Consider the following 120,919-nt stretch of genomic DNA (forward strand, 5'->3'; position numbering starts at 1 on the left):
CAGGGTGAGAATGTGGGCGGTGCGGTGGGTAGCACTGTCGCCTCACAGCAAGAAGGTTCTGGGTTCGATTCCCGGAGGCGACCCTGGTGCCTTTCTGTGTGGAGTTTGCACGTTCTCCCCGTGTTTGCGTGGGTTCTCTCCGGGTTCTCCGGCTTCCTCCCACAGTCCAAAGACGTGCATTAGGTTGATTGGCTTCTCTCCATTGCCCGTAGGTGTGAGTGTGTGTGTGAATGGTTGTCTGTCTATGTGTTGCCCTGCGATGGACTGGCAACCTGTCCAGGGTGTACCCTGCCTCTCGCCCGTAGCCAGCTGGGATAGGCTCCAGCACCCCCGGGATCCCGCACTATGGAGTTAGTGGTTAAGAAAATGGATGGATGGATGGATGGGTGGGAATGTCGCAAACTCGGGTATTGGGACCCAAACGCACAGCGTGGACTTGAGTAAAAGTAAGTCGTTTAATTGGGTCGAAGTCAGACAGGCAATGGTCATTCACAGCGAAGGCAAAACAGGTACAGGCACTTCCACCACCACTTAAACTGTCAGGGCTCACCGCGAGCAGACAGGGATGACGGACCCAAACGCACAGCTCAGGAGACAGGATCAGTGATGAACAGAGTTTATTCAACATTACCCAAGAACGGCAGGCAGTAGTCAAAAACTGAGGCAAAGCAAAGCACAGTCAGGGCAGGCACAAGTCAAAACAAAACCAGAAAACTTACTTGGATACGGATGATGGGTCTGACAACTGCGCACACGATGAACAACTAACTGACAGAGAACCAAAGGATGTGCAGGTGCTTAAATGTAGGGAGGTGATTGATGACGAGACAAAGCTGGTGATGACGTGACAGGAGACAACAGTGAGCTAGGCAAGATAGGACAGAAGCGGAAGTGCATGAAAATAAAACAGGAAGTAAACACATGACTAAGTGAACCAAACTAAAGCAGACAGGAACCAAGGCCGGGAACAACAAAATAAGACAGGAAATGAACATGACAAACCAGAAAACACAGAAACAGCCCAGGTTCATGACATAAACAATGGCTCTTTTAAGAGCCACACACTGAACTGAAGAACAATAGACATGTTTCTGATGTGCTTATGCTCAATTTTTATTTTACTTTCTCTACTAATGTGGGATTCTATGAGCTTTGAGTCATCTTTTTGAAGACTTCTGGGTGGCCATATGCCTCCATTGTGTCCCATAGATAGTCTCTAGATATATAATTAAAAACCTTTTCTTTGATCTAAGCCAGAGATGTAAAGGGTCTTCTTCTGGTTTATGGATTGTTTCTCCCAATATGCTTTATTGTCCCACATCATCCTCCCTTTAATTGCACATGTTTGTTCTTTCTCTATAATTATATCTAAACGTTATTCAGTCTTTTCATTATGATTCAGGATTTATAGTCAGTTTATGATGTTCAACATGTCCACATTACACTCTTTCCCCCTTTTTTTAAAATCAGGTTACACATGAGCTCATCATAAAAACTCGAGCCCATTTGACCTACTTTCAATCCCTCGTTAAACATTGTTGTAGGAAGGTTAGTGACCTCTGAAATGTGGAGTTGATCAAATTCTGTTAGTAAACCATCAGGACCAGGACTTTTGATTCAGTTACTTCATGAGTGGTAATTTCCCCGGCTAGACAGTTGTTAGTTGTGGACAGCCATAGACGGGGTGACAATTTCCGGTGCCAACGCCGGGATCCTATGAACCAGTGTTCTTTTCTCTGCCTCCAGTCGTTGCAGGGTGGTGGTTGCTGCTCTGCTGCTGCTCCTAGTGCTGCTCACAGACCTCTGTTCATCACCAGCAATGCTACGAGTTGTGAGCTGGCCACCGGATGCAGCCCTGGGTTGCCACACGCACTTCTATGACTGAATCGTCTGAGCTGAATGATGAGAGGGACGTCTGCCGACTGGGAGCTTACATTTAATCTCGGTGGGTCCTCCAAAAAGTTACACCCTGAAGAGGGAGGAATAAAATGAAGCACCTTCAATACGGACTTCAACTTGCATCGTCTTTATGACAAGTAAAGTTCCTGACCACAGGCACAACCAGTAGAATCGCAGATCGCTCAAACAAGTTATTTACAACAATAATGTACATCAACCACGCACTCTACCCATTGGTACATGTTTATCCTACTCTCCATGAATTTTGTGACGTTCCTCCTATTACATTAACTGGTGACCACTTCCCTGTTTGAAGCAGGAACCAAGCTCCTTATCTGTCCTGTCAGTGTGTTGTCGTTTTTACACATTAACAGTCTTTACAGGAAATAATGTTTGACCGTTGTCATGTTGTAGTTAGTGAAGCAGCTGAAAGACAATGAGGACTGAGTGAATCTGCTCCCATGTGTTATTAATAAAATATTAAAGGTCAAACCTCTGGATTTTGTCTGTGGAGCCTTGTCTGAACGTAACAGGTGTTGCTATAAAAATATTGACTAGGTTAAATTAGCTAAATGAGTCTCTGTGGAATTCTCTCCCTGCGTCTGTCACACAAACACTAATGCACATGTAAAACTCTGAAGTCAGCAGATGGTGAGTTGATCTCCAGTTTGTGACAAGGACAAAGCTGATGATGATCTTCTGTTGACAGATGCCATTAGAGCTGGATGTTCTTCCTGTGGTTGGATCCTTGGAGCCGTCTGGAGAAACTCCAACGTGATCCAGGTCCAGTGTTTGAGTCACCTCAGCTTGTTTCTGTCAGAAGATGATTCTAACATTCATAGACTTGAGGAAACAACCATGGTGGAGTTACTTTCACTGACTCTAGCAGAGAATGTGCTGTGGTGCTGCTCCATGGACAACATTTCCTCTTTGACTTCTCACTTTCCCAGTCGGCTCCTCGGCCCCTTCCTACATTTAGTAAGAATCAAACCACACTCCACCACAACACAAGAACTTCAATAGTTTTACAGTACATGCTCTATTGTTTGTTCGTACATTGAAACCTCCGCTTCACTGATTTCTTTCCTCTTCCTGGTAAATATTAGAGTTTTAGTTTTTACTACTGAATCTTTAAATCCCCATAAATGTGACCATTCCCCAACCACATTCACTGCCTCTTGTATCTTTTGTTTAAAACATTTGATGTTTCTTCATCTTTTCTGCAGCGCTCCATCAAATAAACAAGAATCAGTTTATATAAAAACCTAATTTCTCCAGATAGAAACAGTAGTGGATTAATGCCACCAACCTGAGGGAACATTATCTACCAGATACTTTACAGACACAGACTTCCACCTCTGATGTGAATAAATTTGTTAATAACAAATCTTTGTTCTTCCTGAAATCCCTATTGTCTTTACTTTAATCAAGAGTCCCTCCTTTCAAACTATCATGTTCTTTCTCACTGCCATAACTGATTCCTTCTATCATACATACACTCGGGTCCATGGAGCCTCTGTCTCCTGATTCCTCTGATAACGGGACAGACTTCCCTTTGTTTCCAGGTAACATGTCAGTCTGTCAGGGATCATTCTGTCCTTTAGCTGATTTAGATGTGATGTCAGAGCTGTTGGCCTCTAGTTTACAAGTCATGATGGATTCTTCCCTGGTTTCCTAATAGGAATAATCTCTGCTTCCTACCATCCAAACCCTGATAGTGCTCTTGTCATTTATTGACAGTTAATGAAGGATCCATAACATCACCAGCATCAGCACTTCTCTCCAGAACTCCAGCATGGGCTGTTCTAGTCATCCTTCTTTCTTTGTCTTACTGACTGTCGAACCTTAGAGAAACTTGATGGTGTTTTGGCATAAACGTCGCCATCTGGTGGACAATGTCAGTCATTGACGCATGGGTTCATACTGTAGCAGAGGAAAGTTTGTGTGACGTGCAGGGAGTTTTGCCTTTATTATATAACAGAGGAGTTGAAGGAAACACCGAACATATTTACTTCGGAATATTGTTTAGTTCAAGTGTTGAACGTCGTTGAAGGTCCAGACATCAACTTCTAGTTTAATAAAAGGCCCGTGACGGCATGACGCCGTTAAGCGGGGGAGGGGCCAGTGAAACTGAAAGCAGGCCTAAGTTTAACTTCCTCGTTTAGAGAAAACAGGACAGAAGGGGAGAAAAATGAAACACCAAAAACAATGAGAAAAGTTGAGGAGGTGAGTGTTTAACAACATTACTATTACTGAGTCTGTTTGTTAATGTAGAGGAAGAAGAGACACGATCCATCCATCCATCCATCCATCCATCCATTTTCCAAACCGCTGAATCCCATATGTGGGGTCGCGGGGGTGCTGGAGCCTATCCCAGCTGGCTATGGGCGAGAGGCAGGGTACACCCTGGACGGGTCGCCAGGCCATCGCAGGGCGAGACACGATCCACTTCTGTCAAAACGAACACTGCGGTAAACCACCGCGGTCAAATGAGCCGCTGCCTGCGTTTCCGTGGTCAAATAAGCCGTCGCTATTTTCGAGGTGCGCGATTTGTGCGATAGTTACGGTAACAGTACTGCTATCACAGAGAAGAGCGGAGACACTCACTCAAATGAGCAACTGAGGCGATATTAGGGTTAATGTCGTAAGGAGACGAAGCAAATCTAAGAAATTATGGAATATTCAGTGAATATTTTAAAAATATTCACTGCATATAAATAAAAATATAAAATAAAAATAGCGACGGCTCATTTGACCACGGAAAAGCAAACAGCGGCTCATTGTGACTCCTCATGTGAGGAGTTAATGGTGTTCAGGTTCTGGCTCTGGTTGTTATTTCCTGTCGGTTTTCTGAGTTTTCCAGTTACCACGTGAACTGGAGACCGACTGGTCGCTCGTGGTTCAGCTGTTGGAAGCAGGAAGCAGCTTGTTGGCTTCTCCGTCACTACAGTATCTAAACAAACTGATGTAAACAGTGTTTGGAGCCAAACTAGAATCAGTCCGAAGCTGTTTGAACGTTGCTCCTGTTGTAGTTACAAAGGAAGCAGCTGAAATAAACCAGGACTGAGGAGCTCTGCTCGTGAACTGATCCCATCTGTAACACGTCACTTACTCAAACTTGTGCATCACATCTGTAACACGTCACTTATTAAACTATTCTGCATCACTACGTGAGTTGAACTCTTGATGTCAGACAGACAAAGCAGCCTGTGAGCGCAGTGGCTGTATTTAAAGAGTTCACTGTGTGATACTGTTTGTCACATGATAGAAAACTGTAGAGAAGCAAAGTGTTCAACATGAGTCAGTGACTTTAAAAGCACAACTTGAAACTCATGATTCAGATCCATCCAACATCATCCTATTAAACAAAGGCACAAAGTCAGTGTGTGAGACTCTGGACTCAGATTCACTTTAATACAAGTCACAGCAGGTGTTTAGCTCTGGATCTGTGGCTTTTCAGAAGATGAGTGATTGTGTGGACAAAGAGGATGGAGCAGAGTTTCCAGAATCCAGATGTGAGCCTTCATCATTCAGTCCTGAACCTGGAGTCTCAGACACAAAGTAAGAACTTTTCCAAACTCACTGACATGAATCATTGTTAGCTTATTCTCTGATCCTATAAACTGACTATATGAATTTCTATATGAACCCGACTGTGATCATCCAGGGTGTTTATGTTCTTCTGGATGAACTTCAAGTGTGCAGACGTGATAATTTAGATGAACAATGTAAGAACTGTTGACATACAGAGAAATCATTTCTTGGGTCTTAGTGTCTCTGACAGCTGTCGACCACAGAAAACAGCTGGAATCTGATCTGAGAACTGATTCAAAGTGTGAAACATCCTGATGGTCTGCAGCAGTAGTAGTTTGTGTTCAGAGCCGTAGAAATTACTATGTTCAGAGAATTGATCAGTGACTGATGTGATATGAATGAAAACATGTGTTTGCAGAGTAAAACCTCCAGGACCCAGTTGTCTGTCTGTGAAGAGTGACCGGTCCAAAGATCAGCCTGAGAACTTCAGTAATGAACCTGGAGCCTCAGACACAAAGTAAGAGACAGTTTAGTTTAGTTTTAGAGTGGCCTAAGCCACTGATCTATTCTATGTCTGTTGTAGGGTCATCTCTGATCTTATGAAAGGAACGTGTTAGAATGACCGTTTAGAGGATGGAGACACAGTAGGCTTAAGGCAGAGATAATGTGAAGAGGTGTTTTAATTTTTCCCGGTAGCAACATAATATTAAAGCAAAATAACAAAACTAAAATAAACATTAAGATGCAAACAGGCCACAGCCCCTGCACAGAAGCACAGCACCCCCCAGTAATGAGAAGACCGTGCTTTGATTCTGTGCCTGCCCTGTCCAGAATCGTCCACCGGCTGCACAGGGGAGACCTAAACACAAACAAAACCACACAAATACATAAAAATAATACAAACACACGCACTAATCAATAATCTGTGCTGTTACTCCCTTCCTATTCCAATAATCAATATTATAACTCCAAATTAAACCAAACCAACTGCAAACTACCCTACTTTCAATCAACCATTGGCTGAGGCCAAAGCTTTCAAAGTGGCGCCCGACTGAAGGGTTTCTTTCAGCCACACCAACAGGAGCACATGAGGTAAGTCACTCTGTGTTCATCTGATGTATCCAAACCTGTAAAATAAAACAAGGCAAACTATGGCTGTGGTAGTGATGGGCAGACCACACGGAACAGTGACATCTGGTGGTGCACTGCAAGTATATCATCTGCTTCAATCAGCCTCCCTGTCCTTGCTGTACTTCAATATGTACATAATAAAAACTGTAAAACAAAACAATTTGTGATCATTTTGTGATGAAGTGAGAAGTGCTTGTGTTACATTGTGAATAATAGGTATAAAGTTAGAGGGGGTGTGCCTGTGAAACAGGGCCAAGCTAAAATCCCTACATGGGATATATTTCACGGATTTTTATTTAAAAACAGGATTTAATCAACAGTGCTTGGCTTCAGCCTGTTTCGTCTTTGGCTGACGGCTTTGTCAGCCCTGGAGAAAATGGACATCTGAATACATGTGTTACCAGAGTTATGCCAGCTGTTATTTTTTCATTTCTGAGTCATTTCAATTACCTTTACTGCCAAATGTTACCACAATCGGATGAGTGTGACGGCTCAATAATTTTCAAGTTAACTCACAGACTTTTCCTAAAGTAGAAACATTACCAAGAGTGCAGGAACATTTACCATGTAAAAAGTGCAGGAACCTTCAGTCTGAGTAAAGTTAGGCATTATCCTCTATTTACAATAGGCTTCACTTCACACCTGTAAAGAACTGGCTCATCAGTTGAACAAAGGACTGTGAGAAGGTGTGAAGACCATGTCCCCCATGAAGGACATAAAATGTAGAAGCTCCTTGAGAATTATTTCTGCTCTAAAAGAATGTACCCAACTTTCAGACAACTTGGTTTAGAAAATGGTCAAATTAACTGGATGTTTATAAAATCTGTAAATAAAACTTGTTAAGAAGAAGGGTTAAATTTATGGCTTTGTTTAAAAACTGTGGGTGGGAAGTTGTGTGCTTGAACCACTAGGCTCTTTGAAGTGATGGATCTCTGAAGAATCTTCTGTTTATGATCCAAGTAGCCAGATGTTGGTCCACGCCTGCCACCTCCAGCTTCCCCCTCAGCAGTGATGGCTGGATGGTATTGATAGCGCTGGAGAAGTCAAAAAACATGACTCTCACAGTGCTTCCAGGGCCCAATGCTGCAGGTAGATGATGGCATCATCCACCCTGATGCCTGGTCGATATGCGAACTGCAACGGCCCAGAGTAGAGCTCACCTTGGTGCGGAGGTGACTGAGAACAATCTTCATCAGATGAGAGGTTAAGGCGATGGGTCTGAGGTGGTTCAGCTCTTTAGGACTTTTGGAACCTGTACCAGGCAGGAAGTCCTTCAGAGTACTGGTACACTCTCCAGGTTTAGGCTCAGATTGAATATAGAGAGGATCACCTCACTGAGCTGGTCTGCACACTCTGAGGAGCCTGGAGCTGATGGTATGCTGCTTTCTTGGTTGTTAGCCTCCTTAACCCCCTCCTAACCTGGTTCAGTGTGAGGCAGAGAGGGGTGGGCGGTGGTTGGTCTGGAGCTGTAGGTTGTTGGGGGGGTCCATTGTTTTACAGTGCTGAGGTCTGAACAGGTGCAGCTGGGAGGAGACACCAGGACTCATGAGGTGTAAAGAGGGGACCGTGTGGTTAGAGACTGGGGACTGGGCAGAATCAAATCTATTGAAGAACAGATTTAGTTCATGTGCCCAGGCAACCATTTCCAGCCTCACCATGGCCTGAAATATGTTTTAGTCCCCACAATAATGGTTTTATCACAAAAGAGCTGCAGGAAGTGCTGAGTGTGTATAAATCCCAGCAGATCAGTAAATGTAAGACAGGAAAAGCAGCTGATAAGTGTTTGTGCATCGGGAGAGTTGAAGTCATCTGAGCTTCTACAGTGTTGGACTCATCAGTTAGGTTCTGAACTAATGTGTTGACAGAAAGAAGAGAAGTCATGTTCCTGTGGAGGAGCAGCCGTCCTGCTGTGTTATGTGTCAGGTGGTTCTGAAGGATCCAGTCTCTAGCAACTGTGGACACTGGTTCTGCAGACAGTGCTTCACCTCATACTGGGACCAGTGTGTACCATCAGGTGACTCTTCCTGTCCACATTTTGGGGAACAACCCAGAACCAGATCTGAACCTCTGACGGGCCATCAGACCAGCACTGTCCAAAGTAAGACTGAACATGTGTTTGATGATGTCACCATTTAAACAAGACTGACTTGATACAATCATTGTTTTTCTGTGTATTTTAAAAAAAATCCCACATTTCTAAATCACTGAATCATTTGTGGGTCACAAACTTAACAAGTGGGTCTTTTAGTTCAGTCTCTGTGGTTTCTTCTTTCAGCAGATGTTGCTCTGCAGGAGGCTTTAGATGAACTTAAGCTCAGTCTGAGGAGCAGATGTGAACATGTGACTGAAGGAGGTGAAACAGGAAGTGGAGTCCTCCTCACCAGCATCTACACTGAGCTCTACATCACAGAGGGGCAGAGTGAAGAGGTGAACACCCAACATGAGGTGAGGCAGCTGGAGACAGCTTCCAAGAAGAAGACCCTCCATGAGTTCCCCATCAAGGTCCACGACATCTTTAAAGCCTCCTCTGATCCACACAGACCCATCAGACTGGTTTTGACCAACGGTGTCGCTGGCATTGGAAAAACCTTCTCTGTACAGAAGTTCACTTTGGACTGGGCCGAGGGCCGGGAAAACCCAGACGTCAGTATTCTGGTTCTGCTGTCGTTCAGGGAGCTGAACCTGATCAAAGATCAGCAGCACAGTCTTCTCACGCTGCTCCATGTTTTCCATCCAACGCTCCAGAAGGTCCCAGCAGAGCAGCTCTCTGTCCTGAAGCTTCTGTTCATCTTTGACGGCCTGGATGAAAGCAGACTCTCACTGGACTTCAGCCACAGGAAGGTTGTGTCTGACGTCACACACAAGTCATCGGTCACCGTGCTGCTGACCAACCTAATCCAGGGGAACCTGCTTCCCTCGGCTCTGGTCTGGATCACGTCCCGACCCGCAGCGGCCCATCAGATCCCTCCTACGTGTGTGGACAGGGTCACAGAAGTACGAGGCTTCACCGACGCCCAGAAGGACAAGTTCTTCAGGAGGAGATCCAGCCACGAGCAGCTGTCCAGCAGAATCATCTCACACGTCAAGACGTCCAGGAGCCTCCACATCATGTGTCAGATCCCAGTGTTCTGCTGGATCACTGCTACGGTTCTGGAGCACATGTTGACTACAGAGCGGATGAGAGAGCTGCCCAAAACCGTGACGGACCTGTACTCACACTTCCTGCTGGTCCTGACCAAGAGGAAGAGGAACAAGTACCATGAGGGACATGAGACCAGTCCACAGGAGCTGACGAAGGCTGACAGGGAAGTTCTCCTGAAGCTGGGAAGACTGGCGTTCAAACATCTGGAGGAAGGAACCATCATGTTCTACCAAGAAGACCTGGAGCAGTGTGGTCTAGACGTCACAGAGGCCTTGGTTCACTCAGGAGTCTGTACTGGGATCTTCAGGAGAGAGAGTGTGATCTTCCAGAAAACAGTCTACTGCTTTGTTCATCTGAGCGTCCAGGAGTTTCTGGCTGCTGTTCACATGATGTACTGTTACACCAGCGGGAGGATGGAGGAACTGGACAACTTCCTGGAGGAGTGTCTAGAGAAAAATCATAACTTTGGACATGATTTTTTGTTGTATTATATCCTTGCTCAAACCATGTATAAATCCCTCCGTAGTCCAAGCGGCCACCTGGACCTGTTTGTTCGCTTCCTTCATGGCCTCTGTCTGGAGTCCAACCAGAAAATCTTAGGAGGTTTGCTGGGTCACACAGAGAACAGTCCACAAACCATCCAGACAATTATCAACAGCCTGAAGGAGATGGACAGCGATAGAATCTCTCCAGACAGAAGCATCAACATCTTCCACTGTCTGATGGAGATGAACGACCACTCAGTCCATCAGCAGATACAAGAGTTCCTGAAGTCACAGAACAGATCAGAGAAGAAACTCTCCTTGATTCAGTGCTCAGCTCTGGCCTACATGCTGCAGATGTCAGAGGAGGTTCTGGATGAGTTGGACCTGATGAAATACAACACAACATGGGAGGGACGACTGAGACTGAGCCCAGCTGTGAGGAACTGCAGAAAGGCTCAGTAAGTCCAACATTATACAGCAACATGAAGCGGAAGCCTCAGTATTAAAGAGAAATACACACAGAATCTAAAAGTTCACAGAGTGAAAACATACTTCTAACTACTGGTTCCTAGAAAACGTCTTTGTTGAAGATCAGATCAAAGCAGCTGTAAAGTTAGTAAACATCAGGATCTTCTGTCTTTCTTTGCTTGATGGAGCTTTAAGTCGAATCCAACAAAGAACCTTTAGCTCTGAAGAGTTTCTGCTAAAACCTTTTGACAGTTGATGTTTGATCACAGCTGACGGTCGTTTCTTTTAGTGGATGAAGCATCTGGAACATGTTTTTATGATCTGTCTTTGGTTCTTCTGGTTCTGTCCAGACACACGTTGGTTCTAATCTTTGGGATCTGGTGGAACCAACAGAGCTCCACACTGAAATGTCTTCATGTGATTCTGCTTGTTGTTTTTTCCAGCTCATTTGTCTCTTTTCTACCTGCTCAGCCTATGTGATCAGAACAGAACACATGTGCTGAGTTACTGCATCAGCAGCTACAGTCTGTGTGTGTTTACAGCTGAGTCTCTGCTGGAACAAACCAACCAGATAAAAAGCAACTTCTCATCAGACGCCATGGAAACAAGTGTGAGGTCAAAGGTCAGTCCTCCCCAGAAAAAAGCAGCAGACTTGGGAGAAAACTACAAAGTGAATAAAGAGACAAACTCCTGGACTCTGAGTGTCTGAATGAAACTATCTCCACCATCATGTGTTTGCTCTGACTTGAAAGGTTCCAGTCTGGTGTTTTCCCTAAAGGAGAAGCTTCTGTTACTAGGTTCAGGGCACATGCAGGCCTTTGACCTGTCACTTCTGAACTCTGGATTAGAACCAATAGAAGCTTCAGATCCACTGGTTCTAGTGTTGGTTCAATACGAGGCATGAAGAGGAAACAGAGGCGAAGGAACACATCCAGTTGATATGAGAGCATCTACAGCCTCCATCATATTAAACACATCACAGCTTCCTGTCACCACAACTGGACATGTTGACATTGCAGTGATGTGACAGACGCTTCTGTCCAAACTATCTGTTCTTCATCACATCGATCATGTTGACATAAGGTTCACACACACACTTTGTGATGGTTGAGTCCAACTGAGCGACAGCTGCTTCAGAATCAACATTCATTAAGTCACTTCACATTTATAGACCTTATATTTTCTGTTATCACAGACTTTCTGGCTGTGGACTCATAGAGACACACTGTGAAGTTGTTGCCTCAGCTCTGAAGTCCAACCCGTCACATCTGACACATCTGGACCTGAGTAACAACAACCTGCAAGACGCAAGCGTGAAGGTTCTGTGTTCTGGACTGGTGAGTCCTCACTGTCGACTGGAGACTTTGAGGTCAGTGTTTTTCCTGGTTCATATTTTTCAGCTTGTGACTTGAATCTAGAGACTTATACATGTACACTTATGTATTAGTTTTTAAGTATTACTGTATATTCTTGAAAAATGGTATTTCAAGTGGTTGTGTTTTGTAAAATAAACATAACTCAAATATGCTCAAACCTATACTATGTGTAAAAAAAAAATCAAACCAAATAACCTTTACTTGAAATCTATGAATTTGGTTGGTCAGTAGTTTTTGTCATCAGATTACATTAGGTTAATGCAATTTTACACATAATGCTTGTGCTTTGGTCAAATACCTGATTTACAGGTAATGAGAAATTTCATATTAGCATTAACTATGTCATTAGTTTATGGTTATGTGAAATTATTGATTATATTGATTCCCTTGGAGTGAACTAGGCTTGAACTGCAACCTTCTGCTTCTCAGCTAAAGCTGTACCCACTGAGCCACCTAACTACCCGTGGGAGTGTGGAGGAGTTAGTACTTTATTGCTAAAGCAAAAACAATAAAGTACTGTGTGTATGTTTATAATGTATGTTTTCAGTGTTCATAAATAATCAACCTCATATATTTAAACTTATATTCATATATCATCATGAAAATATGAGTAGTCCTCTGGTGGCTCTTTAGCACTTTAGTATTAGCCTGGGAAGCAAAAGGTTTCTGGTTTCTGGAATCAGAATTTGTACAAAAACAAGGTTTATGTGTAAAATTGCATTCATTGCATGTAATACTTTATTTAATGGCATAACCCTAACCTACCTGAAAACTTTACATTAAATGTCACCGCTTAACTATATTTATTTGTGATAAAATTTACAGGTAATTAAATTACATAAAGTCCAAGTTTTAGGCATGATTATTTTTTGAGTGTGTCAGAAACCTGTAGGAAAAATTGAAAGTTTTTTGTGAATCTATAATAATCTATGAAGCTCATGAACAAATGTTTGTGACGTCTTTTTCTTTAAATGTGACACAGCAGCAGAGACTCAGAGTAAATCATGTCTCCACATGTTTGAAGGATCTTTAGTGGCGTCTGATTCGTCTCCATAAACAGGCGACACTTCAACCTGTATGTGATGCTTCCTGTCAGACAATGATGTCACTTTGTAGAGACACGAGCAGGAAACAGGAGCATGAATATGAGGCTGCAGACATGTTGCTAAAGAAGGTTCTAGGTTCCATGTAGAACCAAAGGAGAGAACATCAATCTGACTGGGATCAGTTCTAAAGATTAGTCACTTCATCAATAGTGGTCAGTTTGGAGTTTGATCCGAACATTAGTCTGAACATTTTCCATCAGACAACACAGAATAGTTCAGATTTAGAGAGAAGACGATGAATGAAAGGAACCAGATAAAGTCTTTGATCCAAAATGTCTGGTTTTCTATTGGTTTCAGCAGCAGCTTGTGAATCATTGCTAACATTAGCAGGTGTATGAATGTTGTGCTGACATGTGGATGATGTGTAGAAGCTGAGATGATGATGACACAACACCACAAGCACAAAGTCACTCTGCTCATTTTAGACTAAACATCAGTGATCAGGACAAAACTGACTCATTATTAATGCTTTGATCCACATCTTTGATTCTTTATTCAGATTGAGTGGCTGCAGTTTGTCAGAGATCAGCTGTGATTCACTGGGTTCAGCTCTGAAATCCAGCCAGTCACATCTGACACAACTGGACCTGAGCTTCAACAACCTGCAGGATTCAGGAGTGAAGCAGCTGTGTGGTTTTCTGGAGAGTCGTCACTGTCGACTGGAGACTCTGAGGTCAGACTCTATGTTTTAGTTCTGTGTGAACATAATGTGATGTGAACTGTGGCAGGTTTATCATGAGGTCAAATCACCTTCAGGACTGATCACATTCAACTGTTCAACGACTGAAATGAAGGAAGTAAAAAAGTGTTGACAATGGTTTAAAAAGAGAAAATGTAATTTAAATGTTTGATGTTTGTGACTCTTTGAACTGACTGAGACTAAATGAAGATGTAACCCACCTCAGCGCTTACTGTCCAGGATAATAACTGAGTGATACAGGTATCGGTTTCTTGGTATGCCAATTATCATGTGGACCAGTGAGTCAGAAGTCTGAGTTTGCTCTAGGAGAAAGGGGTATCAGCAACGTGCATTGAGAGGAAGAGTAAAACTCTGGCACGCAGATGCAATTTTTTTATGCACTGTATTAAAACCACATCAATGACACATTAACGGCAGTATGAGACATTTTTCTACCAGTAACACAGAAACATCCTACTCCAAGTCACAATTGGTGGTTTTGGGTGGCTCGCCACGACCACTGGAGTTCCTCTTTATCTTCAGGACCAAGAGGAATCCCAGCAGACGAGATCTTTACTTGATCCTCAGAGTAAGGAGATCCAAACAAGGGAAAGAAAAAGACCCGGCCTAATTAGGCCAACAGAGGGTTACAATAATGTCCACATAACAATCATAACCATTCTAGTTATTTATAAATCAGACTGAACATGTCCCTCAATATTTACATTTGACAAAATGGTTAAACGGCTATACACTTGCCACATTCTATCACTAAAATAAAACAAAGAGAAGAAAACGTATTTAACCATCTTAATATAAACGGTCTTCCTTTTCATATACACACACACACACACATACATACTCGTAACGCCCATGAATTTAGCATCTTTAGCTCTCTATTCCAAATCATAAGTAGCATCCGCACATTCCACCCTTCGATATTATTAGTAACAGCATTTTACTCACCAGAGGTTCAAGCATCACACAACACACACACACGCTTCGGCACAACTGCACATCACAAGGCCCTCAGCAATCCAGGTGTCGCTTTCAGATGAAACAGGAACACCGGAGTTCAGAAATACATCGTGTCAAGCTAGCGCTAGCAAAACCCATGCGGCTGCCAGTCCAAGCTAGCGCTACAGCGGCTAATGATCATAACTTACTCCGTTGTATCTTTGGCACGACGCTCTGTCCGCCAGCGACTTCACAGCCGAAGAGACTATGTCCCACGCTGATTATGACCACATTAGGTCAAATTAATTGTCTCTCTTACACGTAGAACTAACACTCTGCAGCAAAAGTTAGTGTGTAGCCACCTTGACTTTGGCTTGGCAGAATGACCCGTATCACGTGACAACGTCCGATCGCTCACACCGTATCTCATGAACCCCTCGTATTCCCGTTTCAAGTGGGTTTGCTGAAAACTTATTCAAAGTGGCCAAAACGTTTTTTCTTTTTTATTTTTAAAGACGTGATAACTTTTGTACGTTTGTTTACATACACCTACATGTTTGTGCATACATGTTGAATTATTCACAAATACAATTTATTACCTTTTTTCTTCTCTACAGGGTTCTTTTTTTCTTTTTTTTTCAATTAACCATATTGATCCATTTATTCCCTTCACTAATCAATTGATAAGCTGAACCGCTATTCAACCCTGGTAACCTTGGTTACAAAGACACTTGTATAAAACAGCTACAAAGAATCTGCTTGGAGCAAATAGAAGCAGGAGAGACTCAGCAGCAGCTTTAGAACAGGACACACAAACTAAATAGTTGAGTGAAGCTCATTAATGATCATCAAACACCACAGACAGTGGGTGATGTTTGATCGAAGGAGGAGCAGAGAAGAGGAAATGAATCTTAGCAGCATCACAGAACCACCATCACCTGCAGCAGGAAGCACAGCTGTTCCAGAGGAGTGAAGAAGGTCAAAGGTCACTGACAGCTTGGATCCTATGGAGACACTTTGGTCCACACTAAAGCATGTGTGGAGTCAGTGCCTCTGTTCTCTGCTGATGACGAAGCCTGAAGTTCACTGGTGTTTATCAGAGTTTAGACAGAAACATTTCAGTCAGGATCATGTTGTTGGTTCTGTCTCCATCAAGACGACACGGAACAAACCAATGAATCACAATAAAGACACAAATATGTTGTTGAAGAATCTGAGAGAAATTCATGACGACACCATGAGACAATGATTGGTTTCAACTGACTTTGTTTTCTACTGTTTCATGTTTGATCATTTATTCAGATTGAGTGGCTACAGTTTATCACAGATCAGCTGTGATTCTCTGGTCTCAGCTCTGAAGTCCAACCCAACACATCTGACAAAACTGGACCTGAGTAACAACGACCTGCTGGATTCAGGAGTGAAGCAGCTGTGTGTTTTTTTGGGGAATCGTCACTGTCGACTAGAGACACTGAGGTCAGACTCCATGTTTTAGTTCTTTAGTGAAGACAGTTGTCTTCAGATGATTGTTGAGTTGAACATGTTCTCAGTGAGTGTGAGACACATGACAGAACAGGAGGAGAAACCTCTGCTCAGCAGAACCAAACTGTTGCTTCACCAACCTTCTCTTTAAATAAATACATGGTCTGAGAAGATGAAGCCACATCCAGGTGAATGACAGCGTCTGAGCTGTGAGATTTACTAACCATACATTTAACATGTGATGAGAAAGTTTCTCCTCTGTCTCTGTCCAGTGTCTGAACTCAAACACAGAGAAACTGGAGGTTGAAGCTGCCACTATTAAGTCGGAGTTTGTGTTTGAGAGTTTAGACAGGAACATTACAGTCAGGATCATATTGTTGGTTCTGTCTACATCAAGACGACATGAAACAAACCAATGAATCACAATAAAGACATGTGTTGTTTAGAAAATCATGACGACACCATGAGATACTGAATGGTTTCATTTCCATCTTAACCCACATCTTCATCTTTCAGACTGAGTGTGTGTGACCTGTCAGAGAAAAGCTGTGAAGCTCTGTCCTCAGTTCTCAGCCCTCAGTCATCTAGTCTGAGAGAACTGGACCTGAGTAACAACAACCTGCAGGATTCAGGAGTGAAGCTACTGTCTGCTGGACTGAAGAGTCCTCACTGTCGACTGGAGACTCTCAGGTCAGGATTCATGAAGCTAAAGATCATCTAAGAAATGTACAGAACACTCACACTCACATTTTCTGTAAAGTCCTTTAATGAGCTCAAACTACAGAACCAAGTTAATAAACTGTGGAGGATCAATAAACTCTTCACATTTCTGTGTAAACTCTTAATCAGATTTTAAATGAGATGTGAACTGATTTCAACTCCTCCACCTTTGTTTTACTGGTTGTTCACCAGGTTTGTCAGTATCTGATTCCATTGCTGATGATCAGATCACATTTTAAGCAGGAACCTATTAAACAGTTCTTAGTGTTTCTCTCCACTGTAGATGATCAAATGTGCCTCTAATCCAAACTGTAGTATGTAAGTGTGCTTTAACATTGTGTGTGTTCAGGCTGTCAGGCTGTCTGCTCTCAGAGGAAGATTGTGTCTCTCTGGCCTCAGCTCTGAGCTCCAACCCCTCCCATCTGAGAGAGCTGGACCTGAGCTACAATCATCTAGGAGACTCAGGAGTGGAGCTGCTGTCTGATGGAGTCAAGGATCCACACTGGAGACTGGACACTCTCAGGTATGGACACAACTACACACAGTGTCTGATGGAGGACGAAGTAAGGATGTGGGGGTTTATGAACTTAGATCCCAACTTGGAGTGTGTGATCATAAACACATTCAGACTTTGCTTCCTGTGGTGTCACATCAGTTTGGTGGTGACAGAGTGAGACTGAAAGCAGGTGTCTGACACCAAAAGTGATGAAGTGAAATAGAGAAGTCAAAGCTTTTCTCCACGTCAGCTTCTGCTCCGTAGATTCCAAGATAAGGATCCAACTCTTTAGTTGTTGCTGAATGTCCATCCCTACAAACAAGCCTCCATCTGAACACAATCCTACAACAATGTGTGTGTTAGAGCCATGTAATGTCCATGTCTGCATGTCTCTGACCCCCTCCTCCTTTCAGGGTGGAGCCTGGTGGAGTCCGATGGTTGACACCAGGTCTGAGCAAGTGTAAGTGTGTTTTTACTGAGATCATTCAACATTCAACCATCTTCAAACTTTCATGAGTCATCATCAAACTGATGATAGATCAATAACTGCAGCTGGATTGTGTCTTGTTCTCTCCATCAGATTTCTGTCAACTCACCATCGACACAAACACAGTGAACGGGAAACTACAACTGTCTGACAACAACAGGAAGGTGACATGTGTGGAGGAGGATCAGTCGTATCCTGATCATCCAGACAGATTTAACGTCTGTCCTCAGCTGCTGTGTAGTAATGGTCTGACTGGTCGCTGTTACTGGGAGGTTGAGTGGAGAGGAAGGGTTCATATATCAGTGAGTTACAAAGGAATAAGTAGGAAAGGAGACAGTGAAGACTGTGTGTTTGGACAGAACAATCAGTCCTGGAGTCTGTTCTGCTCTGATGTTTTTTACTCTGTCACACACAATAACATAGTAACATTCATCTCCTCCTCTGTGTCTCACAGAGTATCAGTGTATGTGGACTGTCCTGCTGGTTCTCTGTCCTTCTACAGTGTCTCCTCTGACAAACTGATCCACCTTCACACCTTCGACACCACATTCACTGAACCTCTTTGTCCTGGGTTTGGGTTCCGTTCTCCTGGTTCCTCAGTGTCTCTGTGTGATGTGTCGTAGTGAGAGTTTGATCCTGTCAGAGAAACGTTGTCACCGTTGAACATAGTTCAGTCTGTTCACGTCTGTCTCGTTTTCAGATTCATGTATTAAACCAGTTTCTTTCTGAACCAGTTCTAAATGATTCCTTGTGAACTTCTTCCTCTTCCGTCCTTTAAAGATGGAAGCTCTGATTATTCCAGGATGACTTTTTGTGAAGTTGTTTTCCAGTGAATTTCAGGATGTTTCAGTTCAACATGTGACAAACTGTGACAGAGAACAATCACTGAGCTGAATTAGTGATAAGCTTCCAGATGATTGTTGAATGAAAACTGTTGATTGAATGTTTCTGATCATTTTCTGTCCCTTTAGTAGAAGAGAGCAGCTCAGCCTCACATTAAAGTGCTTCATTAACCTTTACCTGTAAATAATCACTTGTTATAATCACAGTATATAAATGTCAATCACTTTGAACTATGATTATATTATAACAATCATCATGATGTAACATGAGTCATAATAGATTCAGAGTGACATGATGAACCTCCACATTATGTATATACTGAAATAATAATGTAATAAAATCTCACCACGTCTGGTTCAGAGTATTTCTGATTTACTTTCCTCTGACACAATCTGGGTGTTCTGTCCCAGTTTCCACCTGCTCTTTCTCTTCATCCTGCTTTTCTGTAAGTGTCCATCAGTCTGACATAAGTGACTCCCAGCTGGGCTCAGCTGTTCCTACTTCTCTCTCAGGCTGAAGATCCTATTCACATTCACCCATCAGCTGAAGCTGTTAGTGCTTTTCCATGTTAATTTATCTGTTGGACCGATCTGTCTGTCAATGTCACGCTCCTTCCTTCGCTCACTCGTGAACAAGACCCCAAGATACTTGAACTCCTCCACTTGGGGCAGAAACTCTCATCCAACCTGGAGAGAGCAAACCACCTTTTTCCGGTCGAGATCCATGGCCTCAGATTTGGAGGAACTGATTCTTATCGCAGCCGCTTCAAACTCAGCTGCAAACTGCCCCAGCGCACGTTGGAGGTCCTGGTTTGATGAAGCCAACAGGACAACGTCATGTGAAAAATGCAGAAACGCAATCCTGTGGTGCCCGAACCAGACCCCCTCCAGCCCCTGGCTGCATCTAGAAATTCTGTCCATACAGTAAAAATAACGAACAGAACCAGTGACAAAGGTCAGGCCTGCCAAAGTCCAACATGCACTGGGAACAGGTGTCAAGAATACTAATATGTTTAAATGAGTAAATGTTCCAGGCTCACTGGGTATTTGCTCAGTTTGTTTCTTTAGCTGGAGAAGGTTGAAATTGCTGCTGCAGCTACACTGGATGCTGATTAAAGTTTAGTAATGAAACAGTAAATCAAACCTGATTGACACTAAATACACGAGTATGACAAAAGAAGAGCGTGTGTTTATACTGATGCACATGTCATGTAGTCCACTAATAAAGCTGTTTTTCTGCTGTGTTGCTTCTTCTGTTTGTATGTACACTGCCCCTTGCTGGCCAAGATAGATTACAACAGCACTGGATTAGGAAATATACATGTATCCTATTCCAATTTTACAATCCTGAGTCTACGTATATTCCAATATCACAATCATTCACTGAAGGTGCTGTTTTTTTTTACTTTTTCCCCTCCATCTGCCTGCCTTCCTGTGTGGTTTGCAAGTGTCCTCCGCTCACTTCTCACTGTATGCGCATGTGTTTACTGTATTTAATCTGCATAGGGGAACAGAGTCATGGTCACAACCAAGTTTATTTACACTGATAAAGTATGTTTTGGACAGTTGGGAAAATATTAAACAGACTCAACACATGTTTCTTTCTTGCTCATTTCAACAAGTGGGACCAGCCATAGCTTTGTACTGGTCTCCCTTCCTCAGCCACACAGTGCAGAAGCCGTGATTTGCGGACTGTTGTGGGAAAAATTGTGTCTTCCTTATTTCTATGCAGTTATTATATGATTTATGACTTATGTTCTGCAATTAATATCTTATGTTTTGTCTTACTGTATGCATTTGACATTTGACCTACATTGTTCAATGGTTGTCTCTGCCTGATAGACTCTCAACTCTAGCTCCCAAACCCAAGGTCGGGGAGTTGTGTCTCTGTCTGTTGAGACTTGGTGCTCCTTTCTCACAGATAGTTGGACGTCAGTGATGCAGGTGTGAGAATGTAAATATCTTCACACACACTGCGACAGGAAGGAGATGGTGCATGTAATTTGATTGGGTTAGAAAGACATTCCACCCTAGTCGGACAGAGAAGCTAAAAGGCAGAAACAACTTGAGGATCGTGGGCTCTTTGCATCACACCTTCGTGGTGTGTGCACTGATCTCCCCAGCTGGTTTTTGGTTTGTTGATGTGCACGATCAACATCCATGCTTTTTATTTGCTTTCCCCATTATTTTTATTTTCTTTATTATTTCAATAAATCTTTCTTTATGGAAAATTTCCACCACACGGACAACTTGATTTTACTTTTCCTGCAGACTGATTCTCTGGCGACTCCCAGATCCCATTTATGCCACGGCATCTGAGTAAATAGCAAATGTATAAATAAATATAACAAGTAATATAAATAATAATACATTTAAGTAATATATTTACACAATACAGGTTAAGCTTATACCAAGGTTTTACTATTTATTTTACTATTAAGGTCCAGTAACTGGACTGAGTCAGGAGTCTAATTCCTTTAACCCACTACAGGTTCTGTTTGTCTGTGTCTGTATTTAGTTCTATGAACTTATTGAACTCCCCGTCTTTCAGATCTTCCAGAATGTGTAACAGCTTCTCTGATGTCATTGCGACTCCCAGAGAATATTGGCAGTGATTTTATGTTGATTTTTTTTCGTATTAGCCTTTTGGGCCCCAAGCCTATTTTCTGGAAAATGGGTATCGGTGCATTCAAATGAGTTTATCTCTGCAACCATAATGTCTGTTTGAATGCAATTAATGTCATAATATAAGGGACACTTGTGAAATCTGATATAAGGTGTAAATATTAGTTGATGATTGATGTGATGTTTATGAAATACAAAATTAAATTTTTTCTGTTTTGTCTGATGAGAAATGCACTTTTAGGATGAATATCTTTGTACATAGAGGCCTCAGCAACTTCTAACCTCCATATAATCATAGCACAGTTAGTGAACATCAACTAAGTAAAACATGGTTTAGATAAAATTAAGCAGAAGACAAAATTATTATTAATGCAAGAAGTCAAATGAGGTCTGTGTTTTCTAATTTCTAATGTTTTTCCACTGCTTTAGCACCTCAGATAGCAATAAAAGTGTTCAAAACATACCCAAATAATGGTTATTTACAAATATCTACTAAATATATGACAGTTCTGCCTCTTCCAGTCGTTTAAATATGTCATTCATCTCCCCCTAGTGGCAGGTGGCAGATAAATTGCTCATTATCTTTCCATCTTGGTAAGGGTCATTTGACTCCTTAGAAGCTATGCTATTGGCCTAATACTACCAACACGGGATTGGCAGCATAACCTGTCAGTCACAGTCGATCAAACGTTGCAACATAAAGCTGGTGCTGTTTTTAATTCAGTACCAAGATTTGTCCTCCGGGGGCCCAAACCAGTTTGGGCTCAGCTTTGAGTTTAAAAAAATCTTAAAATAAATTTTCTGCTCATCAGGCATTGAATGATCATCAATCAGTGTGAACAGAGTTCAGAGTTTTAGTAGTTGATCAATCTTTTTCCAGATTCCTCCAGAGTCTGGTTCGGAGCAGGTCTCAAGTTCAGTGTTACTGTCCCATCATTGGCCTATCTAACCACCAGAAATAGAAGAATGTTTGTTTCTCCAGAAGAAACGTATGTAAACCATCTCGCTGGAGCAAATTTAGGTTCAGTCAAATGTCTCAGAAAAAGCTATAAAGCTTAATGTACTTTTGGGCCCAGTTAATATTCCTGAGAAATATTTGCGGAACCATATCTATGTACAACCTTTTCAATATGGTAAAAGTTCCAACAGTGATACTTCTAATTACATACAATCCTACATGTTCTGTTCTATTTATTAGCCTAATAAGATATGATAAGATACGTTTTAAAAAAACAACAACTGAGCAATAGTGACAGGATAATAATAATAAGAAAACCTCTAATAGTTCTACGGTGGGGAAATTTCATCTCACAACAGCACAATAAATGAAAAGTACAGAAATAGAATTAAATTAAGTTGAGTTGGCACAAAAACAAAAACTATACAGGTGGGCAGAGTGAGTATGGAGTCATAGTAAGGGTTATTCTATGTTGCTTAAAGGGGGTTGATCATACTGCTTTTCACACTAAATAATATTGGACTTCAATCTATGGATAAGGTGTCTGTAAGTTTTTATTCCATAAAGGTCTGTTGATCGCCCACACTGCCCTATCAGTGTGTGGTTTTCATTCACCCTCAGGAAACGAGCTGTTTTAGAGGCTTGCCGCAGGCGAAGCTGCTTGTCACACCTCTACTGTACATGTATGCGGAAGAGAATGCTTTCAGTTCCTTCGGTAGTGAAGTCCAAGTACATTTATTTAATCCAAAATCCAAAATCATCTGACCCTGAAGCTGGAGAGGAGGCTGCTGAAGTCATTACACTTTAACTGGTGCCTAGCGTTTACTAATGCTAACACTTATGCTACAGTAAATGGCCTATGCAGCTTGAATATGTACAATACGACTCACCTGGTTAATAGAAAACACTGCTTTAGCTTACATTATACAAATAAATAAACGTTTGAGAGCACAGCTGAAATAAAATAAATGCATTTTACTGTTTTTGTCTTGCATGTGCTTCTGCTCTGACATAAAATTATTTAAAACATTGCTTTAATATTTAGAGTAATCACTGCATGACATACCTGGGAACAGGCAAAGCATTGGTTCAAATTATATATTGACCTAACGCATCTTTACTACTTTTAGGTATGATTATTATATATACAGTATGTACAATATTATGAGTCAATTGGGTTGATTGCAGGAGCATGTTTATGTTCATCTTGATAAACCTGCCAGTAATATGTGTCTGTATCTGAAGTTGTTACAGCTATCTAGTCTACAGAGGCTAGTGAGCTGGTGCTGGGGATTCCTGGGGTGAAGAATCTGAGTTGTCATCTCTTCATGCGTGTGGTGTGTAAATCAAAGCAGGAGTTTCCTGATGGATAAAACACTAAAACACTTACTGTATGTTGTATTTATAGTAGATCACCTGTGGGATAAGTCATGATCTACCATTTGAGCAGAAATGTCTTTTTTGTTTGTGCAATACTCATCAAGAAAAATGTTGGGCATCCTAGTGTTAAGCAATTGAATTAGAATTCAAGCTTACACATACTTTTTTCATATGGTTCGTTCACCTTTATAGCTAACCATATTAGAAAAAAAACATGTAGTTTCAATACTATGTTTTCATGAATAAAAGTGTTTTACCCTCATAAAAACAGAGTTCATAGAATAGTCAAAGCCAACTTTATTGTCATACAGAAAATGCACCAGTACTCCAAAGCTGGAAGAAACTGTTATCTTCAAGTTTTGGTGTGTGTTTAAACACCAAGAACAAAACAGTTTCTATGAGAGGACTTGGGCGTCGTCATGTTTGTCTGCTCACCGTGAGTGAGAGGGAGATAATGGTGGAAGTCCAGTTTTGGTTTGGTATCATCGTGGGGGTGGTAGTCCAGGTTTGCTGGGAGTAGCCATATGACTTTACAGTATATGGGGGGGGGGGTCGGAACCGGACTTGCTTTGACCCCTTTGGATGAAAAGCGCAAAATGTGAAAAAGGAGGAAAATGCACTTGTACCATACTACCATACTCAGTGTGTGTAAACATGCCCCATAGAGTCATACAGTAGGAACTTAAGATTTTGCATGATCGGTCCCCTTTAAATATAATCTATAAGTATTGCACAGTGTACATTTTTTACATAACCTCTGATGCAGTGGGTGAGTTATCAGTTGTGGTGTGGGAGGTAGTTAACGGTGTTGACTGTATAGTCGGATCGCAGCAGGTAGGAAAGATCTGCTGAATCTCTCCTTCACACAGCGAGGGTGGATCAGTCTGCTACTGAAGCTGCTCTCCAGAGCAGACAGCGAGTCCTCCAGTGGGTGAGAGTCCTGGTCCAGGATGGATGTGAATTTAGCCAGCACCCTTGTCCGGAGTGCAGCCCAGAGATGCCACCACAGAGCCATAGAAGGTCTTCAGGAGTGGCCCCCTCACTCCAAAACGTCGCTGTTCGGTCCCGTACTTTCCCTTCAGTTTTGCTGCTGGTGCGTCTTTACGAGGCTCCGCGGCTTGACTCACGCACGTGTTCTATTTCAAACACGTTTTATGATTTCCATAAAACATAAAAATAAGACGTGGGTAGCAACGAACAAGTTTCTAATGAACTGGCTTCAGCATAGCTCCACATAATACCACTACATTGTGTGGACTTATTATCTTCTTGTACTGTTTAGCGCTAGCTTAGCTTGTTCTGCCAACTAGTGGTATACAGTTTACATCCATCCATCCATTTTCCAAGCCGCGTATTCCCTAATGCGGGGTCACGGGGGTGCTGGAGCCTATCCCAGCTGGCTATGGGCGAGAGGCAGGGTACACCCTGGACGGGTCGCCAGTCCATCGCAGGGCAACACATAGACAGACAACCATTCACTCACACACTCACACCTACGGGCAATGGAGAGAGTCCAATCAACCTAATGCACGTCTTTGGACTGTGGGAGGAAGCCGGAGAACCCGGAGAGAACCCACGCAAACAAGGAGAACGTGCAAACTCCACACAGAAAGGCACCAGGGCCGCCTCCGGGAATCGAACCCAGAACCTTCTTGCTGTGAGGCGACAGTGCTACCCACCGCACCACTATGCGGCCCAGTTTATTACATATACTGATCATATTACTCTTATCAACACAAAGCCTTTTCAGGTTTTTGTTTTATTGTCAAGTAAAGTATACTTGCATATTTCCACTGTAGGATAAAGATGAAGAGACCACTTCTGCTGTTACAGAATTGGACAGTGCTGCTAGAGCCATAGAGGCCTGATACACACTATATAAAGTGCATGACCCCTTTTAACATTAGGGAGTAACAAATTGTCGTTCTTTCACAGAACATTCCTGGGGATTTAAATGCAGATGAGGGTCCATCTACCTCATCACCAAGTCTAAGCAGTGTAAAAATCTGCCTGCAGTTATATTTGCATTGCATAATATTTAATGTTTAATTTTATAACATGAAAACTTTCCCTTTTTAATGCCTTCATAGTTGCCAGCAAAAGAGCTGTATAAGGTCCATCTTCGACAACAAATACTGGAGAGTCGCCTTAAGGTTTGGACTTTATCTGAACATTAATGTTACAGTTTGAAGTGTGGGTGTGTGAAGCAAAGTAAATAATATTCTATTTTATTTTTTAGGACATGAAGAAATGAAGAGCACTTTTGTTGCAAAAAACTTTGATTCTGACAAATCATGTGTCGTAAGAGTCTTCCATCTCTGTGGTATACTTGGTTTACTACTGTAGGTCCTCTTCATCAGGACAAGGAGGGTGGCTCGCTCCTTGTATCGTGGCAATGTTGTGAATGCCTGTGGTCATTTCCACCTTGGCTCGTGTTCTGCTGTAGGCCTGGTTGAACCGTGTCTGGGGTCCAAGCTCAATAATTAATTAATTAATTAATAATTAACTGGAGCAAGGCCCACAGTCTGGGCAGCAGGCGAGCTAATGTCTACTGCAGGTATCTCTCGCACTGATGGCACACATTGTTTGTTTTGCAGTCCTTCTTGCGCAGACAAATTTGATACCTTTCCTTCTTGCCTTTTTTGGCCCAGCCGCTAGCAGCAGAAGCTATAGCGTTGTCCTCTTTGTCCCTGTCATCATTGTCACCCCAGACGAGGTCGGCTGTGAAGATCTGCTGCTGCTGCTGCTGCTGCTGCTGCTGCTGCTGCTGCTGCTGCTGCTGCTGCACCCGTCTCCCTTCGGAGGAGGAGGACGGTGATCCCTCACGGTTCCAAACCACCTTCTGAAGCGTCCGCATGAGCGAGAGGGAGGGAAGCTAAGACGCCTTCTCCGGATAAGATGGGTCACGAGCGCCTTTCGCTGCTCTACTGTAGGAACACCCTCCTCTTGCTGCAGTTTCCGGCATCCAGTCTGGCTGGGCCTCACGCCACAGGACAAAAGTGTTGTAGCAAGACACATTGGGAATGTTGTGAAACATGGTCACGGACCATCTCTTTTTCCTGCAGCTGAAGGTTCCTATCACCTTGTCCAGGTTCCTCCTCCTGCTTCTCCTCAGCATGTACTGTCTGAAAGGGCAACGACCTATGAATCGCCAAGAAAAAAATGGCATTTTTTATAAATGTGTCAGTGTGCAAGTGCATTTTATCTTTACCTCTGAACGGAACCAATTGCTCGTTCACAGTCACATTAGGACCCGGGTCATAGAGGCTAGGCAGCCGTTCCACACACACGTCCCACACTTCTCTCATAGCTCACGGGTCATGTCTGGCTCAAATATCAGCAGATTTGGGGTCACGAACATGAGGAAGGTCGACTCCAAGTTGACATCCTGAGCCGCAGACTCAGCAGGAGAAGGGGTGGCAGTGGCGGTGGTGGGAGTGTTTTTTGTTCCCCCATTGTTGTGAAATGCCGTCAAGGACCATTTAATTTACCTGTCTTTAGAGATAAAAGTGTTTGGAACTTTTCCGTTATCATCATCATCATCATCATCATCATCATCATCATCATCATCATCATCATCATCATCATCATCATCATCATCATCATCATCTTCTTCTTAAATCCCATCTCTCACTGTCTTCATATTTATCTTCATTTTTATTTTCTCCTTCCTCTCTTTCTTCTCCTTTGTAGAACATATCTCCTTTCAATTTCTCTTCAGGTTCAGAGTTGGAAAAAATCTGCTCGGGATTGTTAAAAATTGTGCCTTTGTGCTTTTTTTAGGCCGTGAAACGAATGCATCTTGTTTTCGAAGCTTGGTGTTCCTTCCTTTTGATAACAAGACATGATGATGCAGAAGTGAGAATGCAAACATTCTTTCTTTCTTTTCTTCACGGCGAGATAAGGTGGCACAAACAATTCTATTGGTGCAGAGAGAGATTCCACTGGGGCCAGAGAAAGGGGTTAAAAGGCAGAGACAAGCTGAAGATCGTGGGCTCTTCACATCACACCTTCGTGGTGTGTGCACTGATCTCTCAGCTGGTTTTTGGTTTGTTGATGTGCACGATCAACATCCATGGTTTTGATTTGCTTTCCCCATTATTTTTATTTTCCTTTATTTTATAACATAAATCTTACAAAAGACAACTCTCTCATCTACCTCTTTATGGAAAATTTCCACCACAGCTGTAACAAAATGGAGTAATTTAATATAGTGTGAACCAAAGGATAATTTTGTTTAGTGTAGTCCACCTGTTAGTCTCTGCCTCGTGTTGTCTGTCAGTGGGATTGAGGAGATCCTTAAAACAGAATCTCTTTGAGGCCGGCCGATAATCCTCCTCCATGGCCTCTCCAGGAGGTGGGAGTTGAAATCCCCCTGACATAGGGTCGGCATTCGACCTCCGGCTGGAGTTTCCCGGTGCTTTACAGTGATTTTTTTTTGAGTCAGGTGTGTACAGGTGATCTGTTGCCCAGGCAGAATGTCAGAACTGCACTGTGGGTGGCAGGCAGACCGAAACAGTGAAGCCAAGTCTTTGATCCGATTTACTGAATTAATTATCTAATCAATTAATTAAGCTCAATCACAATTAACAGGTCATGTCTTTTCATCATATATCCAGATATTGACATCTGCATCTGATGCAGAACTTAGAATACACCATGTGTTGTCAAAACTCGCCAATGTTTTTATGTGAGAAAAAGTACTGAGACATGTGACTGACAATCTGTAATCTGTAATGAAACATACAGTAATATTAAATGTTATTTTGAATAAATAACAGTGACACCAGTGTAGTTTCAATTTAAAATCAAATAATCAGGATGAAAACTATCACAGCTTCACATTTAATCTATGTTTGTTAACAGAAACACATTGATGACGTCTTATACATGAACAAAAACTAAACGCTGACTTTTACACCTGGCAGCTGCTTTACAAACCTTGGTAAGTTAGATTTCCAGGAATCAAAGATCTTTAACTCAGCCTCGTTATAGTTTTATTAATAAACACATGATGCTATACTCAAAGATGTTTTGCGTAGACACATTTGTAAATATGTCCAGGTATGTCATACAATCATACCTTGATACCTTGATTGAGATAATATGACTGTGAACAATGTTTGTTGCCAAACAGACACATCTAATTTTATTAGAGTTCCACATCAGGTAGAACAAACTCAAGACTCACTTGTGTTTAAATCATGTAAAACCTGCATTTGCTGCTGCTGTGATAATGTTGGTTAATGAAATGTTATTCGTGAGCAGCAGAACTCATCATCAGCTCATGTTAGTTTTTATCGACAATGATAAAACTGACTGAAGGCTTCCAGTTCACCAACGTTTATCACTAACATAGCTGTTGCTACGTCTTCACTGGTAGAAGCGCTGCTTTATCACAATAAATGAAAACCAAATCATCAGCAGCCAGTAGTTAATGAACTCAATCATACACCATGCAGTGAATGTTAGGCCTTCTGCTAAGGACTGGTCTAAAATTGAATGAGCGTATTTCATCCTGGTCTTTTGCATATCTGTCTTTTTGCTTGCTCTCAGAAGTTTTATATCATCAGAAATTGCTTGAAGAGCAGTTACGATGGAAGGCAACAGAACTTAAGCAACTCTTATTTCAAACTGGTCCAGTGGCCTTAAGTTAAATACACAAAAATTGCTGTGTTCATAAGCCAATTACAGGGTCTTCTGGTTTGAGCATTTTGTCTTTGAATTGTTGCATGGAAACAAATGCTAATAGCTGGGTGTGTGGCGCTATTCATCAGATTGAAAACTAACTCACCACTTCCTGGTTCATGCACTCAACCTTTCATCCAGCCCTATTCTTCACAAGTAACCATCCCTCTTTGTTAATACTGCAGAACTTAATATTTTACCCTTCAGATGCGCAGGCGATGGCACTGCCCATCGTCTATATTTACCTTATACTTAGACAGGAATTTGTGGTGTATGAAATGTGTTTCATCTGTTTACAGTTCTCCTGTAAAAACGTAACAAGGTTTGACCCTTTCTGGCAGCTACTGCACCAGGAAACAAGAAAGCTGTTTAAAGTTTCAGACTCTGCTATATTTACTGTATTTTTCAGCTTAGTCTTTCAGACTGTTTTGACGGTTTTCTCGTAAACCATGATCCCCATTGTCGCTCATACATGCATTACCCACAGGAGTGGGGCAGTCTTTGAGGCTGTTTTCTTGCAAATCCTGGTCCTCTATTGTCCCTCATACACGCATACACATTTCCCACAGGAGTGTATTTCAGAAGCGCTGCTATTATTCCAGCTGAAAGATGTATTCAAATACTAATGCAACATGATAAGCAGGATATGCTGAGCTTTTTTTCGAGTATTGTGTGATTATTTCCGTGTTTCTGCCTAATTAACCTTTAGTTGAATGTTGGTTGCTAATAAGATTTTTTTCAGTTTCTAGTTTCCTGGTATGATCACTGAACAAGGTGAAGAATGTGTGTGCGTGAGAGTGACTCATTGATCAGTGTGGGCTGGATTTTTCCGCTGTGCATAAGGTACTGCACATATATAAACCATACAACGGACTGTGATTTCACATGTTCTCCTGCGCTGCGGGCGTATCAGACAACATGACCTCACAGCGATGGATGCTGACAGTCTGCTTCATGCTGATCTCAGGTATTATACTCTGAAATTTTATCATTTTAAAATGGAAATACAAATTTTGGCATACAAATGACAAAATGGAACATTTTTACCTTTAGTGTCAAAGCACATATTCCTGTTTTTATTACTTCCCTTTATTTTTCAGTGTACTTTTTACTTACTACAGCTACTTTTTCCCCTTCCACAGCTGTCTGCTCATAATTATCATAATTATTTATTAATAATCATTGTGTTTATCTTTTGCACATTTACAGTACATTTACTGATGCTGTGTTTATGTCCTAGTTTTAGGAGCAGGGGAATCTGCTTCAACAACTGAAAGTGTAAAATGTGAGTATAAGTTATGTGTTAAAATAGAAATGATTATGATTACTATAAAATTATAAAATTATTGTTGTAATAATTTTTTGTAGATGTCATTTAAGTAAGTGTGAAAGTATTATTTATATATAAGTTCTGTTTAATTTTTTTCATTATATTTATGGATTGTGTTAGAAAGAAAAACAAAACATTTAAACAATTTAAACAACATTAAAAACATTACCATGAAATCCCAATTTAAATGAATAAATTTAGTCTTTTTATAATTATGGCATACATTTACTACTGCGAGCATGGATCAACTCACAAACATTGTACTGTGATCAGACACTTGCAGGACATTTGGCAGCGGCGTGGTTCAACCCTTCAGTGGTTCAAGTTACTATGTAAGATCCAACTGCCCTTTCACGCTCACCCGCTTCACCCACAACCGGGTTGAATGTGACATCACCACACAGCGAGGGGACAGTGGGCTGCTGGTCCAGGTGGAGATCATCATCAACAAAATCAAAACAGTCCTGCAGAATGGAAGCGTTCTAGTGGACAAGACCAGGTTGGGTCACAAACCGTAAACTTCCCTAACCACACAGAGAAACTGTACTGTACTCAGCTTCATGAAACATTTAAAATCTCTACTGCTATTCTTTATATGCTTATGTCCACAGTGTTGCCCTTCCATATGACCACACCTACCAGCATGTGTTTCAGTACGGCATCTACACTAAACTGAGGAGCTCCCTGCTTCCTCTGTCTATCACCTGGCACAATGTGCCTGGAGGAATAGATACTTTGTGGGTGAGAGGATTTTTTGTTGGCTGCATAGATATACATGGTAGAACATAAATGCACACACATCACTCATAAACAGGTTGAATGCAACATCTGCAGCTAGTTTAGTACTGCAGGGTAACGCTTTGTGTTACTTGTTAAGGTGGAGCTGGAGCAGGAGCTGAGCACCGATATGACAGGACTGTGTGGCAAAAACAATGTGTCAGGTATGATAGCTAAGTATTATTGTATTACGGTGTGTTGGTATTAGTAGTAGTTGAACAATAGGAATTTTTAATTGGACAATGGAATTGATATTAAATATTTAGACGTTTGTGTACACTATTGTACTGTACAGCACTGACACAACTAAATAGTATTGGTGGAAAAAGAAGTAGTGACAATTCTGAATATGTTTGCAATAACTTGCAGTTCAGTCAGTTTCACATGTTGATACTTGTGTACATGTTTTTATGAATTAGACAGCACAGATCAGTTGATTGCAAAGAGTGCCCTTCCTGATCCCACGTGTCAGACTCGAGATCCTGTCTCCATATCCAACTCAGTAAGTTGATGATTACTGTTCTCTACTACTGAGTTTGGTGATATGATTGTTCTGTTCATGCACATGCACTTTGTCTGAGAGTGGGCTAATACACATACACACGATATCTACTCCTTGGTCAAAACCTACAATAAGTCCTGGGTCCATATGTTTTCTCTAATGAGATGTTTTCTCTAATGCTTTTCGTAGACTTGCAGAAAGCTTCTTTCCGAGATGTTGGATTGTCTGCAAACCAAGACGTCTCTTTACATCCAGCTCTGTGAGAAAAACATTTATGGCTATGAAAACAGCAAATACATCGGCTGTGCTTTCTACAAAGAGCTGGTCCAGCAGTGTGGAAATAAAAGTTATGTGTGGGACACTTGGAGAACTAAGACCAATTGCGGTTAGTGACCTTTCAAAATACACTAATATTTGAACTCAAAAATAATCCGATTAAGTCTTCTTATGTTAAAACCATGCTGTACTTTGTATTTCAACTGACAGTTTTTGTATTAACTCTGAATTCTCTTTGTTTCTGTGGGTGAATGCAGCTTCACCTTCTTGTCCCGGAGACCTAAATTATAAAGAAGAGGGTCCTGCCTTTATCCCCAGCTGCTCCAATCCAAGACTGAGCAACCAGGATCACATCAGCACCTGTGTCTGCCCAACAGGTCAGCACCATCTAATCCAATTGTGTAATTTCTTTATTTGCTTGGTGCATTTTATCTGCAGTGTTAATACTTTTTTTCTAAATTTTGTGTGCAGGTTTGGTGCTTAATGACCGTTCAGATGCTGTCCACTGTGTGAATGTGTCCAGCTGCCCATGTGTGTTCGCTGGCAAGAACTACGCAACCGGAGACATACGCACATCTAAGTGTCAGTCATGGTGAGTAGGCAAAAATGAATTCTCTAATGGAGTTTCTATGAATTGCAAATTGCCATGTGGAAAGTTTTAAATTTCCCTTTACTTCTCATTTCTCTAGTTTATGTGATGGAGGGAGGTGGCAGTGCTCTGAGAACTACTGCCCAGCCAGATGTCTCGTTGAAGGCCAGTACGTGACAACCTTTGATGGAAAACAATATGTCGTCCCTGGAAAATGCTCATATATTGTGTCACAGGTACATTTTCCTTTCTCTTATTGAACATGCACTACAGTACCCTGTGTTGTCTCTCTGTGATACTGATCTACCCTCCCCATTCCTGAAGGGTCTCAACTGGACGATAACTATTCAGTTTTCTGAAAGTGAAGCGTCTCTGAAAACCGTTATTCTCCAGCTCTTTCAGGTACACACAACTTTTTCATAACAATATCATCTAACAAACAGACGTGAAGTAAGAGGAGTGAGACATAATTGTAATTGTATTGTTTTTTGCATTTTTCAGGAAACATTTACTTTCTCACGCAACCAAGTTAAAGTGGGAGAGGAGGAGATCACTGAGCTTTATGAGTCTGGTAAGAAAAAGAAATTGAGAAAAGGCAAAAGAAACATGTTCAGTCTGATACACAATTAATTAACTGTTTTACATTTATATACTATTGTGTATTAAAATATAATTTTGTGATCCACTTATTAATCTGTTATCTGTCAGACAATGCTCTGGTTTTCTGGCAGTCCTCCATGTACGTCCTAGTCCAGACACCTTTTGGAATGAAGATCCAAGTCCAGATGTCTCCTGAAATCCAGCTCTACATCGCTCCAACCACAGGACGCTCTGAAATTATCTCGGGTTAGAAACTACAAACCCACAAGACAAATATACTGATTCACACACATTTACTATGACCATAAACTTTTTACGAGATCTCATCCTTTGTGTATTTCTCAACATTTACTTGGGCGTGTTATCAAAATAAGCCTGCCTTTCAGGTCTCTGTGGCAACAACAACAATGACACCACAGACGACTTCACCACCAGCAGTGGGATCGTTGAGAACTCACCTCAGACATTTGCCTTGTCGTGGAGTCTTGGCACTTGTGCAGTGAACATACCCTCCACCTGCATCAACCGAGACAGTGGTACAGTACTAAGGGATGATGATGTATCTGAGACTGTTTGGCTGCAGGATTAGCAAATATGTTTCAGTATTGTATTTCATATTATTGCAGAAATATTTGCTGACGAGAAGTGTTCTGTGTTAAACGACCCAAGTGGGGTGTTTGCTAAGTGCCATGGTTATGTCACAACTGATCATTACCACACAGTAAGGAAACCTTTACTCTCAAATTCCTAATAAGCTCTTATCCAACACTGGGTAACCAATATTGAACCGAGGTTAAAATGAAATCAATATTTAATTTCAGGCATGCATCCAAAGAACGTGTAATTGTGGCAGCAATCTGCAGCAGTGCCTGTGTGTTGCTCTTGGTAGTTACGCCAAAGCCTGCTCCAGTCAGGGTGTGGAAATCAGTGGCTGGAGGACAGCTACAAACTGCAGTGAGTTTAATTTTAATAAATGAATATACAAAGTTCCATTGTTCCAAACATTATCAAGCTATACACACTGTACAGGGGAAATAAGTACATAACAAAAACTGAATGTATTGATTGTCATTGATTGACTAATGTATTAATGTTGATCATATGATGTTTTGCAGCTCTAACTTGCCAAAAGAATCAAGAGTTCTCCTACAGTGTTCAGCGCTGCAATCATACATGCATCTCCCTGTCCGGCCATGACCATCGCTGTGGGTTGGATGATGATCCGGTGGAGGGCTGTGGCTGTCCGGAAGGAACCCACCTGAATCAAGGAGACATCTGCACCCCAAAGGCAGAGTGTATGTGTTATCACTATGGCAGCACAACACCGCCAGGACCTGTAGTCATTGATGGACGCCAGTGGTGAGCTGTTCATAGTGTTTGCAGCCATTACAAATGCTCAGATACCTTTTTTATGTTGACATCCTGTCTATCTGTCAAACCCAATGTTGTGTCTGTTGAAGCCTCTGCGAGAATGGAGAACTACACTGTTCCAAGGACTGTGGTAAATAAGTTTTTTTTAAATAAAAATGTAATAAGCATCCTAATAGCTTCAACCATGTTTGTACTTGTGCATTTACACGAAACCACTTAAAAATGTTCATGCAAACCTCTGAAATACAGTTGCAAAGCTAACAATGCATACTTTTAATGTTTGTTTGCATCAGGGTGCAGAAATGGGAAGGTCTGTGTTCACTGCACAGAAACCCAAGTCAACACAGCTCAGAAAACCTGTAGCAGTCTCAGCAAACCACTGGTGCGTCAGCAGTTTGTTTAATACATGGCTTAAAATATTATTCTGTCTTCACAGTCGATATACAGTATATAGATATTTTTCTTAACTGCAGGGTGTCGGAGCGACCTGTGAGAGCGGCTGTTACTGCCCCTACGACCGCTTCGAGGACCACCATGGAAACTGTGTTTCTCTGGACAACTGCACCTGCATGTACGGTGGCAAAGTGTTCAGCTCAGGAGAACAAGTCAAAACCAACTGTAAAACATGGTAAGGCCTGTGTCAGTCCTCTTACTAATGCATGCAAAAAGATGTCTTAGTCCAAAAGCTGAAATAGAATAGTGACTGTGTCCCACAGTGTCTGCGGTCAGGGTCAGTGGCACTGCGAAGACCATCCATGTCCTGGAAAGTGTCAAGTTTATGGAAATGGACATTACCAGACGTTTGACTCTAAATGGTATCGCTTTAATGGACACTGTCAGTACACACTAGTGGAGGTAAGATGACATACTGAATAAACATCTGCCTATTATTAATTTTAAAAAGTCTTAAGTGAATAAACAAGTTACATACCATATGTTTAAGACTGCTACTAATTAGTAACAATAACTTACACAACACAAGATTAGCGTTTTTTTAATGTATGTTTTTTTAATTTAGGATTATTGTGGAAGCAGAAATGGCTCTTTCTCCATCAGAGTGGAAAATGTACCGTGCTGTGATGAGGCACTGACCTGCTCTCGCTCCATCATCCTGGACCTGCAGGTACAGTAGATGATTCATCATGTGGTTTACATTTTACCTGCTGACCATTAAACTAACTGCTTTCATTAATGTTATGGCTACAACTTTCAATAAACTAAGCAGCCAAAGACAGAATTCTGTGGTCAAGTACAGTAGCAGTAATACAGTTTGTGTTTATCAGAGCAATAATAGACTTTAAACTGAGTGTGGTAACTGTACTGTCTTTGTCCCATCAAGGATGAAGTTACTCTGACACTGAGCGATATGAAAGTGACAAGAAGCCTCCCGAAAAACTGGACCCTGCAAGATAGTTCACTTTACAGCACACGCACGGTGGGACTCTACATCGTAATCACAGTGCCGAGCAGAGGGATAACACTCATCTGGGACAAACACACACGAATCACCATAGAGCTACATCCAAACTGGAGGGTAAGTGAAGGAGATTTTGACTATAAATATTTTATTAGAAATGTTTTTCCACAGTAGCTCATCATGGTATCACTTTTACACATTTTAACATTGTTTCGTTCATCTTTTAGAACCAAGTATGTGGCCTTTGCGGTAATTTTGACTCCAATGAGATGAATGACCTACAGATAAGTGGCTCAGCAGGTGAATGTCTCTTCTCATTCGTTTGTGATGTGGTAAAACTTTACACAGTGCTTGCTCTAAATAACACCAGGCATCTGTTCACAGTGGCGTCCAGTCCCCTGGACTTTGGTAACAGCTGGAAGGCTGCAACTCCTCCTTGCTCTGATGTGACAACTGAAATATTTCCATGTGAACGCAACTCATACTGCTCTGCATGGGCCCAGCAGCGCTGCTTAATTATTACAGGAGACACCTTCAAAGACTGTCACTTGAAGGTATGCATTTTACATTATCATTTGCATTGAATAGTCTGGGCTTTTAGCTTCCTGCTGCATTGGTAAGATACCTGGGATATAATGTCCAGTCTTCAAAGGTTTTAGTCTTAATAATAGACATTCACATTGCAGTGAAATCCTATTATGCTGGATGTTTTTGCTCTCTTCAGGTGAACCCAGAGCCATATTACCAGGCCTGTGTGCAGGAGTCCTGCTCTTGTCAGTTTGAAGGGAAGTTCCTGGGCTTCTGCACAGCAGTTGCAGCCTACGCAGAGGCCTGCAGTGAAATGGATGTGTGTGTCAAGTGGAGAACGCCCGACCTGTGCCGTAAGTTGACGCCTTTTTCAGAAGTGAATGTAGATAACTGTAACATGTCGGTGTGGCCAGCAACCCCTTCATCTACCTACATTAAAGAGCCCTATAGGATTTCTTGAATTTGCACCCTGTTAATGATCTGATAATTGTCTGATAATTTCACCATTATAGCTGTGTACTGTGACTACTACAATGAGGAGAGCGAGTGTACATGGCACTATGCAGCCTGTGGGGAGATGCTGACATGCAACAGAGACACTCACTTTACTCACAAGCTGGAAGGTAACCCCACCCTCCTAACTTTCTTCAGGTATAACAGATGTCATCCAAATTGCTAAAATGAACATTGTAATTGTTGATTGGTTGTTTGTAAAGGCTGTTACCCGAGATGCCCAAAAGATGCGCCGTACTATGATGAAAACACTGGTAAATGCAGCAAACTGAGCAGCTGCACCTGCTATTTTAATGACGCCATCATTCAGCCTGGGACAAAAGTGGTGATAGATTCTGAGGACTGGTGAGTGTTCATAATTTTTGTAGTAAACAGAATACAATAGCATTTAATGTGCCTCACTTTAGTCATCAAAATTACGACTGAATGTTTTTTCCTTGTGTGTCATGTTGTACCAGCCCCTGTGAAAATGGAACCATTAAATGTCGTAAGTTTCTTATACATTCACCTATGGTTTACTCAGGTTATGTTTGCTTACAGTTATACATTTGAGCTTTTTACAGAGCCTGAGGTTTACTAACATTTCTATTCATTCCTTCTCTAACAGCACCCCCCCCTCCTCCTCCTCCTCCTTCAACTCTTATTACATCCACTCCAACATCAACTACTGTGTCATCTACCAGTGAGCCTTCCACTATCCAAACATGGCCGACCTCCCCTACAACCGTTACCAGTGTCTCACCTGCTGCTGAAACCTCGCCTTCAACTATCACTAAAACCACCTTGGCTACAACTGTAACCTCTACAGAGGTGCATACCACATCGTCAACCACCCCTACATCAACTGAACCTACAACTGAGTCAATTGTGGAGTCTACCACATCAACCAGAACCACACAGGTAACGACTACGTTACCTACAGTGGAGACATGGTCAACCACGCCTTTCACTATCCCAAGAACAATCACAACGACGACCGACATTTCATCTATCACTGAAGCATCATCAGTGCCACCTTCCACTATCCCCACGCCAACAACAATGACAACTGACATGTCATCTACCACTGAAGTATCATCAATGCCCCCTTCCACTATCCCCACAACAACAACAATGACAACTGACATGTCATCTACCACTGAAGTATCATCAGTGATACCTCCTACTATACCCACGACAACAACAATGACAACTGACATGTCATCTACCACTGAAGTATCATCAATGCCCCCTTCCACTATCCCCACAACAACAACAATGACAACTGACATGTCATCTACCACTGAAGTATCATCAGTGATACCTCCTACTATACCCACGACAACAACAATGACAACTGGCATGTCATCTATCACTGAAGCATCATCAGTGCCACCTTCCACTATCCCCACAACAACAACAATGACAACTGACATGTCATCTACCACTGAAGTATCATCAGTGATACCTCCTACTATACCCACGACAACAACAATGACAACTGACATGTCATCTACCACTGAAGTATCATCAATGCCCCCTTCCACTATCCCCACAACAACGACTACAACTACTACTACTACGACAACTTCGACCACTGCAATCCCAGAAAGCCTTACAGGAAAAACAGCAGAAACCATTAGCTTAGAAACTTCTACAACAACAATGACAACGACTCCCTTCACAGAATCTACAACCGTAACAACTACCACCAAATACACAACAGAAGGAACAACTGTACCAGAGTCATCAACGCCTGAAACTGTGCCTTCAACGTCATTCACCAATGCTACAACACAGTGGACAGAGCCGCAGACCACAGGGTCACACACAACTGAGCCAACAACATTTGAGACGTCTATCACCGTTGCAACCAATGCCACATCTGCTTACACTCCAATACCAACTGTCACTATCGAGCAAACTTCCACTGAAACACTTACATCTGTGAACACTCAACCTACTACCATGGAATCAACAACGATTACCAGCTCAACCATTAGTACAGTATTCACCAGTTCAACACCTGTGACCGAACTGACGACTGAACAGCCGACCACAAACATGACTAGTACGGCAACAGAGAACACGCAGCACACCTCGACACAACCCACTATCCCCACTGTGATCACAGAGTCAACAACCCCTGAAGTTGTGACAGGACCACCTCCAATTCAGACTACATCACATCAAGGTGTGTTCCATTCATGTGTAAATACTCTATACTCGGCTTATTCTTTTAATTGAATAGCCTAAACACAGTTTTTGTTTTTAGAGTGTGAAGAGTGCATCGACCTGAAGACAAACCAAAGGTGGTCCTGCGATAAAACGTGGACAGAGGACTGTTACAGCAAGACCTGTAAGAATGGAACAATAGAGATGACCCCAGTAGTTTGTCCTGAGGCCACAGTTCCCATCTGCCCCAGAGGCCTGAGCTCAGAAGTCTCAGATGGATGCTGTAAAACATTTAAATGTAACTGTAAGTGTGTTTGGTCCTTAATTTGGATATACATCTATTTATTCTGTAGATGTGTTGCTTTCTGTCCATATCTTATAAAGCTTACTGTCTTCTGTACCTTTCGTACGCGTAGGCCGTTGTGAGGTATATGGGGACCCCCACTACATATCTTTCAATGGTGTACCCTTTGATTTCCTGGATGATTGTACTTACATCCTGGTTGAGGAGCAGTTGGTGCGACATCACCTGACCATTGCTGTGGACAACTACTACTGCGTGCCGGGCCTTGAGGGCTCCTGTGCTAAAGGCATTATCCTGCAATATCATGGCAATGTAGCAACGCTCAGTATCATCCCAGACCTGTTTGTGGTTCAGGTAAGATACAGTACAGTAAACCTGCTGATTATTGCTTCTGTGAAAGAGTGAAAATTGAAAATATGTGGTTATGATAACAGAGACCCTCTGTTCTGATGTGGATCTTATCTGTCTTAGGCAACTCTGAACAATATGACCATAAACCCACCATATGAGGAGCATGGCTTTAAGTTTGAGACTACAGGGTATGTGATGTCAATACTGCTACCAGAGGTTCGCTCCTTTGTCTCCCTTAGTCCGTCGTATACTCTGGTGGTCAATCTGGCTATGGAGCACTTTGTTAACAACACCCAGGGACAATGTGGTGGGTAATGTGTCGTGCTGTCAATGTATTTGCATTGAGCATCACATCAGGCATCTTATTGCTTGAGCCTACTTCTCAATCCCTCTCTCCAGGTGTATGCGGCGGTGATGCATGTGTCCGTAGGGGTGGGCACATCGAAGACAACGACTGCTGTGATAAGACAGCTTATGACTGGGTGCATACGGATCCTTTAAAACCATCCTGCAATTCTGCACCGAGGAACGTATCTTGTCAAAAGGTTCCAAGTCCAACCCCCACCCCATGCCCTGTGAACCCACTTTGTGAGCTGCTGAACCACTCGTAAGCCTCACTAACTCATGAGAGTCATGTATTAACTGTATTTATCACACACACACACACACACACACACACAGAAACGGTTCTGTTTCCTCAGTGTTTTTTCAGAATGCAGGGGATATGTGGATCTGAACCTTAAACAGAAAAATTGCGACTTTGACTCATGCACAAACTCCAGAAGTGCCTGTTCTTCTCTTGAGCAAGCTGCTGAGGAATGCAAGCATTTTGGCCTCTGCATTGACTGGAGGAGCCTGACTAACAGAGTCTGTGGTGCGTTTATTGTCGTTTAGTATGGTTTTAGTTCCCTGGGTGATGAATTATTGCCCTAAAGGATCTGGCTGTAACAGGAGCTCTCCTTCATATGACCTCACTCACTTTAGTATTGTTGGTATTGTTTCAGACGTGCCATGTCCAGCAGGGCTGGTTTACAGAGAATGCAACAATAAGCTGGATGACTACTGCTATGGAGGGTTTGGAAACTTATCTTGTCTGAAAACAAAAACAAAACAATAATTTTTTGTTTAATTATTTCTGTTCTAACCTTTCCATGGATTTCCTGCACAGAATGCGTTATCCAGGAGCCTCCATCGAAAACAATACCGGTTGTTTTTGTCCCAGCGGCCTGTTCAGGGCAGGAAATCACTCAAGCATCTGTGTTAGAGACTGTGAATGTGAGTAATAAGATCTGAATGGGTGACAGGGGACATTTATGTCTGAACTCTAATGCAAGAATGTTCTGACCTGTTCCTTTTATCCGATAGATTGTAAAGGGCCATTTGGGGAGCCCAAGCTGGTGAGAGTTGTTGTATCATTGGCACCAAAATAGGATGTACTATTTATAGATTCTGCTTTAGTTTCATAAGGCATCTTGTGGTCTTCCAGCCTGGTGAAGTGTGGCAGTCCAATTGCAAACTGTGTACATGCAACAACCAGACTCGAACAGAGGAGTGTTTTTCCAGCCCCCCCAATCCACCCCCTGTTTGCGATCCCAGCGCTGTTTTAGTAAATACCTCCTGCTGTGGTGATCAGGCTTGTGGTAAGCATTTCATAATGTTATATCTTTAATTTATCTTCTGCAAAATACTTGGCATGACAATATTTATTTATGGTGTTTTTCAGTTGAGAAGACCTGTAGTTATAAGAACAACACATACAGGGTAGGTTGTGTTTAATCTTAATTTGCGATCCCTACTTATCTATAGAAAGTTTTTGTTTCCACTGTATCTGAGCTGATGTTGGATGGACGCTCACTATGTTTAACATCTGTCCATGTACATAGGTGGGAGACCAGTGGAAAGATGCTGCTCAGCCCTGTAGGTCATTCAGCTGCAGCAGGGAGGGTGTTCAGACTAACACTAAAGTCTGTCCCAGAGAAGACTGTCCTGAGGTGCTGCCCTTCAAAATACTCTACCTGAAACACCTCATTTACCTTGTGATTTTGTTATCATTCATCATGTTGCATTTCTCTACAAGATGACTATGCAAGAGAGATCTTTTATGAAATTAGTATGTAGAACAACAAAAACTAACCTGTGGATTTGTTCTCCAGGAGGACAGGGTGTGGGATGATCAGCACTGCTGCTTTACATGTAAGCTAAAAATGAATTGATGAAGATGTTTTTACATGTCACTGTAAACGTAAACTACAGCAGCCTTGTCCTACCTGATGCCGTGACTCTTTATTGTGCATAAAAATTGAAGATAAAGATTTGTGAGCTTTGTCTTCCTTGCTCCCCTGTTAACAGGTAATCAGAGCTGTGGTCCCAAAATGTCCAAGTTCACGGTCAACATAGACAACTGCACCGCTGTTGTACTGATTCCTGCATGTCAGGGCCATTGTGTGTCTCAGAACCGGTGAGAATAAGCCACTTTATAAAGAATAAATGAGTCGTCAATAACAATAAATGTTTTCACTGTACAGTAATTATTTGTATTACCTCTATATCCTGTTTATTTCCTCGCCTCCCTCTGCCTTTTCTTACTTCTCTTTCCCCACCCCTCGGTCCATCACAGCGTGGTGTTGAGCAGTAGCCTACAGGTGGAGCAGAGGAGCAGGTGTTGCCAGGAGCTGAGCTCACAGAGGCGACTGATGGCGGTACACTGCACTGACCTCTCCACGCGGTTCTACTACTACAAGCACATCACCAGCTGTGAGTGCACAGCCTGCAGCATGCTGCAATGAAAAGAGCACGCATCCCAGAACAAAGACAAGAAACCAGACACTGTGTATTAAAATGTTACTGATTAATTTGTTTTGTACTTTTAGACCAAATAAAATAAATTAAACTTTTTCCGATGCCAGTGAAATGTCTACTGCTTATTTTGTCTCAATTGGAGCCTCTGGCCCAGCACATACAGTTCAGTACTGTAGTTTGTTTCTATCATCGTCGTTGTGTCAGGGTGGACTATTGGAATCCAGCTTTCATTTGTTTAAATAGAAGCTGTGACGCCCTTACGAGAACGCAGGGACTCAGGAGGTTCAGATGACATCTCTGCAGTTTCAATTAGTTTGTTGTTTTCAGAGAGTATTCCCGCAGAGGAAAATGCCTTCCCTGTCTGGAGAATGTCATGTTGTAAAGACTGGGTGTTTCCAAGATCTGATCAAAGTCTTCCTGTCCTATTCATATCACCTAACAATGGTTTTCTCATTCACTCAGGCACCAAATCAGACACAGTACTAAAGATATTCATTGTTATTTGATTGTAACATTTATGATTCTCAAATATACCACAACAATGAACAATTTGACAATCAGTTTTCTTCGCAGCAAGCCTACTGGTGGTTGTAGGTTTCTTTTAGAACAATCTCTAAAACCCTCGGAACAGTGTGGCCTAGATGAACTTGACTTTCATGTGGGCTGTACTTCCTCAGATCGCCTTAGCTGACTTTAATGGCCACACCTTTATTGGCTCAGCAGCTTGGACCATTACAATGAAACCAGTTAAAATCTCATCCTTACTGTATGTGGTGCGTAATACTTTCCCCCACTACACCCGATCCTGTATTCAGCCACTCTCTTTCTCTTTCAATTGTTATCCTATTATGTTGAGATGAGGCATTGTTCCATAGTAAATAAATCATTTGTAATACAATGTTTAATATTTTACTCACTAAGGGACAGGATAGTGACGTTGGTCCTTACTGTAACTGTTTATCTGGGGTTAAAGATAAAACAATGAAAGATGACTCAACTCCATCCTTGGATAATATTATAATATTAACCACTCTGGCACCATGTGCACCTGGAAGCATGTGGTTTCAGACTGGGGTGGTTCAGTCTATTGCTAAGTCTCCCTCTCATACGCACATTAAAGCAAATGTTCATATCATCCAGCTCTTGTCAGAACGCCCCCTAAAATAATTCTCTACCTAGTTCTTTAGCCTAACCTAGCCTAACCTGCAGGTGGGGCAAAAGAGCAGAGCTCAGAGAGGATAGGCACAGCACCAAACACAAGCACCACAAGCCAAGCACCACTGGGGTATGTAGGTATCTATTTGAATCACAAAGCAAAATCACCTTTGATTATTGTGCAAAGCAATTCTTTCAGTGCAGTGTGAAGTGCCTGTTTAATCAGTCTCATTGGGTGGAGGCCCTGATCACTTCTACTGCCATGGAAATTTCATCATTTCTTCATTAATCCCATCCCTAGGAGTAAATTAATCTTGCCTATTATCATAAACATCTTATATTTATATATTGTCTTAGTCTAGGGAGTTATGGGATGTGTAAATCCCTGCTATTAGCACACAGAGATAAACCCATTGTTGGGGCTCATCAATAGGACAGGAAGACTTTGATCAAGCTCAGGAAACCCCAGTCTTACAAAAGGCAAACTTTTCCAGCCGAGGAAAGCATTTCTCTCTTTGAAAACTACAAGCTATCGGGAGCTGCAGGCTTGTAAAATAAGCTTTGGCCCAGCTTCACGCTGCTGCTGCTGTTTGTTGTGTGTTCAAAAGGATGGACACTTGAAGTTCACAGCGCCAGGGGTGTGTTTTTTTTGCATTTTGTGCCTCAGCCTTCCGGTGTGGATCGGCCAGCGCTGTCACGTTTGAGGTTGGAGGGGTTAGTGGGCTTTTTATTGACATGATCAACAAGTGAACATGAGGGGTTGGGTTACTGATTACATGTGATGCTTTAGTTTGTTTGCGATAAGACTCTGGCTTCAGGCACAAAGTCCTGCCAGGTACAGCGAGCCTTTAGCAGACTACTTCACCACATCCCTCACCGGACCGGAGGCGCTTCTCAGGTAGAGGAAATAGCTTTGGTTCGGGTTTTTCAACTTTACTAACTTTAACTAACTAAAATGCAAAGACGAAAAAATGCATCATGTTTCGTTTTTATAGGTACATGAATTAGTGTATATTTTCTTCAATAGAAACTAATAACGATGTACACTGGATGGTTACAAATTTTTATGTGAACTTGTTCAATGCCTTTAAATTCTTACATTTCTGCAAAGTTTGAATTCTGTAAATCCGCAAACTTGACTGAAAGGATTTTGTCTTTTCGTAGGTTATTTGGCTTTATCCTGAGCACACACTGAGCACAAAGCAGCATCATGAGTGTAGAGTCCAAAAAACCACGTGAGGCTTGTTGCTCCAAGCTCAAGGTCAGTAAAATGTTCCAAAATGCTTTGTATCATCATCATTCAGGGCTTCATGTGCTGTTGCCACTTAATACGGTCTTTACCTCTATTCTTTTTAGAGATGTCAGTATTCTCAATCCTGTTACCTAATGTTTACATTATTATCACCTTCAATATCAATTATTGATCTGACTAGACTAGGCTGCAGGCCATTTACTAAACTTCCCTGTATTTAATTGTGAAGCTTGGTAAAAGGTAAATGAGTTGAACTCTGAATGGCCTTAACTCTGGTTTATCTGTACCGACTGAAGTTATCTAAGTGTTTTCCCAGGTCAGGCTATAACCTACAGCCCACCCTGAATCCAGTTTTAATATGTAACTATCTGTGGGGCAAAGATGTGGCTGCAAACAATTTGCATTGGTAAAGCAAACAAAGGTGGAGATTTCTGAATACAAATGTCATATCATCTACCGTACTAGATTATTTTATTGATTAATATGATTTTATTGTAATCCACACTCCATTCTCAACAATATTTAAGCCTTATTGGTCTTGCCAGCAGAGATGACACTCACTTTGGAGTGTTTGCTTTCGAACACTCCAAACACTGAAGAACATTTACAGTAACATTCCTAAATTCAAGACTAAGCCTATGTGTGTTTGCAATGTGAAGGTTTCACTCGTGTGGCACTGTGGGTCTTTAAATGTGTGCACACTTTGCCTTTCACCAAGCACCTTTTATTTTTTTAATGGGTCATTCAGAAACCGTTCATTACCTTACAAACCCTTAATTAAGCTGTAAAAGCATCTTAATCCTCTCACCTGAAGGTCAGTGAGGAGAAACATACACAGATAATCCTTTTAACCCTTCTAGGCATTCTGAGGCTTAGTTTCATTGGGAAACTCTTTTCTGGCTCGTCTGTGTGTTTTCCAGCTCTTCTTGGCCTCTTTGGCTTTGGTGTATTTTGCCAAAGCCTTTGGTGGATCCTATATGAAGAGCTCCATCACCCAGATCGAGAGGCGTTTCGATATCCCCAGCTCCCTCACTGGGGTAATAGATGGCAGCTTTGAAATAGGTGTGTACACACATTTTAAGTCTGAAGATGGTAAGATATAACCCAGTCTCTATTAGGCCATGCGTTGATTCATCTATTTAGGTGTTTTTCATATTTCTTCACACAGGCAACCTGTTGGTAATAGCCTTTGTGAGCTACTTTGGTGCCAAGTTCCATCGTCCCAGGCTGATTGGGGTCGGCTGCCTGATCATGGCTCTCGGATGTTTCCTTACAGCGATGCCTCATTTCTTCCAGGGACCGTTAGTGCACACATTTCTGCTTTGGCCTATCTAACACATATACTATACATTATTAGGGATGAATATGATTGGAAATCTTTTACAATGTGTAGCATTTACTAACTTTTCCCAGATATAAATATGAGACCAGTGTGTCCCACAACAAAGATGTCAACAGCACTGAGGGCATTCTGCCCTGTATGCCAAACCACAGCACGGCTGACACACATGAAGCAGACCTAACCTCAACAGGTAGCGTGTATTGACCTACACCCTCCACCACAGTGTAAAAGGACCCAAACATGTTACACAGAGTGTGTTTCCTCCCCCTTTAGATTGTGAAAAGGCAGCGGGCTCCTCTCTGTGGATCCTTGTTTTCCTGGGAAACATGTTGCGTGGGATTGGAGAGACTCCCATCATGCCACTGGGAGTGTCCTACTTGGATGATTTTGCCAGAAAAGAGAACACTCCTATTTATTTGGGTCAGTTACACTAACAACCAAGTTTCTAGGTTGCTTCCATGTTACACCGTGTCCAAATGTTTGCAGTATTGTTTGTTGCTCATCTTGCATTCTGGCAAAGCTTAACTTGTTCATTTACATTACAACGCTGCATTTTCTATATTTTCTGTTTCCAGCCTTTATCCACACAGCAGGAATGATAGGACCCATGGTTGGATTCATGCTTGGGTCCTACCTCGCCAAGCTGTATGTTGACATTGGATCTGTGGATTTAGGTACGAGACATCTCAATCAACTTTAGAAAAAAAATTGACCTACTGTAGAGACACAAGCCAATCATCTGGTGTTTGTTTTGACTTTGCTGTTTCAGACAGTCTCAGCATCAACTACAAGGACTCTCGCTGGGTTGGCGCTTGGTGGCTAGGCTTCATCATAACTGGCATGGTGGCCCTGCTCTCCAGCATCCCTTTCTGGTTCCTGCCTAAATCTCTGGCCAAGCAAGGCCAGGAGGAGAGCCAGGGTAAAGGCACAGAGCTGGACACCATGGCGGAGCAGGAGAACTTCCTGCCAGAGGAAAACCAGGAGAACAAGGACAAAGAGAAGCCAGCTACATTCCAGGAGCTGGCGAAAGGTACTGTATCGCGCAACGTCTGTGACTTTAAACGCAAACGCATAAGTTGCAGTTTTAGAGATAAAGAGCTTAATCTTTAACTGGTTTTACACCGGAAAAAAAAGACCAGCAAGTCAGATTCCTGGATTTACAGCAGCAAACCCCCATGAAATCTGGGCAAGAGTTGACAAATCGAGTACATGTGCCAACAGCTACTTGCTGCACCTCAGGCCAACTTGTGTCATAGTTCGCTGCACAACAATCTGTCCTGCCAGTGTCTCCCAAATGTTCACCCTCTTACATAAATATTTTTAGTGGCATCATCATAGGGCTGTATGCGACTCTGTTTTCACTGGTAAGTCAGATTCCAAAAATATCCACATAATTAAGTCTGGTGCAGTTTTTATGACATGCAAGTGTGTATGAATATGAAATTTCCAGATAACTTGATGTAGATTTTGTTACAGGTGCTTGTTGTGCTTTGTCCTGCGCCAGATTTCATCCCGTCTCTGAAGCGGCTCTTCAGCAACAGCATCTACTCCATGATAATCCTGACTTACCTGGTGGCGGTCAATGGCTTCATTGGCCTAATCACCTTCAAGCCAAAGTACATGGAGCAAATCTACGGCCAGTCCGCCTCCAAGTCCATTTTGCTCATAGGTAGGGAGCAAAGGCAGACCTTCACTCCCCCTGTGCTTGCTGCACTTTTGAGCTGAAAGCAATTCAAACAATGATGTTATTGAAGGGAAGTGTGAGTGTGAGCGATAATGTTTACAGCGTGAGCAACCAAGTCGCCCACTGTGGCTTATTCTTTTGTGCTTCTTAGTGTTTCTGTGACTCTGTAAGGTAGTACTTAGAGCTATGATTAACTTTTTATGACTGTTTACTGTATTTTATTTTGGAGTCATTGTTCTACAAACACTCAAAATATTTTTCAATGCACAAACCTATTGTGCTACTCAGATATTGTCACAAACATGCTCACAGTCACACAAACACAGGGCTCACCCTTCACAGCCTATACACACTGGAGCAAGTATTACTGGCTGTACACTCCAGACAGGCGAAAGAAGCCTAAACTACACTTCACCAGGCCTGCTCCATGTAGAGTCAGGCTAAGCTAATCAGACTAGTACTACTGACTGGCTCAAACTAGACCTCGGGCCAGACTGTTAAGACAGAACAGGAGAGGTCCAAATGCACCACCATGAGACTGAACATTAAATGAAGTGTTTGAATTTAATCATGATCAACGTACAGTAGTTATCCAAGACACAGACAGAGCACACACACCACACAGAACTAGGACAATAGCACCTCCAACAGCTGGATTGTCACACATCTCAGTTTGTTTCCTAACCTACTTAACTAGTTTTCTTTCTTTTTTCTTTGTACCTGATCTTGACTTGTCCACTCAGGTACACTGAACCTGCCAGCTGTGGCTTTGGGCATCATTACCGGAGGCTACGTGCTGAAGCGTTTCAAACTGGGCATCATAGGAGCAGCCAGAGTGTCCATCACCGCCTCTTTGGGGTCCTTTTGCCTGTTTGCCGTTCAGATATTCCTCCGTTGTGAAAACGCAGAGGTGGCCGGTCTCACCGTGTCCTATCAGGGGTGAGTGGCGCGCACACCATGCGTTTGCATCCATAAAGTGTGGTGAAGCGGTGTGGGGTTTAATTCAGAATGTGTCCACCAGGCTGCCTCAGGTGTCCTACAACGAACAGACCTGGCTGTCGCAGTGCAATGAGGGCTGCTCCTGCTCCATGAAGCACTGGGACCCGGTGTGTGCTCCCAACGGCTTGACTTACGCTTCGCCCTGCCTGGCCGGTTGCCAGACCTCCACTGGTACTGGCAAGGAAATGGTGAGTCAGCAACGCGCGGGCAACAAATGCAAAGAACAGACCCTTATGACGACTGCCGCTTACATTTCTCTGCCTTCAGGTGTTTCATAACTGCTCCTGCATTGCTGAGAAGATGATTCCGGGGATGAACATGTCTGTGGTGCTGGGCCAGTGCCCCAGAAAGAGCGACTGTGACAGCATGTTTAAGGTCTACATGGCTTTGTCTGTATTGGGGGCTTTTATTTCGGCCTGCGGGGGCACGCCAGGATACATCGTACTACTCAGGTCAGTTTCAGGCTACTAGATCTGTTACACCAACATCTTAACATCATCAGCATAAGTTGGTCTGCTATCCAGATCCATACAGGAGGACCTGAAGTCACTGGCTCTGGGCATGCAGATGCTGATCGTCAGAACACTGGGTAAGTCACATATGATTTGTCTCTAATACCATAATACAATACCCTACTTCGCCTCTTTCTATGTTCAGCTGCCGTTGTGCCTTTTTAGGTGGGATACCTCCTCCCATTTATTTCGGCGCACTGATTGACCGCACTTGTTTGAAGTGGGGAACCAAGCATTGTGGAGGTCGTGGAGCATGCAGAATCTACGATTCTGATGCCTTTCGGTAAAGCGAAACTTGCTACAGTTGCATTCTAGCCTCCATTGTATTCTGACCCAGAACAATGTGCTCCCAGGTTGGCGTTCCTGGGCTTAATAAGTGGACTATACTTGGTGGCCAACATGCTGTGGGGATGCCTCTACATAAACATTGTCAGGCAACAGAAGAAGGCAGACAAGTCGAATCAAGCCAAGGAAAACGCACCGGAGGAAAACGGAGTGGGCAATGGACAGGCCAGCATAACTATGGCCAAAACCAAAGAAGACACAAGCAGGGAGAGCACTATTTGAGGTGTTGTAGGGTAGCAAGTGGCGGGTACAGTATTACAGCAAGTACTGTGCTGGATCCATACTGGACCAAATTTGCCGATGGTACAGTGTTAGTGCCCTTTGGTCTTTAAGAAATATACCTCTGTTTCTACCTAGATGTTGCACAGAAATGTCAGAAAGTAGTTTTTGCTCCTTTCAAAGATCATAATTACTTCAAAGGTGAACAACATGCAAATGACATTATAGAATATGCAATTCACATGTGAGCATACAGTAACAGGACATTATCTCAATTTGTCTTAGATGTCTTTTATTGTTGACTTAAGCGTACCAAACCATAATAGGACCATTCGCAGTACAATAGCATGACACCAGCTCAGCCCAAATTCACATATAGTAGAATTAACTATTTCAGAGAGTCTGTCCAATATCTGGGTGAAGTTTGGCCTTTGTCTACCATTTGTACTTGAATCACATTAGGTCAGGTAATGATAATGTCTCATCCTACAGCGTTACATTCAAGGCGATTGCGTGTATAAATATTTTAATATATATATAGTATATAGGAGCATCTGTACATAATTTGTGTGTACAGTTTTTTGCTAGTGCACAAGTACAATAATTAGCTCAATATATAGTAGAATCACTGTGTCTTAGGGATTTAGGGATAGGTCATAAACCTGGGTCAGGGCAGAACAGTATTCATTACCGTTAACGTGATCAGAAAAGGTTAGCTGGTTGAGTATCTAGGAGGTGGGTGGGGGTTCTAGAGGAGGGTCTATTAACCAGGCTAGTGGTTTCCAGTCTGTGTTGAGCTAGGCTAACCTCCAGCACACACAGAGTCTTAGCAAAACGTAAAAAAATGCACAATTCACATTATTTCATCTATATCTTTGCATTGTATTATATTTATAGTGGAAGCATATCAGTCATATTATCCTGAGTAACAGTTACAGTAGCGACTGTTAACATGTTTGGATTCCAGCCAACACTTTTGATTACATAACGTAATTTACCCCAAATCGTAAAGGTCGTGGATGTTCATAAAACCATCATATCGTCACCACCCACTGTTTGCCACGGGGCTAAGGGTCAGTGGACTGTAATACAGACTTATGCTGTTTTATTCTGTTGTACACTGTAGCTGTTGATATATGTATTATATATAATATTGCTGTCAATGAGGGGAATTTACTGAGTTGCTAACTTTTATTTTGTGTTTGTAGAGTTTTCTCGATTTCCAAGTTTAGAATTTCACTAATTGTCCGTGAAATCTGTGGGCATTAAAAATGAATTTTCACCATAAGAAACATTCTTCGCTTCCTGTTTAACGTGTACCAAAGCTCTGCAGGCTTCTGCAACATCGAACACTGAGAAATAATGCAATTGTTGCACTTCTAGAACTGGAACCTTCAGTAGACTGAGAATTTAGACTGACTCACCATGCTCTGCAGTTTTATTTCTTAAAATGACAACATTATGTCAACGCTTTGACTTGGTAAAGTTGAAGGTTGCAGACAGTTACATAACCTGATCAACCTTAAACTGTGTTTTAGTCTGCAGCATGTTTTATCAATGTCATTATGACACATGACAGAGAATGAAAATAACTACTAGCTTTTATGATGCTCTTTTTATTACTTAATTATATCAAACATAAAACCGAGTTTGTGTGCACACGAACAGAAGGTGAGATAAGAATTATACCAATAATTAGATGAAAGATTAGATGCCTGCATAAAAGTCTAATAATTTTATATTGTGATCTGTTCACTGTCTTGGTGTTGATTACATCCTGCAGCACCGAGCTTCACCAGCAGGCTGTGCTCTGCACTGCTAAATATCCACTATCCAGCTCGACTGCTACAGTGTGTTTGAAAAGAAATGTGCGCTTTGATGTGGAGAGAATAACGCCAGGCACAGACTTACACTGTATGATGTATCATACATCCCTAAAGGTACTGATGCTTCCTCCAGTGCAAGGTTCATTTTTCCAAAGAGAAAGTGGACTCACTTCCTTCACTGTCGCTGCTCCAAGCTGTTGACTGAGGGGACCGAGGCGGGTTGTGCCGCCCTGAACCCCCACAGGCCTCTGCTCCACTAGATATTCACTGTCCTCAGGAAGCAGATCATGCAGATGTGCATCAGTTAATGCATGAAAGGCAGCTTTGACATTGCTGACACTGACTAAACCGTCTCCACAGACAGTTACAATAAAGTTAACCTTTTAACCAACAAGCGCCTGATGCGGTTCTTTACCTTGTGAGAACCAAAGCACCTGGTTTGCCACTAATCTGTCTCCTCCTTCAATGTCTCCCTTTCTGCTGTAAGCCCTCAAACACCCCCCCCCCCCAACCCCCAACCTCCACCCCCAGTTGGCATGTGTGCTGAATGGAAATGTTCGAGGCCTTTTGTTCGACTGGTTCCAAGTAGCAGCTCTGCTCCCAGACAGGAGAGAGGAAGAAGAGAGAGGAGCGAGGGCCTGGGAATCACTAGGTACTTTATTAAACTTATTCACTTGACCAACTTTTCAACATACAGTACTTACTGTATATTAAACCTATTTGCATTTGTGCTGCTGGACTAATGAATACTGCTGTGTGTGTGTGTGTGGGGGGGGGGTTATCCAGTCTAAACCTGGAGGGATTTACTGAAGCTATGCTAAGGCAGGTGTCACCCTCCTTTCAGTTTTCCATAGAATGAACTCAGAGCCCGAGCAGAAACCACCTTTGCTATTGCTTAAGGCGTCTCCCTACGTCCACTGACCTGCATTGATGCATCAGGAAAAGGTGAAGTTTGTCCTTTACAGTTTTTATTAGTCGCTTTGACCTGTTTTGCATAACTTATCATTACTATTCCAGCAGTGCATCAGACCCCTCCCTTTTGCAAAACAGTTAACACTGACGTCATTCAAACAGTCTAAATTTCATTGTTTTAGCTTTGGTAACCAAAGAGAAGCCAACTGTTTCTAACTATTAGAAACCAGTAAGACCAGTATGAACTCATAAATATACTCATACACTCACACAAGAATCTTTAATTTGCTATCAGCTTTTAGGCCTTAACAAGATGCCAGGTCTGTGCTTGTCTTTACCAGCCTGGATGGAGGAGGTCTAAACCAGAGACTGAGTCTCAACCGATTTGACTGTATTTTAATTTAAATGTATTTTCAATAATATTTACAATATTTCAGTTTTCTGCCACAGTTTGAAAAATGAATGTCATGAATTCAATAAATCAAAGCATTTCTTCATCTGGATCCATTTCTTTTCATAAAAGGTAAATTTGACAAATTATAAAGGCAACAAATAGCAACAGGCTCCAGTGACGATCAATGAAGCACTGATTCACACTGAGATCAGTGGTTTGTATTTTGCTGTCACCTTTGTTTTGACTGATTAGACGTGTTCATGTACTTGGTTGCAAGTTGTATTGTTTGAAGGCAAAATTAGCTTTTGCTGCATATTTCCAGTGTTTTTTGCCTTTTGCAAACAAAGCATGTCATTATGACATTGGAGACACTGTTTAGACCTGTGTGTGAACTGTTAAGAGAATGTGTTGTTTTATTGGACGGCTCTGTCAAAGCAACTGATACAAACTGTAAGTTAAGTTGTTTTCACTTGATTCAAAATAGACTTTAGAAAGACTTCTTTTCTGTTTTTAGTCTTCATCCTAATCAGCTGCTGCCGTCACTGTACAAAGAGGTGCTCCACTGATCCTCCTCCTCTAATCTCAACAAGAATCTGAACTATTCCCATCGGCCCTTTACCTACTATTACACAGAGAATAATTATTTGAATCATGAAGGTGTCTCCTGCTGAAATACATTTATTCAGACTTTAGCCTGATGTGTTTTTTATTTATCCTTTGTACGTGTGTCTTGCAGGTAGAGGCTTTTGTTTAAAGGATGGAGGAGGCAGCAGAGACCAGACAGAAGATGACCAGTCAGCAGGTTCTGTGTGTTCCTGACCAGGAGGCCAACAAACAGCCTGGACTCTCTACTCTCAAGGTATCAGATCTGTCCATGTGTAAATCAATGTGTAATAACACAAAAAGCCTAGAATGGATCTTTTGTTTTCCAGCTGTTCATCGTGGCGTTGTCGTTCGCCTATTTCTCCAAGGCCCTGGCCGGCTCCTACATGAAGAGCTCCCTCAGTCAGGTCGAAAGGCGGTTCGACCTCTCCAGCACACACGTTGGCCTCGTAGACGTCAGCTTCGAGATGGGTACTGTCCAACGGCTCATCGGCTGCTGTGGCATAATGGCCAATGGCCATACTGTTGACTTACGTCGTCTCCACTGTGTTTTCCTGGAGGTAGGCAACTTGTTGTTTTTGGCCGTGGTCAGCTATTTCGGGGCCAAGCTGCATCGGCCCAGACTCATCGCCGCGGGCTGCGTCCTCATGGCCGTGGGGGCACTTCTCACTGGGCTGACACACTTCCTGATGGGCCGGTGAACGTCCGCAGTTACAAAAAGAAAAACCCCATATGATCCTATTTATGTCAAGTTTAACCCCTCTGGCTTTCACAGATACACGTATGACACAGTCATTCAGGCTTTCCGCAATGACAGCGTGAGCATTGCTGCGTGTGGATCTACACTGGATCCAGCACTGGATCAGAAACAGCCTTCTGTGGAGGACCACAAAGGTAAGAATGAGTTTCTACATTCATTTTTGTGCTGCATGAATATTAGAAGTAAGGCAAAGGTAAAGAGCACAGTTGACACTGCTTGTAGGGAAAACAATGAATTTCTAGGGAGTTACAATCCTAATACTGCCCTGGCTTTATGTCAACTATCCCTGGAATGCATTGACCTAAGTCTGACCTGACCCAGCAGCTCAAAGCATCAGCATTTCTTACATGGACGATGCATTGAAACATGCAGGATTAAGATCAGATCATCAGTAAGGCAGCACATCCAGCTTTGGTGTATATTGGTCTCAGCATTTTGAGGAGCCTTCCTGGTCTTAGTCAGTTCCGTTCCCCCAGAAATCCACTTCCTGTTGAAATGCCATGTTTCTATTGTTGAGCCATAATTATTTTTTTCCCCCACAAAATAACATATTATGCTCGCACAGAAAGCAACATATTGATGCCTTTCATCCATTCAGACAAGCTTTATTTAGAAGCTCCGACGCAATATGGAAGTCACCTACGAGTCAGTGATGTGCACACGTGAAGCCGCATCCCGGTAAAATCATGCAACGGCAACAAAGCAGCCCCTTCGTGCGTCTGCTTTTAGATGGTCTGCATAACGGGGTCATATAAGTACAATGAAGGAGTCCTTCCCTGTGTTTGCTTTATGTTTTTATTAGGAAGGAAAAGTTTTCTAATATCAACATATGCCAACTTTTTTTTAGATACTGTACAAACAGGTTACACGCTAAAATCACACACCATCAGTAAGTGTGTGTGTGTGTGTGTGTGTGTGTGTGTGTGTGTGTGTGTGTGTGTGTGTGTGTGTGTGTGTGTGTGTGTGTGTGTGTGTGTGTGTGTGTGCAGTGTGTACGAGAGAGCCCGGTTCCAACATGTGGCTCTACGTTTTCATGGGGAACGCTCTGCGGGGAATCGGAGAAACCCCAGTCACGCCTCTGGGCATCTCCTACATCGATGACTTTGCTAAAGCTGAAAACTCCCCCTTCTACATCGGTAGGACGCGCGTATACTATACTAAATCATTTTTCATTGTTCCTCTGAGGTGGTCTTAATGTGCAGTGCTTTGTGATCTTGTGATCGGCAGCCTGTCTCCAGACCATCAGTTTACTGGGCCCCATGTTTGGCTTCCTCCTGGGCTCCTACTGTGCCAAGCTGTATGTTGATGTTGGATATGTTGACATGGGTGAGCGCCAAGCGTTGGTTTGATACAATAATTTCGTCATCGCCCTAAAGCTCTTCACCCTGTGTTCAGACAGCGTGACCATCACTCCCAGTGATTCCCGCTGGGTGGGGGCCTGGTGGTTGGGTTTCCTGGTCTCCTCTGCCCTCCTGCTAATGTCCAGCGTTCCCTTCTGGTTCCTCCCACGCTCGCTGCCCAGGCAGGAAGAAGTCAGGCCAGCCGCCACAGGTGAGACGCTGGAGGGGGCGGATGACGTCCCCATCAACAGCCACAGCCTCACGTTGACGGAGATCGCAAAAGGTAACGTAGATTTAACCTTTGTCACCTTCCAGCGGGAGCTGGGAGCATTCTTTCCCACTTGTTCTCCACTCTTTGCCCCCCAGGGTTCCTTCCATCGCTGAAGCGCCTGTTGGGAACGCCGGCCTACTTCTTGCTTCTTTGCGGCAGCCTCCTCAAGTTCAACGCCATCATTGGCCTGTTCACGTTCAAAGCCAAATATATGGAACAGCAGTTTGGCCAGTCGGCCTCCAGAGCCAACTTCCTGATCGGTAAACTGATCCGTTTGGAGCTGATGGGAAGCGCTGGCTCAATGGTGACGCTGTGTCTCCTTCTAGGCGTGCTGAACCTGCCGGCGTTCGCGGTGGGCATCTTCCTGGGGGGTCTGTTGATGAAGCGGTATAAGCTGAGCGTGGTGTCGGGGGCTCAGCTCTCCTTCGCCACGTCCTTGGCGGCGTACCTCCTCATGCTGCTGCAGTTCGGAACCAAGTGTGACAACGTGCCCGTGGCGGGCCTCACCATCTCATACAATGGGTCAGTGCTGGACCGCGGGAGGTCTCGGTCTGTGTTATACAGGCACTCTGGGCTGAAATGCCCTTTGCTCTGCGGCACAGGACGCCAGCTGTGCTGCCCCACGGCGAAGCTCTCTTCTCGGGGTGTAACAGCAACTGCTCGTGTTCAGCAGAGGCCTGGGACCCCGTGTGCTCCGACAGCGGCATCACCTACATCTCTCCATGTATGGCCGGGTGCCTCAGCTCCAGTGGACACGGCAAAAACACAGTAGGCGCACCGTTGTCACGACGATTCCCGTTTCCTGTTTTTCCGATACGCAGCTTGCGTCTTTCTTCTCCAGGTCTTCCACAACTGCAGCTGCGTGTCCAGTTCCTTCCCGGAACTGAGCAACGCATCCTTGAGGCTGGGCCAGTGTCCCCCCGCCAAGGACTGCAGCCGCAGCTTCACCTCCTACATGGCCGTGTCCGTTCTCAGCTCCTTCATCAACTCTCTGGGAACCACGCCCGGTTACATGGTCATCATACGGTTTGTCTACACAAGAGGGAAATGAAGCCAATTAGGATTCAGGCGTCGCTTCTACAGTGTGACCTGTGTTGGTGACATGTCCTCTTGTCATGCAGATGCATCTCACCAGAGCTCAAATCCCTGGCGCTGGGTATTCAGACTTTAGTAACTAGAACTCTGGGTGAGTCCACATCTCTAATAGGGCTACTAAGCATTTCCTCTGTCCAACGGCACATATGATGCTTTGTCTTCAGGTGGGATTCCAGCGCCAATGTATTTTGGAGCCCTGATTGATTTAACGTGCCTGAAATGGTCGGTGAAGAAGTGTGGAGGCAGAGGCGCATGCCGTATTTACGACTCTGATATGTACAGGTAGCGTAAACCTCAAACGTGGGACACAAATGTGATGAATCTAGATGTGCTCAGACAATTTGAGGGTAATGGAAAGGGGTCAATGTATTTTCATGCTCATGTCCACCTTTTGCTTTGCGTCAGGATCATCTTCCTCGGACTCATCACCAGCCTCAGCGGTTCGTCGTACTTCTTCCTCATTGCTGTCATCCTCCTCCTCAGACGACAGTTTCGGAAACCTCGGCAGGGACCGGAGGCGCTGCAGCCAAACGTAGCAAAGGACGTGGAGCTTAAGGCCACGTCCCGGCCCACGGAGGGCCCCGCTGAGGCCGGCGGGCCCGCCTCCACAAACAGCACACCAGAACCCCCCGCTGAGCTGACCAGCGAGGGAGTAGAGGCAGAGATGGAGGACGCCGGACCGTCCCGCGAATCGACGCGCAGCAAAGAGGCCGCTGGTCGAAAGGCGGCGTCAGCTGCCGTTTCGTCAGCGTTTTGACCTGTGTGCCCACAGCACGTGTCCCGGGGAATGTGCAGTGTTTGGAGCACACCGTGTTCCAGACTCGTGACCTGTGTCGCACACAGTAACCGAATGTCACGCTGTGAAACAAGCTGCAGGTACAGAACGGACACGTTATGCCCTCTGAGCAAAGCTCATTTGACCTGCAAATCCTTGATGACCCATGTTCAAGAGAATCAAAATATTTATGTGTAACTGATGAAGTCGAATGGTTTTTAATATTATAATGAGCTGGGCGCTCAGTAAGGACACTAGAATGACAGGGCCACAGAACTACACACATCAGGGCTTAAAATGACCACTGCAATCACTGAAACGATCCAGCAGCTCCGTTGACCAAGGACTCGTCCAGTACCATGCGATCAATTAACAAGACCCCCGGTGCAGCTGCTGTACAGTAGGTGACAGAGACGCCGGCTGTTTATTCGTGTATGCGGATGCATCGCTCACCAGGACGAGTCAGTGAAACCTGTGTAGGTGCTCCTCTGTCCGCGAGCCGAGCAAGTTTCAACAGCAGACCTCATCAGAGGCTTCATTATCTTCAGTCGCAGCGGCTGCTTATCCGCTAATCGCTCCCCGGTGACTTCTGCTCCCTCTCGTGTCCACTGCTGGAGGGAATACTAATGGGGCCGCTCCGAGCTCGCTCGTCTGACATTGTCCTGCCCTGAATGTGAAAATGTGGGCGTTCACTGGACTGTAGTATGTATGTGTCTATTTTCATCAGGCTTTTTGTAAGACTACAAGCTAAACTGTGATGAGAGTCCCAGTCCACGGTTCCCAAGACTATGTTACATGAACAGACTGGAAGTCCTACACATGCTGCCCACATTCTCCTCCTGTGTCTTGTGCCTGTTTTAGTCGTAAGCTTTCTAAATATAGCCCGCATATAAAATAGATTGGTTAAATATTTATTGTGTTAATTATGTTTAAAAGTCGTTTTGATCAGCACGAGTTTGCAAATGAATTTTCAAATACTGTAGTCATTCACTTGTTCTGGCTGAATGAATCACTCAAGTCACTGCATTTGTGGACTATCAGCCTGAAATAGCTGAAGTGTTTGTAACAGTAATGCAGTCATCATCCATAATATGCAAATGAGTCATTAAATGAAGTCCTAAGTCCAGTTCCTACACACACTGACAAATATCCAGTGACTTGAACCTCCTCAGGATGCTTACGGGAAGCTCACAGAGGTGATTATTGGACCCCAGTGGGTTCAGGGGTTTTTGTGTCCATTAAGGCGCCGCTGCCTCTCTTTTTGTTCACAGCTGTGGGTAAAACCACCAGCACTTCCCAGCAGCCAGCAGCCCCGTGGAGACGCTGGGTTGAGCTCTGTGGACGCAGAGGACCCCGCGCCGCCGTGATGCTGTGAAAGTGATGCTAACGCCGATCAGCCCTCGGCTGAGTGCGGTGCATTTGTCTGATCGTTGCGTTTTTATGAGCGTGTTTCAGGTCTGTGATTTTTTGCTTAGTTCTGCTGAGTTTAGATCAGATCTTATGCAGCAATGGAAATAGATCTACAGCATATGGAGGCATTAAAATCTATTTAATCAACCAGCCATTATTATTTATTGAATGAAAAGAAGCAGATTTGGTTATGTCACATTTGTGTTTTTGTCAAAGCTGGAAAGATATCATCACAGTACAATGAATTGATGGATTGGTTGCATTAATATTTAAACATGGATCATTTAGATCCCTGTTCACATGAAGACAAATTTCTTTGTGTTGTTCTTCGGCAACCTGTTGTGAGTCCACTAATCAACCCTTTCAGCTGTTACTCAGTAACTGTGACCTCATGTTCCTCAGCTCGTAGCTAACTTTGACCAGAACAGAAAAGATGTGGATCAGAAAACCCGAAGCAATGAGCCGAAAGGTCCCAAAATAAAGGGAGCTCAGTCACAATTACACACTCATTTCATCCAGTATTGATTATAGCCGCTTTAAAGTTGCATCATATTAAGTTTAATAAGTTTTGAGCAAACTTTGGCAAAGTGATGCAACTGCTGCTGTTCTGTGTTTTCCCGGGTCAGATTTTCCATGTCGCATGCTTGTGTTTCACTTTTCATTGACCATCACTTCCCTCATTAGTGCCTCGTTTGTTTGCGACGTGTCCCATCACAAAACCATCCAATATTAATGATAATTCATCTTAACATTTATTATTCATCATCACCGAAGCTCAGAGGGAGGCACCGAGGCCAGAGTCTGGTGACGTGTCTCAGAGTCAATAGAAAGACATCTTTTCACTTTGACAGTGTCCCTGGTGTGGGTCTGTGGCGGGTCAGTCCTGGTCCTGGATGCTGATGGCAGTAGTGACGAAGATGATGATGAGGGTGGTGACGCGCAAAGTGTCTGCATGTCTCTATTACATTTCTCTGTGCGTGCATGGGTTTTAAAAGCATGGAGGTGCAGGTAGGACATATGTAATTCTTTATTAGTCTCCCTGAAACAACCAGCCCACCCCTCCCCGCCGTCCTGAATCTGTGTAGATGAAAATGCATGGCTATATTTGGAGAGAGCTGATGTCACAAGTGGTTTGAGCGGAGAGCCTATAACTGTTGCAGTCGGTTTGTGTGACAGTCTGACAAAGCCCGGACTGCTCCGGTGAAAGCTTGGGATCTGCTACTACAGCCGAGCACAACAGAAAGTAAGTACTCTGCCGCTGCATCTTGTCTCTTTGTGATTGGTATAATCATGTTTTAGGGGCATTTCTGATTTTTGATTTCTGTTTATCAGGTTCAAATAAATGTAAGTTATTTGTCTGCACGTAAATGTGAGGCTTTAACTACTTAATAAGGAAAAACTATTAAAATGAAAATTATTTATGTAATTACATAAACATACATACATTACATTTCTTTATTCTACTGAGAATAATTTTCTAAGCATCAACTAGACTTCAAAGCAATATTTAATGACAAATATCAAGAACTTATTGATGCTGCGTTACATTATGGCTTCAGTAAAAACCACAGTGCATCAATTCTACTGTACGCCATTTGCATGTGTTGCATTCCCAGGTTCCTGCTGCAGCGCCACAAATCCAACTTTACCGTTCCACACCATGCATCACCTGCGGGTCCCCGTGCTGCTCGTCACGCTGCTTGCGCTGCTGCGCTGTGTCACCGCCGCGCCAAGCCACAGGTAGGAGACGTGTCGCAAACAGGACCGTGGGGCTTTCCAGGGCTTTTGTATAGTTACCAGCAACAGACGCAGCTGCAGGAGATATGGGTGGGAGTAAATATCGATATTGCTGCTACAATTCTGACTTGATTCCTGATTTTAGAATTGCCGGTGATTGCCGTCACCGCAGTCAGGAACAGCTGAGTATCAGTGAAATCATGAGTAACACTATTGACGGCTACAGTAACTGGAGGTGGAGGCAGCTCCAGTTAGTGTCAGATTGTCCTCCTTACTCCAGGGAACAGCAGCTGCAGCTTTGAAGAGGGTAATATCAGCTATCAGTGTGAAACGATTTGAACCTTCTTCCTCTGTGATTCAGGTACTTCAGTCCCCGCTCATCCAGCGAGCAGGAAAGCGCCCTCCCCGGGAGCGAGGACTGGTTGGCTGAGCTGTCCTCCAACCCGTTCCTGGGCCTCGTGGCTGCACGGCCGCAGAGGGGGCTCCCTCCTACAAACAGGTAACGGGCCTTCGCACAAATCAGTCTGGACTGGATCAAAACCAAGTAGCAAAACCCCTTAACCCAATTTTATTTTTTTAGTCACCACTTACAGAAAAGGAAGTGCAACACAGCCACCTGCGTGACCCAGAGGCTAGCAGACTTCCTGGTTCGGTCCAGCAACACCATCGGCACCGTCTACGCGCCGACCAACGTGGGATCCGCCACATATGGCAAGAGGGACCTACTGCAGCCGCCCCGCTACAGGCCTCTCTAGTACGAAGCGAGAAACTTCACCAGCGCTCCCAGTGCTCCGATGATGTAACCAGTCATCTTATGTAACAAATGTCTGTGAGAATGACGCTACTAATGATGAAACCAGTGGTAATGATGTTTATGAGTGTTCGTTGTTTGTTTATTTTAGAAACTTCAAAAAAAAACAGTGCCTTTAATTTAAACCATTAAAATCAATGTATGCTTTTTTTCCGCTCTGTTGCTCTGTTAATACGCCTCAACACTGGCATGATGTGAATATTAAAATACTTAAAAGTAATGCATAAAAAATAAATAAAAGAAGAAGAAGACAGATGTAAAGCCATACAAAGTCAATGTCACTCTGGTGTTTTTGATAACAAAATAAAAATCTTTTACAAAATCTTCCAAGAGTTTGAAGTCCCGTGATTACACGTCACAAGGCTGCGAGTCATTAATATCTAACAGACGAGATCGTTCAAACAGGACTTGCTTACACCTGCACACAGGCCACAAAAGAAGCTGCTGTAGTAAATCACCTGCTGTTTAACGCTTCACAGAGTAAAGACCTCATACAGTAAATCAACAGCAGCAAATAACGTTGAGCTTCCATTTCCTCAGTGAAGTCAAAATAGGAGAAACCTTAGATTTGTGTCTGATCCTATTAAAATGTTGCAGGACACTAGAAGGAGAATGTATGTGCTGTAACTGAGGCCACTAATAAAAGCATAATAAGCTGTTCCTGTTTAATTTGCAGTACATTATCTTATTGTTGTTTACCAACTGAGCTGATAACTCCTATACTGTATAATGACAGTAACTGATACTTGTTTACATGATCCTTTTTAAATACTCAAGGACTAATTTCCTGGGTACGTCTTTTTATCTTCCATACACTTTATTAAAATCCTTTTCATCTGCAGCTGATTAAATGTTGTCGTCAACGGAGGCTGTGACTCAGCGTTCTGTCATTTTCACGGTTAAAACCTCACAAATAACCAGCTGCACCTTTTTCCCAATTAACAATGCAACAAATAAACACCATTTACCTGCTTTACTCTGTCTGACAGAACGGTGACTACACTTATGCATTGTCCACATACTGATGTGTACCTGCAGGGGGCATTCTGGGTAGCGTAATGAAAATCAAGAGGGGAAGTATGACGCACGCCATTAACCCATGTTTGATTAACAGTGACCCGACCATCTCAGACGCCGACACCAGTGCTCCCATGCGTGGTTTACCCCACCGACAGAAAAAGGCTTCGCAAAAATAGAACAAGTGCCGCCTTTTGCTGCTGAATCCAAAAAACACGGCAGTCATTATCTGTCAAACACCCCGGCAGCGGATGGGGATGGTGTCAAGATCTGTTGCTTACTTGATGTGAAACCGCAAATGGCGCCGCACTTCAGCTGGCGGTTAAGTTGTTTATCACCACAGTAATGATAGCTGATGAATGTTTTGATGGAATTTTTTCAATCTGATTCATGATTATGTGACCGCATTAACCTCTGACATTGAAGGTATAGCTGTGATCCAAAAATATAAGAGATGGACATCATGGTGCCAAAACTCAAAACAAAGCACTATAACCTACGTGTACTTAGTACACACAAGTACTATATACAGCATTTAGTATGTCAAATTGTCTTCATTTATTTATACTGCAATAATTGAAAATTATTGCTGATAAGCACATGTAGCTGTTGTACCATCCTGATAAATAAGTACAGTATGACACAATAAACACAGCTTAGGTATGTGGTGATAAAAGGATGGAGCTTTTAAGGGGTCAAAGGTTGACATACTGTACTGTAGCATGAGCAGAAGGAGAAATAATTGATGTAATTAAGCTCACAGCTACCACCCAAGGTAAGCTGCAGATACAGCACAGTATGTGGGTGGGTGGTGGAGGAGAACCCAGACAAAGCTGCCATTTACTTCTAACTTATTTGATCAACATTTATCCACCAACAATATGTTAATCATTAATCAACATGTAGTATTATAAACATGTGTGGAACATAACCTCTTTTCGAAGCCCATACATGTCCCTATGTCAAGAACAGACTTTGTCCACAGTACAAATTGTCCACAGTCCCCACACACACACACACACACACACCCCACCCTCCCGCTCTCCGTAGTTTATGTAAACACGGAAGTTGCGTGTGTGGAATCAGTGCGCTACTGCTGTATGTGTTTAACGAGGCATTTGGTCAGCTCATCAACTACTAGTTGAGTAGTGAATATTGACTATTTCACCTGAACATTTAACAAATCAAACTCCATTACTTGTCACATTACATTACATGTCGTAAGCTAGTGTGAGCCTGACGTCAGTAGCTTCGTTCTTTTCTAAACGCAATGATATAAAAAGGAGACAGTCATGTGCGTCGTACCGTTTGTAGAGCAGGTGAAAATGACCTAAGCTATTTTATACTTTAACCTAGATAACGAGGCAGTGAATGCAGTTGATATGTTGATCCACTTCATATGAAACTTTAATCTTCCCTGGCAGCTGTCGTCCCAGATTCAGTCTGCTGACCTGGCTTCAGCAGGTGCTGACATCAAGGCCGTGTCCGGCTGAATACAGGTCAGGATTGGTGACAATTCCAGCTCCATTCAGTTTTTTATTTGGTTGTCGCAAAGATATATCGTTTTGCGTTCGTTAGACATTAATTGATTATTCACTGACTGAAATGATTAAACTCAGTAGCTATTGTAACTAAAAACTATTATCTGTGCGCTGTCTCCCCCTTGTGGACATGCAGTTACAACACGTCTAATGTTAATGGATTATCACATTAGATTATCACATTTTCAGCTAAATATTTACATGAAAAAAGGAGCAGAGCAGGTACGATACTATTCAATAAGAACTACAGGCCTTGTCACCTGCACATGAATATCTAAATGTCTTGACTTTCACTTGTGCTTCCCAATTAGTTTGTTGAATGTGGTTGTGATGTACAGTAAAATTTGTATCTCTTGGGGGCTGCAATTGCTGCAAGCTGACAACAGTAAGAACTGGATTTTTCTCGTCCTCTGACTGCTGCTTTACTCTCTCCCTTTCTTTTCTTAAGCTTTTCTTTCTTTTCAGTAAGATCTTGGCCACGTTACATCCAGCTGACCAATAGAAAGGCTTTTGCCTTGGATTATGTTGTTAGCACCCCTGGTGTTGTGCCATTTCTCCATGGAAACAATGGAAGTGGCCAAGTAGACACGACCATGGGGCAAATTGTTGGCATTGCACTGGAATTGGCTGGAATTTTACTGCAGTGCATTATAGTGTAGATAAGTAGTTTTTCTAATAAACTGGCCAGTGAGCGTAATTACTACATTTAAGTATTATTATTGAACAAAAGTAAATATTTTGTTTTGTTGTTTTTAGGTATTTAATCTATAATAAACACCTTATAAATCAACAGCAGCGAGGAACATTAAGCTTCCATTTGCTCAGTGCAGGTAACTTGGCAAAATAGGAGAAAATGCTTTGGCACGAAACCTTAGTTTTGTGTCTGATCCTATTAAAAATGTTATATAGCACTAGAGGGAGAATAGATGTCCTGTAATTAGATGCAGCTTATAAAAGCATAATAAGCTGTAGTTGATTGATTTGTAATAATTATAGTAATCTATAATTACTGGAATCACAATTGCAATTTTCACGTGTGATGCGTTTTCTAATAGCAATTACAACTTTGTCCATCTGACGGCGCTGTTACCCCCTAGAACTTGAAACTGATATTAGTTTTTCTATTTGTTACATTAATTTCACTTAGCGCCAGATTGTGTTGCATATAAATTAGTTGTTAAAACTAAATATGTCTTTGTTTTGTTACAATTTAAACCATACCTTTTTAATGAAAAAAATGCTCTGGTTGTTACTTTTATTATTTTTCTCTTAATTTTCTAAAGAAATAAAAACTAATTTAAACCTAATATTGTACCTAAGGGCCACCGTAGTAACTCAAGGCTCCTGCCGCGCGTGTTCTAGTCGCTCGCGCGCGTCCACCCCTCCCTCGGCGCCCCCTCCCTCAGACCGCAGACGGAGAGGTTAGTGTCTCCCGAGCCGCTGCTCGGACTGTGATGTCGCTCTTTCTGACGGAGAAAGTTTCACAAGGAGAGACGCGCCGTCCTCAGCTGTAAATCAGCACCTACTCATTATATCGCCTAGAAATAAAGCGGCGATAGTTGGCTTGTTTTAACTGGGGACGATGGCGCAGTGGACGATCCTGGTGCTTTCTCTATGCGGGGTTCTGCACGGACAAGGTAAAAGCGACGCTCAGGTTGGTGCTGAGCTGCGGAATGTTTAAACTTATTTAATTGTGTGTGTGGGGGGGGTCCTTGTGCAATTGTGTTCTACTTTGTAGAAGAGTGTGGGACCACTTAGATTTAATCTGACTCACTCCCTGGCGCTCAGGGGCTGCCTTAGTCTTTCTTTCCATCCACCGTCTCATGCAGACCTCTGCTGACTTTTTTTTTTTTTAATCCAAACCCTGCAGGGATCCGACCTCCTACTGTACCAGAGTGCTGTCAGGATGGCAGGACTCGGGCCTCTAGAGGACAAGACTGCTCGGTCCTCCCGCTGATCTCCTCCTCGCAGACATGCAGGTGAGCAACACCTGGTTTCTCCAACAGCCTTGCTCCTGAGAGTTTTATTACAGGAATGGCCTCATATATTTAAATGAAATTGAAATTGGAAACAAGCCTTAAGTGGATGTGCGTGAATATTACTGTGGACACTGGAACATGATCAGCTGATGTGGGCTCGGGCTGCAGGCGATGCCTCCTAATAGCTACTTAGGACAGGCGCTAAGTGCCCCCCTGGAGCATTCCTAGCACATAAGGGTGTGAGAACGAGGAGGCGGTGACCGATGCAACACCTGGTCCACACATGGAGGTCAGAGGAACCAAAATGTGCCAGGGAAAAGCACAGCATTTCCTGCCGTGGCTCCTCTGACCGTCCTGATGTCAAAAACATTTCTCTCCTATTTCCACTGGCCGGTTTTAGTGTCTTTTCTTGTTGCGAGGGACGTTTGAAACTGCGTTTTTGGCCTTTTTGTTTCCAGGATCAGCCAGGAGCAGTGCTGCGCGGCGGCGGCGGAGGACGACCTCTGCGACAGCGGCGTCGCCGTGGGCCTCGCAACAGGAGAATGCGAGCAGGCCTTCGTCCGGAGCGAGCCCTGCCGGAGTCTCGTTTCCAAGGTGACGGCGGCGCCCTCACGCGTGGAGCAGCTGCCGCGGAGTCGCGCTTTGACGCCAGTGCCTTCTTTTTGTTTCCCTTTAGAGGTGCTGCGACTGCTGCCTGCTGGGCCTGATGGAGGCCAAGCGGGGCTCCAGCTGTGAGTTCCAGGGCCTGACGCTGGGGGGGCTGTGCGCAGACACGGCCAAGACCTGCTGCAGCAGGAACACGGCAGACGAAGCCACAGGTGAAAGACTTAGAGGATCCACACATGGGGGGGGGGGGGGGGGGTCGACACTTGCCAAATGGTGACTGGGTGCCATCTGGCAACTTGTGGCTCCTAATCCTTATCGCCTACAAAGCTTTCAAACCGAAAAACAGTAAAGGCTAGAAAAACAGCTGTCCTATATGTGAGAGGGGCTTTCGTGTTAGACCCCAAAACCAATATTGGATTTTTAATTTTTTTTAATTTCCCACCAGCTGTGACGGAACCGCCTCAAGCCAGCGCTGCGGCCCATCCCCCGATGGAACCGGACAGCTGTAGAGGTTTGGCACCTTCATTTCTTTAATGGGGTCTTCTGCTCGCTGTTGGCTGGGACACGTTACCGTGGTCTAGCGCAGGCACGACTTCTTCAGCCGTCTCTCCACTGTTTTCAGCCTCCAACTGCTCGCAGCTGTGCGTGGGGCGCGGGACGTGCGCCTGCCGCGACGGCCATCGGCTGCGGGAGGACGGCGTGACCTGTGAGGGTGAGCGCACGGTAGTAAATAGATGGGGGAGGTCTTTTTTTTCACCTGTGGACTTGTGCAAGCCAGATGTGCGATCTGTCGCCCCGCCAGATGTGAACGAGTGTCTGACTGGCAGCCACGACTGCGTCCTGGGCCAGGTTTGCATTAACACGCCGGGCTCGTTCCGCTGTCAGAGGGAGGTCGGCTGTGGCACCGGGTACGAGCTCTGGGACGACAACAGCTGCCAAGGTGACGCTGGGGAGGTCACAGCAAAGGGAACCTAACACTAAAGGGTTTCATCCAGTAATTATCCATTCATTATTCAAACCTTTTGCTCCAGACATTGATGAGTGCTCCACGGGGCTCCATAATTGTGGACCAGACTTCACGTGCACCAACACAGAGGGCTCCTTCCGCTGCCTCCCAAAGCAGACGTGCAGCGCCGGCTTCACTCAGGACGCCGTCGGCACTTGCATCGGTGAGACTCCGCCTCCACTCGTCTGAAACCACCCCGGAGTTTGAAATCGGCTCGACTCGCTCTGCCTTTTGTCCTCCCCAGACATAAACGAGTGCGTGGTCCTCCCGAGCCCGTGCCCTCCCGTCCACGCGTGCGTCAACACGGCGGGGTCCTACGCCTGTCGCCGCAACGTGGTGACCTGTGGGCGGGGCTACCGCCTCACCGAGGACGCCACGCGCTGCGAAGGTATGCGGCCGCCACAGGACCCGCCTCTTTGCCCCGGGCCACTCCCCCCCAACACCCCCCCCCCTTTCTCTGTCTCTGTCTGCAGATGTGGACGAGTGTCGCGAGAGGAACACGTGCGGCGACCACGGCTGCGTGAACCTCGTGGGATCGCACCGCTGCGAGTGCCGGACCGGCTTCATCTTCAACAGCATCACCAAGCTGTGCGAAGGTACAGTGTGAACGACTCAGGTTTGGTTTCGATCATAACATGTAAACACTTTTGATTAACTCACGCTTATGTTTCTTAGACATCAACGAGTGCCGGTACTACCCAGGGCGGCTCTGCGCCCACAGGTGTGAGAACACGGAGGGGTCCTACCGCTGCAGCTGCACCACGGGGTTCAAACTGTCCAGCGATGGTCGAAACTGTGAAGGTGTGTGTGTGTGTGTGTGTGTGTGTGTGTGTGTGTGTGTGTGTGTGTGTGTGTGTGTGTGTGTGTGTGTGTGTGTGTACTTTACTGACCTCCATGTTGGCAGATGTCAATGAGTGTGACGACCAGCCTTGCAGCCAGGAGTGTGCCAACGTGTACGGCTCCTTCCAGTGTTACTGTCGCCGTGGCTACCAGCTGAGCGACGCCGACGGGATTACGTGCGAAGGTGAGGCACACGTCCACACGTTCCGTCGCGGTGGGCAGAGCCTGGTCCTCCAGCGTCTTCATACAGTAAGCCGCCGTTGTTTTTCGTTCCCTTCCAGATATCGACGAGTGCGCTCTGCCCGCCGGAGGCCACGTGTGCTCCCACCGCTGCGCCAACTCACCGGGGAGCTTCCACTGCACCTGCCCGCCCTCTGGCTACATGCTGGCCCCCAACGGGCGCACGTGTCAAGGTACGGACCAACCGCTGGAGAGGTGACGCGATTATTCAAAGTGAAATCTTTAATCAAATTTCCCTCATCAATGCAATAAAAAAGCAGAGTGATAATAACATTTGACTTTTGCCATATCAAGGCTACAGATGTAGAGAAAATCAATCAAACACCTTTAATTAAATAACTTTGGTTTGAAAATGGAACCTGGACGTTGGTCCCAGATGCAGGTCTCACAGGCCGCCAGCAGATGTCCCTGTTCTGCCTGGAGCCTTTGTTATAAGCAGAGGCTTGATTTCAGCCCACCTGTATTAAAGCTGCTCAGTGCGTCACCAAGCTTCCCCTTCGCCGTCACTACCAACTGCCCGTGCGTCTCGTTTAATTTCATCCAACATGTTTTTTTCTCCCGTTCGTAGATGTGGATGAATGTGCAGCAGGGGTTCACACCTGCTCGGCCTCCGAGACCTGCTTCAATGTCCACGGAGGATTCCGCTGCCTGTCCTTCAAATGTCCTCCAAACTTCCGACAAGCGGCACACGGGTGAGAGCTGCTCCTTACTCACTCACGACTCGCTGTTCATATGAAAGGGTTGTCTGCCTCGAGCCGAGCATCCGGCCGGCTCTTACTTCATGTCATGGGGGTTTCGCTCGGTTTTTGGTGCCGCTGTCGCCATTTCCTCACCGCTTCTCAGCCGAACAGGTTTCCAGCCGGCGACTGAAAGCTGCCCAGCTCTGTTTCCCCGTCTTTTCCGCTCCAGTGTCTGTTGTGTGTGCAGCCGTTGTGGCCCTTCATCACAGTGAGCGCTGCATCTTTCAATTTGTGCTTTCAGCCGTTGTGAGCGCATGGCTTGTAAGTTCACGCAGGACCCGGCGTCGTGCTTGTCGCTCCCCCTGAGAGTCTCCTTCTACAACATCACCTTCACCACAAACACGCCCGTCCCCGCCGACGTTTTCCGCATGGGGCCCTCCAATTCGGTGCCGGGGGACGACATGGTCTTCAGCCTGGTGTCCGGCGATGAGGAGGGATACTTCACGGTGCAGCAGCAGGCTCATGGAGGGGTGGTGTCACTGCAGCGCGCCCTGTCGGTGGCCCGGGACTTCCTCCTGACTGTGGAGATGAGACTGATTCGCTACGGAACCGAACACGTTTACGTGGCCAAGGTCGCTGTGTTCATCACACACGAGCAGCCCATCGTGTCAGGATGAACCCAGCCGGGGACTCCTTAGCATTCCTGCCAGGCCACGCCCCCTTCCTCATTTCCCCTCTGGTCCCAATCACCTGGTCATCTGTCAGCTGCAGATGCCGGTGCCTTCACTTTCTGGTTTGTCTAGAGGTGTGCTCTTTCTTTATGTCACTTCACCGAGGCCCCTGTCTACAGAATCCATTTAACAGTCGCACCAGGACCAGTTTAGCTGTGCTTTAGATTTCTGGTCTTGCTGTATGCTAAAAGGGGACTAAATAGTTTACAGTATAAAAGAGGACAGAAAACATCAAGTCAGGAGAACTTAAAGCAGACACATTCACAAGTAAGCATTCTGTCTCTGTTCCACTTCATTGTCAATTCTCTACAGTGTTTAATGTGAATATTGCTACAGAATAAAAGCTTTCAGTCCTAGTTTTGATTCACCTCAACACACACACACACACATACACACACACACACACACACACTATACCTGTATATAATACAATACAATACCTGGACTGGACCTGGAAAGCAAAAGTTCACCTTGAATGATTCTCGGGCGATGGGTAAATGGATTACATAGACATCATTGTGTCAATGTGTGGCAATGTGATATGATGAAGAGCAGACTTCTCCTGGTCACATCTACACTTCCATATTAGAAGGAATGCATCATAACAATTGCAAAATATTTCTTTAAGTGATTAGTAAAAACCTTGTATAAATATATTTTCCTGTGGGTTGTCTACTTTAAGAATAAATAAGAACAGGCAAATGTACTGTCTACTGTAAGGCTGCTTTTTCATCTGCTGAGATGCGTGCAGTTTACACCGCTACCACTAGATGGCGGTCGTTAGCTGCAGCTGATGTGGGACCCGTGTCAGCGTTTCTCACTTGGATTAATGATGATGATTGATGAACCTGACGTCCCAGCGGCAGCGTCTCATGATGTGTACTCTCTGCATGTTTGAAATTAAAACATGACAGTGATCACAGTGATAACAAAAATGGCTTCTCACTCTGTAATGCCTCACACACACACATTCACTGGCCACGGTTCTGCCCGTCCTCGCATGCTTCCTCCACTGTGGTCACTTATGATGCTCGGGCCCATTTTTCCTACGCTGCGTTCCAAGCGGGGCCCCGCCGTAGGATCAAACAGACCTCGCCTCAGTGGACGGCAGGAAAAATAAGCCTGGCACTCGTTCATGGGCACCTGGTGTCCCGCCAGCATGGGGGCTTAATTAGTGGTGGAGCTCGCATGACGGATGGCTCTCTCTTAGTGTTGGTATTGGGTGGTTATCAGTTAATTTGCTGTAAATGATACCAAAGGGCCAGTTGCTGCGTTGGGTCAGCTGGAGAAATGCAACCAGACAAAATTTCCACTGTTCCTCTTTCACCGCCGTGGTTTCTCTGTGGGGATTTAAGGCATATAGAGCTGATTGAACATGCAAATACGCGAAGTGCATGTGGTGATCGCGAACGTTATCCGTCCGATTCTCTACGAGCCCATTATTCATCTGTGGTGTTTCACTACTACTATGAAATACCCACAATCATCTCTGTGGCTTTCAGCGGACGACTTGGACTCACCTGCTCGCTGCTAATTACACGCCTCTGCTTCTCCTGCAGTTATTTGAGGTTATACGTGAAAGCGCTACTGTCTTCACGTCAGGGAACCCTCACGAACACGATTTCATGGTTTGGCCTCTTTTTCAGACACCCTCTGTTGGTTCACCATAGAGGTCTATGGGGCTATTCAGGGGTTGCCAGGTCCTTGTTGCTGCAGCGTTTCATCCTGTTGTATTCTGTGTGTAAACAGATCAGCCACAACATTAAAACCACTGACCTCGTGCTGCTGAACATGATAAATCCTCTTGTTGCAGGATGTTCCCTTTAGGAATTGGACAAACTGTTATTGTCCGCTCCCCACCGTCCTCGTTCTTTTTCATTATCTCCATCTGCTCTCAAACCCAGGAACGATGCCCCGGTCAGCGTGCGCTGCATTAAGGCCTGCCAAAGCGATGACGTCAGCTGCGCTCTGAACCCCGTGCACCTCATCACCCACAGCTTCCTCTCCCTGCCGACTTTCAGGGACTTCACCCAACCAGAAGGTAAGATGGAGTGGTACAAAGCAAGTCAGTGGCGCTGCAGCTTTCAGATAGGGCTTTATAACTTCGATGTCCTTTCACCCAACAGAGATAGTTTTCCTACGGACGACAGCAGGCGCTAACGCCAGCCCGCTCTCTGCTTCCTCTGACGTGCTCTTTGACATCCTGTCAGCTGATGACCAACTCTCCTTTGATGTCGTTAAGCGTCTCCATCACGGCACAATTATGGGTAAGACAAAAGAGTCACATTTGGAACCAGGTTTTACCATTTACTTGTGCTAATGATGAATTTACTTGCTTTTCTCCCCAAACCAAGTTCATTTGCTTGTTCTAACCCATGCCCCCCCCCCCCAGGTGTAGTCCGGCAGGTGAAGCCCATCATCGGTCCCCAGGATCTTGTGCTGGAGGTGGCTTTGAACTATTTAAAGTCAGGGGTCATCTCCCATCGCAACGTTGTCATTGTTCATGTCTTCGTCTCTGAGTTCTGGTGGTGAGCTAAGAAGAAGTGAATGAAAAATCTGCACCTAACTTCATGTATTATAATTATTTAAAGGAGCAGTAGCAACCTACTAACTGTCCTGGTGTTCATCATCTTGGAAGCAAATCCACCAGTGTGACAATTATAAAAGCTGGTAATGTTCATCTCATAGGAGAAATTAAATAAAATGTTATGTTATGTTAAAATGGTACGTCCCCAGCATCCCACAGATCATGGCTGGCTGAAAAGCTGCACGTCAACTAATTAAGATGTATTTTCAGTGTGCTGAGTGCTTAGGTGTTTACTTTAAATTTAGAATCCACTTTTGGGTACCTTGTGGAACCGTTTGGACGGATCACGGCCTGAAAATCAGGATTCTTTTCATAATAAAATGGTTCTTATGACTCGCTTTCAAAATATATTGCGTTCCTACCATGTAACTGCAACCATCTGTAAATAATAAAAACTTAGTGCGGTTAATTGTGTTGATGCTTTTTACAACAGCAGACTAAACCAGCCTCTTTCTGGTGAGCATTGAGGCTTTCAGAATAACAAAAATCTGATAGGATGTCCTGTTTTTCCTGTAACCCAACTCTCCAGTTGCCCCATCAGACCAAGCCATTTTCAGTGTGTGAGGATATTTCCAGTTATTCCATTCAGAGAATGAAAAATGGGAATACTATACTGGGAATGTTTGGGCCTTGAATACCTCATCTTAAAGCTGACAAATTGCTTGAGCTGGATACGTCTCACCATCCATAATCAACTGCCTTCCTGCATTGATCTGCCCCTCACCACTGCTCTGCTGGTCCCGGCCAGGGAAAACACATACAGAGGAAAATCCTCTAATCTAAGCGCTGCCACTCTGCATGAAAGTCTCAAGCTCGTCCTGTGGCTTTGTTGCTGCAGCTGCAACAATTGTCCCACAACTCGTCTGCACCGAATGAACGGATCTTCAGATCTTTTAAGCTTGGCCTTTTGTAAATGAATGGATTTTTAAAGTGTGTGTGCAGCTGTACAGAATTTCTATTTCAGACATAGAGTAGCTGAATGAAATACTGTGGGTTTTGTCGAAATATGGTGGACTTTAATAAAATATTGGTAACCACTTGGCTGAAAGACACTCTCAAACACCTCTTTTTACATTCATTCTGGTCAGAATAGTTTGATCAACTGTATTTAGCCGAAGATTTAGCAAAGATTATAATGTCTCATGCTTCTTATATTAAGTTTGGTGTTTTTTTTTAGATCCAGCACATTTTTGTAATGTGACTGGATGTGTCCATATTGGAGCTCAGTGGGCCCCTGAGGAGAGACATGCAGCATAAAAGCCATGCCACACCTCCTGAAGGGGCACAATCTCCTCCCTGAGTGACACACAAAGCAACCGCAAACTATGCAGCCTTGTCATTTATTGTAATTTTGTGTCTCTTTATGGCCATAATGTCTGTCTTTGATGACACTTTGTATCCCTTTGTCTTGGTTTAGCTTCTCTGTTGTGTCTCCTTTTACATCTCCCTGTAGATGTTTTGTGCCCTTTTGTAGTTTAATGTGTTTTCTGTGGTTTTGTTTCTGGATTATATTTCTTAGGGAAAGCTAGGCCTTCCCAGACCCAATTTGACCTTGGTTAAATGATGTAGCCTTTGCTTACAGCTGAACCTGGTTTATGAAAATGTACCTAAATTAATTCCTTTCCTTTTAATAATTGAGAATGTTAATCAGAAGAACACGAAATATTAGATCCTGATACTTTAGACCTCAGCGTTGTAATATATATAAGCGTCATCACATGCGGATGTTAGTTTCAGATTATAATGGTAACATATCTGCTGGGAGGCACATGTCTCTCCGGGCTCCTGCTACAATGATAACTGTGTGAAAACAGCAGCACATGCTATAGCCCCACCTTCGCTCTGAAACTGGACCAATAGCGTGTTAGATTCGCACCCGGAAGTCCCGCCCACACGCATGAAACACGAAACATGGCAGCTCCCACCAACAGCAACTTGGACATCTCGGCGTCTATTGCCGGCATTTTGGATGAAAAACACTGCCTCGATCATTTGCGGGTTTTAAAAAGCTTTAGTGCTGCCTTACGGGAAAACGAGTACAGGTTAGAACAAAGCCATTCATAGTTTTTTTGGTTGGGAACGGAGGGTGTTAGCTACTCGCAGAAGCTAGACTGATCAGTGCGCAGAATGACCGTTATCGTGTTTACTGCTATCCGTATCAGTTTTTTATTTAGCCAAGCTAAATGTTTGTGAATTTATTAAATCAACTAGTTCAACATGTCTTTACAACTTCTTTACTGACTTAGTTTTATTCGTCGACGCTGGTCCAGGAGAACAGACTCAAGCTGTACAGGGCACCATTATAAAAGAATAAAGAGATTGTTTTTCCCTTGCTACCCTCTGCTTTTTTGGCCCTGACAGGGAGAATAAGTGTTTATACATATTATAAAATCGGCCATTTTAGGAACATTAAATAAAAGCATTTAATAGTCATCTAAACCCCGCCATTGTACTTGTTTCTTTTTACAGTATTTTCATTTTTACTTTCGGGATTGACACTGAATGAAATTTGCTGCTATGTCTTTCTTTCCTGGTTCTTTCTGTTCGAAGGGATGCTGTTGAGGCAGAGGCCTTCTCCAGTCTCATTAAGGTCGTGTCCAGACTCAGTGATGAACTTCAGGCTGCCACCAAAGGCAATGACGACCAGCAGATTTACGCCTTACAGCTCCAACTAACTGCTGAGTGTTTCAGGGCTCAGAGGAACGCCTGTGTTCAAAGTACACGCAACCAGTGTCTACTCAGGTACTGATTCATGAGATGGTAGGAAAAAATAAGGAAATATCAGACATTCACTTTCTATGGCAAGATAAAAAGTTATTCAAGATGAATAGGTTTACTTAAATTAACAGGATAACATGGAAAACAGTTCTTAAGAATGTCTAATGTGTCTTTCTCGTAAGTTGCAGTATTGTGATTTTTACTGTCTTCATCTTTTGTGACCTTTACTTAGGGAACTTGGTTTCATCGATGTATCCCTTAATCTTTTGAGCTTCCTACAGACCACAGATTTGGAGAGCAGAGATGGAATCATTGAACGTATGCACCCCAAATTTTGGTCATTTGATTCCTATTAAAATTATTTTAAAAGCAGCTTTTTAAAAACTGATTTTTTCATTTAAGTATATCTTGTTGTCCAGCTCTGCGCTGTGGGATTCAGTTCCTTGGAAATGTATCTGTGGGAAACCAAATGTGTAAAGATGACATTTGGCAGCTCAGTTTCCCAGATCTTCTCCTGTAAGTTTTTCTTTAACTGTAACAGTAATGATTCTAGACAACTTACCTTTTAACTCTCATACATATCATCAGGCACATGCTGCTGTTTGTAGTTAATAAAAAAAACACAAGTTAAGCCTTTTTACTCCTATTGTTTTCTTGTGTGAACAGGCAGCTACTAAGTGTTGATGATGAAAAGTTGGTGAACTACAGCTCTATGGTGCTCCACACATGTCTGGATGAAAGCAAAGTGGAAAAGCTGTCTGAGCCACAGAACATCCAGCTTGCACTCAAGGTGATGGAGCTGTGCAGGACCCAACCTGATTTGGACTGGACGTAAGTGTGTGTTTGAATATTGAAGTTGTGACATGGTGTCTTTGTATGGATAGAGATTTGTATGTATGTATGATGTACAGGGAATTTGCATCATACATGAGCTGTTGGTAAACCTGTTGTTTTGCAGGGTTCTCATTGCTACCCAGCATTTTCTCAAGTGTTCAAATCTGGTGGAGAAAATGTACTCAGGCATGTCTCATCATGAAAGGTACTTTACTTTTACTGTAATCACTGACAGATCCACACAAATCCCCCCAAAGTTAGATGTGTAATTCTCAAATACTTTGAATGTGTGGTTTAGATGCTTTTGTGTGTTTTTCAGAGTCACTTTGTTAGAGCTGCTTTTTGCACAGCTCAAGGAGGAGGACTTCGAGGAGTGCGGCGTCCCACCCAGCGTGGCTGGTTTCCTGGCCTCCGCCTTCCAGAAAGGCTGCGGGGCTGTGTTAACACTTGCCACTGGTTCTGCATCCAGTGATGAGGTACAGAAAGATCTAGTGACTAAACTACCAAAACTGACTTTCCTTTGCATCTCACATTTCCCTAACACCTGTTGGGTGCAATCCTTCTCAGGTCCTGCAGGAGGCACTCACTGTGATCAGTCTCCTGGATGTGCTGTGTGAGATGACATCAGACCACAAGCAGTTCATGTTCCTACAGGACCATCCTGACCTTCTAGTGACCACTGTTGGTAAATAGAAGAATGTTCACACACCCTTATTGATTGTGTGCGTGCGTGCGTGTACGTGCGTGCGTGTGTGTGTGTGTGTGTGTGTGTGTGTGTGTGTGTGTGTGTGTGTGTGTGTGTGTGTGTGTGTGTGTGTGTGTGTGTGTGTGCGTGTTTATTGAGTCACCTTATTGTAAATATTTTCTGCATCCCGCTGCTTTGTTTGGTTTCACATTTGACATTTTGCCCACAGAGCTGTTGGAGCAGGTTCATGCTATAGGCAAAGCCAGTAAGAACGTTTTCAGTGCTGCACAGAACTTCTCCTCCTTCAGCGGAGAAGGAGACTCGTCCTGCCATTCTCCTGTCATCAGCTTCAAGGCCCATCTCATCAGGCTGATAGGAAACCTCTGTCATGGCAATACCAACAACCAGAACAAGGTTTGTATTGAATGAAGAGCTGGATGAGTGAAATTAATAAGAAACATCTCATAATTAATCATAAAAAATTAAGGAAGTCATTATCAGTTTCTTGGGTGGTTGTTAAAATTGTAGTCTCTTAAAGTTGATTGTTCGTCTTTCAATTCCTTCTCTCATCTGGATACGGATCTTTGGCCTCTTAGTGTTGATTGAGGACCCTTCAAAGGCGAGGAATGAGGAGAGTGAGAGGTCTGGACGGCCTCCTCTCAATTTTTTTTTTGTGAGAGCCGCCTTATTGTGCAGCCTTATCTAACCACACGATCCCTCCAGTGCAAGTGTGCATTACGGCTAATGGAGCGCGAGGCCATGTGTGAGTCTAGGATGGAGCATTTCCTCCCTCACTCGCTCCAGCGATTATTTATTTATTTTTATCAAGTTGTCGTCATCTGTCACCATCACGCAATAACATAAAGCACGGGTGGATAATGAAGTGTACAGGGAGGGGTCGGCCTCTGTCTGTGGCATGGTATATACTCAGCCCCAGTTAATAGAAACAGATTGGTGGAATGCTTGTGGGATGGCCACCCTCAGTTGGCCCCTCTGTAATATTTATGGATGCTGATCTGTGGTCTGTCGGTGGTCAGAAATCACCCGATATCTGCTTTCACTAAGATCCCTTCCAGTAAACCAAATGTCATTTTGTTCACCTTCGGGAGAGATGGTAATTTAAGATGTGCATGCTAAGCGCTGAACCGTGTCCCAGACTAAAATCCGGGTCCTTGTGCTTGTTATTCATCTGTTTATGGGTTCGAGCAGATTGTCAGCGTTTTCCACTTTGAGACAATCATTCAGAAAGTGGGAAACACAGACCTGGGTGCTTGCGCTTTGTGATGTCCCAAAGCTCATACCTGTACATTTGGAGGGTAACCACCAAGGCAACAGAAAGCAAAGACAACAGTTAAGCCTATAGAATCAGACACATGACACAGACCAGATCACCCTGCTGTGACCGCTGCAGAACAAACACAGCCACGTTGTTCTGTTTGCCTGAATGCGAGGCTCTGCGAAGGAAGCAAGACATTGTGGCTCAATGCATTTGAACCTCTGCTTTTCCCTTTAATGCTCAACCAAAAGCTACAAGGCACTCATATCCCTTCAAAACATTTAGAAAGCAAAGATTGTGATTTCGCTACAAATTATTTTTTTTTAAATAAATACAGAGGTTTCATTAATCTAGTTATTTCTTCTCCTTAGGTGAGAGAACTTGAAGGAATCCCTCTCATCTTGGACAGCTGCAACATAGACAGCAACAACCCATGTATCCTTTGTTAAGAGAAGAGATTGACGTTTGCAGAGGTTTCGAGAGACACAGTGTACACTGGACAGGCCAGCAGTCCGTCAGACGGAGACAGAGCTATTCACAGTTAACCAGTGTGTGTCCATAATTCAGACTCAGGGCTCTGATGATGATGTTGATAATGATAATGTAAAGTAAGGGTTCTGAGGCGCTCTGAACGCTCGGAATTGACCAGGTTCGGGCTGAGTGTGAGCACATGGTGTATCCTGTAGTGTAAACTTCACAAGCACGTCAGTTCAAGGACTCATATTGGTTTGTATTTGATTGAGCTTGTCTGCTTTATAGTATTTCAGTGGTCACTCTGTGTCTGTACATTAAGTGGAGGGCTCACAGTGTTCCCACTGTGGCTTGGAACAAATAGATGACGTTGACCAGCAGACCTGGAACTAAACTGAGCTTCTCACTGTCCTTTTTGAGTCGTGCATCCTTAGAGCAGACTCTAAACTCACAGAGTCGCCCCGTGGTTCAGAATGCAGAGACCCCAGGCGTGTGTTTGCACTCTTCTGTTGCCGTCCTTCACTGCGCGCCTCCAGTCATCAGCCAGTGGGCCGTCTTCGCCATCAGGAACCTCCTGGAACGCAACGCGCCCAACCAGGAGCTGGTGGCAGCCCTGGAGCGCCGCGGCGCCGCAGACTACTCCGCTCTCAGGGAGCTGGGGTTCCTGGTGGAGGAGCGGGACGGAAGCCTGCTGCTCAAACCTGTGAGGAAGGACCCCTAGACACAGTGGAGAGGCCGCCGGGAGAAAGGACGTCCTCAACCCAGGTTTTAATGCAGAGTCAGTGACACGTATGTTCTTGCTTGGTACGGGTGAACAAGCACTCAAACTGGGCTCCAAGCCTCATTAATGTAACCTAATATTTAAGCTTCTTCTGCAGCTGAGTGACCCGTCCGTTATCAAACAGATCAGTTCTGTGCCTGTAGTTGTCCACTGCTGATAGATTTTGCAGTAAGATGCTTTTAAATTAGATTTTTTTTAGTCAAAAGTATGTGTAGCCCTTCTAGACTCTGGGAAATGAGGCGCCTGGGAGTGGCAAGCACACGCTGCTACCTTTAGTCAAGGCTGATGCTTTGTTGTTGAACCCGAAGACAAAGCGCACCGCGGCGTCTGGGCTTTCCACTCTTCAGACCCTGATGTGACCAGCAGGGGTTGGGGGTTTTAATCCCAGGCCCTTAGTGACTTCTCTAGTAACTGTGAAACGGAGAATGAACAAAACATGATGTAATCAACCCCCTCACTGCCTCGTCTAATTAAATGGTGTCTTTGCCACAGGGACAAAGACTTTCTTTTTTCTTTGCGTTTACTCGTGTGTTCAAAGTAACTGCTTATAGAAAGCGAGACAGTGAAAATGCAATATAAAACTGATGCTATGCATGTTTTGTCATATATGTCAAATAATGCACCTTGTGAGCTTGTCACTGCAATAGTTCCTGATAGGGAAGCGGCGACGAGCTGTTTACTCAAGTTTTTTCATCTTACCTCATCTTCTCTTTCTGTCTATTACTGAAACTGCTAAAGATAAATAAGGCATGAGGGCTCAGCATCATATTCATTACCTTTTAAAGTCATAACAGTAATATTTAAGCTCAACATTAGACTCTGTTTTCAACAGAGCCAGTTACAGTATATTTAACTTCTATTAGATTCCATACATGTGTATTAGTGAGTCCCGTGCTTCCTGCTTTGCTGTACTGGAGCTGTGATTGTGTGAATGTGTGTACGTCTTCGGTTTGCGGGTGACAGCGGTTGCGTCGGGCGAACAGCATCCGCCCAGTGGAATCAGACCAGAAGCACTAGTCTGCAGAATGACATCCCTCCCGTGCTCCTCCTGCGTCCAGATAAGCTGAGCGGTCCTGACACCTCAACAATGCAGCGCTTTGCGGGCCTGCCCACACCCCGCTCCGCCCTGTTTGCTCTGCTCCCCTGAATTTTAATGACAAAATGTATTGAAACAATCGTCCGGGTCTCGCCGCTCAATCCGCCGGCATAGTGGAGGGAGCTTACGTGGTTCCGGTCGCCCAGGATTGCAGACGGCTAACAAAACAGCTGTTACTCGCGCTCGGATGGCCAACTGCAATGCTTTTCAGTCCCACAGGAAAGAGGCTGTGTGAGTCAGCCGGGCTGAATGAGGTGGCATGGCCACGGCTGTCTTTTCACCCCGTACATGTCATCACCAGTCAGTCAAGGCCAGAAGTTGTGTGAAGCCCTCTATAGGCTTCCATTAATATGTATATGTATATACATTGTGCCTTATGGTTGACTTGTCTTCGTCAGGGTCTAAAATGCTTAATCCATGTTTAGGTAAAAATGTTTGTTTAAAAGCTAATGAAGAAATGTGTGACAGATCATTTTGCGATGATTTTAGCAAGGCCAATAAAGAACAGTGCGATACAAAACTCAAGGCTTTTTTTTTTTAAAAGAATGCTTACATTTTATTGGTAAAATAAAAAAGTACAATGATGCAGACTTCTACTTCAGCCACACGACAAATGATAAAAGTCACGTTTGTTGTATTTTAAATTAAAACTCTGCTTGTAGAAAAGGATGAGTAGTTACAGAAAGAAGAAATCCGCATGGTCGGTTGCTGAAACCAGAAGAGAATGTTCTTCTATTTGTGATTGTGATGATGGACGATCTGAGCTACTTCGATAGAACACGGAGCGTATACAATTGGAATAATTTATAGCTTTACAGTTGGAATATACTGGCGTTATAAAACACTTGTAAATAGTGACTTTATGACATAAAGTGCCATCTTCCTCATACAAAAATATACTCTTCATATTTGTTTGTAAGTTATATAAATCCTAAATAAACATTTCTGTATACATTAACGGGTGCTGTCCAAAAATACCTCTGAGGCCTTTGATCCTCTCGTGCCCCCCGTCGGTGTGGTTGGTGGCGTATGTTATCCACCCATGCAGGCCTAAACCACGCTGCAAGGACTTGTGTAAGCACAGGCCCATGGGAACGATGTGTCTGAACCTGAATGCACTTCTGTGGAATTCCAGTGAGGCTCAGACGTTGCGAGTCCTCCAAACAAACCGGACAATGAGCACACTTGGGATGGAAAGCGTGTTTCGAACGGACAGAGTTGAATGCTTGAAATAGCCCCGGAGTGTTTTCTGCCCCTGCTGGGGCAACTGTGTGAGTGATACAACAGCATGGCACCCAAAATAAAGATGTCCCACGTGAAATGAATGAAGATAAATAGATAATCAACAACCACCAATAATAGAAGAGAACGTGTGGAGCTAAGGGTTTATCTGTTTAGTGGCGGTAAATGTGTTCCCACACTGAGGTTCACTGCCAACTTTAAATGGATCAGTAGCACGATTAACAACTGGATTTCCTCTCCATCCTATAAGAGTTTGAAAGATGTTTTTAGATAAATAGTTTGGTTTTATTTTCAGTGTTCAAACAGGATACAGTGTGAGCATACAGTTAAACGGATTACACTGACATTGTTCACTCTTCCAGTCGTCTTTTTATTTCAGTCCAGGTTAGTCACCGTGCTCTTCCGTTTCCTTCTTATATAAAAAGGTCCAGCAACGGCCCCTGTTGCTTTTAAGGTCTGTATATTTAAGGATTCCAAATAGTTCATGTCAAACTGTGCAAAATGTTGAATAAATACCTCCAAGTCTTTCAAACTTGGCCTCTCGTACCTTCCACCCTGTCCGTCCCTACTTGCAGGTGAACACCTCTGACCTCTCGCTGCAGGTGTTGCACTTGACGAAGCAGCACCAGTGGAACTTGCAGTTGCACTGGCGGACGCGCGTGTAGTGGCGCGTGTCGAAGCCCCGGCCGCAGCACATGGCGCCGCAGCCGCCGGCGTGCGCCGAGGTGCCGTTGCACGCCCTGCCCCGCGTCCCCGTGCTGCCCGTGGCCGTGTCCTCCTCGCAGTAGTTGGGCGAGCGCTCCAGGTAGACCAGCTCCGTGTCCGCGGGCTTCTGGTACCCGCGGGCCTCCTTGACGCGCAGGAACGACGGCTGGCGGAGCCGCGAGGCCCGCACCGGCTCCACTTGGACCGCGTTGCCGTAGCGATCCTTCAGCAGGTGGCCGATCTCCCTGAACGTGGGCAGGGTGATCCAGCAGGTCTTGGTGGTGCACGAGCCGGACACGCCGTGACACTTGCACTCCAGCTTCATCCTCTCCTCTAGGATCTGACCACACAGACAGAGCAGAAATCAGCCCAGTGCGAGTTCAAGAGCTTAAAACCATTAGTTGAGTTTGAAGCAGTCGCCCTCCAGGCGTCTGTCTTTTGGTTTGTACAGGCTCTCCAGCTTTCAGCACACCGACCAACCTCGTGCCAACTTTACGTCCAAAACCTGGGGAAAATAACTCCCCCAACCCCAAAACGCTAGTCTCTCATTAGCTTTACCTTTCTTCAGACCACATGATATGGCGACAGCCCAAGAGAACTGACCAGAGCTGTGAACCACGTACGTATAGAATTACATTACATTGCGGTTTCCGGCCAGATTTACATCCAAATACCATGTGAATATTTTGAGCTGACGCGTGATTGTTTGCCCCGTGTCTAAAAGGTCGATGGTGCTCCACTAGATAACACTGACGCTTTTGGCTCAGCTCCCTCCGTAATTAAGGCGTCTGGGTAATGCATTGGTCACGAGTGTCTGTGCCGGAGCGTGGTTTTTGGTGCTCGCATCAAGAAGGAAAGTGAGATACTTGCAATAATATCCTCCAGCCTCACTTCGTAATTCACTGTACGGTTCATGCTTTCAGTCAGTGAATGGACTGTGGAGCTGTGGCTCAGCTCCATTTGGCATTGGTGGGTTTGTCATATACACATTAGCACAGAAGGACCCTGGAGGACACTGGAGAGCTTTGTTTAATTATAACAAACTTACTTTATTTCTAGGCTAATCAGAAAGTCATTCAAAGCCATGAATAACAGTGTAACTGCTCAGACTGGACTTATGTTACCTTCCTTCCTGCCTCATTGTTGTGCAGGTTCATCAGCCGCCGGGCGTTCTTCTTGATCTCACGGGCGTCCACGAAGCGCCGCGAGAACTCCACGCCGTACTTGACGTCGGCCGAACAGCCTCCCCACTTCCAGCCCTCTTCCCGGTCGTGGTAGCCCTGCTTGTCGCGGTCGCAGCCGCACTGGCTCAGGTTCCCCTGGCTGCAGGCCGACGTCACAGCGTGGGCGACGCCGGCCGCGGTGATGGCGTACGTGAACGCGGCCTCCCTGCTGCCTGAGGAGAATAGAGAGGAATCTCAATTAAGCTGGGCTGGAGTGCACTGCTCAGCTCAGGAAGTGAGGGGAGTCTCAGCTTTGGCCTCCTCCCTTTGCAGGTCCTTAATAAAAATAAAGCTTTGAACTCAGTGTTGCCAAATTGGTGGACGAGCATCAGTATGGTAACTCCTTTCAGCTTTATCCCATCAGGGGTCGCAACAGCAAATGATACGCATGCTTGGTTTTTGATAAGTTTCTACGCTGGAGACAAACCCTCTCTGTGGGGATTTGAACCTATGACCTGGGTATCAGGAGCTCAATGCGCTAACCACTGCACCAAGAAACTACTGAGTTTGAGGAAAACAAGTGACATCTACTGGTTGACTAGAGGAGATCTTTGTGGATCCACTCCGTCAGTTGCTGCATCCTAGTGTTTTTCATCAATGGAACTTCCCACGCAGCTTAAGTGTCCTGGTGTGTCTGCTTCAAATGCTCCACAGCCAGCGATGCCGCTGCGTTGCATGTTGAAACAATCTGCGGCCGAGCCTCTTGACTCAGTGTGCCCGTTCCCGAGCTTTCGCGTGTCACCGTTCGAGCAGCTACGTAAACACATTCGTATTTATGGTGTGCGAGGGGGAAGTGAATTCATTGGCACTGCGATTTGTAACGAGATACTTTCCCCTCTCCAATCAGCGAGGCCGAGCTTTGGTTCTTGGTTCCTCTCAACATCCCTGGAGTATTCATGCGTGGCGTCGCTGGTAGAGGCGATTCTAGTGGCTCCCGTCCAACCCGACAAGCTGGTTTGCAGAAAACACGGGGGCCTGCGGTTCCTAGGGTCCATAACTCATAACAAAGCCAAAACTCCTCTCGTCAGACTAAATCCACGACCCATCCGGGCATCGAGCGCATGCGACCGCCAAGCAGCCATCTCCTCGCGCTGCGATTTGTTTGGACGGCACATGCGAGGTTCCATTGTTGCCATCCAGCTGCTGGAGCTGACTTCAATTAGTGGTTAGACTTGAATGTCTCTGGTCTTTCTCGATGCCTAATGAGTTCATGGGCCCACGGGTCAATCAAATGATGGTACACAAGTGGCTTCAATGAGCATTTTTAGAAATGTGCAACAATGGACCAGAATGAGAGTCTTTCTGTGAAACTATGAGGATTCCTGGAAGTTTTTACATGTTATGCTTTGTTAGCTGCAAACCTCTAGTATTTATATGGATCTAATTAAATCTAGCCTTATAATGCTTTTATTTAGTTAACCGTCTTCGTGGAGGGGACTTGGTCCAAAGTGTCTCTCTGAGCTCGTTTACACACCACAAGAGGAAAGAGACATTTCCTCTGACAAAAGAAATAAAAGGATCCAGACGTCTGTCTGCCTGTCTCCTGTGTAGAAGAAAGTGATTGCTCCCAGAGCTGCTAGATTAAACATGGATCCAAAGCCACAGCTAAACCACAACAAAACATTTCAGACTGAAACACAATTTATACAAGGGGTTCACGTTTGGAGCAAACAGCCTTCTGTGAGAAATAAAAAGGGGAAGAATGTTGACTAAAACCAGAGATGTGTGTTAGTGTCTGTGTTTACGGACGGCCAGTAAATGCTTCGTGAAGATGGCACACCCAGATAGGCTGCGGCCCAGTGACGTCACGCCCATGAGCTACAGGCCCACTCGCCCTGGGGCGTCAGGGACTTTGAAGAGAACCTGACAATCGGACTTTCAAACCGACTGACCTACTCTCAGCTCTTGTCCGAAGACGGTCCTCTCCCCCAGCGCCGAGCAGTTCCACCGGCCGTAGCGGAACTGGTACTGGCACTCGTTGATGCCCAGCTGGGCGCCTTCGCCGATGATGATGATGGCGTCGGGGCGACTCTGACAGAGGGCTCTCTGACGGGGGGCCAGTCCGGGGATCTTGTTGCAGATGATGTTGGCACCCAGAGCGACCACGGAGGACAGTGCCCTGAAGGCAGAGAGCGCGGGAGAGAGTGGTTTTTAATTTTTCATTTTTCAAAGTTCTCTCACCTTAGTTAGAATATACTGAGTCTTAACCCTGACACACATTGTTTTATCTTGCCCTGACAGGATCATGAGCATGAAATCTACCCCATATCATGTGTAACCTATTGGACTTTCATCAGGACATAAACAATATCCACTTCATTTCTCCCATCCGTCCCACCCGCTCTCTTTTTCTCTGTTACTCAAAACATGAACCACCACAGCTATTTTAGGTTTCAGGACCTGCCCTTGTTATGAATGAGAGGCATGTATGGTGCAGCAATCATTCTCTTTGTGGGGGCCCGGGTCTTTTAATGCCATAAGAGCTCATTACATGGGCTTGCTCCCATAAGGCGACCGTGAAGCAGGTCCAGTGTTACTCTTTGTTTCCATAGGCTACTTCCATATTATGGTCGCTGTCTGATGAGGTGCGCCGTTGACAAAGTGGTTCTGGTGAAATGTGTGAATCCACAAGGGCAGGTTATCCCATCAGCTGCATGAACATATTGGCTTCACTTACAAAAGATCTTATTGACTTTTTTTCAGTATTTTAATTAAATGTCACAACTGCTCGTTACTGTTCCTTAAACGAATTTGAAAAAAGAAAAAGACTGAATGAATGGCACAAGTTGGCACCAATTTTTATTGCATTTTAACAGATCTGACTAGCTCTTCTGCCAAACCGAAACCAAAAAAGTCTGCAAATGTGAGTATTCCCTTCATTTAGCAAAATTAAAACCTACCTGTTGTGGATTAAAGCTACTAACACCTGTAAAATGTGTATAATGCTCGCGCGCCAAATTGCGTAATGGATCCTTTTTACGCGTGAGAAATGAAATCTGCGCGCGCCGACTCGTGCCTAGAGTGAGCAGGTGCGTGCATCGTAGACGTACAGGTAGCTACCGCTGGTGAGGATGAGGAAGATCTGCGGGTAGTAGACGGACAGCAGCGCGCTGCGAGACGAGACGATGAGCATGGTTGCGCATTGAACAGACTCCTCAAAAAACAAACCAAAGAAGAAGCGGGGGGTGGGGTGGGGGGCAAGTATATCCTCGCGTGTGGTATCCGAGAGAAAAACCAATGGGGGTCCTCTGGCTTCACCTAGTGCCGGCGTGACTCGCGGCGGCAGCTCCGCGCTCCGCTGTCTTTGCGCCGGGGATGAGAGTCCGCATCACTCGGCCGACGTGCGCTCTGCACCTGGAGCCGGGGGAGGACTGGCCAGGGAGAACCGAGAACGGGGGAGGGAGGGAGGGAGCGGGCCGGCTGATCCGGGTGTCACATTCGAGCCGCGCGCGTCTCAGAAAGTGAGACAGTAGTGGCACTGGAGCGATGAGGGACAGCGGATGAGTCGGCACCCTACGTTCCACCATGTCCCCACCCCCAACACCTCCTGCTCGCTCTCTCTCTCTCCCTCTCTCTTTCTCTCGCTCGCTCTCTAGTAGTTGGACAGTGTTTTTTTTTTTTACAGATGCGTTAAAGATAATTCCCAAATTTTTACATTTTAGAATATGCTTCTTGTCATTGGGGTCATTGGTTTCTAGGATATTAAAATAAAGTTGCAGTACATGTTAATAATTCATTAGATTACATGAAACCATGTTTTCCTGTACTCTTTATTCCTTTAGCTCCTCACATACTGGCTCTAAGTGGGACGGATGTTTGCGGCTGCCTCGCTGATCAGGCAGGTTTTCTAGCTGTATTACCTAAATGACGCCCTCTTGTGGTGGCATGAAGAATAACTCACAATTGGTCTTTTTTCACTCTAACCTTTATCTTCTGAAGGATTTGAAAACCTTGCGCTTGTGTTGTTATATTGTCTCTTTTATTGTTCCTCGTAGTCAATGTCCTTGTTGGGGTTTTACAGGCTTGGAGGTGCTCTGGTGTAATCACAAAGGCCTACAGTACAAAGGCTACGCTAAAGGAATGCGCTCCGCTTATTCACTTTAAAGCTGTTTGCTGTGGCACATTGAAGTAAGTAAATGAGAGGAGATGGTCCTTCAAAGGATGGAGTATTTTATATGTTTGCTTTACAGAGTGGACCAAGGACAAAGGGCCTGTTGTTGCTTCACTTGAACTGAACAAATAACCACTTGAGGATGTAACTTCCAGGGTGAGATCTGCTCTTGGAACACGATTGAGGTAGTATTTTGGATGTGAACATTTTCATTTATATTCTCAGAAGCTGCCAATAAAACATTTTAACAGATAGTTGTGATTTGGACGATAGGAAAATAAAATTCCCTTCATTCTTTGGCAGTTTAAAGATTGGCCTGATCCTCCTGCCCACTCAGATGGAGAAGCAGCTTTGCCTTCAAACTCAACCGTCTTGGCTATTGTGTAGTGTAGCCACTGCAATCAACTGCAGTTTTGGGGTCAGCAGAGGTAGAGCCCTTTGTGTATGATTGTCCTGGGTGCCTTATGTTTAGCTTCTATGTCTCTGTCTTTCCTTCTCTCTCTCTCTCTCTCTCTCTCTCTTTCTAAATAATCCTCCTAAAACCAGAATTTCCAAAGCCAAGATTGCACTTAAGCAGCGTTGCACTCGCCGTCCTGGCATTCAGACGCTCATGTCTGTTTCTTTTCATATTTTCGCACAGAAGAGGAGTTGAGCAGAGAGACGTGGGAAGTGTGGGGCTGCTAGTGAGGAAAAGACGCACGGACGCTGTAGTATATCACCATATTCACATCTTCAGAATTTATGAAGGCGGATCCAAAGTGCACAGTTTACACTGATGACTGGGCTTCATTCTGTATGGGCTGTGGGCTTTGTACTGTAGGTCTTTGGTGCTTCTTAAAGTCAATTTTCCTTGTTAGTCGTGGAGGAAAATGTGAAGAAAAAGACGCAGAACCGCCAAAGGCACCCAACTGTTGACAGTCAGCGCACACCACACTCGAAATTACACCATGTTTAAAAAGGCGATGAGTGACGGTGGCACGTCGACGCAGCACGGTGGGTTTGTTTTAGCTGACTCTGAAATAAGAGCTTCAAAACCATTTAGATTCCACAATGACTTGTTTTGGGGCTTTTCACGGACAAAAACGAAGTCGATGAAACATTCTCTGAAAGAAACACTCGGCAGAAAACAGTTTTTCTACTCTTTGTCAAACGGAGCGCACACGGGATCTGGTGGCTCTTTGCATAAGTGCTACAGACAGACAGAGACACACTAACATGATGCGGTCACCATAAGATGAATGAAGACCCCCACCCCCTCGGCGCGACATCTGAGCGTTAATTAGCCTGGGTAAAACACGCAAGTCTGCGGCCCTGCCGTTCGCGTCGTGCGTGCCCGTGGTCGTCGCATACAATCTGATGGGCTTAATTAGCGCACATGGGCCACGAGGTCCTGCGCAACAAGTGGCTTTTTTGGCGCTCACCGCAACGTCGGGGGCATTGTTTAGACTCTAATACGTCAAGACAAACACATGGTGCTTATATGCGTAATGGGGCTAAATGCATGCTGGAATGCACGAGTCATCGCAATGTGGTTGGCGAAATGAATATCGGTCCCTGCGCCTGAGAGGAGGGGGTGGAGGGGGGTGGTGTACGCAGCGTCCCAGATACAAAATAAAACCACCCCGGGGCTTAACGGGCAACAGAGTATTTACGACTCCGCTATGAAAAACTACTTTGTAATCAAATCTAATTTACACTGTTCGGAGCGTCCATGCGATCCGAAAAGATGACAGGGGGAAATTGTTTCCATGTTGAGGAACAACAGTTCCATTTCTGAGCAATTATTGTCTCTGAAGCATCTTGAACCTTTTTAAGGGGCAGATGAAGGCAAGGCCGTGTTTTCAACAATGTCACGCGGCACATAAACGTCTCCAGGAATAATTTCTTTTATGTTAAGGATTTATGCTTTTTGGGGGGTGTAAATACGGAACTTTTTAGATGTAAACATGTTGCAGATGTTTTGTAAGCGCATCTGCACGTTGGTTTCGAAACAGCGTAATAAGTAAACTGACAAAGCCGGAGTGGAGAAATTACAAGACCTGCGCCCCTCAAATGTTTGAGATCAATTGCTATCGATTCAGTGTTTAATCTAAATAACGTAAGACAAACATAAATATAGAGCACTCTCTTATCGCCTTTGAGGCCGCGGATGTGTTGTCCCTCTGGTTAGTCAGCGTTTTTCCACAAACCTATACTCAGTTGTAACTGCAGGAGGAGACATTGCACCAGGGAAGGGCTCTGTTCCAAACGTCTCCGGCTCGGGTCGAACTAGTCCTCCTACACCCGCATTGTGCCGCGTGACTCCAGAACCTGTACTATTTTTTACAAAAACGAACACTTACATCCCATCTCAATCCGAGTTTTCATGACGTTATTGTTATTGAGTTCAGTATGAGAATGCTCATGCATTGTTGGTTACATTTGAAAATTCCACCTTTTTTTATATTTTTTATTGCTGGTCCAGGTTGAGTTGAACGTTGCCACAGCTCCTCCTCGTAACGCATAAAGTGCATTATCCTCTTTCTCCTCAAGGGGGCTCTTTACGCCCGTGTTTGAACGTGCAGCATGCGGAGCGGCGCGAGAGCAGCCCCGCGCTCCTTCCACCATCTTGGTTCCTGCCGTTTGAAAAGTCGAGGTTCGAGCCGCAGCGTTTGCTCGTCTGAGATGAAGAGTGTGTTCAGAGGGTGTTCAACCCTCTGAACACACTCTTCATCTGTGTGTTATAATGACACACAGTTTTTCACATTCCCTTTTTAATGTACAACCCAAATGACAGTGTTATAAGTGACTTCACTAAAAGGTGCAAACATGATTTGTCTGTAGGATTTAATCAATTAATACTTTAATTAATTAATTGTCCACAGCAATAGCAGATTCAAAATTTTTCCAATTTTGTAACATACTGGGTTCTGATTATTCACACAAGTGATTGACTTTAATGATGAATAAGAGTAAAACACAAGTAACTAAAAACAGATATGAAATGTAGGATTTTAGGCGAGTGTGTGCTGCTTATCAGCCCCTGATCCCCCTGTGTAAACTGGGGGTACTAATCCCATCTGCTGCATTCTGGGCTGGCTTCTTTTAACTCTGCTGATGCGATCAGGCTCAGGTCAGGCCCCAAAACTTTTTATTTGTCCACTTGTACTTGGGAATCGTTTCAGGAGGAAGCTGTGTTTGGAACTGGTTTTGATTAGGTGTCCACTTTTCTGAGGCAAACCTAGTGAAATATGGAATTAAGAAAAAGTATCCATTTGCATCTCTGAAGATGAAGCTAGTTCACTGCAGCTGGTGGGATCCAGTACGACTTGATTTGCACTGGGGCTTTGGGAATCAAACATGTGTTACACAAACATGTGTTCTGTGAGCTGAAAACCCTCGGCCCCCGGCTGGGCTGGGCCTCGCTGTCGAAACACGCTGGAGATCGTTCCCGCTCTCTCTTTTCTCACACACGAACGCAAATTGATGTAACCGCAGCGTCTTAACTGGTTTTAGCGGGCTCTAATAGCTCAAGTCAGAGAAAGTCAAAAAAATATTTCAAAGAGTCACATTACGTTAGCGCTGACCTCGCTGATTGAGTTTGCTCACAATCACATGGGTCAAGGCTGGGGTCAGGAACATGGATCATTTAGTTTAATGGCTGTTTCCTGCCTGCTCAAATGTACGTGCCACATTGTAGGAAACAGGGACATGTAGTGTGCAGCCATATTACTTACAGGATATAATGCAGAGGGGAAGAGGGTAGGGAAAGGTGTACAGGAGTGAAAGAAAGTCAGAAAGAAAAGCTGCTTTAGAGAGAAGGAACGCGAAGGAGGAGTTTAGGGGAGGAGGGAGGAAAAAGAAGAAACCGAGAGCCAGAGGCGAAGAAAGAGACGGTGACAAAGGCAGAGGGAGAGCGCTCGGCTAATTTTGCGGCCTGTCTGTGTCACCAGCACCCTGTAGGGACGACAGATGTGCAGATGATGTCATGTAGAAAGGGGATAGGGTAGGAGGGTGGAGCGATGGGAGCGCGGGAGGACAGTCCACAGGCGGGGCCTTGGTCTGAGAGAGGACGGGGACCGAGGGACTGTGGCGCTCCTTTGGTTTTACATGCGCCTCAGGATGATTGCCTATCAAGCGCTCGCTCATGTTGTAGGAATAAGGACAAAGAAATGTGCTGAACTGCGGGTTTTCACTCTCACAAACCGCGTCAGGCCGTCGGAGCTATAATTTACTTAGTGCAGCCCATTGCTGAAGTTTACCCTCCTATCCCCTGACCAGCCACAGCATAAGAACCCAATTGTTCTCACGGGCCGTAGTGACAATGGCTGTTTGTGGTCATCCAGGGCGCAAGAAAGTGAAAAAGTGAAAGGGAATTAAAAAGGGGGAGAACCCAGAGCCATGCGATCCAGCAATTTGGGCTGTCCGCTGCTAAAGATACAGTCAAGGTCAAGTTCAGAGCCGGGGGGTCACAGTGACCGCCGCGCTGTGCTGGGATCGCCCCAAGGACACGCTTTTCCCAACAATCTGCTTTAAGCCATCCCCGTCCTCCAACAGCCAGAACTCTGTGACCCGCTCTGGCTCGCTTACGATTCGGCAACAAGCTTCCCAGTCTGCTCTGCCCCCCACCTGCACCCTCTCAGGCCCAACTGCGCTGGCACGGCAGAAGGAGAAATTGAATGAATTAGGCAGATGGATGTCGCCTAATGGTCGTTGGTGCACAAATGTGCAGCCATTCCTGGCATTGTTGTGTGTTTGAGTGGGACTGAGAGGGATTGTGCTCTTCGGGGACGGCGCAGGAAAGCTGCTACTAAGTGAGATGACCTGCGGGATTCCATGCGAACCAAGTACGGCAGCAGATTTTTCCCCCAGTGTGCGTTTCTTATAGCTCCAGCTTTTTCAGCTGCTTTTTAGAAATTATTGATGTGAAGCGAGGGACATCGGTCCAGTCCATTGATTCACTGACTCACTCACTGACCTTGCTTGACATGTGGCAGTCGCCTTGAAACGAGATAAAGCTCATATGAAGATTGTTGCACGTTCTTGTTTAGAATAAGTTTGGGAAGAAAGCTTCCCGGGTCACGGCTCTGCCCATTGTACAACCATGATGCATCTTTGTTGGCAGGACATGCATAACTGCACAGACACACCTCTCAGACCTACAGATGGCAGCTGCAGCCCAGTCCGGTCCCTCTCCCTGTAGAAGTGGCTCTGACCTGCGTTTAAGGACACCCTTGGCCCTCCTGGTAATCATTGACCCGTTGCCCGTGGCAACCAACCCCACAACACACTTTAATGCCACTGCACTGCCGATAATAAAGCCATAACGCCGATGCACAGAGGCTTTCAGGTAGCGGCACGTGCTCGTGCGTCAACGCTTATATTTGAAAGGTGATAGTCAAGGTGCACCGTTGGGGAATTGTGCTTCAGGGAAAACAATAATCCTTAACTCATTTTAATTATTTCATTAAACGAGGCGTTGCTGTAACAACATGCACGTTCAGCCTGCCTGCCCTGAGTAAACACTCCTAACGAATATACGGAGTGCATGCCACTCACCAAGAATGGCGAAGACTTGACACTGATGTCATGTTCTGATCTACTTAATAAAGCTTGGATTGCACCTGATTGACCTGAAGGAGTGTTTGTTGAACTTTGTAAATACTGGACTCCCGTTTTACTGAAAGTGATGCAGTCATTCGAGATGGTGAAGGGGAAAAGGTCACGATCAGCCCCCCTGTCTGAGCTCTATGATCGATCAAAGCTGGAGTGTTTTCATGGTGCTAGGTGGGGCGTGGCACTGCACTGCAGCATGTTTTAGGCAGACGGATCGGAGTATCATCTAAAGAGGGGAAGAAACGACGAAAGGAGGGCGGCTGACTGGGGAAAGACAGCAGCCTCCTCCCACTTTTTCCACACCTCCCCTCACTTCTCCTCTTCCTCCCGAGTAGTCGCTCCGTCCTCCCGTCCTCTCTCTAGCTGCCGTCTTTGGGTGCTCCACGCAGAACGCTCTGTGTCTGAGTGCACTGGCCTGAAATAAAAACTAAGAGGGGCCTTGGGTGGTGGAGAATGCTAGCTTTGTCTCAGCTGCCATCCACACTGTCTGGAGACATGGGCAGGCACAGAACTCAAAGAGAGTGTCTGATTGCAAATTAGCAGTGCCAAGTAGAGCGCTCTGGCCACCTCCGCAAGACGCAGCTCCCTGTTCTCATCGCTTCACCTCTTCCTTACCTCATCTTACCTCCTCAGACGTCTTGCATCAAACTGTGGAAAACAACAACCACAAAGAACACAAAGAAGTTCAGCAGAAAATACCGAACTTTTCTAGTCGTTTTTCTTAATTGACATAAATGAATTACATATGAGGGATGTTTAAATTGTATAAAATGAAAGATTGATGAGTATTAAGTGCTTAAGTCCATTTGAGTGTATGGTTCTTATAGATAAGTGCTTAATACCGTATCTGTATCCATCAGCAGGGCAATCACATCTTACTATAATACTTGAAGTGATATTTCACTTCACTGCACATGAATTAAAGTTTGACAGCTGCTGTAGGAACACATGGGGAAATTAACTTTTTTTAAATTTCAGACTGGGAAAAATGTATGGACATAATAAGGAATAACACTTTAAGTTATGTTTCCTCATTTATGTCATTTTGTGTTAATTTACAAAAAATGTTGTTGCAATGAAAAAGGCTTCTTGCAAAAGTCACAAATCTGGTTAGATCACTTAATGAAAATAATTTGTTACATAAAGGTTACAAAAAGCAAAAACATACAGTGTATCGATCCAATTAAAATAAATAAGAAGTGTGTTTTGGTTAACTGCATCTTTTTATACAACAATATGTAATATTTAAAGTATGTAATGTAATATGTAATGTATAAATATGTAATGTGTACAATAATTTCCTGTGTAAAAGTGGTCACGGTTGTATGTAATGAAAAGCTTACAATAATTGTACGATCTTGGAGCCCTAATGTAGATTTTAAACACTGAAATATTTTTTTCTGAAATATAATGTATACGCCTGTTTGCCTTGAGTTAATATGAACCCGCGTCACCTTCTAATCCTTGTGAGCTATAACCTACATTCTCAGCCCATGTGCAGAACACACACACACACACACACACACACACACACACACACACACACACACACACACACACACACACACACACACACACACGCCCTTAATCCTATAGCTCTCCTTGCTGACACATATAGGCGTACTGTACTGCACACAGGGTGCGGTCAACGAGTGCAACTGTAATATCACCTGTCAATACAGATTTATCACCACTTGGTACACTCGCCTCTGTCGTGCATGCTCGCGCTGGAGTTAGAAAATAAATAATCAAATCACACTCATAAACGGGGGCAGTAACACGACTGACATGTGTCTGAATGACTGAAAGAGGACCATCTTTTTACTTTTTTTAAATAATTTTAAAGTTAATTATAGTGTGTGTTTGTTTCACAGATTATTATAGCAAATCACAGTCATGTCATATGTTTTTAATTGTTGTTTTCACTGTAAAACATTCCCTGCAAACTAAATTTATTTTAAAAGCCAATAAACTGGGTAAGTGAGCTGAATTGACTTTCACCATAAAAGGATTTTGAATAGCAACTTGATTTAATAATTAACTTTTTATGACTTGTTCACTAATTTACATCCCAAACCCCCAGCATATTTCTCAGTGAGTGTATTAATTAAGATTCCAGAGAGTCCATATTAAAAGTTAATTATTATCGATGGCTTTAAAGGTTGTTATGTAGAATCTGATGCACTTTATTTAACATGCACTTTAATTTCTGAGCTTGTATTTTCAAATGGGGACTCTGGAGAGGGTCCACCCTCAGCATAGTGGAGTGTTACATTTTATTTTCTCTGCAAATGTTGTCAGATATTGTTTTATACCTTGCACGTGGAGTTTGTGTGCATGTGTTTTAGAAGCATAAACTTTTTATAATAACAATATATTAATACAAGCATTGTGGGATGATGTATAATTCAAAAAATCATCTCTTTTAATGGTCTGTCTATCAATAATTAAAACCATACTGTACTTACACAGTCACACTTTTGCATAGAGCATAGTATATGTAGTATATTTAATTAAAAGTATTATGAAGCTAATTTTAAAAAATAAACGTCCCCAGGTTGCCAGGTTTGATATTGAGGCTCATTATTTAATCACTTGTTGAATGCAGGGCTGCTCCTTCCCCGGGCTCTGCCTCAGCTCCACGGCTGATTAATCAGTAAAATGTCTGCAGGGGAACCAATTCAACAAGTCTAGGCTTGTCTTCAAGTCAACCATGGTGTCTAACGGAATATCCGGACCTTCATTAGGGTCCAGAGGGGAACCAGACGGAACCGGGCTCATTAACGCGGGCAAACAGGTGTAAGAAACGCAGCCTGGCAGAGCATCATTAGCTAGCAAGAAGGCAAAATAATTAGCCGTTGAGCTAAACCTGCAGCTAGCATGAGTAATGGGCTAGCTCTTCAAATGTGTGTTTGGCTTTTTTTAACACTGTCGGAAGGGGAGTGATATTCAAGGGGTTTGTAAGCTAATGTCGAATATTAATTATCCTAAAAGTGCGCTGCTTGTTTGAAATAAATAAATAAATAATTTTTTATAGCGTATCAATTAGACATTTAGTTAAAAGTCTTGCTAATTAAAGGAGTGACACACATGGAAGGGGGGTTATAAAACAGTCCAAGTTAAAGTTTGCGTACGGCAGTGAAATCGTATATATATATTATATTATTGAAATTGTAATAAACAGCACGCTGCTGTTGCCTTTGCCTTCTCTTAGTAAAGTCTGCTGCAGTTTATAATTTCGCGGCGCTACTTTAAGCTATTTTCAGCCCAGAGATCCGCGGAGGGGGCAGGAGTGTGGGGGGTGGGGGTGAGGCAGCTCCTAATAATCATCCCAGCACAGCCTCGTTTTACAGATATTTCACCGTGATGCGCTCCTTTCCCTGTTTCGCCCCCTCCTTCAGGAGACGTGCAGTAAGCAGCGCGGCGGTGTGGGGGGCTCGCTGTTTAACTGGGCTTCACCTCAGCTGAACTCGACGCATCTGGTTCGTCGGCTGCGCAGGACTCGCGGCGGCAGCCCGTGTCCCCGTTGAACCGAGCTGGATGGCCGGCGAGAGAGACGTGCGGGGGGAGGAGGAGGGAGGGGGCGAGTCGATCACGGCCCCGACAGCCGCTCGTCTCTCGGCGTTTACAACACAATGACCTTTCCTGCTTCATAGTCTACAAATATTATGGGCTTGTTTTTTTCATTTCTGCTCCTTGTCGGTGCGCAGACACACAATAGGCGACGAGCTGCCGTCTAGGAAATACAGAGCACGCAGACTTGGAGTTGGACACAGCGTAGGAAGAAGCCATCCAACTTGAACTTGAGACCAATCGGTGCGTAGTTTTCACTCTACCATTTCTCTGTGTAAGGCGATTTTTCAAAGCTTCCATTTGCGTAAAGTGCGTAAAATGACAACGAGGGCAGACTTTTTTAAGCGTAGGAACGCAGCCGCGCATTTTGCCAGACTAGGTCAGTAGATATTGACGCTGCTATGACTGAAACGAGCCACTGTCCTTGGAGGGGGGGTCGTTTCCAGGGTGCTAAAATAACAGCTTGGTCTGTGAAACTGAAAACAAGTCCTCGACGTCTTTCGGATCTTTACGTTATCCCCTCGCAGCGCGGTAAACAGGTCGCCTTCTCGTGCCCTACTTTCCCCTCGCAGACGAGCGTAATCTTCCCTTTGTTGTCCTCGACGCGAACGGAGAGACTGCGAATCTCGCCAGTGCGCCGGAGAAAACGCCGCCGCTCTGCACGCCAGCCATTCGTACGTTTATTAGTGGAAAAATGTGCGTTTAATTAGAATAGCTGCTTCTCCCGAGCTGTTCGCCTTAGATAATCTGTGTATGTACGACATGAGAACACGGGTAGAGCTGTGCGGTTTCCCCTGATGTGTCACTGTGGTTTCCCTCAGAGAAGTTTTTGATGAAATTAATTTACTGAAATCTGAGAGGAGCTAACTCAGCAGTATATTGGATTTGTTTTTAATGGTTAAAACAGCCTGTGTGTTGCTTCCTGGCTTATTCCTTATGTGTTCAGTGACCTGCTTTAAATCATTTTTTTAAAAGACAGAAACTCAGACTGCCTTGAGACGTTAATCAGATCATGTGTGTAATAATGCTTATTCGGCAATGTACACGAGTTTGCAGTTGGACAGTCTTATCGGGAGCTAGATATTCGTCATCTAGGGCAAATTTGTGCATTAGAGAACAGAACAAATAAGTTGTTTCCAGGTCACATGAAGTTCGTTTTGTAGATCAAATCTATTCCTCCTGTGGCCAGAGATTGTTAATTGATTAGGTTGCATGTTTCGCTTACAGTACAATCTCATTACGTTTCCTACACTACTTGAATTTATGTAGAATTTTATTTGTAAGCATTCTCTGCTTTACAACATTTAAAAACGTCCGTGTGCTAGATTGAGACGGATTCTTTCTGTCATTGTCTCCGATCGAGCCACAAAATCATTTTCACATCACATTCTGTGTAAAAGTGGAGCACGCAGGCACCACCTTTTTGTCAGTTTATCCTAAGCGATTGTTTGTCCTTTTAGATCGCTGGTGTCATCCTGCACATCTGGCTGCATATTTTGTTGTATGTGTGTTTGTGCTCTTAAAGCTTTTTTTGCAAGCTGGTGGACCGGCTGGGTCAGATTCTGTTCGTTCAGGAGTCCTAGTCAAAATAACTACGCAGCAAGAAAAGGTCTGTGTTGACTGACAGAGACGTGGCGTTGCTCTACGTCTGTATTTGTCACCTTTCATGATAATAAAGAACAGAACCGTCAGAAACTGTGACGCGAACCAGGATGACCTTTTGGCCACAACTCTCAAGCTCTTTTAAGTGACGTATTAATACTCTGATATTGCGTGTTTATAAAGCACAGTCACTGCTATAAACAGGAAAATGCCATTGTGCCTTCAAGAAAATAGAGCAGAAACACAGGTGGCCCTCAGACAATGGACTGGGGCTCATTTCTCCACCGTGATTCAGTGGGACAGAAGAAAGCCCATTTCAGCGGAGTGAACATTGACGAGATTATTGTGTGAATTACCATGCCACCCTGTAGCTCAGATCCCGGTTGTGGGTCATATTGGCAGCGGTCAATATAGAGAAGGGAAGAGGCTTTGATTCACCCAAATTTTCACTCATTTGCTTTCAGAACAGCTTCATCCTCCCTTCCACTCCCCCTCCCTCTCATATCTAATGCAATTGATTGAAACCCTAAACGGCAAGATCAGGCCGAAAGCAACCCATCCTTTCTATGAATAGTTGATTGGATGCAATGGTGATTTGGTGTGTTGTTCCTTTAAGGGCATATCAGGTCAGAGGGTGGGGGTGGGGGGGGGGTCTATGAGGTTGGCAGCCTCGTGTTTAGCACAGGGCTGATACTGCAGGTTGTTCTGTCCCGTTTGTACCCTGAGCTGTGTTGTGGAGGCGCAGTGAGACTCCTGTCACTCCCTAATCAGGTCATCTGGCATTTTGAGAATGTGCATGCAGTGCTTTAGCTTATGCCTTTGAGGGGACCTAAAGGTGTTTTTCTTAGCCTTCTTTAAATACATATAATTTATTTCCTCGTCTATGTGTCTAAGCCACCTCGTCATGTTCTAATCTGCACAGATGGATGGTGTATGAACAGTAGGAGCAGTGGGCGTCTGTCACTGATTATTTCCGGGGTTTTTTTCTGTTTTTTTTTTTATTTTTGGTATTAATAATGCGGCAAGCCATGAGCTGACAGTATAGTGTGTACTTCCAAGAGCAACAAGCGCTTGCATGCGTGCATGTTTGTTTGCTTTAGTATGCATTTTGCTGTCCCCACCAAACATTTCATGTTTTAAATCTGTGCGCATCTCAGTCTCAGTGCAGGGCATTTAAGTGCTTGACCTAATTTCTCTGGCAGCGAGGAGTCTACTAGTGAAGGCCTTCCTCTGTGTGTATTTGTGTGTGTGTGTATGTGCGCACGCGCATGTTGCTTTGGGTGTTTCCTTCTTGCCTTTCTAACAGGAAGCTGATGTGAAGTTCAACTGAGGACAGGGAAAAGGCCTTTTCTTTCCACTGTGAATCATTTGAGAGAGAGAGAAAAAAAAACGGGAAAAAAAGAGAGGGGAGAAAAAAGACCAGGCCTCTGCACTGATTCAACCCTCTGCAATCTGGTCTGCTTCTCCTTCTTTCTCGTTTTACCTCCCTCTCTCTTTTCATCCTCTATATCTTGTGTTCTATTTCAGCTTTTCCCCCCACTCTATTGTTTTATGTCTAGTTCTTTAGATGTTGGATAGACAGTATCGTTCTGGAGGGAAATGGTGGGTTTATGGAGAGTTCACGAGTCCTCTGAGAAGATGGGGAGGGGGGAGAGGAAAGGAGAGAGAAAAGCAAACGAAGCTGGGCTCTGTGCAGAGCAGTGCAGGTTCTTCCGGTTCAGTTTTAACATAGCCACAGCAAAAAGAGTCTGCCCGCAGTATGTACTTAGACGGTTGAAAACATAAAACACCTACGCAAACTGGTTTTATTTAAGGCAACAATAAGGCACATTGAAGGATTCGAAATTGAGGCTATGAGAGTATAAACAAAAGGTTAAAATAGCTGGTAAACCCATCTGCAGGGGACACAGATAGCTTAAAATATTAAAATGATTTCCCTGACGCAGTCACTGTACCAAAGAAGGAGGATGATTGAAACCTGGCGTAGTTCATCATCTCTCTGACTTGGCAGTGTGCAATAATGCTTTGGTTGTAAACATTAATTTATATTGTTACTAAATTTGTCTTTGCAGACATTTTATGTTGGCAACAGTCGTTCCACACTGATCTAATACAGGCAAAGGCAAATTATAGAAATGATCCTACCCTTTAAATTAATATACCCTGACGTACATCTTGCAAGAAAAGTTTGTTTTTAATTATGAATTAAGGCCAAATGTTGTAACTGAAGGCACCCGGTCAGCCTCTTTCATCTGTTTGCAAAATGTCGGACTGAGTGTCTGCAAGACTGAACTAGAACACAGCAGAACATACTGCTCCTACAGCAGCATAGTCATGAATTCACTTCTGCAAAGAACATTGTAGATGCATGTGTGGCTTCTAAGGTAAGGTTCACAGAATAATGCTTGGGGTTTGTCCTTACCTGTTTTTGTTAAATAATGAGTTAAATCAAGAAGGCAGATTTTGTCAGGTGCCCTTTGTGACTTTGTGCTTTGTCCTTGCGAAAGGTCAGAAAGTGAGTCGTTGAAAGATTTAACTACTGTACAGCCTGAATCCACATTTCGCAAGGGTAGGTGGCTGCTGAGCGTCCATTTTTAGAATAATAACTTATAGTCAATAATAAAATATTTAGTGAAATTTATTATTTCGAACCAAATCTTAAGAAGTCACTGAAATGTTCTCGGCTTGTACTGGCACACTGTAGGAGAGATGCATCAAAATTGTGCAGCATGCGTCCTAATCAATCACGGATCTTTTTTCACAGTGCAGGTTGTAACAGCGGAGCTGTCATTCTCCACGCTTTCGATCTGTGATGTTACTCTTCAATTTCTGTGTTTTTGTCTTCTGGTGCAGGCCAACGGAGGACACAAGTGGGTTTGAAAGCACAAGGCCCCGGGGGATGAAAAGCAGGTGAGCACACGGGGGATACTCTTTACAATATCAAATTCAGTTTAGGGTTTACTTGTCATGATTACTTCAGAGCTGCTGTTATATACTGTACAGTTTGACCTCACAAGGTTTTCATTAATACAAACCATATGTCATGTTTGAGTTAATACATTTCTTTCTTTCTCATCTAATAAAGGACTAATATAATAAGTTTTATTCAAAAAGGAAATAACTAGCCTCGAAATTCACTGCAAAAATTACTAATTTGAGTATTATTGCTAGTGTTTTTTTATATAATGCACTTGAAAGCTAGTGGAGTCTTGGTACTGTATCTTTTCTTTGTTTCTTAAAAAACCCACATGGCAGCAGCACAGAAATTGACATGGTTAATGCTAAAGCGATAGTCTCTGCTTAATGTTGCAGTACAGCTGAGTAGATAATTCATGGGCCATAATAAAGAGAATCAGATTTGAGCAGTGAGTTGCAGTTCATCCAGCAACACCGTCAGCAGTCTCACTTGCCGAGTGAAGGAGAAAGATGCCTGACTGTAGCCTTGCACCAGTGTAATTATGTAGAAGGGTTAGGGGAGTTTGGTCACAGTGGGTTTTATAGAAGAAGACTTTCTGGGAATGAATATAGTTGTTGAGTGATAATTTATGATTTGTATTTTCTTCCACGAAGCTGATCTTAGCAGTATGACGTCTTTAACTCCTCATAAATCAGAACATTATGCTGTAGCCATGGAATTGGTGCTATTTGAAATGTAAAAATGTGGGTTTATGTGGGTACGATTTAGGACTTTTATATATTATTAACATGCATCTCTCTTTCTCTCAGTGTAACTAAATAGAATCCTTGACAAAAGACTTCTAACTAGCATACCTGTGCCTGGCATAGGTCAAATCATGTTTGTTTTAACTTGCATTGGTTGCTGGGTGGGTGGAGTTTACTGGTGCGGTATAATTACAGTAGGGTAAGATCAATGTCAGTCTCATAAAAGTTCACTGGGTTTGCTGAAGCGACTTGAAACCCGATGTTCTGCTTGATCCTGAATGTTTTTACGTGCGAACTAAATCCTCCTCCACAAACTGATACTGTCACTTACGCACCACACTTTTTATGTAATGTTAAGGCTTCACAAAAGCCACAGCATTCAATGCTTGTATCAAATCAGATGCTGTCTTTTTATTACACCACCATTACGTCAAATGGAAAAGTTCTACATCTCTCGCATTAGCTTAGATTATTTTCCCATAATTCAGGGTAACATGTAATATTTATTATATTTGGAAACATAATAAGCTTCACTTGAACATGAACTACAGATCTGTGTCAGCCACCTCCCTGTGTCTCTCTTTATCTGTCCCTCTCAACTCGTCTTGTCCTTTCTGCAGCGATTTAGCTCATGTATGACCTCTGCAGGTCATACACTCCACCATACAGCATGGTCCACAGTCCCAATGCAGGATGTGGAGTCCCTGTGCATGTACATTCCTAAAAAAAAAAAAAAAAAACTGCAATGCAATTTTTACAAACTAATACTTACAGACCTAAGTAAGTAACTTTTTTTAAGTTTTATTTTTTTAAGTAATAATAAACAAATAAACATACCAATATTAAATGCACTTCATCAGCAATGTAAACAGATGTCCATATAATTGAACAGGACAATTTTCATTGTGCAGGTTTCTAGTAAAATATGCAGTTTTGCCAAAACACAACTACCTATCAAGTATCTTATCTTTACTTTAGTTAGTTTTTGTTTTTTATAATTCTCAGCTCAAAAGAATCTGGACAAAGGGGTTTTATTATTAAAGTTACGAGCAACACATTTTATTGTGTCGAATTAGTCCTTGTAACATTTAAAAGCTGTTTTTTAAAGAGTTGCTAATTAAGAAAAAGGGGTTTTCTCAGGGTAAAAAACTGTTCATTCAATTTATATTCACTTTGTTTTTAGAAAGAAGAATGCCTTACCTCCCACAGTTTCCCCTTTTTTTACCCCAATATTTGCTAGAGCCAGTGTAGTGGAGGTCCAGCGGGCAGTGTCCCTCAGATCAGGTGCTGCCCAGATGTGCTGGTGAGAGCTGTCCTCAGGCTTCTACTAATCTCTTATTTGAAGAGAAGGGATGAAACAAAACTAAAACGTTTTTAAGCACATTATTTGAAAACTAGGTACCTTTTACAGTCCAGTGAAGGGCAGCAGACTCTTACACATAGAAATACAGTGTCATATCTGATTTAAAGATGGTTTGTTTGGCATCTTAATAGATATTTTGATTCCAAAGTGCCTTGCAGTGTCTTGACTGTGTTCATTTTTAGCATCAGTGGCTGCATTGCATGCAGAAGAATTTTGTTTTTGTAACCCAGTTAACCCAATTGTGGGTTGACTCATTCAGATCTCATCTCTCAGTTTGAACAGCTCATTCTCTGATTATGGAAAACCCTTTGTTGAGGCTGTCTGACGGTTTTCACTGTGTGGACCTTGTTTAACACAATTAGCGTTTGGTCTATTACAATACACAGGCATCTAATATAGTATAATGTTGTTGCTGTGTATTAAAATTAATTGAATATGAAGGTAGTCTCTTATTTATTTATTTATTGATTGATTGTTTACTTGAGAAACATATTTGTCTATTTCTGTTATTTTCTTTTCCTCTCATCTTCTTGCACTTCTTCTCTGCTCATTCTTTGTTCAATGCCCCATGGGCAGACTTATAATGTGGGATATGATATTAGCCACAGGGACACCCTTAGTCTTCTCATAGAAGCCGAGGTGGATTAAGCAGCTTTTGATTATCAAACACGACCGGTATCATGCTTAACAGCAGCAGTCCATGTCCACTGGCATCCAGTTACAAAGTATTACACACTGAAGAAGGTAATTATTGGGTGAACTTCAGAACGGTGTAATTGTGATTTATTTAGTGTAGAGTTACAGCAAATGGGTAAGGTAACTTTATCTCGTCTGATTGTGTGTTTACACATGTGTGTGTCTGTGTTCATGAAGGAGAAGTAATGAGAGTGGATGGTTGCTCTCCACCAGACAACCAGAATCAACTGTGCAATGGCTAAAAGAATCTCTGTCTCTTTTTCCCTCTCTCTCTCTCTCTCTCTCTCTCTCAGACTGGGGGCTGCCTAGCCTCCACAGAGTGCTTGGCCACTCTGCATTGTGGCCCAGGGCCTCATTTGAATGGGCCTTTAGTATTTTGTGTGAACAAGTCAGCGCCATTTGCATTTGTTCCAGTCACAAAGGTTTAACAGGTCAATAGGGACTCCCTGGCAGAAAACTAACACGCTAGGGTACCTTTTTTCTTTTTCTTCCATCACGTCTCCTCTATCGCTGTGGTTGTCAGGCACCCGGCTGGTTTGTCCTGGTAGAATGTAACTCATGCATGTGATGTGTATACATATGTACACGAGCATGTGTATGTGTGTCTTTTAGGACATTACAGCGACAGCAGGGTGTCAGGGTCAGAAAATAGGAACTTGTACTCTCCAGGCTGTGCAGACAAAAGTTTAATTAACATACAACTTATAGCAGCAGCTTGATTGAGTGACGGGGGGAGGAGGTTATTGTTCTGTGTGTGTTTAAAACAAAGCAGTGCCGTTGAAGCTGCAGAGTCTCATTTCCTGATCCTGGAGTATTTGCACCCATAATAAAATTTGTTACATGATGTGGAACAATACGTGTGGATATGTGGGAGCTAATTGCACCTCAGCAGCTTCACCACAAGTGTGAGGGGAAGATAAAGGACCATTGTGACAATTTAAAGAGATCAAAGTAACACTTGGCTTGAAGTGCTTTAAGTTTGTTAACTGTCTTCTCCAGGAACCTGAAACAATATAGCCTCCTGTTTTGTGCTTAAGAATTAACCAAATAAGTTTGTAGCTTTTTTATAAAAGCAAATAGATGCTGTTACTTGAATGTGTCATGTTAGCATAAAAGGCTAGCAGTGTTTATGTTTTTCGACAAGGAGTTCTAACTTTGCTAATATGCCATTTTACACGTCAGTGCCTGCCAACACAGAAACATCTGTAAGGCAGATTATAATTTTATTTTTTAATACAACCTCTAATAGGTTGAATTGAAAAATTTAAATATTTATCATCCTACTTAAAATACATGGCTGGGTAATGTGTGAGAAAGTCCTTTTTGCACACTGATCTTAACATTGTAAGTATTGTGTCATAAAAAAATATACTGTAATTTCTAGGGTATCTGAATGGATCACTTGAGGTCCTACTCCAAGCCTAACAACATAGTAATAGGGTATTGTTGTATCGGTACATGCTTATATATGTAATGCTTAAATGTTAACTGGGAGCAGGCAGTGGGCAGTGTACTTGAAACATTCCACTGCGTGGGTTGTAAGTGCAGTAACGGCAGCTGGGTGTCCTGATACCGACAGATTGTCCTGTGTTTAAAAGGACTCAAAAGACAATATTCTCATAACAGCCAGGTGTGCTGGACAGTGAACCCACACCTGCACTTACTCTTTTGCATAAAGTGCATCTCATTGGCTCATGAGTGAATTTACAATTTACTTTAGTGCTATACTTTACACATTAATAACAGCTGCCTCTTGTACACACTTTGGCTTGTTTGTCTATTTTATCACCTTTTCAGTGGGTTTAATTATAATATATCTTCTTCAGATGCACTAAACTACTTATTCAAGTACTGATACTGGAGTGTCATCATTTTATGTTACGTTTACTCCTCTGGATATACAGCAAAAATGAAATGTTTTAATACCTTACTGGTATTAAAGGTTTAGCTTCTTATTATGAGATAAAATAAGCTAAGAAATACTGAAGTATTAAAATTAACCTACATGTATCAACTGTCTGTAAAACGTAACAGTGTCTTTCTAATGACTCTCATATTGGACCCTCATGTTTAGATTTTATATAATTGTCACCTTTGCCAAACGATTGATGTCTCTGTGGGGTACTGCTGTAATTTCATTGAATTTTCCAGCCTAACCTTGGTTTTTCAGCTGACGTAAAGATTTTGAAGTAACACTTGTAGTGGGTACATTTTTTAGGCAAATCCGTGTATTTAGTTTGTGCACTAGCACCTTTGGTATTTATCACGGTGACATCCCCTGAGAGGGTTTTTGTACATATTGTAGTGAAATGAAGCTTAAGGCCTTGTAAGGTTAGTTCTTTGTCTAAATATCAGCGCGGGAGAATGGATTTCCTTCCGCAACACGTCATTTGAGCTGTATACTACTGGATTTATTTGTGTCAATAGCAAATTCCCAGATTGTGTATTCTATTGCAGTAATTGAAACGTCTGCTTTATTTCTGATTCACTATATTAAATTAACCATGTAAAGCTTGAGAAAGAGAAGCATTAGTTTTGGAGCGTATAACAATGTGCAGCTTATGCCCTGACCACAGGTAGGAACTTTGCACGATGACAGGCAAATCATTTCTGTAGATAGAAACAAACCAGTCACTTTGTAAACCAGGATTCACACCTTAATAAACTTTTCTCAGTGTTATAGTAGCATAAATATGTCAGAATATACTGAAACACACACTGAGTATAATATAATTGGTTATGTCATGCCCACCTGGCTGCAGCATCGCGTTCCGCCGTGGTTTATTGTGTTGTGATTTTTTTGTTGCTAGCCGTGTGACTCACTGTTTGGACCTCTCTTCTTTTATCTTTCAAAACTTGCAGTGCTCGGCTCCCAGGCAAAGAAAAGCAAAGCGAGAGACCCGCGTCAGGTGCTACAAGCAGCTAGCCAGGCCTGTAGCCAGGCCTAGAGAGCCAGACCTGGCAGCACCGAGCCCGTGACGTGTGAAACGCTGCACACAAAGGAGCCTGCTCCATCTGTATGCACCGTACATAGGCAGGCTTTTGTTGCAGCCGACAGGCACATGACTGCTAGCATCTTAACCCCTGAGAGCCAGCGTTTCTTTTCCCGTCTCGCTAGACTGTAGACTGCAGTAGAGATCACAGTGAGTTAATGTTTTCAGGAAACACGACACTTGATTTAATGTAAGAACCTGGGGTAATAGTGATTTATGTGTTTAATATTTTTGTTGACAGTTTGTTTAGTGAAAACTTTCCAGGAAATAGATTGTGGGCAGGGCAATCAAATGTCACATTATACTGTTGTAGTATAATGTTTACAGAAATATGATAAGATCAGAGAGCAACACAAAAAAGAGGAATTTTTTCCTCGCTGATATATAGGTTTACAAAATAAAATTTTTGCAGTCAAAGTTAGGATGCTTTTCACATTTCAATTCTGATTGCATTTTCTGTTGTATAAAGTTAAAAAAAATAAAGTTGTAGGGACAGTTCAGAAATGAGAGCACAAAGTCCCGCTGGGAGACCTCTCTTCAAAATCCAATTAAAGATAAATCACTAGCATCGAGACTCCATGACTGCTACAGTTAGGAGACGCTCCGGCCTATTAGCTATCGCCTTTTTCAATTTTAGCGAAGTACGTAGACATCCTGAGCAGATTATAAACACACACACACACACACACACACACACACACACACACACACACACACACACACACACACACACACACACACACACACACACACACACACACTTTATTCACATTGAGAATGTTTTTCTGATTAAAACACAGCGAAAGACAAAAATATCTCTTTTCCTAAAAAGATACTGTTTAATGTAGATGCCCTCATGTGTCTACATTACCTTGTCTAACCCAGACATGTGTCTACATGCGTGAGAGAAGCCGGAAGCGTATGTGTGTTGACTCGTGCTAGACATGAAATCAGACAAGTGCTCTGTTTGGAGTTTTCCCGGAGCTTTAGTCAGCTGAACTATATTCAAGCAGTTGAAACTAATGTGCTGTCAATCAGTCAGACAGGTGTCTGATTTTTTGCGTACATAAAGAGAGAAATCAGAGACAGGGCAGAGATGTTGCAGTTAAAATAATAACTTCAGAAACAATAACATTGCATCAATCCCCCTTCCTTTCTTCCTTCCTTCCTTGTGTGTATTGTGGCCATCCCAATGGGGGCTGGGGTGCGAAGGGCTGCTATCTGGGCTGAGCTAGGTCACGCAGGCCCATCCAGGCTGCAGTGTGTCTGTGACGTGGCATTAAAGCAGAACCGACAGCAGGTCCAAACCCTTTAAGAGGTGGTACCACTCCCTTAGAATACCAGATACCAGTATGTAAGCCGATGTTCGATAAGAGCCAAAAAGTAGTAATTTATTTATGCGGGGTGGACCAACGTTCAAGCAGTAAGTAGTTAAATGTGATTAAAGGTGTGTGTTAGTGAGTTGAGAGGAAGGGAGCAGAGGGGTAAGTTGCAAATTTCAAAATGTGTCGGAAAATACATTTTTTCTTTAAATGTTTACTCAGCGTTTTATAAAAATTGATTTTCCTTAATATGAAAACAAGCTGAAAACTCAAGTGTTTGTGCTCAGATCCTGCAGCCCTGAGAGCTTTTAACTTTGTATAGAAAAGCATTTTTCCTGTGTAATAATATGGCAAAATATATTAATAAGATCAGTTAACAAGGAGTGCACTTAGTTTGTTGTAAATAAAATTTTGCCTCTGTCCACATAGTTACGAGCAATTACTTAAAAAATAACTTTTTACCAACAGTAAAAATGATGCTTTGTTTCCCAGATAATATTCATCTGATTAGATTGTTTAAATATCCTGTTACTTAAATTAGAAAATACACTTTTCTGTAATTGCAAAATAACCTAGAGAGAGGAGTCTCATGGTTAACTTAAAGTAGGACAGTTAACGTTTAAGCGTTCCCCTTACTGTAACGAGGGAAGAGCTGCAAAAAAAGGACGAGCGGTGAAGTTTTCAAACTGCTTTTTATTTGGTGATTTATCATCCATTGGGCTGTTTTTGAGGCAGTTTCAGGCACTTGTGTCTAACGAGTACATGGCCTTTCCCTCTGTTCCAACCTTAGCTCTGCTCTGCCCTGCTTCCGAATGGTTTCCCTCCACACAGAGAAGCCTGGCTGTAAGAGGTGAGTGGTTTAATGATTGTCAAAGAAATATATTTAAATCAGAGTGCTCACTTAGTGGCCCTGATAAGTATAACAGGGTTCGAAAAACACTCAGGAATGTTTTTTTGACCTTGTAAGCTTCTCCGGAGTTGTTCGTTTAAAGGCTGAGTCGGCATCTTTGCCCTTTTCTAAATTCAGAAAATAATCAAAATCGATTTTAGAGTGTTAACACAATGTACACAAGTATGTAAAAACTCATTTTCATTTTAAAATAATGGTGATTACAGATTGTTAAATATGTATAATTTGAAGTAATGATGGGAGCTTTTAAAAAGGTAAAGGCATTTAAAAAAAAATCTAATTACAAAATCAAAATGTCTCAAACTGATCTCGCAAATAACTACTTATATTCTTTTTAAATACAATATATATCTATTTATTTTATTTATTTATTTATATATATATATACTTATGTGGTGTCCTGGATAACAGTTTGCTAAATGTCCTCTAACTGCACAAACTGAGAATTAAATGTTTTATTCATTTAAAATGTTTATTGTTAAAAGTATAGAAATTCGTCTATCTCTTGCTTTTTATTAATGTGCTGTATTTATATATGTAACACTCCTATAAGTTAAGAATGAAAAGAGTGCACATTTTCAACAGTTTCATATTAGTTCTAGTGAATAAAAAGAATCTAATAATACTGCATTATGTAATTCCATCCTATAGACTACCTAAAAACCAATTATCACCATTTGATTACTGAAAAATAAAGAATCTCTCCAGAATTGTCCAGAAATGTCCTTTTGCAGAGTTCTCTTTTGAAAAAAGAAAACCGTATTGTAATTTGTGGAGTCTTAGTTTCATTTAAAATATACTCTTTCCAAATGTTTCATTTAAGCAAAGCTCTGTTTTCTGTCAGGCCTGTTTAAATGAAGTCATAAATTGATCCCAAGCTTCTAAAAATGTCTTGATGGAATGAACAGGAAGCAACATTCCTGACTGAATTTCTGTACTTGTATTAAATCGATATATAGTCATCCTGTGGCATAATTTTCTTCCTCTGTTAATTTACATCATGCACAGTATTTATGCATATGTACAAAGTGTGCTGGAATGTTCTAAGTATAGTAAAAAAAAAAGTACATTTCAGTCTTGTCATAAACTTTAAAACGAGTGAAACACTTTTTTTGAGACACATTTTGAGCACAAAGAAAGAATTTATTAAATATGAAATTAATAAATAATAAAAAAAAGACACACACTATTTGTGGCTGCTTTGTTTCTTGTCTCATACAGACTGTAGAAGGCTAATCTCTGTCTTAAAATGACTGAACAAGCTCATATTTTCTTCTACTAAAGTTAGACTATTGTCGGTCTTTGGTATGTGTTAAAAATAACTTCCTTTTTTATATATGTTATGTATCTTGTACATATATACAGCGTTTCGTTGCGTTTGTTAATTTCTAGGCAGTGTGTGTGTATGTGTGTGTGAGAGCCACCATGTTGTCTCCTCCTGTCCTCCATTTTGTGGTTCGGTCTCTTGGTGCTTGCTTACCTGATAATATAAAAATTTTGCCAGAGAATTTTTTATTTATTTCAAACATTTAAGTTTTGAATAGACTTGCGACTCTTTTGTTTTATTACTTAGACAACGAACTCAATGGCTAAAAACTGCTTTTGCCCTGTTTGACTTGCCTTTTCTCTTAAAGTACCTTCCTTAACTAGTGCAGCAATTGAAAGCTGACTGAACAGGCTAAACCCTTTAAAGGAGTGTGTCCTACTTGACAAGGCGTTTAGCTCATAAAACAATTTGTCCTTCCAATCAGCGGCACCCGTGTTAGAGGCTGCGCGCAATGTTAGTTTTTACAGCTCTGCAGCACGAGCAACTGTGACCCGTAGCCCTATAATGGCCGCCGTGGGTCATAGAGGTTAATAGAGACTGATGTATGAGGCCCCAGAGTGACATCCCAAAGGGGATGGCCCCTTAATCCTTATTAGGCCTCTGTGTTAGTGATCCTTACCTTTCAAAGCAAACAGCACGCTCCCTTTGCCGTGGGGCGCCCGCCTGCCCCCAGTGTTACACTTCTGACCCCAGGGTCGTGGCCTTTGTTCAGAACACTTCAGAACTTGACCTTAGAGGTCAAAGTTGTAATAGAGAAGTTGTTGGGGCACGTGCTGCTGAGGGGCCCCTCAGCAGACCACCTCGTAGAAAAAGACGGCCCGCCGCACCGGTCACCGAAGAACGAAAGTGTGTGTGTGTGTGTGTGTGTGTGTGTGTGTGTGTGTGTGTGTGTGTGTGTGTGTGTGTGTGTGTGTGCGCATTGACCACAGTACGAACATATAGATAGCTTAAAAGCAGCTTAAGACACTGCAGAATAATGAAGTCTGTGTGAATTAGGGAATGTAAGACGCACTCATTTAAATGGTGAACAGAGGTACATTTATTGCTCACTAGAAGTTTGAAGCTGTACATTTTTTAATTCATTTAATTTATTACCCATTTCTATTGATTGTTTTTTCCGAAATAATTTTTGTTTACTTCCATGCTCTAATCACTAAAAATTACAAATGTATTTATTCACGGCTCATGTTGTGATTTGTCCATGTTGATGCTTTTTACTTTGAGTGTTCAGGATTGACTCTAACCATTTGATTCCTCAGTGCTGCATGTGCTGCTCGTCCCAGGCCAGTGCGCCGCCGAGCAGAGTGTCTGTTTTAAATTGAATGTGTGTATGTTGAGAGGTCGTGCTTGTAACATGATTTGTGGGATGATTCATAAGGATGTGAAGGCGCCGGGGTCCTGATAAGACCAAGTCAACAACTCTATTATTCTAGCTCATGCATGAGCTATAACTCATTTTGGGACGTTCAATGCTATGCTGCTACTGTGCATCGTGGGTTGTGCCTCACTGACGTATTTATTGCAGTAGGCTCCTTTTGATGGTATTTGCAATTGCAGTTCTCTTTATGGATCCTGAATTCTTGGTTTGACACTTTTGAAATGTTACAATAAGTTTTAATCACATAATTGTACATCTTTTTATTACTGTGTTTCAGAAGCATAAAATATTGAAATATAATTCAAAGCCATATCAGATAACCAATAAAATGAAATATCCCTTAAAACGCTGACAGTAAAAACTGTAAAGCAAATTGCAGCTTGGTTTTAATCTGTAGGCGAAGCACGTGAAAAATTATGGTTATGGACTTTTGTAGGTGTCATAAATAGGGTTGTTAATATTGGAGTTTCATCAATGGCAACTTAGCGCAGGCCACTCCTGCAGGGGCGAGGCCGTGCAGAGGGCTACAGTGTCAGGAGTTGGCAGCTGAGCCAAGCCCTGAGCCTTATCCTCAAACGAACTCTCCACGACGTACGGCGCAACAGGCCCTGCCAAGTTTTTTGAATTCCTGCCACATGTTAGATGGTAAACAACTGACTAGCAGCAGCGGTGTCTGATAGATGAGGACACCAGTGGGAGCCCCTGAATGGCTGGCGAAATGAGTCCCTCTCAACTTAGGGTCTGGTTTTACATTCGGCGCACTTTTGTTGTGGCGTTTTATCCTCGCGGCGATCGCAATTGGTTCAAAGACGTGGCAAGATGTGACGTCACAGGTTTCAGTCTAATAGCTGGTGCGTGAGCCGTTTTTCTCATCAAGGGACACGAGCGAATTTATGTGGAGACAAAGTCTCTCAAATCATTAGTTGCCTGTGGTAGTAAAGTGATTTCTCTCCCTTATTGACTGTAACTTCTGGCGTTGGTGTATTGTATGTATTCGATATGGGAATGGTGCAGCAGAACACGAAACACACTTTTATTTAGGACTGTGGAAAGCTGAGAGTTGGGCGAGACAAGTGCACTCACTCTCTGCCTGTCTCACTCTCTGCCTCTCCCTCGGAGCCTGTCCTTACACACAGCAGCGTAACGCCTTTTCATTCTGCCTGTGACTGTGGAGGTTGTGGAGACTGCAGCTATCCATGCAGCCATATTAGATTGCTGCTCGCTTGTTGATAGTCACCCGTCTCTTCGTCCGCTCGTGCACAGTATAACAACCACGCACATGAGAGAAGAGTCACATCTACGCAGAGAGGTTTCTCTCCCTGCCTTTGTTTCACCGTGCACAGGTTCGCCCCTCGCAGTCTGCATGAGTAATATGACAAATTGAAGTCAAGACGAGCCAGATTTGCTCCATGATGTGAGCTCCTTCGGGTTTTTGGACAGTTTTCCCTTTTTCCCCTCTCTTTTGTACAGCTGCTACTTTGGGGAGAGAGGAGGGGAAAAAATTTGCCTGTGCTGGGCTTCTTTTGGGAAAGAGACGATTGGAAGGGAGGAGGAATGGCGTCCAGAAAAGAGGAAGTTGTTTTTTCTGCCATGGAGGGAATCTGTTGCAAACAGCTACGGCTGCATGGGTGAAACTGCATGGGTGTGAATAACCTTCAGCATGAGCCGGGGAAAACGTGAAAGAAGGTCCTTAAATTAACACTAGCTGTGCTGTTTATTACTGTAGGCTAAGCCAGTGCTACTGAAAGGACAAGAAAGGGTGGGAGACAGAACAGGCTGGACACCGAAGGGGAGGCGCGGGGGGAGGAAGGTGCAGGACACGAGACGAGTCATCATCAGGGTCCATTTTATGGTTGGGTCTGTACGCGTGGTGCTTCTTTCCTCGCTGCGCCGTTCGGTCAGGCCCGGTAAGGCCACATGGCGGGTGCGCTGCGGTAAATATTACAGATTTTACAACGTGGCAGGGCAGTCGCGCCCAGGTGCTTATCTAGCTTTGATTGTGTGCCAAGCAGTCAGTGTGGCTTTTCAACTCATTAACGTGTGGGTCGCTGTCAGTCCTCAGAATGACATTCATCGCCGATTGCGCCAAAACCCTCGCTTTCGGGCCTTTATTTTGTAGCAGCTGTCGCCCCCAGTCGCCGGTTTAGGACGTTTGGGTCTATAACAAATGTGTCTGAGCAGCAGTAGCGCTTGCAAAAGAGACAATATTCTTTTCTTTTCTTTTATCTCGCACATGAATCTCAAAGTTAGGAGTAGTCCCAGACTCCTTTTAATCATTTGAGAGTCTGTCTGTTTGCTGTGACTTTCCTCCCTCCTCAGCTCCCGCCCTTCGCGTGCACGCACGCAGCGCGGTGATGACAACGCGTAGAGCGCACGCACTCCCACACGTCTCTGTTTCATCATCAGTTGAGCCTGTTCTCCTCCACTCACAGTCCTCGCGCCCTCCCTCCCTCTCCGGGCCCCCTCCCCTCGCAGCCCCAGCGTCTTTTTCTGTCCATCGTGCTCCTCTCTGCCTGGGTCCTGGCCACATGCGAGAGGGTAGACTAGGACGCTGCAGCTCAGAAGAGAGAGAGAGGAAAAAAAGAGGGGAAAAACACTCTGCTGCTATTTCTACAGGCGGGTCCTCCCCTTTAGCTGGTCTGTGCCAAAAGAGGGAGGGATTTTTTACTACTCCCAGTCCCAGGATTTTAACCCTGTGCCTGCTCTCACTTCTCTCTGCAAGATCTGCTCCTCAATATCATGCAACAAGTGGCTTTGCTTCACTCCTATTCTAACCTCTCTGCGCCATTTACCAAGACCTTTTTTTGGGATGCTCGCGATCATCGTTACAAGCGCTGATCGAACACTTTTATCATTTTTTTTTCTTCTTCAAATTTGTTGTCAGTAGAGTTAAACTGGACTGGACTGGTTTGTGCCATCCTGTGATGCGAAGGCTTTCCGAGCACGTGTTCCTTGATTGCTCGCCATGCTTCCTTTTCATCACGAGTCTTCCTTGAAGCCCGGGATGAGGACGGCAGTTTGTTTTGAGCTTCGTTGTTTGACCAGCTGCTTGATTTCATATCATCTGTGCAAGGATCTTGACTTCGAGCAATGATTTTTGATGTATTTTTCTGTGCTCTTATCTCGTTTGCCCTCCACCTTCCTCACCCTTTCCATCTCTAAACCGCTCCCTCTTTCGGGGTTTTCTGCCCCACCCTCTCTCCTTCACACTCTCCCCCTCTCGCCTTCTCTCTCTCTCTCTCTCTCTCTCTCTCTCTCCCTCCCTCTCTCTCCCTCTCTCTCCCCCTCTCTCTCTCTCTCTCTCTTTCTCTCTCGCTCATGGGCAGCCTCCAGTGAAAAGGGAGCAGGAGGGCGGAGCAGGAACGGGGCTTTTTCTGGGACAGGTGCCAATTCTGAACAAAAGACATAAAAAAACGAAAAAGAGCGAGATAGTTCCCAGCGACAGGGAGAAAGTCTGATTTGTAGCAATTACACGTATGTGCATGCGTAACAATTCCCCCCATGTTGGACTTTTTCGTATTGATATGAGTGTCTTGACTCTCTCTTTCCCCCCCTCTCTTGCTCCCGTGAAGGCATTTGAGTTTCAAGCGGGGAAAAGAAGGAGGGGCGGGTGGAGTAGGGAAGGGGCCACAGGAGGTGGAGCCTTGCCTACTCTCCTCCCTGTTGAGCCTTCTGCATTATTCATATGCCCGGGCCAGTGCTGCGATCTGACTGGCTGCCTGGCTTAGCATTCACCCGACATTCAGTGGCTCTGTTTGCTAACATTCCTCATTCAAAGCCTTGTTAACTGCCAGACGGGAGGAACACGCGCCTCCATGGGAAACCCACATGGCTTCCCTATTGTGGCGGACCCTGACATCTCCGACTAGGAGGTGGCAGATAGGAAGGCGAGGGAAACTGGCTTGTTAATATTAGAAGGCAGTTAGCTGAGGTTAGGCGGGTTACCCGAGGAATACAGTAGAGACGGGTTTTAAATGAGGTGCAGATTGACAGGGTAAAACCCAGACAGAGGGAGGCAGATGGGAAGACGTAGACAAGGTGCCGAGGCAGGCGGGGAGGCTGGTACTTTGTGGGACCCTGAATGGGTCTCTCCCTCGCTGGCGAGCGCGACTTCCCCTCGCAGGGAGTGCAGAGCTGTGTGACTGAATCCAAGCTCCTTCTCTGCCCTTCACTACAGAGAGCGTGTATGGATATACTGTGTGCGGCTACCGAGGGATCCAACAATGAGAGACGGAGCTCTAGGTGCTTTACCCCCCAAGGCTGACGATTGGGAAGCATTCGCCAGTCTGTGGGTAAGTAAGAGATGTGTGGGTGTGGATGTGAGTGTGTAAGTGTGTGTGTGCGTGCATATGTGCATTTGTTTTTATGTGTGAGAAGCATGTATGCAGAGCTTTTCATTTGATCAAGACCCTGAAGCCTAGAGACAAGCCAAAGTCCGGAGAGCCGCTTCGTTTCACCCAGAGTCCACATTCGTGAGTTTAAATGTTATGTCTTATTCGCTTCAGGGCTGCATGAATATCCAAAAAGAGGAGGCTTAACTAAATATAGGCAGACTTTGGCAGAAACGTGGCATAGGATTTAAATATCAGGCAAAACGGAGTTAATCTCTCCGCTGGTGCATTCCTACCTGCAGTTTTTTATACTCCAGGTGGACCTTTTGTGCGTTTGTGTGTGTGTGTGTGAAAGAGAGCCGATTTTGGAGGGAGCAGAGAGGCACCGGTGCTGTAATGTTGGGCCAAGGGCCAGACAAGGCCTGCTTCACAAGGCTGAGTCCCACCATAACTCTCTTCTCCTCATTCAGGCTGTCTCTCACGCTCTCTACCCATCGTTCTTTCTCTCGAGCAGTTGTGATAAAACTATTATCTTCGTACCTCACATCCCGAATTTACCCACGTCATCGAAGGTTACACACTTGTAAAAATGGGTCATTGCTGACATATGACCACACGCAGCTTTATTATAGCTCCACAGGCTTTAATTACACTTTACCAAAACTATTACGGCTTCATTACGTTTAAAGCAACATGCGCTAACATTAAAAGTTCTTTGAGGGAAATCGTTATGGATTCTTATCTTTAGTCCGACTGCATGGTTTGACAACACGGTTAAATTCCTAAGCAAGGCAGCAAAACGATATAGTATTTATAGTGTGTGTTTATGTAAAGCCGGATAGAGCAGCATCTTTTTATAAATAATAATATACTATAGTAAAGGATGTATTCATTACTATTACTATTACACCTACTTCATCCCAGTGCAAAATATTTTCCCTTATTTTGCCAGTATTGCTAGTATCTGTTGGTGATACGTGTCATATTATAAAATATCAGTAAGCCACGCCTCTTACCACTGCCATCTTGTGTAGCATCTTTTAATTAAATTATGCTTCATTAAGTAAATCTGGTTCTTAATGCTGATTGAAAATATTTTTTTTTAACATTGCTTGTTGATAGTGCTTCATGGCGAACACCTCGGCACATCAGAGTCATCCATGACCAGTAGGTAGGAGTGGAGGCAGTGTGAGTCATCGCAGATAGCTCTAGTCATCCCACCTACATCCTACGTTTGACAGGCCTATTCATCCACCACTCTTGCACTACAGGGTCTGGCATGAGCGCCGCCATCACTGTCACCCCAGCAGAAAACTCTGACATTGCTCCCCACATTTGCTGTCTCCAAAACCATCCTCTCAGATGCTCAGTTGGAGGAAATTCTAAATTAATACGTCAGGTTTTGGATAACACGTTGTTGCTGGACACCAGTCAGTAAAACTGCAGCGGGTTCAGATGAAGGCCGCAATACTATTTCTATATGTTTTTTTAATTTCTTGTTTTCCACATACATATTTAGACTAGATTCCTCTGCATATCCTTGGTTGCCTGAAAATTGAGGACACTTAAGATTTAGTTCATTGAAAATAAAATGTATAAATTCCAAAAAGTACGTTGTACATTTTTATTTATTACACGCTGCTTTCTTGTGATTAGAGTTTACTCTGAATGGTAAACTCTGAATAGCTGAATGAAATGAAAATAATGAAACCCTTTTTTCTAATGTTCTTCTGATGTATAATCAATTCCTAATAATGTGTAATCAAATATTTGAAAACGTAAACTTAAAGGAAATGTGAAGAGAACATCACCCCTCATTTTGAACCAGACATCCAAGATGCATGCATTGCAGTCTTACACACACACACACACACACACACACACACACACACACACACACACACACACACACACACACACACACACACACACACACACACACACACAAGCAGAAACCCAGACACATTTGATGCTATGTACCCCACAATGAACCCTGGCTCCTGAGATGAATGGGGTTCCCACGCCTCTCCCAAGTAGCGCAGGGCACAGCCTCCTCCTCTGAGCATTCACACGCACACAATGCATACACTACAGATGGCCACACAGTCTTACTCGAACACACACAGGTGCATTTGAGTATAACACACACACTTTTACAAGGTACAAGGACATATTTTAAAAAGCACAAATACTTAACATTATTTAAAGCATGTCTGTTTTATTTATTGCTTGTGCTTTTGCATGTGCATTACCAAATAGCAAACCAAAGAGGTAATTATTTATAAGTCAAATTCTGGGATTGGCGTGTGTGTGTGTGTGTGTGTGTGTGTGTGTGTGTGTGTGTGTGTGTGTGTGTGTGTGTGTGTGTGTGTGTGTGTGTGTGTGTGTGTGTGTGTGTGTGTGTGTGTGTGTGTGTGTGAGAGAGAGAGAGAGAGAGAGACAGAGAGACAGAGTTTATCCACAACGCTTCTCAGAAGCAGAAAGAACTGCCTAGTCTAGATTTTTTTTTACAACACCCAGTATGTTTTCTTTTAGCTTATTAACAATACATGCAAATGTGTGCATGCATTGTTGAGGCACAGCCTACTTGTGTTTAGATCTACCTATCTATTTTGGATGATTTTATTATTATATATAATATTTTGTATAATTAGTTTATAAATAATAAATTAGTTATACTTTGCACTTGAGTAGTAGAGAGAAGAGAGAGACTTTAGGCGATGCCTCTAATATTTGTTTGTGTTTATTTGAATTGATTTGTCACTTAAAACAAATTTATCTGGACCTTTTTTTATCTGTGTGTGTATATATATATATATAATATTTTCTTTTCTAAATATATTTTTAATATTTTAATGAATATGTCTTTTCAGCATTTTAGAAACTACAGTTGGGTGGAAAAAACTAATGCTAATTACATAAATAATTTCAAAACATATTTAATGAAAAAAAAGCTTATTTACAACTATAATTTTTATAATTTTTTACTTCCTTTACGCGTTAATAAGTTTTGAGTTATACTGCATATGTTGGCACCTTACTGCTGAACCCTAGAGTCAAAAATCGTTTCAGCCTCGTCTGGAGCTAGAAATGTGCGTGTCCCTTTTGTTTCTACCATCAGACACATAACACAGTTAACACAGTTATCGTTGGTTTATTAAATACAACCAGGCTCATGTTGTTCTCAGTTGGTGACTGGCAGCGAGAGACATGTACCATCAAGACCATGTTCGGTGCGTTGTGTATGTCATTTCATCTGAATCAGTAAGTCTCTACCTCAACTTAAAGATAATCTCCTCAAAGGAAATTAGTTAGGAAAACGGCAAAATAAAAGCCATCAGCCTAAAGGTCAAATGAAGATTAGAGGGAAACAGTACACGAGGGCACAC

At 43.6% G+C, this 120,919-nt stretch overlaps 8 protein-coding genes and 1 long non-coding RNA gene across 16 annotated transcripts; 7 read left to right on the top strand and 2 right to left on the bottom strand.

Moving 5' to 3' along the window:
- Window positions 1–3,787: 3,787 nt before the first annotated feature.
- On the top strand, window positions 3,788–19,160 carry LOC114862675 (NACHT, LRR and PYD domains-containing protein 12-like). 5 transcript variants are annotated; one of them, XM_055511709.1, is made up of 12 exons: window positions 3,793–4,125; window positions 5,363–5,460; window positions 5,852–5,950; window positions 8,430–8,662; window positions 8,840–10,649; window positions 11,855–12,028; window positions 13,641–13,814; window positions 16,080–16,253; window positions 16,776–16,949; window positions 17,329–17,502; window positions 17,889–17,935; window positions 18,056–19,160. In XM_055511709.1, exons 1-12 carry the CDS (start codon window positions 4,108–4,110, stop codon window positions 18,583–18,585), a joined length of 3,705 nt encoding a protein of 1,234 aa, XP_055367684.1. In that variant the 5' UTR covers window positions 3,793–4,107; the 3' UTR covers window positions 18,586–19,160. The 5 variants fall into 5 exon arrangements, with proteins under 5 accessions (XP_055367685.1, XP_055367684.1, XP_055367683.1 ...); XM_055511708.1 differs by having other exon boundaries at window positions 3,794–4,125; window positions 5,360–5,460; window positions 8,843–10,649; XM_029163246.3 differs by having other exon boundaries at window positions 3,795–4,125; window positions 5,360–5,460.
- Window positions 19,161–30,100: 10,940 nt separating this feature from the next.
- On the top strand, window positions 30,101–43,063 carry LOC114862750 (mucin-2-like). The gene is made up of 43 exons (XM_055511948.1): window positions 30,101–30,422; window positions 31,059–31,299; window positions 31,397–31,526; window positions 31,663–31,726; window positions 31,982–32,064; window positions 32,254–32,449; window positions 32,598–32,717; window positions 32,812–32,932; window positions 33,030–33,165; window positions 33,254–33,331; window positions 33,431–33,500; window positions 33,638–33,775; window positions 33,916–34,065; window positions 34,156–34,250; window positions 34,351–34,483; window positions 34,645–34,888; window positions 34,990–35,030; window positions 35,194–35,282; window positions 35,374–35,528; window positions 35,617–35,755; window positions 35,919–36,023; window positions 36,240–36,434; window positions 36,545–36,617; window positions 36,702–36,871; window positions 37,042–37,198; window positions 37,358–37,468; window positions 37,562–37,703; window positions 37,817–37,845; window positions 37,966–39,531; window positions 39,613–39,816; window positions 39,929–40,170; window positions 40,288–40,474; window positions 40,567–40,774; window positions 40,869–41,041; window positions 41,172–41,241; window positions 41,336–41,442; window positions 41,533–41,564; window positions 41,654–41,807; window positions 41,891–41,928; window positions 42,051–42,158; window positions 42,321–42,360; window positions 42,517–42,625; window positions 42,785–43,063. Exons 1-43 carry the CDS (start codon window positions 30,341–30,343, stop codon window positions 42,951–42,953), a joined length of 6,894 nt encoding a protein of 2,297 aa, XP_055367923.1. The 5' UTR covers window positions 30,101–30,340; the 3' UTR covers window positions 42,954–43,063.
- A 1,783-nt stretch (window positions 43,064–44,846) lies between these two features.
- On the top strand, window positions 44,847–51,766 carry LOC114862719 (solute carrier organic anion transporter family member 1C1-like). The gene is made up of 15 exons (XM_029163321.3): window positions 44,847–45,019; window positions 45,286–45,382; window positions 46,294–46,435; window positions 46,542–46,674; window positions 46,787–46,905; window positions 46,989–47,135; window positions 47,291–47,389; window positions 47,485–47,745; window positions 48,220–48,384; window positions 49,143–49,338; window positions 49,421–49,586; window positions 49,666–49,850; window positions 49,923–49,987; window positions 50,076–50,193; window positions 50,264–51,766. Exons 2-15 carry the CDS (start codon window positions 45,332–45,334, stop codon window positions 50,475–50,477), a joined length of 2,061 nt encoding a protein of 686 aa, XP_029019154.1. The 5' UTR covers window positions 44,847–45,019; window positions 45,286–45,331; the 3' UTR covers window positions 50,478–51,766.
- Window positions 51,767–52,875: 1,109 nt separating this feature from the next.
- Window positions 52,876–59,585, top strand: slco1e1 (solute carrier organic anion transporter family, member 1E1). Of its 2 annotated transcripts, XM_029163782.3 has the most exons (16): window positions 52,876–52,952; window positions 53,145–53,245; window positions 54,343–54,465; window positions 54,539–54,680; window positions 54,774–54,906; window positions 54,985–55,103; window positions 55,959–56,105; window positions 56,197–56,295; window positions 56,365–56,592; window positions 56,676–56,840; window positions 56,907–57,102; window positions 57,183–57,348; window positions 57,422–57,606; window positions 57,702–57,766; window positions 57,840–57,957; window positions 58,081–59,585. In XM_029163782.3, exons 3-16 carry the CDS (start codon window positions 54,364–54,366, stop codon window positions 58,430–58,432), a joined length of 2,217 nt encoding a protein of 738 aa, XP_029019615.1. In that variant the 5' UTR covers window positions 52,876–52,952; window positions 53,145–53,245; window positions 54,343–54,363; the 3' UTR covers window positions 58,433–59,585. The 2 variants fall into 2 exon arrangements, with proteins under 2 accessions (XP_029019615.1, XP_055367906.1); XM_055511931.1 differs by lacking the exons at window positions 52,876–52,952; window positions 53,145–53,245; window positions 54,343–54,465 and having other exon boundaries at window positions 54,553–54,680; window positions 54,770–54,906.
- A 1,897-nt stretch (window positions 59,586–61,482) lies between these two features.
- On the top strand, window positions 61,483–62,730 carry LOC114862987 (calcitonin gene-related peptide 1). Its single transcript, XM_029163784.3, has 3 exons — window positions 61,483–61,600; window positions 61,959–62,096; window positions 62,178–62,730. Exons 1-3 carry the CDS (start codon window positions 61,521–61,523, stop codon window positions 62,350–62,352), a joined length of 393 nt encoding a protein of 130 aa, XP_029019617.1. The 5' UTR covers window positions 61,483–61,520; the 3' UTR covers window positions 62,353–62,730.
- On the bottom strand, window positions 61,537–62,326 carry LOC129604630 (uncharacterized). Of its 2 annotated transcripts, none has more exons than XR_008695679.1 (3): window positions 62,189–62,326; window positions 61,939–62,105; window positions 61,537–61,672 (listed from the first exon to the last, which is right to left on the bottom strand). It is a non-coding gene; the product is annotated as an uncharacterized LOC129604630 (long non-coding RNA). The 2 variants fall into 2 exon arrangements; XR_008695680.1 differs by having other exon boundaries at window positions 61,939–62,086; window positions 62,189–62,319.
- A 2,267-nt stretch (window positions 62,731–64,997) lies between the features above and the next one.
- LOC114862840 (fibulin-1-like) lies at window positions 64,998–74,044 on the top strand. Of its 2 annotated transcripts, XM_029163562.3 has the most exons (17): window positions 65,135–66,603; window positions 66,837–66,945; window positions 67,404–67,539; window positions 67,622–67,763; window positions 67,997–68,062; window positions 68,174–68,263; window positions 68,354–68,491; window positions 68,583–68,720; window positions 68,802–68,945; window positions 69,031–69,153; window positions 69,233–69,358; window positions 69,462–69,581; window positions 69,679–69,810; window positions 70,206–70,329; window positions 72,953–73,089; window positions 73,175–73,315; window positions 73,441–74,044. In XM_029163562.3, the coding sequence occupies exons 1-17, from the start codon at window positions 66,549–66,551 to the stop codon at window positions 73,578–73,580; spliced, it is 2,061 nt and encodes a 686-aa protein (XP_029019395.1). In that variant the 5' UTR covers window positions 65,135–66,548; the 3' UTR covers window positions 73,581–74,044. The 2 variants fall into 2 exon arrangements, with proteins under 2 accessions (XP_029019396.1, XP_029019395.1); XM_029163563.3 differs by lacking the exons at window positions 72,953–73,089; window positions 73,175–73,315; window positions 73,441–74,044 and adding an exon at window positions 70,619–71,983 and having other exon boundaries at window positions 64,998–66,603.
- Window positions 74,045–75,505: 1,461 nt separating this feature from the next.
- atxn10 (ataxin 10) lies at window positions 75,506–82,454 on the top strand. The gene is made up of 11 exons (XM_029162497.3): window positions 75,506–75,677; window positions 76,186–76,377; window positions 76,586–76,671; window positions 76,773–76,869; window positions 77,020–77,184; window positions 77,312–77,392; window positions 77,507–77,663; window positions 77,755–77,872; window positions 78,102–78,286; window positions 79,520–79,583; window positions 80,156–82,454. Exons 1-11 carry the CDS (start codon window positions 75,547–75,549, stop codon window positions 80,338–80,340), a joined length of 1,461 nt encoding a protein of 486 aa, XP_029018330.1. The 5' UTR covers window positions 75,506–75,546; the 3' UTR covers window positions 80,341–82,454.
- A 547-nt stretch (window positions 82,455–83,001) lies between these two features.
- Window positions 83,002–88,229, bottom strand: wnt7ba (wingless-type MMTV integration site family, member 7Ba). The gene is made up of 4 exons (XM_029162498.3): window positions 87,717–88,229; window positions 86,559–86,785; window positions 84,568–84,839; window positions 83,002–83,783 (listed from the first exon to the last, which is right to left on the bottom strand). Exons 1-4 carry the CDS (start codon window positions 87,797–87,799, stop codon window positions 83,304–83,306), a joined length of 1,062 nt encoding a protein of 353 aa, XP_029018331.1. The 5' UTR covers window positions 87,800–88,229; the 3' UTR covers window positions 83,002–83,303.
- Window positions 88,230–120,919: the final 32,690 nt, after the last annotated feature.

Source organism: Betta splendens, chromosome 9, assembly GCF_900634795.4.
Source record: "Betta splendens chromosome 9, fBetSpl5.4, whole genome shotgun sequence".
NCBI classification, from domain to species: Eukaryota; Metazoa; Chordata; class Actinopteri; order Anabantiformes; family Osphronemidae; genus Betta; species Betta splendens.

Excerpts from the sequence above, each read along its gene's own strand:
- wnt7ba (XM_029162498.3), bottom strand. The coding sequence starts at position 87,799 with ATGCTCATCGTCTCGTCTCGCAGCGCGCTGCTGTCCGTCTACTACCCG. Across the intron at positions 86,786-87,716 it reads CTCACCAGCGGTAGCTACCT|GGCACTGTCCTCCGTGGTCG; the intron begins GTACGTCTACGA and ends CTCTGCCTTCAG. Across the intron at positions 84,840-86,558 it reads CGGACAAGAGCTGAGAGTAG|GCAGCAGGGAGGCCGCGTTC; the intron begins GTCAGTCGGTTT and ends TATTCTCCTCAG.
- LOC114862675 (XM_029163246.3), top strand. Across the intron at positions 10,650-11,854 it reads AGGAACTGCAGAAAGGCTCA|ACTTTCTGGCTGTGGACTCA; the intron begins GTAAGTCCAACA and ends CTGTTATCACAG. Across the intron at positions 17,503-17,888 it reads TGGAGACTGGACACTCTCAG|GGTGGAGCCTGGTGGAGTCC; the intron begins GTATGGACACAA and ends TCCTCCTTTCAG.
- atxn10 (XM_029162497.3), top strand. The coding sequence starts at position 75,547 with ATGGCAGCTCCCACCAACAGCAACTTGGACATCTCGGCGTCTATTGCC. Across the intron at positions 75,678-76,185 it reads TTACGGGAAAACGAGTACAG|GGATGCTGTTGAGGCAGAGG; the intron begins GTTAGAACAAAG and ends TTCTGTTCGAAG. Across the intron at positions 78,287-79,519 it reads ATACCAACAACCAGAACAAG|GTGAGAGAACTTGAAGGAAT; the intron begins GTTTGTATTGAA and ends TCTTCTCCTTAG.
- LOC114862840 (XM_029163562.3), top strand. The coding sequence starts at position 66,549 with ATGGCGCAGTGGACGATCCTGGTGCTTTCTCTATGCGGGGTTCTGCAC. Across the intron at positions 68,721-68,801 it reads CGCCGTCGGCACTTGCATCG|ACATAAACGAGTGCGTGGTC; the intron begins GTGAGACTCCGC and ends TGTCCTCCCCAG. Across the intron at positions 69,359-69,461 it reads CGATGGTCGAAACTGTGAAG|ATGTCAATGAGTGTGACGAC; the intron begins GTGTGTGTGTGT and ends CCATGTTGGCAG.
- LOC114862750 (XM_055511948.1), top strand. The coding sequence starts at position 30,341 with ATGTTCTCCTGCGCTGCGGGCGTATCAGACAACATGACCTCACAGCGA. Across the intron at positions 35,031-35,193 it reads ACACTGTTCCAAGGACTGTG|GGTGCAGAAATGGGAAGGTC; the intron begins GTAAATAAGTTT and ends TGTTTGCATCAG. Across the intron at positions 37,846-37,965 it reads AAATGGAACCATTAAATGTC|CACCCCCCCCTCCTCCTCCT; the intron begins GTAAGTTTCTTA and ends CTTCTCTAACAG.
- LOC114862719 (XM_029163321.3), top strand. The coding sequence starts at position 45,332 with ATGAGTGTAGAGTCCAAAAAACCACGTGAGGCTTGTTGCTCCAAGCTC. Across the intron at positions 47,390-47,484 it reads CATTGGATCTGTGGATTTAG|ACAGTCTCAGCATCAACTAC; the intron begins GTACGAGACATC and ends TTGCTGTTTCAG. Across the intron at positions 50,194-50,263 it reads TACGATTCTGATGCCTTTCG|GTTGGCGTTCCTGGGCTTAA; the intron begins GTAAAGCGAAAC and ends ATGTGCTCCCAG.
- slco1e1 (XM_029163782.3), top strand. The coding sequence starts at position 54,364 with ATGGAGGAGGCAGCAGAGACCAGACAGAAGATGACCAGTCAGCAGGTT. Across the intron at positions 56,106-56,196 it reads AAACTCCCCCTTCTACATCG|CCTGTCTCCAGACCATCAGT; the intron begins GTAGGACGCGCG and ends TGTGATCGGCAG. Across the intron at positions 56,841-56,906 it reads CAGAGCCAACTTCCTGATCG|GCGTGCTGAACCTGCCGGCG; the intron begins GTAAACTGATCC and ends GTCTCCTTCTAG.
- LOC114862987 (XM_029163784.3), top strand. The coding sequence starts at position 61,521 with ATGCATCACCTGCGGGTCCCCGTGCTGCTCGTCACGCTGCTTGCGCTG. Across the intron at positions 61,601-61,958 it reads ACCGCCGCGCCAAGCCACAG|GTACTTCAGTCCCCGCTCAT; the intron begins GTAGGAGACGTG and ends TCTGTGATTCAG. Across the intron at positions 62,097-62,177 it reads GGGCTCCCTCCTACAAACAG|TCACCACTTACAGAAAAGGA; the intron begins GTAACGGGCCTT and ends TTATTTTTTTAG.